General features: G+C 35.8%; 1 protein-coding gene and 1 pseudogene across 1 annotated transcript; one reads left to right on the top strand and one right to left on the bottom strand.

Annotated features, from left to right (window-relative positions):
• The first annotated feature begins 6,008 nt into the window (after positions 1-6,008).
• Positions 6,009-6,847, top strand: LOC133254638 (phosphomannomutase 2-like; annotated as a pseudogene).
• Positions 6,848-30,036: 23,189 nt separating this feature from the next.
• On the bottom strand, positions 30,037-107,184 carry BCHE (butyrylcholinesterase). Its single transcript, XM_061416876.1, has 4 exons — positions 106,991-107,184; positions 99,082-100,606; positions 43,164-43,330; positions 30,037-30,640 (listed from the first exon to the last, which is right to left on the bottom strand). The coding sequence occupies exons 1-4, from the start codon at positions 107,103-107,105 to the stop codon at positions 30,516-30,518; spliced, it is 1,932 nt and encodes a 643-aa protein (XP_061272860.1). The 5' UTR covers positions 107,106-107,184; the 3' UTR covers positions 30,037-30,515.
• Positions 107,185-144,179: the final 36,995 nt, after the last annotated feature.

Raw genomic sequence — 144,179 nt, 5'->3', positions numbered from 1 at the left:
TCTATTTGCCATGAAGTGATGGGACCAGAAGCCGTGATCTTAATTTTCTGTATGTTGAGTTTTCAGCCAGCTTTTTCACTCTCCTCTTTCACTTTTATCAAGAGGCTCTTTAGTTCCTCTTCACTTTCTGCCATAAGGTTGGTGTCATCTGCATATCTGTGGTTATTGATATTTCTCCTGGCAATCTTGATTACAGCTTGTGCTTCATCCAGCCTGGCATTTCACATGATGTACTCTGCATATAAGGTAAAGAAGCATGGTGACGATATTCAGCCTTGACGTACTCCTTTCCCTATTTGGAACCAGTCTGTTGTTTCATGTCCAGTTCTAACTGTTGCCTCTTGATTTGCATACAGATTTCTCAGGAGGCAGGTCAGGTGGTCTGGTATTCCCATCTCTTTCAGAATTCTCCACAGTTTGTTGTGATTCATACAGTCAAAGGCTTTGGCATAGTTAATAAAGCAGATGTAGATGTTTTTCTGGAACTCTTGCTTTTTCAATGATCCATTGGATGTTGGCTATTTGATCTCTGGCTCCTCTACCTTTTCTAAATCCAGCTTGAATGTCTGGAAGTTCACAGTTCACGTGCTGTTGAAGCCTCAGTTGGAGAATTTTAAGGATTACTTTACTAGCGTGTGAGATGAGTGCAATTGTGTGGTAGTGTAAACATTCTTTGGTTTTGCCTTTCTTTGGGATTGGAATGAAAACTGCCATTTTCTAATCCTGTGGCCACTGCTGAGTTTTCCAAATATGCTGGCATATCGAGTGCAACACTTTCACAACATCATCTTTTAGGATTCGAAATAGCTCAACTGGAATTCTATCACCTCCACTAGCTTTGTTCATAGTGATGCTTTCTAAGGCCCACTTGACTTCACATTCCAGGATGTCTGGCTCTAGGTGAGTGATCACAGCATTGTATTATTTGGGTCATGGAGATCTTTTTTGTATAGTTCTTCTGTGTATTGCTGCCACCTCTTCTTAATATCTTCTGCTTCTCTTAGGTCCATACCATTTCTGTCCTTTATTGTGCCCATGTTTACATGAAATGTTCCCTTGGTATCTCTAATTTTCTTGAAGAGATCTGTGGTCTTTCCCTTTCTATTGTTTTCCTCTATTTCTTTGCATTTATCACTGTGGAAGGCTAAATGACTTGCTAAATGACATGTTAAAAATAGTACATCATTATATCATAGATGTTCATGGAATTTTCTCAGTTCTAGCTCCTCACAAATCTAAACTCACAAAGAAAATATGAAGGCGTTAAAGATCCATTAATTTAAATAATAGAGTGAAGAAAACTGATATTGCCTTAGAGTGCCTTAGAGATATTGGTCAATAACTCCTTATTAACTGTCTACATTATCATTTCTTTATTTTAGCACTTACTTCTTATACTTTGGTCTCGTAATTACTTTCTACTCTGGACCCTTGTGTTATTTTCTGGCAAGCAAACTGATCTAGTAAAGATTCAACATAGTTCATTGACACGTAAAGATTTTTACTAAATCTTTATTAATACTGAATTTCAAAGGTTAAAACAATTTTTCAGTGGTTTTCAAAATATGACTCTGATGTGCTTTGCTTCATGTTTATGCTGATTGAGTTTATTTAACTCCTTCTATCTTCAGATTCACCGTTAGAATTCAAATTAGAATATTTCTTGATCATTATTTCTTCAAATATTTTTTCTTCCACCTTCAGGTCTGATTCCCTCTGTGCTCCATTCTATTACTATGTTTACAAGTGCACTGATCTTTCTTCTGTGGCATCTAATCTGCTGTTCATATCATCCAGTGTACTGTTTATTTCAAATATTGTTTAGCAACTCTAAAAGTTTTACAGTCTTCAGTCTTAAATTTTTGCTCTTTTTTGCTATCTTCTAGTTCTCTCCTCCTCATGTTCATAGTTTTGTTTTATTCTGAGCATTTGGGACATATACATTAGCTATTTTAATACAATGTCATCTTTGCCATTTCTGCATCTCTTTCGATTCATTTTCCTGCTGGTTATAGATCCTATTTTTCCTGCTTATTTGCATATGTAGTAATTTTGTATTGAATCTTAGAAATTATGATATTTATGTTGGGTGAATAGATTTTATTTCTTTAATAAGCTTGGAGGTTTCTTTAGCATGTATGTAAGCTGCTTAAAAGAAATTTGATCCCTTGGGGATGGCTATTAAGCCTTGTGAAGGCAACTTCAGAGAAATCTTTAGTCTATAGTTGATTTGGCTCAACTTCTGAAGTTGTGTACTATCCCCAAGGCCTCGTAAAGTATTTAACTTTGTGTTTCTGCTTTTGGTATTTTTGAGCTCTAGGATTTGTTTAGCTTCATGGAATGTTTCCCTATTCATGTACAGATAAATAATAAGATAAATATTCAAGAAGACCTCGCTATAGTTCTCTGAACCTCTGTCTCTGCGCTATCTTCTCCCCAGTATTTTTTCCATCATGTTGATCTTTCTCTACCTCCTTCCACCTGACTCTGGCTCTTCAGCTGATTGAGATTACTCAGCTTTGTTTGGCTTCTCTTTCCCTGCACCATAGCTCAGAAAACTGGCTTCAGAAAGTAACGTATATCAAGCAGAAGTCTTACTTATTTGTCTTCTTTCTCTCAAGAATCACAGTCCTATTCTGGCTGTTTTCTAATGTCTGAAACCTGTTGAAGTATATATAGTTTTTTAGCTGTTTATAGCAGCAGGGTCACTCTAAGAGTAGTGTTTTATGGCCAGAAGTATAAATACCCTTGAATTCATTAATTTTTTTTCCTATTTCTTTCCCTGAAAAGGGCCCATAAAGAATGATGCATCATCAATACAAGTATATCCAGATCTATGTTTTAAAATACTATTAGTAACTGAAATGAAACAAAACTCCTTATGGCTGATTTCCAACTTCCCATTGACTGATTATAGATGTGGTACAGGGAAAGGAAGAGATGAACCTGGAAATTCTTGTTACACGAGAAAGTAAAAGCATACTAAAAAAAAAATGATGAATGTATATCAAAATTTTAAAAGTATCTGAACAGCTCATATATCAAACAACTCAAGAATTCCAGTGAAATATAGATGGGTCAATGTTTCAGGAGTAAAAGTCTTCCTCAAAATATGGAGCTACATTTGTATAGGAAAAACTGAGTAAATGTAGATTCACCCTGCATGTGGGCATGCTATGTCACTTCTCATATCCAACTCTTTGCAATCCTGTGGACTGTTGCCTGCCAGGCTCCTCTGTTCATGGGGTTCTCCAGGCAAGAATGCTGGACTATGTTGTCATGCCCTCTTCCAGGGGATCTTCCAGACCCAGGGATCAAGCTGTGTCTTTTATGCCTATTGCATTGGCTGGTGGGTTCTTTACCACTAGGAATACCTGGGAAGCCCATGCTGCTGCTGCTGCTGCTAAGTTGCTTCACTCATGTCCGACTCTGTGCAACCCCATAGACAGCAGCCCACCAGACTCCGCCATCCCTGGGATTCTCCAGGCAAGAACACTGGAGTGGGTTGCCATTTCCTTCTCCAATGCATCAAAGTGAAAAGTGAAAGTGAAGTCGCTCAGTCATGTCCGACTCTTCACGACCCCATGGACTGGGGCCTACCAGGCTCCTCCATCCATGAGATTTTCCAGGCAAGAGTACTGGAGTGGGTTGCCATTGCCTTAGCCCAAGTCAAAAAAAAATTTATATATGTATCTGTATAATCCCTTAGCCAGATTCAGCTTCATTGCTCAGAGTTAAGTGTGCTCTGAAACAATTTTATTAACTTGCCTCAAACATAGTATAAAAAAGGATAACAAAGACACAGTCCTATCTCCTGACCATTCTTCAAAAGAAACAAAACAATAAAAACAAGCAAAAAAGAAAGCAACCAAGTAACAAAACCAGCATAGGGTAGCCAGGTAATGTGAAATAGTGTCATGATTAAACATAACTTTTAAAGAAACAAAAAACAGAAATAAATTACTTGCAAGGCAGAAAGTCAGGAAGCCCATAGATTCACCCTAATAAAGCCTAAAACAAGAGCCTTCACAAGATAGAGAGATTCACCAATAATGTAACTGCCAGGTAGAGAAAATTCAATATTCTTCTGATGAAGGTAACAAAATCAAGATTTTCTTCAATATATCATCAACAGTGTTTTTCAGTTCAGTTCAGTTACTCAGTCGTGTCTGACTCTTTGCAACCCCATGAATCGCAGCACGCCAGGCCTCCCTGTCCATCACCAACTCCCGGAGTTCACTCAGACTCACGTCCATCGAGTCAGTGATGCCATCCAGCCATCTCATCCTCTGTCGTCCCCTTCTCCTCCTGCCCCCAATCCCTCCCAGCATCAGGGTCTTTTCCCATGAGTCAACTCTTCTCATGAGGTGGCCAAAGTACTGGAGTTTCAGCTTTAGCATCAATCCTTCCAAAGAAATCCCAGGGCTGATCTCCTTCAGAATAGTGTTTTACATAGAGTTAAAACTTTTTTGATATATGAAGAGGCAAGAAAATTAAATTTATAATCAAAGTAGAAAGCAAGTGGATAGAAAAAGATACTCAGATGGTGCATTTGTTTGAATTAGCAGCCAAATACATCAAAATTACTGTTGGGGATATGTTAAATAATTTATAGCCAAAGATGAATCGAATGTTAAAGAGGTAAGGAGTTTCAGAACAGATTGAAATCTCTCTTAAAAGTACCAAATATAAATCTTAGAACTAAAACGATAGAATATTTGAAATAAAATTATCGGAGGGGAATAATGACAATATAGAGAAAGAATATGTACTTGAAGATCAGTAAATAGAAACTAATCTAATCTGAAGCACAGATATAGAAAGGAAGCTTGAAAAAATAGAGCCACAGAGACTTAGGTGGTGATAGTAACAAACAGTCTAAATACAAACCTAAACTTACGAACCTTCTTGAAGTTGTGAGCATGCATCTTGTTCCAGCAAGGAACCAGAACCTGTGCCATCAGTGTCAGGCACAAGCGAAATTGCAGATTGTCCTCCATTTCCTATTGCTGACAATCTTTTAGCTCTACCTTAGCACACCACCTCTCCCTCTTCCAGTCAGTAACTCTTCTTGCCTATTCACTGGATGCCAGCTCTTGTACTATACTACTGTGCTTTTCGAGGTACCATAGTGTAAGATTAAAAATGCTTTCTTTATTTTTTTATGTTTATTTTTGTGTATTATTTGTGTGAAAAGTATTACAAACCTTATTACGGTGCAATACTATAGCCAATAGTGGGGTACCTAGACTAATTTTGTTGGACTTAACCAACAAATTGAACTTACAAATGTCCTCTTAGAACAGAACTGTTTGTATGCAGGGAACCTACTATACATGTAATTGATGTCCGAGCAAGAGAAGTAAAAATTGGAAAGAAAAAATATTAACACAAAATAAAATTTTTAAGCTTTTAAAAACATCAGTCCAAGGAGCCAAGAAGAAAGAAATCCCAAGCAGGATAAATACAATAAAAACTACACCAGGTCTCAGCCTGGTGAAAATACTACTAATGATATATAAAGCAAATATCTCAAAAGCACCCAGTAAGAAAGAGAGAAGGGAGGTAGAAAAAAGAAAAAAGGGAGAGAAAGAAAGAGAACAAGCAATGTATACAGTAGAAGATGAACAGGACAGCTGGTGGAAGAGAGATAGCAATGAAATGGTATCTTTAAAGTGCTTAAAAAAATAAAGTACATTTGCCTGGAATGGTATATACAGTGAAGATATTCTTCAAAAAAGAAGGTAAAATAAAGAAAACAAGACTTAAGGAAAACAAAACTTAAGAGAATCGGGAACTAACAGAGCAGGGTTGCAAGGGTCATCACAGGAAGTGGATCCAACAGAAGAAAATGAGACTGAAAATAATTATTGCCTTGTGTGAATTAATTAGATATTAATTCCAGCGAGATGAAAAGTTAAGGGAGCATATTGTCATCTCTATATTAACCAGTAGAAAACTAATTGAAACAGTGAAAAACAAAATTCTGCATAGGAGGTAGAGTGGAATAGTAAAAACAATCTATTACTATATCATTAATTTAACAGAAAGTAAGGGAGGAGAGATGGAAACTAGGGGGTTGAGGGTTCCTGGCACCATCTTATCCCTCCTTGACCTTTCTGGCCTCTTGCCAGGAAACTATGAAAGAAATAAATGGCATTCTGCACAAATTGAGGCAGAAGATCAAAATCTGAGTAATAGGTGGGTTGACTTTTGATAAAGTGCAAGAGAAGCTGGAAAATGATGTGGTTAAAAAAGATATGATTATGTGTTTTCAGGAAATGGCTTGGTGGCATACAAAGATGGGTAATTCTAATACAAACAGAATATTCAAGGTCACCTGGGTGAGGCCCTAATCCAAGATTTAATCAATTGTCTGAGCTACATTGCAGAAATGAATCTCCTGAAGAAAAGGGGTATTTTTAATGAAATTCTAAATGAGATGTGAATGTGTCCTCTATTGAAAGAAGCTGCAGCCCCAAAGAACACACGGAATTCTTTGTACACTACTAATGAAGAAAAGTTAAGACAAAAAAGATGTAGCAGATCTGGAGAAAGAGTTTGCAAATAAAAACCTCATATTTTATGTTAGGATGCCAGATCAGCTTTCATGTCTTTCCTGATAGCTAGAACAAGAGATGTTTCCTGGGATGTGCAGAAAATCATGATTATAAGACTGTTTCTCTCTTTGGAGACATAACCATGGCAAGTAGGAAATACCATGAGATAGTCACAGATCTGAGAACCACAGGCCACACCAAGTCTGTGCCTGAGGACACATGCTAGATCCTTAAAGAGTTCTTGTCCTAATGATCCTTTTCCCCATGGGAAGACAAGGAAGCTGACAGGGTCATTCAGTGGCTAAAACTGAGGTTTCCTCTTATGCTCATGCGCCCCAGTCCAGGCCAGGCTCTCCACAGGGTCAGTCATTTCATGAGTCCTGACAGTGGTATCCCCAGTCAGCCAGGAGAACACTCTCTACCCTGAAACACATGATGCCCTCCATCTCCAAGGCAAGACAAGAGAAGAAAAGACTTGTCAAGAATGGAGCAAAGGAATAACCTCTATCCTTCTAGAGGGAGAAAGAAGAAATATGCCTGTACCCTCCCTCTTCATAGGCCATACGATAAATGTAACTGATGTTTATGTTTGGACATTGTACATCAATAACAGAAAGGGGGATGTGAGATGAGAAGGAAAGGACAGGACACTTAAAACAATCTAAGCCTTGGACAAAAGTGTAAAAGCACTTTTTAAAATGGAACATCCTCCTGAGTGTCAGCTAGATGAGGCTTTGAAACTGAGACCACTCTGATCACAGAGGTAGTATTAAGCTCAAGACTGCATGCAGTCTTTGTTTTTTGATCCTGCACCCTGTTTGTGAGATGTAGACCTCAGCATGGACTGCTGACAGAGGACCCACCAAGTGACCACTGACCCCAACTAGTCTGCACTCAGCTCTCCTAGAAGGTGGATCAGTTCTATATTCACCACACCTTGAATAGCCCATCTGGATCTCGGTAACCATGGGGATGGGAGGAAATCCAAACCAACAACCTCTGCTAGAGAACTGGCACCAGCAGAATGGTCTTTCCCTTGGATGTACATTCTGGTCCCAGGTCTGAAGAAACTACCCTGGGGTGTTAAATTTCACCAAAAGTGTCTTCTTATTGGACCTGGCTGGCTTCCCAATATCATTATTCACCTCTGGTTTCTCAGATAAGAGTCTGGATAATCCACAGCAATAGGAACTGCAATTCACCTCACTGAAGATTTTTTAATAAAAGGTGTTCATCCAGGCCCTTGTTGCTGTTGTTGTTCAGTTCCTAAGCTGTGTCTGACTCTTTGCAACCCTGGGGATTGCAACACACCAGGCATCCCTGTCCTTCACTATCTCCTGGAGTTTGCTCAAACTCAAGTTCATTGAGTTCATTGATGGTATCCAACCATCTCATCCTCTGTCACCCCCTTCTCCTCTTGCCCTCAATCTCTCCCAGCATCAGGGTCTTTTCCAGTGAGTTGGCTCTTCACATCAGGTGGCTAAAGTTTTGGAGCTTCAGCTTCAGCAGGCCCTCACTAGATTTTGCCTTAAGGGGTGAGAGATGCTGTGATTGGAACCCTCTCTCTTCCCTTCCACATTCTACAAGTTCTTGGTGAAAATGGAAGGCCATACAAGGTCCCAGTCTAGAATACAGCTGAAGAGAACACCCAAGGTCATTGTTCACACATCAATTTTCAGTATTTGGAACAACTGAGACCCACAAACTATCTACAAATAGGTACTGAGGGCCAGCCTCAGTCCTTAGAGTGGACTCTCCTGGGGATCACCTACCTGAATCCTGGTCTGGGGGAGCCTGTGCTCTGCATCTTCTGCCTCCCAGGCCCCAGTCAGTTGCTTTATCATGGATTTGCGACTCAGTCTTCTCTTAGCTTGTATTGAGTTGGGGGAAAGAAAGAAGACACATTGACCTGTGTAGTCTGCCTGGCTCAACCACTCTGTTTGCTCTACATGGGATTGTTGTTTCTCAGTGATTCCTAGGCACAATCATCCAGAGGCAACTTTTCTCATAGAATTTATGAGAATTTGCAGTGACCCTTCAAAATTAAAAAAAGTGAAATGAAAAGCAGCAAACTAAAGGCAGTGATGGCTAAACAGTAGACAAAGGACAGATGACAAAAAATAGGGAAAATAGTAAAAAGGTACAATTGAACCCCCAAATATCACTAATTATACAAAATATAAGTGTACTTAGTGCTCTTATTAAGAGCCAAAGATTGACAAATTGGATAAATAAGCAAAATTCTGTCTATATACAGTATGTGTGTCTGCGTTCTCAGTCATGTCTGACTGTTTATGACCCTATGAACTGTAGCCCACCAGGTTCTTCTGTCTATGGAATTTTCCAGGCAAGAATACTGGAGTGGATTGCTGTTTTCTCCTCCAGGGGATCTTCCCAAACCAGGGATTGAAAGCAGGTCTCCTGCATTGGCATGCAGATTCTTTACCACTGAGCCACCTGCAAAGACTTCATATGCAGTATACATGAGATGAATTTTAAACATAGGAAAGTTGAAAGTGAAAGCATCAGAAAAGATATACTATGTAAGCACAATAAAATAAACTGACATGACCATACTTATATCAGATAAAGTAGATGTCAGGACACAGGGTATTTCCAGGTATAATGAATATTTATAATTGTAAGAGAATCAATTTAACAAAAGGATCTAAAAATATTAAATGGTTTGTACCTAATAACAGAGCTCAGCAAATCATAAGTAATAACTGTTGGAGCTAAGAGAGAAATAGACAAATCCATCATTATTATTGGGCATACAGTAGGATTTTATTTACATACACAAAACACTAATTTAATTTGAGGCAAATCTCAGTAATGGTTGATCTTGGTGAACGCTTGATTGTAAAGGGGCAAATTATATTTTCTCAGGGTAATGAGATACCTTTTTTCCTTGACTGGGATGGTGGTTACACAGGAGTACACATTTGTCAAACTTCTCAAACTATACACCTGTGGTTTTTACTGCATGCAAATTCTTTTTCAAAAAAAACTTCAAATCAGTGCCCAGTATTTACCATAATACCCCTTTTTCACTTACCACATTTAATATTGGATTTTCTACACATTTAAATGTATTATTTCTCCTTTTGGAAATAATACATATTTCCAATACATATTTCTAATACATAGAGTCCTGCTTGAGTTATTTTGGGGGCTTCCCTCATAGGTAAGCTGGAGAAGAATCTGCCTGCAATGCAGGAGACCCTGGTTTGATTACTGGGTTGGGAAGATACCCTGGAGAAGGGAACGGCTACCCAATCCAGTATTCTGCCCTGGAGAATGCCATGGACAGAGAAGCCTGGCAGGCTATAGTCCATGGGGTCACAAACAGTTTGACACTACTAAGCTTTCACTTTCACTTGTGTTATTTATTTATTTTTGCAACTTTGCAGCACTTTTCCCAATTTGAATAATCAATAAATACCAAGTGAGCAAATAAAAATGAACTCTGAATTTTGAATCCAGCATTGTAGATAGGATTAAGTTTATTCTGTATTGCAGAGCAATGCCAAGTGATGCTAAATTTGGCACACTGCTTATTTTTGTATGGCCCTCAAGCTAGGAATGGGTTTTCCATTGTAACTGGATCAAAAGAAGAAAATATAAGTGAAAAAATGATATGAAATTCAATGTTAGAAAGCAGAAATGAAGTTTTATTATAACATGGAAAGGTAAAAAGATGAGAAAAGATATACCATACAAACACTGAGGGTGATAAAACTGATATGGTACTAGCATCATGTAAAGGAGGCTTTGAGGGTAGAGGAATTTCCAAATATAACTGAGGCAAATTCATGAAGATGAAATAGACATTCTTAACTGGGCTGATATAGAGCTCAGGAATCTGAATTGTCTTCCCTGATAGCTCAGCTGTAAAGAATCCGACTGCCAATGCTGTTTGATCCCTGGGTTGGGAAGATCCCCTGGAGAAGGGGATGGCAACCTGCTCCAGTATTCTTGCCTGGAAAATCCCATGGACAGATAAGCCTGGAAGGCTATAGTCCTTGAAGTCACAAAGAGTTGTACGCGATTTATGACTAAACATCAACAATGACAACAACAAATCTGAAATTGTACCACACCCTCTGTAAAAAAAAAAAAAATCTGCTGTAGAGTAATTGGAATGACAAAACAATTCTTAGTCATAAGCCATGCAAATAATTAGCTATTTCATAAGATACAAAGTAACAGATGGGGGTCACACAGATTTAGTGAGAGGAGTGCAAGTGATTATGTAGGCTACAGAAGATACAATTTGGAAGGCTATGAGATAAGGAGATAACTGGTTTCTGCCTACACAGTTTCAGCAGCTTTGCAAAAATGAGATTTATAAATACCTTATAAATTAAAGAAATTAACTACAGCACCACTAAACTGAAAGTACCACCTACACTACTTGCACAGTTTTCTATTAATAGTGACTGAAGCATTAGCTGCCAAGGCCTTGGAATAAATTATTATGAAATTAGAGCTTGCAGAGATGAGTTATTGCCTCTCATATGCACATTACTTGTAGCAAGAAAATACCATATTTGGAGTCAATCTCTTGGAGTGTCCAAAAGCTACATTTAGTTACAATGACATAAGAGCTCAGACATACAGCCTTCTATGTTTCATAGAAATGGGGTGGAGAAGATAAAATGGATAGTAATTTAAATGAAGATGAGATGGTTCTTTAATACTTCTCAATTCTTTTGCTCTCTCAGCTACTTCTAAGGGGTACAAGAAGGAATTCCTTGTTTTAAAAGAAACTCGTCATTCTATCATGTCATTTATTAAGGAGGCAATAAATTCAGTATTAATTACATGTAAGATTATAGTTAGAAATGTTGAGTTCCACATTTAATAAATTGTCATATAACTGCAATGTGGGTGTAAAGGAGTTTCCTGATCAAAATTGTCTACCTATAGTTAATATGATAATTATAACTCTTACTGGCAAATAACAAGCTTGTTGTAAATCATTTAATCAAAAAGAAAAAAATATTAGCAGAATAGAATATAAGGGTAACTTACAGGTCACCAAGGGCCTCATATGTCCAAACCTCAGAAAAAGAACTGGAACCACCAAAATGACTGTCATTAGAGCTTTCTTGTCATTAGTCACTTGGACTGTTTCCTGGTTCAGTCTTGCTGCTGAAACAACCTCTTCTCATGCTGAAAAAGGTATATAAATATATACCTCAACAACAATAACAAAAAAGCATTGTAAATAAATATTGAACTCTGATTAATAATGTGCATGTTAAGGTTTTTGTGAGGCTGTACTGTGTCTGTAACTTTGCTTGAAATGCATCAAAAAATAATATACATGAATCAATGGTTAGAGGGATGTGTAGATGGATATGGACAAACAGATATGTGATAAGACAAATAGAGTGAAATATTAATTTCTGCACTGATATAGTACATATATGTATTTTAACAGAAAAATTCTTCCAACTTTTTCGTGTGTTTGAAAATTATCTCAATGAAATACTTGGAAAAAATAAAAACCAAATCAAACAGAACTTGCTCACATTAAGCATGCATTCTCAGTTAGTATTTCTATGCACTTGAGAGTCTAGAAGAATCTCTATTCCTAGTATACTTCAGATAGTATTTTACATTGCTTTAAATTCATTTACCTTTCAACTTCTAAGTTCAATATGCACCTTTCTCACTGATTGCAATGGATCATCTCAAACATTGCCTGAAGTTTTTAATTTCATAATGAATAGCTATCCATTTTTAAATACAAAAGAGCAAAATCTGAAAATATAAATTACGTATATTCTTACTACTCAGAGATACTTGGTGTGTGTTCTTTAGAATTTGCTTTAATAAATGCCCTTTTAAAAGTGAGTGAGTAAAGCAAATAGATGGGAAGCACATATTATCTTTGTCATCTAACAGATTTGGCCAGAAACCCTGCTTCTTAAAATTCAAATTTATCATTTCCCACCTGAACCGTATCATGACAAATATTGTTTTTATCCTTCAGATTTCTCATTGACCTATCCCATGGGTATTTTATGTTCTATTGATTTTCTCAGCTAGTACAGTCTTCTACATGTACTTCATAATACAGTATTATCGGATTGTACTGTCTCAATAGCTTAGGGACTGAGATGTTTATCAAGAACTGCATAATAGGCACCACTATGAATTGTGCCACAAAATAATATAAAGGAAGTAAAACTATTTTAGAGAATATTAAACAGGTTATTTTGTTTAATGGTTAAAATGGGTAACTACTCTAAGCCCCAGTTATAGACCTTTAACAGATTCAAGAGAAGCAAAATAAGATGCTTGTAGCACTTCATCCAGGGCACATCACATGCTCAGTGTATATAAGTGTGAATTGATATTAGTATGTAACTTTAAATTTGCATATTATTCACATATTCACAGACCAAAATATGCTAAACATGTCTGTACTTAAAAGAGGTTTCAATATTTTTCCATAGATATTTTTTGCATTATTGATATTTTTAGTAAGACTGTTCCCATAATGCAGCCCAACTTCAGCTTAGACAAGATCTACTATCACAAAGTCTGAATTTTTTGAGTCTCAGCCATTGAGATTTTGTTATTTAAGAATCTAAGATAGTGAACTTCACTAAATGTTTTAGATTCTTTGGGAAGACATCATTCTTTTATCTCTATACTGGACTATGACTCTGCTACTTCATCTGTGTGTTTTTGTTGTCGTTGTTCTTTAGTCACTAAGTCGTGTCCTGCTCTTTTGAGACGCCATGGACTATAGCGTGCCAGGCTCCTCTGTCCATGAGAATTCCCAGGCAAGAATACTGGAGTGAGTTGCCATGTCCTGCCCTAGGAGATCTTCCTGATCCAGGGATGGAACACCCATCTCCTGCACTGTCAGGCTGATTCTTTGCCACAGAGCCACCAGGCAAGTCCATATTTGTGTGTCTGTGTTAGTCGCTCAGTCGTATTCCACTCTTTCGTGACCCCGTGGACTGGGGCCTGCCAGGCTCCTCTGTCCATGGAACTCTCCAGGCAAGAATACTGGAGTGGGCTGCCATTCCCTTCTCCAGGGGATCTTGTTGACCCAGGAATTGAACACGAGTCTCCTGCATTGCAGGCAGATTCTTTACCATCTGAGCCACCAGGTGTGTGATGTAAGGTATGTAACACATAAAGTAAAAGCTTTGTTCCTCAAATGATACAATATTATTTATTTTTGCCTTTCAAATTGAAGTTTTTCCATTTGCCACAAAATAGCCATTACTAATCTCTTCCAATCATTTGTATAATTCTCACTTTCCATCAATGTTCACTATATTTTTTCAATCAAAAAGAATAAATGATCTATTAGTTTTGCTGTCCTCCATATCTAATGGAATTTCCCTTCCAACTCACCTCATATGAGTCAACTGACATGTGGCAAATAACCATCCTCACAGATGGATTGGTAATGGCAATCACATAATTGCTGAGTTTTGCAACACAGGTGCTTGGATTGGCTCTGCTTGCCTGCCAGCAATCTACAGATTTTTGGCTGTGCCCCCACAGTTGTAAAAAGCAGCAGAGGGAGAGCACATACTCATTCAGCTGGCACTCATCCTTTTCTGCACTGGGGCCCAAAGTTGAGCCAGACTCACTGCTTTCATTGCCTCTCAGCCCCTGAATCACTGTCAGATTCTTGACTCAAATCTGTGACTTGCAAGGAAACCATTTTGGTTTAATTACAAATGCACAAATTTAATATGAAAATAATGTGTTCCTTCATGTAATATTTACTACCAACGAAGGAGTAGGAATTGAGAAACTTGAAAATAGTATTTTTCTTCCTAGTACAGAAGAGAATGTTTCTTCAATAATAATAAAACTGTTTAAGATGAGGTTTTCTTTAATAAAAAAAGGATCTTATATCTGCTATTAGTTTTTAAATTAAACCTTTGATGCTCCAAACATACGTACATACTTGAAGATGTATGTAGAGAGAGGGATTGCTATTTAGATATGTGCTGTGCTTAGTTGCTCAGTCATGTCTGACTATTTGAGATCTCATGGACAGTGGCCCACCCGGACCCTCTGTCCATGGGGATTCTCCAGGCAAGAATACTGGAGTGGGTTGCCACACCCTCCTCCAGGGGATCTTCCCAACCTAGGGATTGTACTCAGGTCTTCCACACTGCAGGCAGATGCTTTACTGTCTGAGCCACCATGGAAGTCCAAAAATACTAGAGTTAGATATGTGGGTGGGTCTAAAATATTGTGAGCTATTTTTCAGCATTAAGTGTGTAAGAAAATTTGTCTGGAGTGAGAATTTATGCACTGGGCAAGTTTCCAGGAATCTTAATATGAATTAGAGATAGATTCACCATTGAGGAACTCATAGTAGAGCTGATGGAAATGCCAATGTGATCCCTTCTCCTAAAAGGTCCAAATAAAATGAAGTGATAGTATTGGAGGGGAGGCAGTGTGCCTGATGAGGATCAAGGAAAACAATAGAAAGAAATTGACATATACTTGAGATTTATAAGATGTGTAATACTTCATAAGGAAAGTATCTGGATGTAGGTAGTTTGGACAAAGAAATATGGAACAGTAGGTTTGTTTTGGAAAGTGGAATTTACATATGTTTGTTAGGATCAACTAGAGATGTGGTTGGAGAGATTGTCTTGGATCAAAAATGAAGCTCTGCTACAAGTATTTTCTCATTTTCCTTATTACGGCTTCTTATATCCACCCCTCATTTAAAAGAGGACATTTATTTTCCAAATACATGGGGTTTTTAAAATATGTTTGATGTTGATCTCTCATTTTGATATTAATTTTTCATTTAAATGCTTTCTTCTCTACAATCACATTCTGTGTTTCTTCAGTCTTTTAACTTTATTTAGGCTTTAAAAAGCTAAATCAAGGATCTCTCTTGGTAAATGTCACATTGAGTTTGAAAATATGTGGGTTATTTTCAAATATCTTTCGATACTGATTTCTAATTCCACAGTGATAAGAGAACAGACTGCATGATATTGGTACTTTTAAATCATGAAAAATTTGCACCTTGTTTTATATCCCTGGATATGTTTTAGAGTCTCCTAGTTTATAGTCTATGGGAACTTAAATGGAATTTATATTCTACTGTTGTGTGAAAATTGTATAAAGCTTAATTATGTTGAATTGGTTCATAGTGCTTTTCAGGTCCACTGTATCCTTCTATTTTTCTATTTATGTTATTAATTTTTGAGAGTTTGATATTGAAACTCCAATGAAAAATCTTAATTTATATACTTAAAAATATTTGTAATATATAGTGGAACTATATGTAACTTTGTTCTGTATTTTTCAAGTCTCCTGTAAATATGTTATCATACCTTCCCCTAATTTAAAAAATGAAAAGAAAAATTTGTTTAAAATGAAGATCTAATAATTTTTCCTAAGGAGTATGGGACTTACTAAGCATAGGCAATATGAATTGTGTATCCTATTTGAGGGAACACTTGATTTACACCTTCAGCTAATGAACTTGTTCCACTTCCTGAGTTTCCTGATCTCAGCTGCCCCACCTCACTGCACCACAACACACTGAGTTAATCAAATCAAAAATTTTGGAGTCATTCTCAAGTCTTTCTTTCATTCATACCCCATACTCAATCCACTAAAAAGCTGTGATGATTTCACCTTCCAAGCATATTCCAAATTCAAACCTTTCAAGCTTTTATCTGCACTATTTTAATAGCTTCTTTATTGGTCTCCCTGCTTTGCTTGGACCACCTATCCTAAGAATCTTTGCCACAGAGATGTCAGAGTGACCTTTCAATTTCTAAATTGGATCATGTCATTCCCTCACTTATTAACCTTCTAATAACTCTCTATTGAATTTATAATAAAATGCAAAATCCTAGAGCTCTTATGATTCAACTTTATCTCCTATGGCTCATGCTATTCTTTCTAATTCTAGTCTTTTCCTCAAACACACAAAGCTTATTTTCACCTTGGGGTCTTTGCACTAATATAGAATGTTCTTCCTCAGACATCTATGTAATGTTCTCATTCTTGTCATTTTCATCTCAGATTTACAACATGGACTTGGGGGACCATTTGCGACCATATCCCAGGCATATACTATCACTGGTTCTCAAATAAGACCTTCTGAGTAGTTGGAAATGTAAATAAGGAACTTGCAACAGAATGTAAATTAATGCACTGCTTTCTTGAGAAACTTTTGCTATGTAGCAAAAAAATGTCAACTATAGCATTTTATATGTAAGTGTCATAATTGCTTTTTTCAGAAACTACAGAAACCAGTATGGTGAACAGTCTAAGGAAAATTGCCTTTATCTTGATCAGAAAACAGACATGATATATGAAAAAGAACATACCTGGGCATGGAATTGTGACTTTATGCCTTTTGTTAACCTCCTCTTGTACCTTATCAACAGACAAAGAGACAAAGGGAATGTGTATGGGTAATATGAAGATCCAACGAAATTCTGTGTGGGTGTGGTTGGTACTCAAATCTAAGGGCTTATTCTCCTTTATCGTATAAGAAGACAAAATGGTCTGGGTTTGGGGCAAGTCCTCATATCATCTGTTCAAAAAACCCGGGGTATATTAATATATACATTTAATACTGATTGAAGCAAACAGTAAGTACTCATTTTAACAGTTAATTGTGGAAATTAAGAACTGTAAATTGTATTTTCTTTTAAAGAGTTATATTGACTATTTTTTTTTCCTGTAAAAGAATCAATGCCTTGGTTGAAATCCCAGAGTTCCACACCACAGAGAATGGGAGAGCCATTTTGGCCTGGAAATGTTAAGGGCAGATGTTCCAGTTATCCATAGACATTGGAGGACATTAGTAAATCTCTTTGCCAAACATAGAATTTTGAATAGCACTGCTTTCATGGATCTTCCAGGATGAACTGGCAGCAAAATACCAGTTTAAGTAGTTGAAAGTATTCACGTTGGATGGAATTATTTAGCATCATCTATTGTATTGTAGAACAATGCCTGTCAAAAACAATTGTATGGGTATTCAGTTCTTATTGTTGTTATTGTATAATTTTTCCTTGCAAATAATTAAACAGGTTTGCCTGCCTTTTTACAATTACATGTTATTATTTGTTTTGAATAGGTGATATATGCCCATGCTACAGAGTATAAAAGGCACTTAAAGACAGAACATGAGCAATAACTCTTAGTCTGACATTTCTATCACAGGCCATCTAGTTCCTTCCCCAGAGGTATTCACTGCTATAGTTTTAAAACATGTTTTCAGAGAGCATCTGTAGCATAGGTACCAAACATAATGTTTTTAAATAGAAATCATAGCTCATCTTTAATATTATTCACATTATTTTCTTTCAAATTTGGTGGGAAAAAAAATCATGGCGATCTTTCCTTATCAGCTCATAAGGAATTAGTTACCTCATCCAATAGCTACACGGTATTCTATCTTCTGAATAAACCAAATTAGCTTTAACACCTCCCTATTAGTGGACATTTATGTATCATTCTAACAAAGAAGTTTTTTAAAGTCTTGGAGAAGTCCTAAGATTTTGTACTCCTCTAACATATTTTCCACCCTGAGAAATAGTGCCGTTTTTCAATTCACAGACGAAAAGTTGTATTTAACATCCTTTTTTCCCTGAGTTATATCATCAATTCCTTTTTGATCTATTTCAGTTTTCACTCTTAGCAAGCTGATTGTGTTGTATATTCTTTTGTAATCTCTTCTATTCTCCTTTTACTCCTGCTTTTATTTTATTTTCAATACTGTCATATCATTGGTGTCTTCTCAAACAGGATCATTTTCTTTTATGATGTTCTTAGTGTAAGCATCATACCTGAGAGTTTATTTTTTTCCTCCTTTTGTTTTGTCCTTTGCTAACTCTTAATCTGTTACCTATCATTTCTTTCCTGAATTCTTTTATCTGTGCTTTGAATTATTGAATCTATAATTACTTGTTTTTTTTTTTAATGGTAATATATTTGCTTACAGTTTTTATCTGTTCCATGAATTTTTTTTTCCAAATTAGGTCATTATTTCCTTCATTCATTATTGACAAATATTATTATATTTAAAATACATTTTGATATTTAATTACGGCACCTACAATCTCTTAGCTTTGTGGTCCCCACTTGTTCATCTTGAGTGCTACGTTAAACCAATAAAAGGAAGAAGCATTTGGTGAATTTACTATACCTGAGTCCTGAGTTGATTTATTCCAACTCCGAGTTAGCAGCACAATGCCTCTTGACTTTTAATTGAAAATATCTCAGTGAAAAATGAAAGGAGTCTTCAAATGCTGCTGCATATTATAGAAGGTATATCTGACAGTTTTTGAGCTTCTATTACAAGCAAATAAAATTATTGATGGAAGTGCTACTCAAAAAGAAAACTGTAGTACTCTGATCCAGTTAAAATAATTTTCTAGTTCTTATGACTATTATTTGATACATTTTCAGTTGTCTTTTGTACAGAACAATTAATACCCAATATTGTGATCATCAGTTGATATCACTATAGCAGAGTTACTTGTTCTTGTGTGATATATCTCTTTGAGTTTCTAATGAAATATTTCTGACATACTGATTTACTGACAGATTTTAAGGATAAAGTTTTTTTTCTTCTTCTTCTTTTTCTAGCTTATGAATTTCTGCACAGATGTCACTCATAATTCCAGCCCTTTTACGGGCTTTCCTGGTGGCTCAAATGGTAAAGAATCTCTGCCAGCAATTCGGGAGATCTAGGTTCACTCCATGCTTTGGGAAGATCCCCTGGAAAAGGGAATAGCTGTCCTCTCCAGTATTCTTGGCTGGAGAATCCCATCCATAGAGGAGCCTGGCAAGCTACAGTTCGTGGGGTCACAAAGAGTCGGACATGCTGAACACAATTAACACTCACTATACACCTTTACTCTTTTAGGATCTTAAAAAACTTTAAAAATACAGGTCAACAGAATTTAGGCTCTTAACATTTTAATTAATCATATTTCTCACACTGACGACTGAGCCAGACAAAGACCAAACGGACCTCTAAAGGTGAATTCTGGTGTTTCCCATTACCAAGCAAAGTTGAAAAATATGTGAAATAAAGCCAACAAGAAAAATGAAAAAATAGGACACTGCTAAGTTGCTATCACACTTATCTTGGAGTAGAATTCAAGAAATATCCCTTCTGTGGCACGGCCCTCCACTAGAATTACTTCTTAGATGGTGCCAGATATTGGATTTCCTCACTGATAAATGAAAATAATATTAACTATAAAGTCTCCTTTTCCTTTGCCTGTGTCTGAAGGAATAGACCAGGAATCCCCACCTACTTCTGTCAAAATTTATTTCAATATTTATATCACATAGTATTATATTAGACCTATGAAAAGATGACTCATTTGAAAGGAATAACTATATCTAAATCTATACTGCTTTTGAAATTCTGCTAGTGCAAAAATAAAGGAAATTTTTAGAATATTTATGAATATATAAAAATTATCTTTAAAGATTAAAGGAATTTTTACACTTATTAAATCATAACAATGGATGATGAGAGAAAAATTTTAAATAAGTAAAAATATATGAGATGCAAACATTGTAACAGTTAATAATAATTGTGGTAATAAAAATAATGGATCAGTTATAGAAGACAAATCTTGGAGGAGGCACAAACACTTAGAAATTTTCCCAAATTATAGTATTTCTAAGGAAAAGAATAAAGTAAGATTAAAATGAAGCTAAAGTGAGACAGATTCAGGTAATATGACCTGTGTATAGTAGGACTACAGGTGGTGAGAATGAAGGAGCCAGACCAGAAATAACAAATAGATACACATAAGAACTTTCACCAAATTAAGATACATATTAACTTGCAGCTTGAAAATATCTTTGAAAATCTAGGGAAAGTAACGTTAGATAAACAATACTTAGGTTCATCTTGGTGAAATTTAATCTCATGTATTAGTTTCTTATGGCTACCATAATACACTAACACAAACTTGATGATTTAAACTATGGAAATTAATTTTTTCACAGTTCTGGAGGTTAGAAATTTGATATTGGTTTCATTGTGTCAAAACCAAGTAGTTGGCAGAGCCACACTTCCTTCCATAAGTGCCAAGGAAGAATTTGTTCTTTGTCTCTTCTACTTCTGGTGGGTGCTGGCATTCCGTGGCTTGTGGCTGTGTCACTCAGAACTCTGCCTCTGTGGTATTGCCTTCTCTTCTGTGTGTCAAGTCTCCCTCTGCGTCTCTCTTGTAAGAATACACGTGATTGCATTTATTGCTCACCTAGATAATACAATATTACCTGCCTCTCTCAAGGTCTTCAACTTGACCACTTCTACAAAATTATTTTATGAAATATAAGGCCACCTTTACAAATCTCAGGAATTAGGAAGTGGCTGTCATTTGGGGGGTCCATTATTTAGCCTATGAATTAGATGTATGCTTGCATGCACATGCAAGTCTTGCAAAATACACAAAGAGAAGGAAGATACAGATTATAAGCATTAAAATAAGAATCTAGTTGCTCATAGACTTTCATTTTGTAGAGAATTCTATGGAGTTGAGTAAAATATATTTAAATGGTGATATTATAAATTGAACCAAATATTCATTTATTTTTGAGGACACCAAAAGATTTTCTCATCTATAAAAAGTCTTGGTTTACTTCTCCTGAAGAAAAAAATTTGTTGAACTACAGATGAATGGGAGATGAATCAAGGTTAGAAACTTAAGGATAGGGAAAGGTCTGGTAATAAGCAGAGAACTTTATAAAATTGACAGGTTTGAACATCAAATTAAGTCTCAGTGCTGGAGTGCTGACTTGGCTCAGTTCATAGTTGCACTGAGTTTCTAGGTAATCTTGAGTTCCATGGCTTTATATACCATCTTTATGCTGGAAACAATTTTATTCATATCTCTAACCTAGAAATCTCCCCTCTACTCTCCTTCAGTGAGGTGTTTTCTCTTTTTCTTTCTTAGATACCTCATAAGCATCTGAAAGCCAGCATACCCTGAAATGAACTGTTGTTTCTCTATTTAGACCTGTAGGACCTACAACTTGCCCTGTCTCAGAATATGATAAATTCATTCTACCAGTTACTTAAGCAGAAAATCTTATATTTATTGTTTACTCCCCTCTGTCTTTTGGTGAATCCTTTTGGCTATTGCTTACAAATATTATAAATATATCTCTTACTTCTCAGTAGCTACTAACTACAAGCCATTCTTTTCTCTTACCTGGATAATTAAACAGCTTCCTTTATGCCCACTCTTGCCTTTTTATAGTTTAGCCTGTAAAGAATGAGAGTGCTCCTTCTTAAAAAAAAGCATGATCATGATTGTGTTACTCAATCTGCTCAATGCCCTGTGATGACTTGCCATCTGCCTTTCTCTTCAGTTCCCACCTCATTTCCTATCACCCTCCCTTATTTCTTCCAGCAGCTTAGACCTCTTACCTGCTCCCTAAACACAGTATGTGAGGAGATCTCCATAGGACCTTCTCATTTGTTCCCTCTGCCTGAACTTTAATGGGACGATGTCCCCAAATATTCTAATACTCCATTTCTGTAGATGGGATCCAAGACAGACTTACTTTACTGAAAATGACATGACTTGGAGTGATAATGTAATATGATAAATAAAATATTTTTCATTAAGACATTAGCATATAATAGTTGGAATATTTTTTATCCTGAGGTATAGTGACAGTCAAAAAGAGATTGAACAGATGATTGAAAGACATCCTAGAAAAAGTTTTTTCAGGCATTGAAAAATATGCATTAAAGGGTAGAATTCTGTACAGCAGTGTCAACCACTGATCAAGAACCATGGGTGCTCTGGAATTTAAGGCATTTTTTGTAGACTTCAATCTACTCTAAGTAAATTGCTGCCTCTCAGGACTGAGAGGTGACTCACCTGAGAACTGTAACTCCAGGTGAGCTGAGAAGAAGGACATGGTATTCACTCTCTGTCTTTGAAGACTTCAATAATCTTATAAGAAAGAACTAGTGTTCTGTTCTTCTTCTCACTTAATATTTTGCACATGACTTCAAAGAGAAAACTCCAAGGGAGATTATTAAAATTTTATCTTTCATGGTTATGTGAAATGTTAATTCACTTACCAAAGAGAATATTATACACACATTTGGTTTAAAATTGAAATGCCACAGCAGATGTTAGGATTTGAGCTTTTACTCACTTATTACCTTGCACAAAGATAGTAACTTCAAAATTAGCATATTACAATGTTGTAAAACAATGATAGCACATTTCAACTAAAGAAAATTGGTGGAATGTCTTTAAAGGCAGTGGAGGGAGGCAGAGTCCTCTTGGATTAAAATGTTGTTTTGTGCCTGAGGCTATAGACTAAAGACTCATTTCCATTGATGCAGTGAAAAACAGAAACTAAACTAAGTTTTGCTCTTCCTGAAACTCCTGTCTTTCTGGAAACTGTCTTTAGCAAAAATAAAATTACACACAGTGTCTTCAAAGGGGTCCTTGCAAGTATGATTCTTGAAGTTTGTTATTCTGCATGATACCTTTTTTCTTGGAAAATATTATTTTTCATCCCAAAGGCCTAACAGTATAATGAAAATTTGCATTAAAAATATATACACAGTCCTTTATGTCACCTGTGATTCCTAGACCACAACACAAGAATCTGTATTTTCTGCATTCATGGAAAAGAAAAAAAAAAAAAAGATGAGAATGAAGAAGAAAAAACAAAGTCCACATGCAAATGAGTGAATTCATTTGTCCTCAGCCATTCTATGAGGAGAAGAATATAACCAAGAAAACTTAAATTTGATGTCAAGAAGAAAAAAGAATCTATCATGAAACATTAAGAAATGCTAAAAACAAAAAATGCCAAAATATCAAGATTAACATAAGAATGAAAATTATCATATGTGACTAAAGTCTAAAAGATATCAGAAAAAGTTTACTAAAAAGTATATAGTCAAAACCTCATAAGTTAAAGTTTTACTCCCCTCTTCAATAGGGAATCACCCTTTCTGAAGAATATCTGCTGCAAGAAAATACTTGTATTTTCTAATATGGTAGTAGAATATGAATATAGATGTGAATGTGCCCTAGGCACTTTAAGAAGTGTTGAATTTTAGTTTAGGCTGTGAAAGTAAATACTGCACTGAACAAAGTTTAACAGTCAATAAAGACTTCATTCAAGGTTATTACAATTGGGGAATTAAGATTGCTGGGAGAAATATCAATAACCTCAGATATGCAGATAACACCACAGTTATGGCAGAAAGCAAAGAGGAACTAAAGAGCTTCCTGATGAAGGTCAAAGAGGAGAGTGGAAAATCTGGCCTAAAACTCAACATTCAAAAAACAAAGATCACCGACATCTTGTCCCATCACTTCATGACAAACATATGGGGTAAGAATGGATACAGTGACAAATTTTATTTTCTTGGGCTTCAGAATCACTGTGGACGATGACTGCAGCCTTGAAATTAAAAGATGCTTGTTCCTTGGAAGAAAAGTTATGACTAACCTAGACAGCATATTAAAAAGCAGAGGCATCACTTTGTCAACAAAGGTCTGTATAGGCAAAGTTGTGGTTTTTCCAGTATTCATGTATGGATGTGAGAGTTGGACTATACAGAAAGCTGAGCACTGAAGAACTGATGCTTTTAAACTGTGGTGTTGGAGAAGACTCTTGAGAGTCCCTTGGACTGCAAGGAGATCCAACCAGTCCATCCTAAAGGAAATCAGTCCTGAATGTTCATTGGAAGGACTGATGCTGAAGCTGAAGCTTCCACACTTTGGCTATCTGATGCAAAGAGACAAACCATTAGGAAGACCCTGATGCTGGGAATGATTTAAGGTAGGAAAAGGGGGCAACAGAGGACGAGATGGTTGGATGATGATGGCATCATCAGCTCAATGGACATGAGCTTGAGCAAACTTCGGGAGATGGTGATGGACAGGGAAGACTGGCCTGCTGCAGTCCATGGTGTTGCAAAGACTCAGACATGACTGAGCAACTGAACAACAATAACAACAGTTTCAAATGGGGAGAGAGACTGAACTCAACTTCTCTGAAATAAAAGATGTGAAGGTTTTTATGTGTTGAGGTGAGCTAGTAGAAAAGTACTGGCAGACTTTGGGGGAGGGTTGACCAAAGGGATATGTTGAGCACATAGAGTTATTCTTGAGTTTGCAATGTTTTCTTCTGGGATTAAGCCATCAGTGTTTGGTAATTGGCTCCCAAAGAAGTTAGGCTCCTATCTTCCCATTGAGACTGAGTGATGGAGGCACTATCTCTTTTAATGTTTAATTTCAAAGTAATAGTTCCCGGGTCCTTGAGAAAGACATTTCATGGGTAGTAAAACTGACAAGAGGCTGAAAGATTTATATACATTTCAAAGGGATAGAGAAAGAATTTACAATGGCAAGATTTCTGAAGCAAATTCTCTTAAGAAACTGGAAGTCAGAGGCCCACAGCCAGGAAGAAATTTGTCTAAAGCTTAGTCAACCTAAGGGGAACAGTAAGGCTGTCTTGGTCAAGGCAATGACTTTGCATTTATATTCCAGCTTGTATTAGGTATACTAGTAGCATTCCTCTGGCTTTTATCCCTCCCTTTGACTAAAATTGGGAGCGGTTATCCTTAATAGATGATAGATAGATAATAGATAGATTGATAGATCATTCTATCTCTCTTATTTTTAGATCATTCTCTTGATATATTTACTTCAAGCATTTTAGAATGGTGTTTTACACTGTTAAATACATTTTTATAGTTTATTATCCAGAGACTTCTTTGATAAATCCCCTCTGCTCCTGCTTTTTCTCCCTAACCATTGAAGGATATAAAAAATAATTAGAATGTCTAACTCAGAAAAACAAGGTAATATAGTAATTGCCTCAAGCAAAAGATGTCTGCAAATGCTTCTGAGGAGAAAAGCAAGTCTTTGTATTCACCTACCTAGTTTAATAATTATTATGTAATTAATCCTAGTAGCATATCTTTCTGAACCTGGTAAGAATGATTACTTGTCCATATTTTTGAGAGTTCACAAAACAGTCAGTACTTTTAAAATGAAGGATGGTATGGGGAGGGAGGTGGGAGAGAGGTTCAGGATGGGGAACACGTGTACACCTGTGGCAGATGCATACTGATGTATGGCAAAACCAATACAATATTGTAAAGTAAAAAAAAAATAATAATAAAAAAATTTTAAAAAATAAAATGAAAAGTGTGATGGGAAACAAAAATTAAAAGTCTGATTAGTCATCTTGCATCTGAATTGCTATTGTTACTTAGTGTCAAGTAAGCAAATTCTGTGTGTCGTGTTAGTCACTCAGTCATGTCCAACTTTGCGATGCCACAGACTGTATCCTGCCAAACTCCTCTATGGAATTCTCCAGGTAAGAATACTAGAATGGGTCACCATTCCCTTCTCCAGGGGATCTTCCCGACCCAGGAATTGAACCTGGGTCTCCTGCATTGCAGGCAGATTCTTTACCCATTTGAGCCACCAGGGAAATGGAAGCAAATTTTGGGTTAGCTCAAACAAAAAGATGATCTTCAGAAATAACTGCAGTTAATGAACAACTGTAAAATATTCTATGTATTTCATGTACTCTTTCTTATTTTTCAAACATCCTCTCAGAGTATATATTTATGATAAAAATGACATCCTGAAAGGATACCTTTCTGGTGTAGAGGTCATTGAAAAAACTGTGTGTGCCAAATTTATTTTATGCATTCAGTAATATCTGCTACAGTTCCTTGTTCAGAGAAAAACAATTAGGTCCTCAGATATCAATAATAAGTACATTTCTTTCTCATGTTAAATTGCAAGGTTTATGGTTATTGGCTTGTGAGTACTAAAACAGTATGAATATTGCACCCCCACCCCACTTGCTGAAATCAGAATTACCTGAGAAACTTAAAAATACTGATGTCTAGATTCCACTCCAAGATTCTAACATGTAGTCAAGGTTTAAAGTTGAGAATCATTGAATTAAATACCCAAATGTCAATGTGAAATTACCTACTATACATATCTACAATTCTATCTCATCACCTCTTCTTTGCTGAAACTCTCAAGTACATCAGTTCAATTCAGTCGCTCAGTCATGTCCAACTCCTTATGACCCCATGAACTGCAGCACGCCAGGCCTACCTGTCCATCACCAACCTCTGGAGTCCACCTCAACCCATGTCCATTGAGTCAGTGATGCCATCCAACCATCTCATCCTCTGTTGTCCCCTTCTCCTGCCCTCAATCTTTCCCATGATCAGCGTCTTTTCAAATGAGTCAGCTCTTCATATCAGGTGGCCAAAAGACTGGAGTTTCAGCCTCAGCATCAGGCCTTCCAGTGAACACCCAGAACTGATCTCCATTGGGATGGACAGGTTGGATCTCCTTGCAGTCCAAGGGACTCTCAAGAGTCTTCTCCAACACCACACTTCAAAAGCATCAATTCTTCTGAGCTCAGGTTTCTTTATAGTCCAACTCTCACATCCATACATGACCACTGGAAAAACCATAGCCTTGACTAGATGGACCTTTGTTGACAAAGTAATGTTTCTACTTTTTAATATGCTGTCTAGGTTGGTCATAACTTTCCTTCCAAGGAGTAAGCATCTTTTAATTTCATGGCTGCAGTCACCATCTGCAGTGATATTTGAGCCCCCCAAAATAAAGTCAGCCACTGTTTCAACTGTTTTCCCATCTATTTCCCATGAAGTGATGGGACCAGATGCCATGATCTTACTTTTTTGAATGTTGAGTTTTAAGCCAACTTCTTCATTCTCCTCTTTCACTTTCATCAAGAGGCTCTTTAGTTCCTCTTTAGTTTCTGCCATAAGGGTGGTGTCATCTGCATATCTGAGATTATTGATATTTCTCCCGGCAATCTTGATTCCAGCTTGTGCTTCCTCCAGCCCAGCATTTCTCATGATGTACTCTCATCATGTACATTTCTCATGATGTATATTGTCAACAGGATGACAATATACAGCCTTGACATATTCCTTTTCCTATTTGGAACCAGTCTGTTATTCCATGTCCAGTTTTAACTGATGCTTCTTGACCTGCATACATAGGATAGTCTATTTGGATAAATTCAGTGAAGGCTCTCCTCCTACACACACCTCCCTCGATCTTTTTCTTCTACTTTTGTCATGTTTCTTCCTGGTTCTCGGAGGACTCACAATGTAATTTTCCTGCTACACAATGGAACTGAGCTCGGCTGTATCTCATCCTCCCATCCAATCACTCAGTCAGCAAGCATCTAACCAGTGTAATGGTACTTGGCAAACAGTTCCCAGTTGGGAATCTAGAGATGGATCTGATAATATCAAGGCACTGGCAGTTAATTGCCATGGGAATTTGGATTTTTTCACCTTTCAGGGTAACCATAAAGAATTAAACTAGGCTAAGAAAATGTCTGGAAAATAAACCAGTCTTTTTGGGGCGGGTTTTATGTGGTGTGTACATGGTTACTTGTGTTAACATTCACTTCTCAAATCATTCTTTCACTCCTGCTGCTTTATTATCTCATCAGTTGGTGACTCTAATGATGAGATTTTGCATCAGGTATAAGACAGAGCAAGGCAAACTAAACTCACGGATAAAAGCTTCAGAATAAGTCAAGTGGTATTCTAGGTAAAATTCAAGAATGAAGCAGTTGGTTGTCCAAGGTAGGACAAAGTGGACCATGGTATCTTTTCTTATGACTGGGACTAATCATATAAGAAAATTTATAGGTATTCTACAAACATTGGTTATGTTTTATTCATTATTACTCTCATCAAGAGAACTTTTAAAGGGTCCTCAATGCTGTTGAACAGGCATCATTTAGTTGTTTTATAAATAAGAGTGTTCTACATCAAAATGACACTCAACTGATTCAGAAAAACATAATAGATCCTAGGAGAATGGCACCTGAAACCAAGATGGTGGTTATATAACAGAAAACCAGGATATTTGGCTATCTTATGTGTGGCTTTTTTATTCATCTCAAGATGAGGGAAGAAATATAAAATAAAATGTCCATTTATAGCACCACTGAAATGAATTAACTTGACATGTATAACAACTCTTTTTGATCAGCTGAAGTTGATAAAATACCATGATCTTTGACACACTGAGGACTGCAGATCTATATTTATTGGATCTAACTATAGAGATACTTCGGAGAAGGCAATGGCATCCCACTCCAGTACTCTTGCCTGGAAAAATCCCATGGATTGAGGAGCCTGGTGGGCCGCAGTCCATGGGGTCGCTAAGAGTCGGACAAAACTCAGCGACTTCACTTTCACTTTTCACTTTCATGCATTGGAGAAGGAAATGGCAACCCACTCCAGTGTTCTTGCCTGGAGAATCCCAGGGACAGCGGAGCCTGGTGGGCTGCCGTCTGTGGGGTCGCATAGAGTAGGACACGACTGAAGCGACTTAGCAGCAGCATAGAGATACTTATGACCAATGAATAATGAGATTTGCTTCTGCTGACAGTCTGCAGACTGATAGACTCACTTTATACTGAGTACTAGTTTTCAGTGCTTAATTAGCATAATCAACAACACTGCCCTGGGCTTCCCTGGTAGTTCAGTGGTAAAGAATCCACCTGCCAATGCAGGAGACACGGGCCTGATCCAGGAATAACTCACATGCCTAAGAGCAACTAAGCCTCTGTACCATGACTACTGAGCCTATGCTCCAGAGCCTGGGAACCACAACTACTGAGCCCCTGTCCCACAACTACTGAAGTGCATGTGCCCTAGAGCCTGTGTTCCACAGGAGAAGCCACGACAATGAGAAGCCTGGGCACTGCAAAGAAGAGTAGCCCCCATATGCCACAACTAGAGGAAAGCCTGCACAACAACCAAGACCCAGCACAGCCTGAAAAACAAATAAAATTGTAAAGAAAAAAGAAAAAAAGAAATGACAAGAAAAACAGCAAAACAAAACAAAAACAGTGCTGCTTTTTCCTGGGATTTAAAATCCCCTGACATCTCCCCTTTAATGAAAGACAATGAATTTATTCATGGGATGCATTCCCTTGTCATGAAAGTTAGTAAGTGCAAATATGTAATTTTTAATATTATTAAAACAATATAATTTATCTGAAAAAATATAATCATTTCTTTTTTGAAATTGAACAATTTCTTTACTAAAATCCTGATATATCTGGGTCCAGTCAAGGGATATTTCAGATAGTACATAGTTTTTGAATTACAGGAAGAGTAATTTACATGTGGACATGTTTGGGACAGTTGACGAGTGAGGAAGTGAGAAAGAAAAAAATTGAAGAAACAGGAGTATAATTTTAAGACTATAAGCATACACATCTTTAAAAAATTCAAAATACAAGTAATTATATTCTTTTACATTTTGTCTTTTGGTTGTGACATTTTGTTTCTATCATTAGGTAATTTCAAGTGACCAAGTCTCTTATTTTAAGATTCTCTTAAATAAATTCTCTTGCCTTCATATAAAAGAAAAACCAAAGAAGCCAATTACTTTGTTTGTTTTAATATATCATATTAACATTAAATGCATAAATTAATTAAAAGGAAATAATATTGTAAATCACAGTATGTAATGTTTCAAGACCTCCCACCCATTTTTTAAAAATATCTTTTATCAGTGGTAATAAAAATCAGTTGGAGATTGGAAACAACTCAGATACATTTTAGGGAAATACTTTCTTAAAGTTATTCAGGAAAGAGAGAGTTTGAAGCTGCAAACTGTTTTAATATGCATATAATTAATTGTCATACTTTATAATGTGAAATTTAATTAAACTTGTTCTAGCCATTTGGGTTTTGGAATGCTAGGTACAATACTAAGTGAAAGAAGAGAGGAATCGATTTTATCCTTTTGACATTTTTGTTTTATACATAATAGCTTTCTTACCAGGAGTGTAAGAGAGCCAATGATAGTTTTGCCTTGATCTACAGGAAAACGAACATTCTATAAAAGGTAAATCTATTAATTAGAGACCTGCACAGCTTTCTTTCTTGCTAGTGTAATCGTTAAATTGATTTTTCCAATCCATCATGTAATTGTTCCAGCGATGGAATCCTGCTTTCCATTCTCGTTCTACTTCATCAATATTTCCTGTAAAACACGGAGTGAGTTGTGTTAATCTACATTTCAATATCTGTTGGTTAATTAAAAAATAATTTTGATTTCAGATACCATTTTCTCCTAGCACACTGCACAGTGATCTTTTAATTCATTATTTATTATCAACTTCCTTCACTACATGAAAAAACTAATAAATTTTAAATATACTATATGAAATTGAAAATTATATATACATACAAGATGTATTCAACATAAAATGCAACACACATCAGTTTGTATATTATGTAAAATTATATTAAATATTTTTGCTATAGTTTCTGAGAAGATACATAAATATTGTTTTCTAGACTCCACTAAGCATAGCAAAAATCTCATTTAATACATATATTTTACATATCTAATTATATAGCAGAGTATTATTTCTGATGAAAATATTCATATATAAATATGTATTATTAATGCTTTAGGAGAACTGTGTAATTGGCATTCTACATAGATCTTACATTCTTTCTGTATGAATATATTTTCATTACACACAAAGCCTGGTCATTGAAAAGAGTTTATTAAAAATAGTGTAATATAGAAGTTTATTAACTGCTTTGAAAATTAGAAAGATGACCAAGAAAATCTCTGTTTTTCAGCAGTTTGCAAAGTGTATGTATGTGTCAGGGGAAAGGAGTGTTTCTACCAGAAATAATATGAGACAAGGAACCAAAAAGTGTTTGTGTAATACAAAAAAAACTTGAAATTTTGATTTATTTGAAGTGTATTATATTAAAGAATAAAGATTGTAAACAATAGAAGCTCTTAAATTACAGGCTTTTAAAAGCATATATTTAAGTTCCTAATATAAATAGATGTAATAAAGCCAGAAGATGGTTTATTCAAATCTATAGGTATTTAATATATTTGTAGTACTCTCATGGTTTAAGGTTTTAGGAGGTTTTGTCAAGAGATAGCACTGGTCATAGCAAACAACCTCTTCCAACAACACAAGAGAACACTCTACAAATGGACATCACCAGTCAATACCAAAATCAGATTGATTATTTTCTTTGTAGCCACAAATGGAGAAGCTCCACACAATCAGCAAAAACAAGACTGTGAGCTGACTGGGGCTTAGACCATGAACTCCTTATTACCAAATTAAGACTTAAATTGAAGAAAGTAGGGGAAACCACTAAACCATTAATTTCAGTTCAGTTCACTTCAGTTGTTCATTCGTGTCCGACTCTTTGCAACCCCATGAATTGCAGCACGCCAGGCCTCCCTGTCCATCACCAACTTCTGGAGTTCACTCAGACTCATGTCCATCGAGTCAGTGATGCCATCCAGCCATCTCATCCTCTGTTGTCCCCTTCTCCTCCTGCCCCCAATCCTTCCTAGCATCAGAGTCTTTTCCAATGAGTCAACTCTTTGCATGAGGTGGCCAAAGTACTGGAGTCTCAGCTTCAGCATCAGTCCTTCCAAAGAAATCCCAGGGCTGATCTCCTTCAGAATGCACTGGTTGGATCTCCTTGCAGTTCAAGGGACTCAAGAGTCTTCTCCAACACCACAGTTCAAAAGCATCAATTCTTCGGCACTCAGCTTTCTTCACAGTCCAACTCTCACATCCATACATGACCACTGGAAAAACCATACCCTTGACTAGACGGACCTTTGTTGGCAAAGTAATGTCTCTGCTTTTCAATATGCTATCTAGGTTGGTCATAACTTTTCTCCCAAGGAGTAAGTGTCTTTTAATTTCATGGCTGCAGTCACCATCTGCAGTGATTTTGGAGCCCCAAAAATAAAGTCTGACACTGTTTCCACTGTTTCCCCAACTATTTCCCGTGAAGTGATGGGACCATTCAGGTATGACTTAAATCAAATACCTTATGATTATATAGTGGAAGTGACAAAAAGATTCAAGGGATTAGATCTGATAGACAGAGTGCCTGAAGAACTATGGACAGAGGTTCATGACATTGTATAGGAGGCAGTGATCAAGACCATCCCCAAGAAAAAGAAATGCAAAAGGCTTTGTCTGAGGAAGGCTTACAAATAGGTGAGAAAAGTAGAGAAGTGAAAAGCAAAAGAGAAAAGGAAAGGTACACCCATTTGAAAGCAGAGTTCCAAAGAATAGCAAGGAGAGACAAGAAAGCCTTCCTCAGTGATCAATGCAAATAACTAGAGGAAAACAATAGAATGAGAAAGACTAGAAATCTTTTCAATAAAACTAGAGATACCAACAGAACATTTCATGCAAAGATAGGCACAAAAAAAGGACAGAAATGGTATGGACCTCAAAAAAGCAGAACATATTAAGAAAGGGTGGCAAGAATACACAGAAGAACTATATAAAAGTTATCTTCATGACCCAGATAACCATGGTGGTGTGATCACTCACCTAGAGCCAGACATCCTGGAATGTGAAGTCAAGTGGGCTTTAGAAAGCATCATTATGAGCAAAGCTAGTGAAGGTGATGGAATTCCAGTTGAGCTATTTCAAATCCTAAAAGATGATGCTATGAAAGGGCTATACTAAATATGTCAGCAAATTGGAAAACTCAGCAGTAGTCACAGGACTAGAAAAGGTCAGGTTTCATTCCAATCCCAAAGAAAGGCAATGCCAAAGAATGTTCAAACTATCACACAATTGCACTCTTCTCACATGCTACCAAAGTAATGCTCAAAATTCTCCAAGCCAGACTTCAACTGTATGTGAACTGTGATGTTCTGTCAGGATCTGCATTAGGCATTACTGACCAAATGGAGGCATGGCCCCAACCCCCTCTCCTCATCTTGCAGGCACGGCCCCGGGATGAAGGAGTTAGGCCTTGTGATTCTGATTTGTTTTTTCCTTTCTTCGGTTGATTTGGCTGGAAAGAATGTTAAGGTGCTTGAGAGAAGCATGAGAAAGCACAAAGCCTTCTGCAGTTGTGCCCGGAAAATAATCTATAAAATAACCGTTGACATTTGTTCAAGGATCTTTACAAAGAATGTCCCAGGATGAGCACATAGGCCGCAGCTTGAGGCCAGGGGAAGGACTGTTATCTGAGACCTGTTTGTGAGGGAAATATTTATGGCAAAAGAAGTTTGCTTAGTTTGGGTTTAGGAATAATTAAGAATAGCTAGAAGCCTTTTTAGGAGATAGTGATGTTAAGATGCTAGGGGCAAACAGGATTTAGAAAAATAAGAAATAAACTGAGGAATGTAGCATGAGTTACAATGTAATCACAAGTTAAGTATAGAACACATAAGAGAAAGTAGATAATAGATAGTAAAGCCGATTCTGAGAGAATCCCTGAAGCTGGAACTCTGTAGAACAACAATGATTTCTGGAGACAATAAATCTGGGTGGGGGAAATCTAAAAATGTCAAACCACTGACCTAATGCTTTTCTCAAAGTATAAAAGAAAACCTGAAGCTTGAAATAAACATGTAGTTCCACACTATGAGTCAGAGGCTATATCATCATCCGCCGACACTGCTCACCCCTTCAGGCTGATTCCCTGGCTGCCGGAGCTGGACTCCGGCAATATTCCAGATTTTCTAGCTGGATTTAGAAAAGGCAGAGGAACCAATATCAAATTGCCAACATCTTTTGGATCATTGAAAAAGCAAGAGAGTTCCAGAAAAACATCAACTTCTGCTTTATTGACTATACTAAAGACTTTGACTGTGTGTATCACAACAAACTGTGGAAAATTCTTAAAGAGATGGGAATACAAGACCACCTGACCTGCCTCCTGAGAAATCTGTATGCAAATCAAGAGGCAACAGTTAGAACTGGACATGGAACAACAGTCTGGTTCCAAATAGGGAAAGGAGTATGTCAAGATTGAATATTGTCATCTTGCTTATTTAACTTATATGCACATCATGAGAAATACCAGGCTGGATGAAGCACTAACTGGAATCAAGACTACCAGGAGAAATATCAATAACCTCAGATATGCAGATGACACTACCCTTAGAGCAGAAAGTGAAGAGTGACTAAAGAGCCTCTTGATGAAAGTGAAAGAGGAGAATTTAGAAGCTGGCTTAAAATTCAACATTCAGAAAACTAAGATCATGGCATCTGGATCTATGGCAAATAGATGGAGAAACAATGCAAACAGTGACAGACTTGATTTTCTTGGGCTCCAAAATCACTGCAGATGGTGACTGTAGCCATGAAAGGAAAAGATGCTTACTCCTTAGAAGAAAAGCTGTGACCAACCCAGACAGCATATTAAAAAGAGAAGATATTACTTTGCTGTCATAGGTCCATCCAGTCAAAGCTATGGTTTTCCAGTAGTCATGTATGGATGTGAGAATTGGACTATACAGAAAGCTGAGTGCAAAAGAATTGATGCTTTTGAACTGTGGTGTTGGAGAAGACCCTTGAGAGTCCCTTGAACTGCAAGGATATCCAACCAGTCCATCCTAAAGGAAATCAGTCCTGAACGTTCATTAGAAGGACTGATGCTGAAGCTGAAACTCCAATACTTTGGGCACCTGATATGAAGAACTGACTCATTGAAAAAGGCACTGATGCTGGAAAAGATTGACGGCAGGAGTAGAAGGGGACGACAGAGGATGAGATGGTTGGATGGCATCACCGACTCAATGGACATGAGTTTGAGCAAGCTCTAGCAGTTGGTGATGGACAGAGAAGCCTGGCGTACTGCAGTCCATGGGGTCACAAAGAGTTGGACATGACTGAGCGACTGAACTGAACTGAGTAAAGCTAGAAGATGGTTTATTTAAATCTATAGGTCTTTTATATATTTGTAGTTCTGTCACTTTTTAAGTCTTTAGGATGCTGAGCTACAGTCATTAAATTAAAAACAAAATTTTAAGTTATTTCAACTATTGTGAAAATAAAAACTGACAATTTTTATTATATACTTTCCAGTTAGGAATTTTTGAAATTAATTATAACTTTGTAAGGTGCTAATTAGGAGAAGAATGTTCATGTGATCTCATACTACATTATAATGTATACATAAAAATGTCTTCATATTATTAAAAATGGAGCACATTCAGTGATTTGTTTTTTGTTAAATGAAAATCAAAATATTTAATGTCATTAAGAGATTCCCCTGTAATTTAAGATATATTTAGGTTTGAAATGTTCACAGTGCTTGGACACTGGACAAATATTTGTGCATTTATATTTGAGTTTATAGGACAAAAATGTCCTATTTTTAGGTAAAATGCCTTTGAAAAGGTCAATGGCTATACTTTTTTTTTTAAGTGAATAAAAGAACTTTTCTAAAGAATCAAAAAACAGTAAATGTGGAAGAAACATATTAAATATCCTACCAAATGATTCACTCTTCTGTTCTTTTTTATGATAATTAAATGCTGTTTTAAAATTATTTACACAAAATAAGGTTAGAAACGACAAAACTTTTTCTATAACAAATAAATGACTGGTTTAGAAACGATAAAACTTTTGGTATAACAAATAAATGACTAGTAATTTAGCATTTAGATGATGAATTTTAATATTTATAGAAAAGGTCTTATATCTGATTTTCTTCATGGAATTATATAAAATCCATTGATTCATATAAAGATAAATTTATTTCTTCTTGTGTCATAATCAAATATCTATACAATTTACTTACTCAAAGTTTACTTTCTAATGTCAAAATGCTCTGTAAATCTGATTACATTTTCCCTTTAGAATTACTGAATATTGATTGAGACAATATAGTACAAAACATTTAATTATTTTCTAACAGAATCTAAAGCAACTGAATACACTCTAATGAAAAGACAAAAAAAAAAAAAAAAAAACCTTAGTCCTATGTCATAAATCGTAACCAAAATTAGAATTTTTTTTCTCCTCCCCTCCTTCTTTTTCCTCCCAAACTGGGATACTGTTATACTTAAGTGGCTATAGATTTATCATCATCATTGTGATGTAGTTCTATTTGTTTTGTAGTTAACAGGGTGCTGCATTGTGAAATAAAGAAAAGAACATCAGTATAGGCTTTGGAGTGACATGTGTTGAAATTCCAGTTGACCAATTATGATATTAGTATAAAAGAAACTAGCTTTTCAAATTAATTTTCCAACTGTAAATGGAGTTGGTAATCCCTATTTTGCAGTGTTGCCATGAGGGATAATTGAGATGATGTGTACATTTTGGAATTAAACTATATGCATCTTTGGGGAGCTCTGGAAATGAACTTGCTGCCTTTGTTACAAAAATTATTTCCTAACTTTGCTCTTTATTGAATCATTGTAGACCTAGATCAATACCAGTAATTTAATAACACACTGATACAACTTTTTCAGGATTTTTATGATCTTTGTTTTGCCCACATTTGTTTCATTTGGGGAAAAGTCAGCAGGCTTCCCTACAGAAAGAAGGATAATAATTAAACAATTGTTTGTCTTGTCAGTTAAAAAAGAGTGAGCTAAGTCTAACTAGCCAAGTCTGAGGAGTTAGGACAGAACATAAGAGAAGTTACTGTTATTGTTAATCAAGATGAAGGTAGAAGACATTAATTATATTGATACTGAATGGTACTGAACATTACAATAAAAAATAACATATTTCCTGTGCTTTAAGAGATCATAAAAATATCTTCTGTTCCCTTTACTTGCTTATCTTCCAGTTTTTCAATCAGTTATTAAAATTGCAAAGGGATTAATAATTCTTTATGGAGTAAATCATAAACAATAATTTCCCTGTTATAATTTGAGGTGTGTGGTGAGATAGAGTGAACTATGATAAACTTGTCAGGAAGATCTACTGGAGAAGGGAGAGGTTACCCACTCTGGTATTCTTGGACATCCCTGGTGTCTCAGCTGGTAAAGAATTTGTGTGCAATGGGGGAGACTTGGGTTTGATCTGTGGGTTGGAAAGGCTATTGTGGCCTGGAGAATTCCATGTGGAATGTATAGTCCATGGAGTCGCTAAGAGTTGGACACACTGAGCAACTTTCACTTTCATGATAACTCAGGCTGGGTTTTGTGAAGTCTCCATATGCTTTTACAGTGAGATAAATAGAACAGTTACTTTGATCATTAAATAACTCAAGTCTTAAGAGAAGACTCTACACATGGACATCACCAGATGGTCGACACCGAAATCAGATTGATTATATTCTTTGTAGCCAAAGATGGAGAAGCTCTATACAGTCAGCAAAAACAAGACCAGGAGTTGACTGTGGCTTGGATCATGAACTCCTTATCGCAAAATTCAGACTTAAACTGAAGAAAGTGGAGAAACCCACTAGACCATTCAGGTATGACCTAAATCAAATCCCTTATGATTATACAGTGGAAGTGAGAAATAGATTTAAGGGACTAGATCTGAGAGATAGAGTGCCTGATGAACTGTGGATGGAGGTACATGACATTATACAGGAGACAGGAATCAAGACCATCCATAAGAAAAAGAAATGCAAAAAAGCAAAATGGCTGTCTGAGGAGGGCTTACAAATAGCTGTGAAAAGAAGAGAAGTGAAAAGCAAAGGAGAAAATGAAAGATATACCCATTCGAATGCAGAGTTTCAAAAAATAGCAAGGAGAGATAAGAAAGCCTTCCTCAGCAATCAATGCAAAGAAATAGAGGAAAACAATAGAATGGGAAAGACTAGAGATCTCTACAAGAAAATTAGAGATACCAAGGGAACATTTCATGAAAATATGGGCTCAATAAAAGGCAGAAATGGTAGAGACCTAACAGAAGCAGAAGATATTAAGAAGAGGTGGCAAGAATACACAGAACTGTATAAAAAAGATCTTCATGACCCAGACAATCATTATGGTGTGATCACTCACCTAGAGCCAAACATCCTGGAATGTGAAGTCAAGTGGGCCTTAGAAAGCATCACTATGAACCAAGCTAGTGGAGGTGATGGAATTCCAGTTGAGCTATTCCAAATCCTGAAAGATGATGCTGTGAAAGTGCTGCACTCAATATGCCAACAAATTTGGAAAACTCAGCAGTGGCCACAGGACTGGAAAAAGTCAGTTTTCATTCCAATCCCAAAGAAAAGCAATGCCAAAGAATGCACAAACTACTGCACAGTTGCACTCATCTCACACACTACCAAGGTAATGCTCAAAATCCTCCAAGCCAGTCTTCAGCAATACGTGAACTGTGAACTTCCTGATGTTCAAGCTGGTTTTAAAAAAGGCAGAGGAACCAGAGATCAAACTGCCAATATCCACTGGATGATCGAAAAAGCAAGAGAGTTCTAGAAAAACATCTATTTCTGCTTTATTGACTATGCCAAAGCCTTTGCCTGTGTGGATCACAATAAACTGTGGAAAATTATGAAAGAGATGGGAATACCAGACCATCTGACCCACCTCTTGAGAAACCTGTATTTAGGTCAGGAAGCAACAGTTAAACTGAACACGAAAGAACAGACTAGTTCCAATTAGGTAAAGGAGTATGTCAAGACTGTATATTATAACCCTACTTATTTACCTTATATGCAGAGTACATCATGAGAAACACTGGGCTGGAGGAAGCACAATTGGAATCAAGAGTGCTGGGAGCAATATCAATAATCTCAGATAGGCAGATGACACCACCCTTATGACAGAAAGCGAAGAACTAAAGAGCATCTTGATGAAAGTGAAAGAGGAGAGTGAAAAAGTTGGCTTAAAGCTCAACATTCAGAAAACGAAGACCATGGCATCTGGTCCCATCACTTCATGCCAAATAGATGGGGAAACTGTGGAAACAGTGGTTGACTTTTTTTTCTAGGCTCCAAAATCACTGCAGATGATGACTGCAGCCATGAAATTAAAAGACGCTTGCTTTTGAAAGGAAAGTTATGACCAACCTAGACAGCATATTAAAAAGCAGAGACATTACTTTGTCAGCAAAGGTCTGTCTAGTCAAGACTATGCTTTTTCCAGTGGTCATGTATGAATGTGAGAGTTGGACTATAAAGAAGGCTGAGCGCAGAAGAATTGATGTCTTTAAACTGTGGTGTTGGAGAAGACTCTTGAGAGTCCCTTGTACTGCAGGGAGATCCAACCAGTCCATCCTAAAGGAGATCAGTTCTGGGTGTTCATTGGAAGGACTGATGTTAAAGCTGAAATTCCAATCCTTTGGCCACCTGATGAGAAGAGCTGACTCATTTGAAAAGACCCTAATGCTGGGAAAGATTGAGGACAGGAGGAGAAGGGGATGACAGAGGATGAGCTGGTTGGATGGCATCACCAATTTGATGGACATGGGTTTCGGTAGACTCCGGGAGTTGGTGATGGACAGGGAGGCCTGGCGTGATGCGGTTCATGGGGTTGCAAAGAGTTGGACACATCTGAGTGACTGAACTGAATTGAACTTGCTTTGTTTTGCTTTTAACAAGCCATGGAAAAGTCAAATATGGAAAATTGCTTGATATTTTTCCTTCAAACTACCTTTTCACTATACCATTTTTTTTTGCATTCTTGCTAACTAATTAGCCAGTAGCAGAATATGAGATTCCAATGTGACCAATCAGAATAATATCTCAGCTCTTAAATTTATATTAGTCTTCCTTAGTTGTATCAAGCAGTATTTCATGATTTATTCAAAGGCCAAAGGAGGAATAATTGGATCTGTTTTTTTTTTTAATCTGAGAAGATGCGAAGGTCAATTTTTTCCCTTTATATGAATTTACTTCCTCAATTTTATTGAAAAATATTGATATTTCATCAACATTGGGTCATTTCTCTACTTCCGTTTCTTGTGATTATGAAATATTGTAGTTATATTCTTAGCAACAAAAATCTGAATTTGTTAACAGTTGAAACAAATAGTGTATTTTATTTCTTGCAGGTACTTGCAATAAGACCATAGGTGTGTGCTGAAATATAGTCTGAAGTTAAGTGTTAGAATTTGTGTGTTAAAGAAATCTTAAGGATTATTTGTTTGAGCATATTTACTACTCAGATGTAAATAACTGCTCAGAAGGTACTTATGCTTATTGTACTTCCATTGTGAGTGAAGTAAACATTTCTCCTTTTAAGAAGTCCTGTTCAGTATTTATTTTTTGAAATCTTCCTTTGCTTATGAAGTTTACTTGCTTTTAAAAAACCAAAAGGAGTATTTCCATAAAAGCTTCAGCCTAAGCCATCTGAAGAACCCTATTTTCAGAATATTGAAGAGTAAAATGTTTAAAGTCTTATGACTTGAAAATTATAAAGTATGGTAAGAACATATCTTCTTAATATTTAAATCCCTCAACATTATTTGCTTGCTATTGCTAAGTCACTTCAGTCGTGTCCGACTCTGTGCGACCTCATAGACGGCAGCCCACCAGGCTTTCCCATCCCTGGGATTCTCCAGGCAAGAACACTGGAGTGGGTTGCCATTTCCTTCTCCAATGCATGAAAGTGAAAAGTGAAAGTGAAGTTGCTCAATCTTGTCTGACCTGGAGCGACCCCATGGACTGCAGCCTTCCAGGCTCCTCCATCCATGGGATTTTCCAGGCAAGAGTACTGGAGTGGGGTGCCATTGCCATCTCTGACATTATTTGCTTATAAAACTCAAAGACATGACATTTCAAACTAACTATGTTTATTTAAGTATAAATATTGTTATTACTAATGAATAATTTGTTGATATTATAACAATTACGTCATACATTTATTTTAAAATTTATTAAATATATTTCATAAAACTCCTTTTGGGTGATTATCTGAAAAAATAGTGATAAATATAAAATATGTTTTCAAGGCACATTGGAAGTATCCCAGAGTGAGATATGTATTTCCATACAGCTCAGTGTTCTTTTCATTAGGAAGTTTTTCAGCCCTGTGTAGGATAGAGCAGCATCTAGCCAAAAACATAGGAATTGATTTATTCAACTGCTTTATAGAAGTTGGGTATTTAGAGATAGAGATTTTGAAGTACATCTTCAAAATTTGCTGATATTGAAATTTTATTTTATACACAAATAAACTAAAGTAGGGGCTTCCCAGGTGGTGCTAGTGGTAAAGAGCCCACCAGCCAATGGAGGCTGGAGATTTAAGAGACACAGGTCTGATACGTAGTTTGGGAAGATCCCCTGGAGAAGGACATGGCAACCCACTTCAGTATTCTTGCCTGGAGAATCCCATGGACAGAGGAGCTTGGCAGGCTACATCCACAGGGTTGCAAGGAGTTGGACACAACTGAAACGACTTAGCACACACGCACACACACTGCAAAAGACCACATGTGCTTGAACCTGAACGACTAAGTTGATTTTATAATAAAGTAGTCATTTAAAAATTTCCCCTACTCTCAGCTTATTTTGCTTCAAATTATGATCCTCCCATTTCAAAATACTGATATTTTAAGTAAAGATTGAGACTATATAATCTGTGATATGTTAAATGGTACCTCTTCTAGTCTCCTGGCAGATTTTGCATGTTACCTCATTGCTATTCACACCCAGAGGACACAAGGGCAGCACTGTAGCTCTGCCAAGGGATGCAGAAGCCCATCTCTGCTGTATATTGTGTCACAGAACATTTAGGAGTACACAGAGAACTGGTCTATAAGTAATGCTTCCCAAACAGGTGGAGTCTGTAATTATAATTTTGGTGAGTAATGTCTGAGAAAATAAAAAATCATATTAAACAATCAAATACAACTCTGAAATGTCCTTATTTGCCTGAAACTAACCCTTAACCTCTCTAAAGAAACTAAAACAGCTACTATATAGTGATAGCTAAAATATAGCTTGAAAATTGTGGCATATTATGAGAAACAGAAGGGTAAAGTCTAAAGGAACTGGTTAAAAAAATAAATAAAGGAACTGGTTAGCAGTATGTCTAGTGGTTGAAAGTAAATTACTTTTATTTGAAAAATACAGAAAATAGACTTGAGGAGCCACATCAGTTATAAAGAGCTGGGCATTAAAAATACAAAACAAAACAAACAAACAACAATGGATTGTATATGTATGTCTTTTTTCTTAGAGAATATGCAATCACTCAAGTTGATTGTTTGAGCTTAGTTAAATATTTTACTCGTGAATTTTGAAATAAATGATGATCTGAACCATTTTCTTAGTATTTCCCTATATAAATCTAAGTAATCACTTTCTGAAGCATAGCTAACTAAATTACTACTTGTTTATTATGTTATATAATGTATGTCTCTGGTCTTAAATATTTCCAAGCTCAGAATATTTAGAAATATTTGGATAATGTTTTTAAATATATAAATGTTAGAGATTTTTTTCCCCTTAAAAATCAATCAATGTATTACTAAATTTGTTTTTGGCTCTTTTGGATTATCAATTGTATTTAGTTTTATACCAGTTCAATTTTTCAGTTTTATAAGTTGTTTATTTTATATATTTACTTTTTCAATTTCTATTAAATAATTCCACAAAAATTTGCTGAATAGAAAGATCACCCTATCTTAGTTCCAGTATTAGGTTTCATTTTCTTCTAGAGAAAATGTCTGGTTTTACTTTCTTTAAATAATGTACACAGTGGAATCAATTAACTGTAAATTTGCAGATGAACATTATCACCCTGCCCTGGATTGTGTAACATTTTCCTCTTTTACATAGCCCACAACTAATTATTTAACCAAATACTAACAAAACAAAAAAGTAATAAATACCTGTAATTTCCAAAACTTTGGGAAAAAATAGTGTCCAGAATCGGCATTGTTGAGCACGTAGTTTGGTATTTACTTTTGGTGACTCTGTATTTAAGGTGAAATACTTCTGTTCATTGCTTTTGAAGACAGGCCATCTTGTACTATTGTTCTGGGTCCCATTCGGATTTCTAAAAAAATAGAGAGGCATTATAGTTCTTTTGAAGTCACTGATAGATTAATATATATATATATGTGTGTGTGTGTGTGTGTGGGGGGGGGGTGTGGGTGTGGGTGTGTGTATACACACACACATATATAATGTTCTCAGAAATCAATAAGAGCTTCTAAAAAGTCAGAAAAATGTGGATTTGCTTGATAATATCAAGCATAAAAGAACTAGTTGAATGTTTTCAGTACCTTGAAGCACTATGTTAGTTAAAATTGTAGGAATTAAAATTTAAAGATGAAATTTTTACACATATTTATGCTTAACATATAGGAAGAAAAATATATTCTATTTTAAAATAATAATATTTTCTTTACATTTGAACATATATATCTAAATTTGGGACTGATTGCTTATTTCCTTGGTATGTAATAACTGTATTACTCTAGGTCTAACTTTTAAATTGTTCTTTCATTCATATAAATTTGTTCACTACTTAAAAATCCTTCAATAATTCCCCTGTGAGATCAGATAAAGATTAGTGAACATGCCACCCACATTTCCAAGCTTACTTTCGGGTATTCTCTTTGCAAGCCAGCCAACACGAATTAGGAACACTTTCTTAGTGATTTCTTTCTCTATTTCACCTCCTGTCTTTGCCTAGGTATTACTTTTGCCTGGAATTTGCTTTATTTCTTAACATCAGGTGTAAAAACCAATTCAGAACCTTTAGATACTGTTTTCATGCTGATGCTTCCCATATTTTCAATTGTGATTTTTAAATCAATAGTGCTTGACTCAATTTTTCAGAAATTTATAATTTTTGGTTCATTTATACCTTGTAGGATTCAATAATATATTATTGCCTAGGTCACACAAACAGAAACTCAAAGAATAAACATTCTGGAAGTGACTATCTGGATAGTTACTGGTGATTCTAAAGATTTTTCTTTAATATATTTGTATGCAACTTTTATGAGTCTGACACTGCTCTAGGCTTTAGAAATACAAATACATATGGAAAACATAGTTTCCCTCAGAGAATTACAAGAAAAGACATCCATGAAAACAAAGAACCAACAATATCTGGTAGCCTAAATCAAGCATAAACATGACTTGTTAGAAAAGGAAATTACCTAAAGAAATGCAATTTTACCTGAGGTAAGGAGAAAAAAAAAAAAAGAAACTGAACCAGAAAGAAAATTTTGGAAAACTAAAGAAAGGGAACTAAAACAAAATAGGTACAAAATTGTGTTCCTCCTAGTTAAAATAGCAATGAAAAATAAAAGTTATTTTCTTGGACTCTAAGAGGAGATTCTATTAGAATAATAGCTTTAAGATATTAGTGTTATAGCAATAAGCTCTGACAATCTAGGAAAATGGTTTAGACTTTAGTTTGTAGGCATTTAGGATTCTTGAGGGATTCTTGGCCTGACGGTTTAGTATAAACATAATAGTTTAGAATTACTAACCTAGAGGTGGTATCTAGAATAACAAAGAAACCTAGAAAGTAGTCACTGAGACTGATATCAAACAAACAAACAAAAAAAAAAAAGATTAAAGTGACAGGCAAATGCAGTTCATCCCTTTCTAACTTAAGCACAACCATATAAGAAAATCTCCAGCTGAACTTTTCTAAAAGTATACCACACAAAATTCTTCACCATTAATGACACAACTTCAATATATTATTGACAGAAACTTGGGAGTACTGATAGAACATATCTGCATCCATAGGCAAAGGAATTTTATTATCCCTGAACTACAATTTGGAGTGTCGTGAGTTATTTCATAGGACAAAGTTTGTTAAATGGACACTGGCAGTGCCATTAGTGCTTCGCTCTTGAAGTCAAGTACTAGTCAGCTCTTTTTTTTTTCTTGCCAAAAGCCTGTGAACCCCTAGAATTTGGAAAGAAAAGCAGGCATTCATCAGCATGGTTATCTGAGGCAGATTTTGCCATCAAGAACTTGTGTTGAATAAGTACCACAAGTTCCTATTTTATCACAGATGCAGACATATTCAACCATGAGTCAAGAGCTATAGAGATAAATAGCTTCGTGATGAACGGGTTGATTTTATGTAGGAACTGGATGATTTAATAAGAATTATTAAAAACCAGAGCTATTCAAGCTAAACCAATATCATAACAGGATTGAACCCTCTTGCTTTAGGGTATTATTTGAAAGAGGTCAGGAAGAAAATTTCTCCAGATCACAGATGGCACACTTGTCTAGGTGAATTATGTAGTCTTTTTCTTTTATTTTAAAGCTTTAGAAACTAACAAGTACAGCTGCTGGAGGCTGGATATTAAACCAGGAGAACCACTGGTGTGATTCGGTACAGCAATTCTTATGTTCCTAAATAGCCCACTTTCCTTCTAATTCTATTCTAATTAACTTATGGCAGCATTTTAACTGCACATTCATTTCTGGCTTCTGCAAATGGTGACTTAAACAGAGCTGACTTGTACTTGAGTTCAAGAGCGAAGCACTAATGGCACTGCCAGTGTTCATTTAACAAACTTTGTCCTATGAAATAACTCATGACATTCCAAATTGTAGTTTAGAGATAATAAAATTCCTTTGCCTATGGATGCAGATATTGTTTTCAAAAAGTGGTTGAAATAGCTATTGAAGTGATGAAACATTTTATTCTATAATTTGAAAAAACCTCCAAAGACTAAAACTTAACCAGAGAAACAATTCTCTTATTTGTATAAATTAAAAACTTTGTAAAATGCAATATATTTTCCAGGTACAAAATTCGGAAACACTGTGCTGTGCATGTTCAGTCCCTCAGCTGTGTCTGACTTTGTGACCCATGACCTGTAGCACACCAGACTCCTCTGTCCAAGGAATTTTCCCAGCAAGAATAATGAAGTGGGTTGCCATTTCCTCCTCCATCTTCCCAACCCAGGGACTGAATCCACATTTCTTGCATCTCCTGCATTGGCAGGCAGATGTTTTTACCACTGAGCCAACTGCGAAACCCTCTGAAACACTATATAATTTTCATTTCAAAATTATAAGATAAATGTAAACATCCTGACTTTGCTATTTAAAAAAAAAAATTTTATATTCCGATTACAAAATTAAGACCTCAAAGTGAAAATATGCAATACTTTTCATCATATAAAGAAATCTCTTCTCTTTTTGTTATCAGGTTTTTTTTCTAATATGTGTTATACAAAAGTAGTCTAAAGATCATTCATTGCACTTTTCCTCTAATGTAAGATTGAAAAGTTTTAAAACATGGTTTATTTAACCAAAAATGCAGAATATCATTTGAACAATTGTATTACAGAAAATTGCTTGCTTATCATGGGTATTGGAACATTTTCTATTCATTTTATGAATAGAATCTTTAAAAAGAAATTAACTGACTCAGGGTGCCTGGTATGAAGAGCTAGGATATACTCAACTTCATGTGTCAAATTTTCTTAGAAATACAAATTCCAATACTGCTTACCCAATCCTAACACAGGAATTAAGATTCCTTTAAGAATTCAGAGATGGTTATTTCTAACTAAGATATATGGTTCCTTTTTAAGCATTTATTTTATATTGGAGTGTAACCAATTAACAATGTTGCGATAGTTTCAGGTGAACACTGAATGGACTCAGTCATACGTATTCATGGATCCATTCTCCCTCAAACCCATCCAGGCTGCCACATAACACTGAGCAGAGTTCCTTGTGCTATACAGTTATTTTAAAGTGAATATATTTTAGTGTGCTTTACAATCTAGTAAAATGAAGTCATGATTAGTAGTTGTAAACTGAAAGGCCACCTGAAATATTCCTCAATCATAAGCAGGGCACGAGGATATACTATATAGTGGATAATATCTTATATGCAAATATTCATGGATTTATATTCTGTCGTGTCATGCTTAAATAACTATATTTCAATTTAAAGAATAGAAGGGTTATAAAAGAATCTGAATTTAGAGATTAAACCTATTCTTTCATTAAACAAATATCAATTGAGAGCATACTTTGTCAAACTTGTTTGAATCACAGAAGATTCAACAACAGCAAAAACAGAAAAAAATTCCTACCTCATATAGTTTTCATTCTTGAGAAAGATAGACAATAATGATAATAATAAAAGAAAAATATATAGTATGTTGGATAGTAATAGCTCCTAGAAATAATAAAGCGGAAAGTGGGGATGATAGGAAATCATGAGTATGTTAATTATGTGTGTGTGTGTGGAGGGCAGAGGTAGGGAGTGTATAATAAGGAATTTGATTGACTTTGTCCAAATTTCCTCGTGAGATAACCTCTAAGTCTTGGGATTTTGCACCATACCTGATAGTTTATACTAACAGGGTGATTCATGTTGTGCACATGATGGCTTTTGCTAATGCAATGACTCAGGGTGGGGCTGCACACACTGATAATCTTAGGGAAGGAACTGACCTCCCCTGAAAAACTAACCAGTGATTAGAGGGTTGGGACTTTGAGCCAACTGATATCAGCCTGAGCTCCAGGAAGAGGAAGGGCCTAAAGATTGAATTGAACCACTTGGCCAATAATTGACTGTGCCATGACTTTCTAATGTAACCCAAATAAAACTAAACCTCAAGGTCAGGTGAGTTTTCTGGGTTGGCAGTTCTCCATGTGCACATTACCACAATTGATGCCATGAAGATGAAGTGTCTCTGAGGATGTTGAAGATTTCTATCTGGAAGCTTGTTAGTTGTAGATCTTGCTCTCTGTATCTTTTACTTTGGTTCTGAACTATGTGCTCTTGCTATATCGTGTGTGTGTTACTCACTCAGTTGTGTCTAACTCTGTGACTCCACGGATTGTAGCTCACCAGTCTCCTCTGTCCATGGAATTCTCCAGAAAAGAATACTAGAGTTAGTTGCCTTGTCCTTCTCTAGGGGATCTTCATAACCCAGGTATTCCACATTACAGGCAGATTTTCTTTATCGTCTGAGCCACCAGGGAAGACCTTTGCTATATTAAAACTGTTATTTGTAATTTATGGCATTTTTATAAGTCCTATGAGTCATTCTAGTGAATTATCAAATCTGAGGGAATGCATGTGGACTCTGAACTCGCAAGTTAGATCTGAAATCTTGGGACACGTTGACAGTCTGAAGGGCTGTGCCTTAACCTTGACTTTGGAAGACTCTGGGTAGGGAAACTCTGCAATATTTGAAAACAAAGAAACTTAAGTGAAGAGTTGACAGAGGATAAGAGTGAGCCATGCAATTTATTTGAGGTAAGAGTATTTTAACAAAAGCAGAAAGCAAAGGCTAGTGAGACAGGTGTGTGCCTGGAGTTTTCCAAGAACCTTAGTAGGAGGGTGTGACTCAAGTGAAGCCAGTCAGGGAGGAAGGAGTAGAAGGTGATATTATTTATTTACCTGTAGGACATTATAATCTTTTTACATCTGCTGTGAGGGAGAGAAGAAGCAATTGGAAGGTTTGCACAAATAAAGGACAAGATCTCACTTATTCTTTTTAAAAAGATTATCTCTGAGTATTGACTGCAGAGAATCCACAGGTAAAAGCAGGGAGATCAGTTAGGAGACCACAGGAATAATTTATGTGAGAGATGATGGTTGTGTGAACCACAGAAGTAGTAGCAGAAATAGAGAGAAGTGCTCAAAGCTTGCAAATATTTTGAAGGGTGAGTCCTTATAACTGGCCATGAATTAGAAGTGGAGAGAAATGAGAACAGTCAAAGATGACTCCAAGAATTCTGGCCTGAGGAACTGGGAGGATTAACAGAGCTGCCATCATTCAAATAGGAAATCCTGTAAGAAGAGCATGTTGTTGCTACTGCTGTTCAGTCGCCCAGTTTTGTCGGATTGTTTGTGACCCCTTGGACTGTAGCACACCAGGCCTCCCTGTCCCTCACCAACTCCTGAAGCTTTCCCAAGTTCATGTTCATTGCATTGGTGATGCCATCCAGCCATCTCATCCTCTGACACCCTCTTCTTTTGCTCTCAGTCTTTCCCAGCATCAGGGACTTTCCAATGAGTCATCTGTTCACATCAGATGACCAGAATACTTGAGCTTAAGCTTCAGCTTCAGCTTCAGCATCAGTCCTTCCAGGGAATATTCAGGGTTGATCTCCCTTAAGATAGACTGGTTTGATCTCCTTGCTGATTAAGGAACTTTTAAGAGTCTTCTCCAGCAGCACAGTCCAAAGGCATCAATTATTTGGCATTCTGCCTTCTTTACAGTCCAGCTCTTACAACTGTACATGACCACTGGGAAGACCATAGCCTTAACTATATAGACCTTTGTCAGAGGAGTAATGTCTCTGCTTTTAAACAGGTTTGTCATCCCTTTCCTGCCAAGAAGGAATCGTCTTCTGATTTCATGGCTGCAATCACCGTCCACAGTGATTTTGGAGCCTGAGAAGAAATCTGTCACTACTTCCACCTTTTCCCCTTTTATTTGCCATGCAGTAATGAGGCTGGGATGCCATGATCTTGGTTTTTTAATATTTAGTCTTATGCCAGTCCTTTCACTCTCCTCCTTCACCCTTATCAAGAGGGTCTTTAGTACCTCTTGGCTTTCTGCCATCAGAGTGATATCATCTGCATATCTAAGATTGTTGATGTTTCTCATGCCTATCTTAATTCCAGCTTATAACTCATCCAGAAGAGCATACTTGGAGGAAAATAACATGAGTTCAACTCTTCCCAGGTCTTTAGGAAGAATGTCAGATTTTTCCCTTCCTATGCAGGGGGAAAAATGCAGTTTTTCTTTACCGTATATTTCTTTCCTGTTAGTCTCCTTTTCTATCACATAGAACACTTCACTACTGACCCTTTTAGACATTAACTGTGTGAACACTTTTCTCAAGACAATAAGCTAGTCTGACACCACCTGAGTGTTCTACAATTTAATTCAATTCTGATACTACCTGGACAGAGCATCAGATCCAACAGAAAAGGACTCAGTCCCACAAGACTCCCCCACCCTTTCACAACAATAAGAAAGTCTTTGACACCAGCTGAGTGTCCTACATGCTAAGCTAAATAATGTGAAACTCTGCATCAAATAAATTTTCACTATGGCTGTAAGACACCATGCAACAGTTTTTACATGCCCCTTACATGTACACTATTCTTTTTTTACCATAGCAATTCAGCATTTAATAAAAACAATTGATAATATAGCATATAGCCTGTGCCTAAAGGATCTATATTTTAAAAGTGAGATGTTCAGATTTAGGACCCTTAGAAAAAAAATCAGGAAGCAACTGAGCAAAATTGAGCTCAGAAAAGGAGACATTCAGTGAGTATCATGATTAGTAGTGGGAGCAGTACTTGAAACAGTTCACATGTTGCTTCTATTATACTGACATATTTATATAAAGAACAGACAAAGCAATTTTCATATAGTAAACAAATTTACTCTTCATATTTAAGCATATAAAAAGGAATGTGTATTCCCAACAGAATCTATTATTTTAAGTAAATATGGAGACACAGGTGAAACAGAAAAGGATAACAAACAGAAAAGGGTAAATACCATCTTGTTTATTGCAAGGTCATATTCTCCATATCATCTTGCATATGGTAAACTTCTTAGGATAAAAATAAGCATTAAATATATTTTGAAGTAGTTTTTTGAATCCTTCCAGAAGAATTTCTGTGACTGTAACATTTGTAAAATTAATCAGGTTGCACTACTAATTGTGTTTAAGTGTTTGAAAATCTGAACAATTTAAAAACTGACCCAAAGATAGCTTTCTTAAATTAAATAAATTATAACAATTATTCTTAATTATATAACCAAATAAAATTGTCTAATAACCACTGAATTATATTAAAACAACTATTAATTCATAAATGCATTCCAGTAATTTAAGGATACTGATTGCATTTTAATTTATAAGGTTATAGCCTAGGCTAATTAGTTTTATAAAACTTCCTATCCTGAATCTCATGATTTTCTACAAGCTTCCATGATGAAGCTCCAATGATGAATGAAATAATGTAAACTAGTTTTCTTCAAAAATATACATGCAAATGTATACATTCTGGTTAATCTGTCTTCTGATTATTGTATATTACATATATATATGTGTGTGTGTGTGTGTGTATTACACAACTTAAATATTTAGGATGTACCTGTGTGTATGCGAAGTCTCTTCAGTCATGTCTAACTCTTTGTGACCCTATGGACTGTAGCCCATCAGGATCCTCTGTCCATGGGATTCTCCAGACAAGTTGCCATGTCCTTCTCCAGGGGATCTTCCTGACCCATGGATGGAACCCAGGTCTCCTGGCCTGCAGGCAGATTCTTTACTGCTGAGCCACTTGGAAAGCCCAAATATTAAGGAAGCCAAAACCAATTGAGCAAATATCATTTACATAAAGATTAAAATATATCATAGTAGCATATTATTGCAATTCACTGTAACAGTGCCAAATTACATAATAACAATTATATATTGAGCTCTGAAATAAATCATATCTTATTTATTTTTGTATGCTCAGTACCTGAAATAATCCTGAGCAAAAAGTATATGCTCAATAAATGCTTGTTGAAATGAGAACTAAGTGAATAACCTTCATTACTTTGGATATATTTTGAATTAATTCAATATGAGCTATTAAATATTTTTCACAGTACTATATGAAAAGAGAAATTCACTTTATTCTCTTGGGTTAAGATGAATAAAAATGTATGGTAAACATTACTCTTTCAAGAATAAAAACCCCAAAATGTACATTGATTCTTCATGTACATGAAGCTCATTCTACATGAGCTAATGGAAGGTCGCAATGTGTATGAGTTACTCTTAAGCCTGTTCACAGACTGAATCTCAACTCTTTCAAGTCTTATTTCTTCCATCCAGATGCACTATACATTATCAGAAAGGTTTTTATGACTGTACTGTTTTCTCCCTGGAGGTAATAAGGTCAAAAAAAAAATGTTACTAAAGCAATATAGAGTTTATAACAATTTACTTGGGCATACAGCATTTTTTATAAGTGGATCACTTGCAATTTGGATTATATTTTAATGCAAATGTCTTAATTTAGTTCACTTTTGGTACTTGTTTCCCCCATCTCCTGACATTTTCATTGAAAACTGTGGAAATGAAAGAAGTAATTACTGAAGAACCATTCCCTAGCTTCATGAATTTAAGTTTCCTCCTTACTTCAACAGGTTTGTTTTTCAAGGCAGGAATATGGGTACCCAGGGTGGCAGGATTGAACTACTACACTGTAAAAGTTTGCAATAATTCAGCAATTCTCTAAAAATTATTTCTTCCATCTAAATATACTACATAAACAGGATCCATGGTCAACTTGGTTCTTAAATTATATTATCTCATTATCCTTAACTAGTGAATTGGGATATATTCTCAACTTCACAGGGAAATAGGAATTCAGAATTTTTATAAGAGAAAGAGAAGAGAAAAGAGAAGGCAAGATAAAAGAGGGAACTAAAGAGAAGAGTCCCATAGAAATATATAAATTAAATAACCCTGCTACCAAATTTGATCAAAAGGCAAAATACACCAATAATCTAAACTTTCTGGGGAAGGAAAAAAAGAGGAAGATTTATTTTCAGTCAGCACTAATAAAAAGGAGCAAATTACATTTCAGTTAAAAAAATGCCATTAGGAAGATGAGATATATTTAGCTGCACATCATCTTCTAACTTTAAAAATAATTAGTAACTGTAGTAACTGGAGGCATTCAGAACATGGGATGAGGTTTCAGCTCTAGCAATAAGCAGAGGCCAATTATTATATAATATAGATAGATAGGCACTATGAAATGGATGCCTGGGAAGTAAGAAAAAACCTTTGGTCTAAAAGCTGAACATTTCATAAAAGGTAAGACTTCTTGACTGTTAGAACCTTGTCTGATCTTTTCATTTTTATTTTTTACTAGCACTTAATAAAGAAATAGATGGGGAAACAGTGGAAACAGTCTCAGACTTTATTTTTTTGGGCTCCAAAATCACTGCAGATGGTGATTGCAGCCATGAAATTAAAAGACGCTTACTCCTTAGAAGGAAAGTTATGACCAACCTAGATAGCATATTCAAGAGCAGAGACATTACTTTGCCAACAAAGGTCCGTCTAGTCAAGGCTATGGTTTTTCCTGTGGTCATGTATGGATGTGAGAGTTGGACTGTGAAGAAAGCTGAGCACCAAAGAATTGATGCTTTTGAACTGTGGTGTTGGAGAAGACTCTTGAGAGTCCTTTGGACTGCAAGGAGATCCAACCAGTCCATTCTAAAGGAGATCAGCCCTGGGATTTCTTTGGAAGGACTGATGCTAAAGCTGAAACTCCAATCCTTTGGCTACCTCATGTGAAAAGTTGACTCATTGGAAAAGACTCTGATGCTGGGAGGGATTGGGGGCAGGAGGAGAAGGGGACGACAGAGGATGAAATGGCTGGATGGCATCACCGACACGATAGATGTGAGTTTGAGTGAACTCCGGGAGTTGGTGATGGACAGGGGGGCCTGGTGTGCTGCAATTCATGGGGTCATGAAGAGTTGGACACGACTGAGCAACTGAACTGAACTGAATAAAGAAATTGCCACAGATTTTCAATCAGTGTTGTTCAACTCGATCATATTGAAGGGGAAAATAAAAAGTTTAAAATATCTTAAAAACACACAAACATGCTACTCTTCTTAATCCAAATCTGTATGTTCCAACACATTTTCACCTTTGCTGAGACATCGTTTCTTTTTTTTCCTCTAAATATATAACTAAAAGTCAGGTGCCCATTTAAAAGCACATTTTCTATTATTTTATAGGAAAATTTAGATTGTAATTAGTATTTAAGAGAGATTTTTGTACTTAACCCAGTCTCCCAAATGCTTGACTAAAGTACTTGGATAGAATCATGCAAACAAATTGATTCCCAGAACACAGTTTGCATTTAGCAATTAGGTTGCACAGCACAGCTTCAGTTGTTTGTCAGCTGAAAGGGAAAAAGGTTGCCAGACAAAAAATCTCTTAAGATTCTCACTAGATGGTTGATATGATGGATGAACAAAGCTTTCAGGGTTTAGAGGATTATTCTTCTTTCCTCTGCATTGTTTCAACAGAAGGGTTGGCTTAATTAGCTAGAGAGTTACAGAGAAACACCAGGCAATGTTTAGCCTCTTCCAGCTCTCTAGAAAAATGAACTGGACTGAATACTAGATTGATTTAAAGAGAAGCAAAAATGTTTCCTCTCTCCCTTCCTTCCCTCCCTCCTTCCTTCTTTCTTCCCTCTCTCCTTCCTTCTTTCTTCCCTCTCTCCTTCTCTTCCTCCCTTCCTCCTGCCTTCTTTCTTTTCTTTATTAGCTTTGCAAGTGCATCCAGATAATCTGCCAAATTTCTAATGTGAAAATGCATTATATTTGTACCTATATCTGTCTTCCAGTGACATCAGAGCAACTGCTATCATTTGGATGCAATCATATTAATCCCAGAAGGGCAATAGTCTGTATTAAGTTCAAATGCACTTTTACAAAGCGTCAACAGAGTATATTTCTTTTAATGAGTTCAGACTTAGTATTAATCATGGATGAGAAAATAACCCCAAAATTGAAACACACTGGCTTCTCTTTTGAGTCTTCCAAATTTTACCATTTTTGTTCTTCATGTCGGTTTGCTCTAATCTGTGCCATAAAGTTGATGGCAACAAGCCCACAGTTTCAAGAATAAACCTAGGAAATGCCAAGAAAAAGTCCTGGAAACTGAGTTTTGTAGTAGCATATGCAATCCTTAAAATAGGTTGATTTTAAGGGAACACTTGAATATTAGAAGGGACTTGGGAAATCAAATACTCTAAGAAATTTACATAAAAACTTAATTGCAAATTTTTTTATTTATGGGAGACTTTGAGTATATAAAATACTTCTTCTTGAATTCAAACATTTTTCATTGTATCACCGTTCTCTTGAGGTTCCTTTGTTTGAATAATCAACTCCATTAGGTTGGAAAACTCCATGAGAGTAGATAAACATGCCTGTTTTGTTCATTCCTGTAGCCTAGCACAGTCTGTACTCAATAAAAGCGGCTTGCTGAAGATTTTTCCTACCAGAGGGCTTGCTTAAGTAAGTAAACCATTAGATTGATTGTACCAAAACCCAATGTAATTTTGAGTACAAAGCACAAAAACACACACACACATTTAGGTAATATGATGAATGATACATTGCAAACTAAAATTAAAATATCCATGTATATTTGATTTTATTTACAGGACATTGATTCTAAGGAAAGTAAGATGAAGGAAAAAATATGCCAAGTTAAGCTTCAGTGATAGCAGTGACATTATTTTTGGAGAAATAAATATTTTAAGTAAGCTTTATTGTAATACACATATGTACACAATAGACCCAAATCATGATTAATGAATTTTTCAAACTGAGCACCAAAGCATACTGAATTTCTAATTATTAACATGATTATATAAATAAAATAATCTTATTTAATATCAATTTTGTATAATCCAATTAATAGGTAAAATCCTTTGATCCAACTGATATTAAATCTATATGTTTGCTATCTACCATATAAAAAACAATGCTATTTTAATACTTCTTTTATCATATTAATTGATTAATTAGTAAATTAAAATAATCATTTTCATAATTTTCAATTATTTAAAACTTTTATGATGTCCCATGCAAGCATGCATACTAAGTCACTTCAGTTGTATCTGTCTCTTTGCGACACCATGGACTGTAGCCCAACAGGCTCCTCTGTCTATGGAATTCTCTAGGCAAGAATACTGGAGTGGGTAGCCATTCCCTTCTCCAGGGTATCTTCATGACCCAGGATCGAACCTGGATCTCCCACATTGAAGGCAGATTCTTTACTGTCTGAGCCATGAGGAAAGCTCTTTATGATATCCTTATCTCAATTATTTCTCTTGAAAGCCTTGTATTTTATTGGCATGAAGTTGGAAATATTTTATAATCAAAGATTTTCTATTCTTAGATTGTTTTGGCTCTTTTCTGGATACTTTTCCTAGCTTTTTTATTAATTAAATAATTTTAACTTTTTTTTTTACTCAGAGATAAATATTATGATCTTTAAATAAAGTTGAAATTTCCGTGAGGTAATGTTGTTTCATCTCCTATTCAGTATTTCATTCTGCATAAAATATCTGCTTAAAGGTCTTCTTGTTTGTTCGTTTTACATCATGGGGTGTGTGTCAGATTCTGGAAAAGTTCATTCCAAATCCTGACAACTTTATTCATTATTAACTCTAGTTGATAAAACATATTTGTATTAAAGCCCTTCCAGAATTCCAGGCACTGCAGCTATTTTTCACTTTTTATCAAAGAGTAGTTTGGGGCTTTTTTTAATGCTAAGCTAAATTGACATATCTATGAATTTTACCCAAAGATTCCCTGGTTTATGTCCACAAAGAATATATCCAAATTCTCTTTATGACAATTTGACACATCTTTGTTTTACTTGAAGCCAGATACATTCATCTCCTCACCCAAACACCTCTTTTTGTCCTCCAGACTAAAGATAATCTCTTCCTTCCTGAGACAATGAGGTTTTCTTATCTGGAGATGTGTCACATGATAGCCAATGTTCTGTTGAATTTTCCTCAATCCACAATAAAATATCAAATCTATTTTTTTTTAAGGAAGTTGTTTGTCATTCACTTACTGAATTTTATTGCCCAATGTGCAGCAGGAACTCCATGGGCAATGGATATAGCAGTGACAAGACTGATAAAGTTCCTGATCACAGAGATTTATCAATTTAATGAGTGAAGATGGACTAGAAGTAAAGTAACATTATTAAAAATTCAGGTACTAAAATAAAATAAAAATTCAGGTACTTATATTTACTATGAAGAAAAGATAAGCAGTATGGCCAAATGTCTTTAAAGAGCATGCAATAATTCAGAACTGGCTACTGCATCATGGAAAGGAGAAGTGAAACAAATTGAGGACGGGTAATGAAAGTAAACCTTCTTTCCAGCACTGGTTCTTGGCTACAGCTTTCTGGCTTTTACCTAGAAAGACAAACATGAGAAGCAATGGATTGTGCAATTCTCATAGATGCTAAATACAGCCCAGGCAATACCTTCTGGACTCTTCTCAGTGACAGTGATGAATATGACTTCCGAATGACTTGAGAATTACAGTTAAGTCACTCACAAGATTCTATTTCTTATGTCCGTGGCAGATGGACAATAACAAAAACTACAAAGATAATTATTTCACTAAGGAAGTATGATGTAATAATTTGTTAATTTAATACAGGTTTCCTTGGACACTATTTCATGAATTTTATGCAAAAATATTAAGGTAATGAAAGATTAAAAATACCTTTCCTATTAAATTGTATTGTTTTATGATTAGAGCTACAGATATCTTTATCTTGTTATGATGAGACATATTGTCAACAATTTACATGACTACAGAACTATGAAACCTGAAATATAAATTATGAAACCTATATAATATTGGAGAAGGTGATGGCACCCCACTCCAATACTCTTGCCTGGAAAATCCCATGGATGGAGGAGCCCAGTAGGCTGAAGTCCATGGGGTCGCTCAGAGTCAGACAGGACTGAGTGACTCTACTTTCACTTTTCACCTTCATGTATTGGAGAAGGAAATGGCAACCCACTCCAGTGTTCTTGCCTGGAGAATCCCAGGGACAGGGGAGCCTGGTGGGCTGCTGTCTATGGGGTCGCATAGAGTCAGACACGACTGAAGTGACTTAGCAATATAAATATGATTTTTGAAATTAAAGTTATTAAAATATCCTTAATCTGAGAGGTGAGATAAATGTTTATTTTCTGCATAGAAAATGGTAGATTTTTAAAGAAGACAAATATTTCTGCCAACAATATAATCTTATGTTTCAAAGGTGTTTTTGTTTTTGCTTTGATACTAGTATTAAAGTGTTATTGCAGGTGTCATAATTTAAAGAGAATTTTAATATCATAAAATGAGGTGGGAAAGTATTTGTTTAAAATTTTACTGGTTGTGTGGTTCATGACATGCATGAATGGTAAGTGGCTTCACTGTCTGACTCTTTGCAACCCTAGGACTGTAGCCCACCAGGCGCCCCTGTCCATGGGATTTTCCAGGCAAGAATGCTGGAATGGGTTACCATTCCTTTCTCTAGGGGGTCTTCAGGACCCAGGGATCCAACCTGGATCTCTTATGTCTCCTGCTTTGGCAGGCAGATTCTTTACTAGTAGCGCCATCTGGGAAGCTCACGATCTTGAGCAATTTGCCTAAATTCTTCAATTGTTAGTTGATTTGTAATATAGGGATATTAATGCATTTTATGTAGAGTAGTTGTAAATTAAATATGAAATATTTATACATTATTTCACAGAAATATTTGAATCTGAATAAAATATTTAATGAATTGAATCTATGATGATGAAGAGGAAGATGGCAGCAGTGGCGAAGGCAAAACCCACACTATCCTGTAACCACCGGAGTCGTTCTGGCTGCTGTTTGCAACTTCTCACGGTAGGATCCACAAGTTATTGGACAAGATTTGCCAATTAAGATGTGAGATAGGTTTTATTCAGGAAACAGAGACACAGAATTAATTACCTTGGCAACTCTGTGGTAAACATGGTTTTCAAAATTCAACTATGTGTTTGTCTAAAGGTCATGCTATTTCTGATGCATCATTGTTTGTTAGAGGCCTAAAAAAAAGGCCTCTATAAAAATTTTTTGTGGAGGTAAAATAAGTTCATACTAAAGTATGTGTTTAGATTTTCAGCATCATTTATTTCAATATGTTCAGGATTGAAAAGTAATTAAAAGCACTGCATCTTTTAAATGTATTTGTACTTTTAAATATTGTCAACACAACTCTTTTTTGGAAGGTACATTCTTTCAGACACTCACATACCAGTAATTTACATTATCTGTGCAATGATGACAATTATCCATAATATAGCTTTTAATTTAAATATATATTTATTTTTTACTCTGTGTCTCTTTAGCTACTGCCATCATTTTCTGTTATATTTTTAACCTTTCCTGATTGATGTAGTTTGAAAAATAATTTAAAATATTTCTGCTTCTTATAACATAAATCAGCGATTCTCAATGGAAAGGGAAATAAGGGTAGAAGGAAATAGTGGTAATTAGGAGACACATCCATCTGGAATCATGCCAGACTTATTTGCAGGACTTTTTAAAATTGCATGTACCTATCTAGAAACTTTGATGAAGATGGATGTCCTATTCTCTATCATTAAAAGCGCTATCACTGTGACTCAATATTCCAAAGGCAAATAAGACCGTGCTACTCAAAGGTTTGTAGTAAGTAAGAAATCAAATTGCCATTCAGATTCTGGGTTCCCCAGGTATAGCCTTTTATAAGGTTCATGGTTCCAAGCTTAAATTTCCTTTCTGCCTCTATTCACTTCTTAACAAATTTACCCACTCTGTTTTAATTGTTCCAGTGTGTAGTGAACTCACCTGCCTGTCTCCACATTCTTCATCCAAAGCACTTTGTTTGACCCTAGTGATGAAATCTCAGCCACTGTGTATAAACCTATATTTAGCATTCTACCTCTCCCTTCAACTCAGTGAGGCCACACTATGTTTAACCTCCACAAAAGTACATACTTTTCGCTTTATCTAATTCAGTGGATGTCCTCAACCTGGTCCCAGTGTGACATTACAATCCAAGGGAACACATAATATTTGATTTGTAACCACAGGTTTTGTGACCAGAATCTACTACTAAAATGGGTTAAACTTACATGGAATTCTTCAACTTCTCAGAGACTAGTTATCCATACAAATAACTTGTATCAAGGAGACTACATTGACAAGTATAGTGAGCAGGGAGAAAATTTTAACCAAGGTAGACAAAGAACATGTCATATAGGCTGTTTTAGACAATAAGAAATTTGGATCTTATTCTATATAAAATAAGTCACTGGAGAGTTATTATCTAGACAGTGATAAAATCTAACTTACATCTTGGAAAGATAATTGCAACCACATTGAGGAGAATAAACTATAGAGAGACAGTGGTGGAACCAGGGAGGCTGGCTATTGTAGGAAACCCAGTCACACTCCTGACATAGATTAGGTTTTTAACTGAGAATAGTATTATCTGAGTTAGCTTCTGATATATTTTGAAGGTTGAGCTTATAGAATTTGCTGATATGCAATGGAAAATGTAAGGATTCCTAGTGAGCAAAGGTTTTGGTTTTAAGTAACTTTTGTAAATATAGGAGACATTTACAGAGATATAAAGAAAAATCACAAGAGTGTATATATGATGTTTAACATCATAGAGATAAGATAATCTTACTTAGTGAAGCACATAGGAAAGGAGGAGGGAAGAGATTTAAAGCTCTGGAAAGCTATAAATATAGGGAAGATAAAAAGAATCCACTTAATTATTCAATTATTCACTTATTGAGCAATTATTTATTGCTTATTATGTGTGTAAGTATGTTCCAGGTACTGGATTATACAGTTCTGAACAAAATAAATAAAACTCCTTTTTCTTCTGGAGCTAGTATTTTGGTGAGAGAAATAAAGAGAGGGTATATAAGATCAACCAGTTAAATAGTACAAACTAAGGGGAAAAAAGAAACTAAGAAGGAGATATTTAGTATGCAGAAAGTTGAAAATATGGTAAGGTGACCAGGAAAGTCTCTATTGAAAAGGTGATTTTGGATTGAACTGAAGAAAATGAAAGCTATATTCACATGCTTCTCTAGAGAAGGAGGAAAAGAGACCACTGAAGGAAACTCCGTGCAAATCTTCTGACTATATCTAGAATGGGAGTTTACCCTGGAAGTTCAAAACAGAAGGGAAATCAGTGTGGCTGGTGTGGAATGGAGGTGGTAAAGGTAGGGGAGATGAAGTTGGAGAAGAGATTATTCAAGGGGCCTATAAACCAGTGTAAAATACTTCATTTTATTCTGAGTAAGATGAAAATAAATGAAGCACTTTGAACAAAAGACTTAACATGTCCTGATAAACTTAATAGCTTCTTTTGGCTGCTACATTGAGAACAGATAGGAGTTGAACAAACACAGAAAATAGATACCAGACAGGAGGCTAGTGCAAAAATACATGTTCAGTTCAGTTCAGTTCAGTCACTCAGTCACGTCTGACTCTTTGCAAACCCATGAACCACAGTACACCAGGCCTCCCTGTCCATCACCAACTCCCGGAGTCCAGCCAAACCTATGTCCATCGAGTTGGTGATGCCAACTAGCTCATCCTCTGTCGTCTCCTTCTCCTCCTGTCCTCAATTTTTCCCAGCATGAGGGTCTTTTCAAATGAGTCAACTCTTCACATCAGGTGGCCAAAGGATTGGAGTTTCAGCTTCAACATCAGTCCTACCAATGAACACCCAGGACTGATCTCCTTTAGGATGGACTGGTTGGATCTCCTTGCAGTGCAAGGGACTCTCAAGAGTTTTCTCCAACACCACAGTTCAATAGCATCAATTCTTTGGCACTCAGTCTTCTTTATAGTCCAACTCTCACATCCATACATGACCACTGGAAACCATAGCCTTAACTAGATGGACCTTTGTTGGCAAAGTAATGTCTCTGCTTTTTAATATGCTGTGTAGGTTGGTCATAACTTTCTTTCAAAGGAGCAAGTGTCTTTTAATTTCATGGCTGCAATCACCATCTGCCGTGATTTTGGAGCCCAGAAAAATAAAGTTAGCCACTGTTTCCACATCTATTTGCCATGAAGTGATGGGACCAGATGCCGTGATCTTAGTTTTCTGAATGTTGAGCTTTAAGCCAACTTTTTCACTATCCTCTTTCACTTTCATCAAGAGGCTCTTTAGTTCTTCTTCACTTTCTGCCATAAGGGTGGTGTCATGTGCATATCTGAGGTTATTGATATTTCTCCCAGCAATCTTGATTCCAGCTTGTGCTTCTTCCAGCCCAGCATTTATCATGATGTACTCTGCATATAAATTAAATAAGCAGGGTGACAATATACAGCCTTGACATACTCCTTTTCCTATTTGGAACCAGTCTGTTGTTCCATGTCCAGTTCTAACTGTTGCTTCCTGACCTGCATACAGGTTTCTCAAGAGGCAGGTCAGGTGGTCTGGTATTCCCATCTCTTTCAGAATTTTCCACAGTTTATTGTTATCCACACAGTCAAAGGCTTTGGCATGGTCAATAAAGCAGAAATAGATGTTTTTCTGGAACTCTCTTGCTTTTTCCATGATCCAGCGGATGTTGGCAATTTGATCTCTGGTTCTTCTGCCTTCTCTAAAACCAGCTTGAACATCTGGAAGTTCACGGTTCATGTATTGCTGAAGCCTGGCTTGGAGAATTTTGAGCATGACTTTACTAGCGTGTGAGATGAGTGCAATTGTGCAGTAGTTCGAGCATTCTTTGTCATTGCTTTTCTTTGGGATTGGAATGAAAACTGATCTCTTCCAGTCCTGTGGCCACTGCTGAGTTTTCCCAATTTGCTGGCATATTGAGTGAAGCACTTTCATAGCATCATCTTTCAGGATTTGAAATAGCTCAACTGGAATTCCATCACCTCCACTAGCTTTGTTCGTAGTGATGCTTTCTAAGGCCCACTTCACTTCACATTCCAAGACGTCTGGCTCTAGGTGAGTGATCACACCATAATGATTATCTGGGTCATAAAGATCTTTGTACAGTTCTTCTGTTTATTCTTGCCACCTCTTCTTAGTATCTTCTGCTTCTGTTAGGTCCCTACCATTTCTGTCCTTTATTGAGCCCATCTTTGCATGAAATGTTCCCTTGGTATCTCTAATTTTCTTGAAGAGATCTCTAGTCTTTCCCATTTTATTGTTTTCCTCTATTTCTTGCATTGATCTCTGAGGAAGGCTTTCTTATCTCTCCTTGCTATTCTTTGGAACTCTGCATTCAGATCCTTATATCTTTCCTTTCCTCCTTTGCTTTTCACTTCCCTTCTTTTCACAGCTATGGGATGAGGTTGGTTTGAGCCTAAGTAGTAGCAGTGGAAGTAGCCAAGACTGGTTAATTTCTGCATATATTCTAATTCTTTCTATTTATTTGTTTGTTTTATGCTATAGTAGAGACATCACATTCTTTACCTAATCAATTCAGGATGCATCTTCCTCCTCTCAAAAAAGACATTGTTTCTATTTATCCAAAACACTGTAATACCTAATAAATTTAACAACGATTTTTTAATCACCTAATAGCCAGCCAGACTGTTATTCCTCATAGCTCAGACATTAGAGCATCTGCCTGCAAAGAAATAGACCTGGGTTTGATCCCTGGGTTGGGAAGATCCCCAGGATAAGGAAATGGCAACCCACTCCAGTATTCTTGCCAGGGAAATCCCATAGACAGAAGGGATTGGTGGGCCACAGTCCAGGGGGTCACAACGAGTTGGACATGACGAGTACTAACACACACAAATGCCAGACTATATTTAAGACTATTTTAGATTAAAAGATATGTAATAGACATTAACTTATATGCAGAGTACATCATGAGAAACGCTGGACTAGAAGAAACACAAGCTGGAATCAAGATTGCCAGGAGACATATCAATAACCTCAGATATGCAGATGACACCACCCTTATGGCAGAAACTAAAGAGGAACTAAAAAGCCTCTTGATGAAAGTGAAAGTGGAGAGTGAAAAATTGGCTTAAAGCTCAACATTAGAAAACGAAGATCATGGCATCTGGTCCCATCACTTCATGGGAAATAGATGGGGATACAGTGGAAACAGTGTCAGACTTTATTTTTCTGGGCTCCAAAATCACTACAGATGGTGACTGCAGCCATGAAATTAAAAGGCGCTTACTCCTTGGAAGAAAAGTTATGACCAACATAGATAGCATATTCAAAAACAGAGACATTACTTTGCCAACAAAAGTCCATCTAGTCAAGGCTATGGTTTTTCCTGTGGTCATGTATGGATGTGAGAGTTGGACTGTGAAGAAGGCTGAGCGCCGAAGAATTGATGCTTTTGAACTGTGGTGTTGGAGAAGACTCTTGAGAGTCCCTTGGACTGCAAGGAGATCCAACCAGTCCATTCTGAAGGAGATCAGCCCTGGGATTTCTTTGGAAGGAATGATGCTAAAGCTGAAACTCCAGTACTTTGGCCACCTCATGCGAAGAGTTGACTCATTGGAAAAGACTCTGATGCTGGGAGGGACTGGGGGCAAGAGGAGAAGGGGACGACAGAGGATGAGATGGCTGGATGGCATCACTGACTCTATGGACATGAGTCTGAGTGAACTCCGGGAGTTGGTGATGGACAGGGAGGCCTGGCGTGCTGCAATTCATGGGGTCACAAAGAGTCAGACATGACTGAGCGACTGAACTGAACTGAACTGAATGGACATTAGTAATTGTAAACAGTGTGCACTCTTGATGAGAATTCTGATTGGCTACATTAAAAAAAAAAAAAGATTTATTTATTTATTTTTATTTTTTGACTGTGGTGGGTCCTTGTTGCTATGCATAGGCTTTCTCTAGTTGGAGTGAGCGAGGGATACTTTTCCTTGAGGTGCAAGGTTTTCCCATTGCTGTGGATTCTCTTGTTGCACAGCGTGGGCTCTAGAGTGAGGGTTCAGTAGTTGTGGCACACAGGTTTAGTTGCTCCACAGCATGTGGAATTTTCCCAGACCAAGGATCAAACCGGTGTCCCTTGCATTGCAAGGTGGATTCTTAAGCCCTGGGCAACCAGGGAAATGCGTGATTGGTTACTTTTTTAAAGGTCAAGTTAACAGAATTCACTGAACTGGATGTGGGGAATGATGAGGAAGACAGCAACATAGTTCTTGAAGTTTGGGGCATAAGAAAGTAGAATAATGGAGTGGTTTTTACCTGAAATGGGAAAACCTTGGAAGGAAATATTAAAAGAAAACTATGGCTATAAAAAGTTTATGATACTATATATTTAAGTGGATAGGTACATTATGTCCAGGGGTTCAGGCAAAGATCTGGGCTGCAGATATAACTTTGAAAGCCATTCACATGTAGATGGTGGGTACGAAACTGCGTGGTATCATCTATGGAATAAATACGTAGAGAAAAGACAACATGTCAAGAGCTGAGTTTTGAATCACTAACGTTTAGAGATGAGATGAAAGTGAAAGTGTTAGTTGCTTGGTCGTGTTCTACTCTTTGAGACCCCGTGAACTGTAGCCCGCAAGGCTCTTCTGTCCATATTTCCCAGTCAAGAATATCGGAGTGGGTTGTCATTCCCTTCTCCAGAGGATCTTCCTGACCAAGGGATCAAACCCATGTCTCCTGCATTGTAGGCAGATTCTTTACCACCGAGCCACCAGAGAAGCCCACAATTATATATTTAGACATAAAGTTTTGATTCTTGATAATGAGAAATATTGAGATAAAGGAGTCAAAACATTGGATAGGTTATTAGTATGAACACTAAAATGATTAAAAGTGCCTATATGACTTACGGTAGACAGAAGGAAGGTAAGCTAGATGCTAAAAATCTCCAGTGAATGAATAGGATTCACCAGAATTTAAGAGGATGATACAGCAAAAACGGGGAGTGGATAGCATAGTACAATATAGTCTGACAGAATCTGCTTCAAGTAAATTGAAATATTGTGAGAGAGGAGGGAGAAGTAGTGTTTTAAAAATGGTAACTACTAGTCAGGTGGATATAAATACAACTCTGTGGTACAAGAATAGTGAAATAAAAACAGCCATCAGTTGAACAGACTGAAGGTGAAATAGAATCTTTAGAATCTGCCAGACATCATTCAAAGCCGGAGTTAAGGAAATATTCAAGAAGTTGAAATGGTAGTGAATTTTGGAATCCCAGAAAGAACAGTTTATGGGGTTTGAAGGTTTGGGAAAAGTAGTAATATGATTAGTATATTTGTCAGTATAGATTATTAAAGGAACAAAAATATATTTTCAAAGAGATTATTAAACAAGGTTACATTCCTTAGTGACATAATATGGCTTGTCATGTGTTTTGAATATTTAACTCGATGCTTGCACAGTCATATGTATATAGGCAGATGGGAGATATTCTATCTTCATATGATTCTGGAAGATCTAAAATACAGCACAGATGACCCCAATGACCTAAATTATTAACTATAAAGGTCATATTTTTAGCCCCTGCTCAACAATTGTTCACATTTTCTCTTTGAAAACTAATTTTCATTGCCTTTATAAACACCACAAATTTCTTATTTTTTCCTTCTAATTTTCTAGTCATTCCTTCTTACTCTGAATTGTAGGCATCTTTACCTTTTCTTCCTCCCTAACATTGGAGATTGTCAGGTCCTACACCTAATAGGCTTCTCATTCTACATAAAATATCTTAGTGATCACATCCAGTTTGATTAATTAAATTATTATTTATATCCAAGTGCCTACTCAACATATCCCCATAGATGTGTCCTGAGCACTAATTCAGTGTACAAATGACTGAACTCATCAATCTAACCCTATCTTCCACATGCTTCAAATTCAGTAAAAGACCCTGGCTAGTCAAGTCAGAAAACCAGGTAACATTCCTTGATTTACTTTACTTCTCTCTCCATACCTAAGTAATCACCAAACAATTTGACTGATGTCCACTGAAGCCCTCAAAGCCATCTTCTACCAAGTCTTTTCATTTCCAATGAAACCCTGCTAATTGAGACCATTACTATGCTGCCTCTGCTCTGAGTGATTGTTCCATGTTTCCAAATTATTCTCCCTTTCACCTTTCTGACTCATTAGATCATTCTCTCCTTTGCAAACAAAATGATCTTACTAAAATTCAAAGTCGATAAGCATTATTCCCTGATTTAAACAAACAAAAAATGTTTCCACATGGTAATCTTAGAATATAATCCATAACTGGTGGAATTTGCAAAAGTATAACCTGGTTCATCCATACCTCTCTAGAATCATATCTTTCTGCACCTCCTTTTGATAGCTTACTGTGAATGATGTCGGATTTGTGATCTCTGAAGATTTAGCTTCAGGATCAGGGACCAGGCTTGATCACTGAAGACCTTTTGGGTAGCAGTTTTATTTAAGTAAGAACAGTGACAGAGATGCTTCTGACAGAGACATCAGAAGGGGGACAGAGAGTGCCCCACTCTTCCTAGTTATAGCAAGCTATTTTATGTCTGTTAGAAAGCTATTAATCAGATAAGAGAGACACCTCAAGGCTGAAGGAGTTTCACCGGGCTCCTCCCCCACAATATGTATTTTTGAGATAGGATGGCATGAGGTGTATCATCCCCAGCCATAAAACAATTGATATGAATATTGGTTTTTTGAGTTACTATCAGCCAAAGGTTTGAAAAAGAAAAAAAAAAAGTTAGTCTTAGGTGGAACCATTTCAAAGAAAGGAAAATTCCAAAGCAAATATATAGTTTCATGAACATAGCTTAAGAAAAACATTTCCATAGAGAGTTTGTTTCCTCCTGCCCTTGCAATGGCACCCCACTCCAGTACTCTTGCCTGGAAAATCCCATGGACAGAGGAGCCTGGTAGGCTGCAGTCCATGGGGTTGCTAAGAGTCGGACACGACTGAGCGACTTTCCTTTCACTTTTCAATTTCATGCATTGTAGAAGGAAATGGCAACCCACTCCAGTGTCCTTGCCTGGAGAATCCCAGGGACGGGGAGCCCGGTGGGCTGCCGTCCACGGCGTCGCACAGAGCTGGACACGACTGAAGCGACTTAGCAGCAGCAGCAGCCGCTTAAGGGAGAGACAAAAAGAAATGTCTGACACTTGCAGCCCATTTCCTCCACTTGGAGATGCCTGGCCTTCCTGCCTGTCACCCTCTCATTTTCTTACTTTCTCTCACTCTATCACTGTTTAGTCGCTCAGTTGCGTCTGACAGTTTGCGAGCCCATGGACTCTGTAGCCTGCTAGACTCCTCTGTCCATGTGATTTCCCGGACAAGAATATTGGAGTGGGCTGCCATTTCCTTCTCCAGGGTATCTTCCTCACCCAGGATCAAACCTGTGTCTCCTGCATTGCAGGTGATCCTTTACCACTGAGCCACTAGGGGAAGCCCTCTATCACCTTTGGATCTTTGCAAATACAAATTAACATTCCCAGGGACTTCCCTGGAATCCCAGTGGTTGAGGCTCTGTGCTCCCAATGCAAGGAGCACAAGTTCAATCCCTGGTTGGTGATAGTCCACATATCATACAGCATGGCCTTAAAGGGAAAAAAAACAAACAAACAAAAAACCACTATCCTTCCCAAAGGCTTGTTTGTCTCCTTCAGGAAGGTTTCTAGGATTGGTCTGAGAAGTCTGCAGTTAAGCATGGTATAGTCCTTATGGTACATTACTTATTTGCTGCTGTCTTCCAGAAGAAGGTGGTAACCTCCTGCTAGTAAGTCTGCAATTTCTTCTACACTATATTCCTACTGACTCCACAGTATTTATCATATTGCCTGGTTTGTAACTGTTGCTCAATAAATATTTGTTCAATGAATGAGAGTATAAAATATTAAAAGAGAAGTGAGATAAAATTTAACATAAACCATTTGATTTTTTTTTAAAATCATCACTTAAGTTCATAACATTGGATACAACAAAAAGGGACCAGAACCAGATGCTGAAATAATGGTATAATCATATCTTTAGCATAATGATTATGTAATTTATTTTAATCTGCCTAAATAGTAGTCAAAGTACATGAAATATTGTTCTGATTATTTTAATGACCAAATTGGGTGTGTTGATTGATTCTGAAAAATTCAGTTGTTAGAAAAAATAGCTTGATAGAATACTATAACGTTTGGGGAACATGGGCTTCTCTGGTAGCTCAGCGGTTAAAGCATCTGCCTGCAATGCTGGAGACTCAGGTTTGATTCCTGGGTTGGGAAGATCCCCTGGAGAAGGAAATGGCAACCCACTCCAGTATTCTTGCCTGGAGAATCCCATGGACGGAGGAGCCTGGTGGGCTACATACAGTCCACCAGGTCGCAAAGAGTCGTAAACGACCGAGCGACTTCACTTTATAAATAAAGAATGATCCTATGTCTCTGAATAGATATTATCAAAACTTTAAGCAACTATGATCGATCATATTTTCCTGAAGAAAGCATTACTATATTTGTGGTTGGTGGAATGGATGCAGAAACTCAAATAGCATATAAATTTCATTTCTACTTATTTTTTGAGGTAAATACTACAGTGGAACTAAAATGTTTCATTAGGTTCCTCACATTAATTTATTAAAAATTTCCAGTAATTTTTTTTTTTTACAAATAAAGTCAGAATGAAAATCCTATGGATTAAGGTAAATTATAGTTGAATTACAATGTTTGTCTACTTTTCTGACATAATATAAGACCTTTAAAAAAATTTTTGCTCTAATTTCTCATGATAAAGGCTACCTTTAAAGCAAAGTAATATTTTTTAGAAGCTTATTTGCCCAATAAGTTTCCTTAGGAAATAGAGTTGAAATTCTCCCTGACTGGAACATTATAATATTTTCATAAAATAGCTACAATTGCTTTCAATAACCAGTTATCACTGCAGAAGACACTGAGATATTAATTTTAAAAATGACTCCTATCAATATTAAATTTGATTAGATTTTTAAAAGTATGTTACTCAGAGAAAAATTTTTACGATTTAAGGGGTTTTTTTTGAGTTGTATTTCATTAAGAAAAACTGACTACCAAGTAATATAGTCCTACCTATTTTAAACAACATTAAGTATTCTGACACCAACTATTGGAAAAGGAATGATAGATATGTCAGGTGCCCTTTAAGAATTCATAAATGCTGATGAAAAATCGATTTCAAGAAAATTTTTAGACTGTCAAATATATACCTAATCTCTCTATTCTAGTTACATACAGTATAAGGAAACAGTGAAAGACATTTGTAATTTTTAAAGTAATCTTTGGTTTGTTGAATTTCTAATATACCAGTGATATTTTGTGAACAAATGCTATGTAATCAATCCATTATGATAAGATTGTCATTAGGAAATACATTCTATATTAAACAAATACCATTTTTTCTTATTGTATAAACATAATAAATATTTAATTTCAAAGACTATGACAATATTGTAGTTTATTTCTGCTACAACTCAAGAAGGCCATTTTGAAAGCACTTAGACTGCTATGAATATTCTTCCAAAATGCCATTTATATCTACAAAACAGACATGTATACTGCAGAAAAATCTTGACTATAAACTTATCTGTGGTTAAGAGAGTAAAATGTAGGAAAAAAAGAAAACTATCATCAATTATGGAGAGGTGAATTACAGTTATTTATTCCTCTCGACTTTACATGTATTATTTATTATTTCATCACTAAGAAAGCTAAAGACTATTTTTACCTTTAATATTAAAGAACATATAATTCACAAGTTTTCTCAAGTTGATAATGAAATCATTTGTTATTATGATAAATGGGTGTCCATAATATTATTTAGTATTTAGATTTTAGAAGACAAAACTGTTATGAACTTTAATTTTCCTGTATTATAAAAATGTTTATCCTTTATTTATCTGTGGACTATTTTGGAGGCTGGATGGATAAAATTGTCAATCAATTAAAATACTGAAGTCCAGGTTAAAAAATTCCTTAACCAATTTCCATGTGGTTTCAGTTTAAAAATTTTATGAGAATTTTTCAACTTTTATGTCAAGACATCAAACTATCATCAAATTTGAATGTTTGTAGGTCTCTTGTGTGACATAACAACTTAAATACATGGTACTTTTAGTTTATTGTTATATAATAAGAATTTGGGCTTCCCTGGTGGCTCAGGCAGTAAACAATCTACCTGCAATGCAGAAGACCTGGTTTTGACCTCTGGGTTGGGAAGATTCCTTGGAGAAGGGAATGGTAACCCGCTCCAGTATTCTTGCCTGGAGAATTCCATGGACAAGAGGAGCCTGGTGGGCTACAGTCATGGAGTTGAAAAGAGTTGGACACGACTGACTGATTAACACTTTCACTTCTTCAATAAAAAATTAGGATGAATGAGTAGATTTTAAAGATTTTTTTGACATTCAAGGTGTATTAAAATATGTCACTTGCCATTTTGTATACATCTATACAATTGCAAATGCATAACTGTTTAAATCCATTGCTCATATTTAGCATAAGTTTATCAGTGATACCTTAAGACAATTATGTGTTAAGTAAATTCCCCTACAACTAATTTCACTTATACAACTGCATTTTTATAATCTAAGAGTAGCATATTTTCATATTTACAGTATCTGCCAATGTAAAGCACATAATATAAAAATATACATAAATTACCTAAGAGAACTGGTATGGCTTTTATGATTAAACTTATTATAGTAAAATCTGACTTTAGCATGTTTAGTAGAGCTTGGCCCTTAATTAAATACCTTCATAGTCAAACTTTAAAAAAAAATGGTGTTGTCTAGATAAAAATTATGTTGTTAACATAGTTTATTGGAAATACTCCTATTTGTTTAGCATTTTACAGTGGTCAATAGTACTGGGAGTTCTTAAGAAGATTTTTAATGTTTATGATTATTAGTAATATTAAAATGTTCCATTATTAGTCATGCTTACTCTATGATAGACATTGTATTAGGTGATTTAAATTCATTCTGTACTTTCACACTAATTGTAGAAATTGAGATTTATTTTGGAGACAAAAATAATGAGTTTTAGGTAGGCTATATTCTTGCTAACTAAATTTTTAAAAACATATATCCATTAATGGATGTATGGATAAAGAAGTATATATACATATGTGTGTATACATATATACACACATATATACATACACACACACACGGGCTTCACTGGGGACTCAGTAGGTAGAAGAATCCACCTGCAATTCAGGAGACACAGGTTAGATCCCTGGGTCAGGAAGATCCCCTGGAGAAGGAAATGGCAATCCACTCCAGTATTCTTGCCTGTGAAATCTCACTGACAGAAGAGCCTGCTGGGCTACTTTGCCATAGGGTTATGAGTCAAACATGGTTTAGCAAGTAAACCACCACCATCACATATATGCATATATATATATATATATATATATACACACACTCACACACACCTACATACACACACACACATATATACACGATAAGATATCAGTCAGTCATAAAATAAGAGAAAATCTTACTATATGCAATGATATGGATGGACCTTGAATGCATTATACAAAATAAAATAAGTTAGAGAAAGAAAAATACTGTATGAGGTCACTTACACTTGGAATCCAAAAACAAAAACATACCAAACTCAGATAAAAAGAGATCAGATTTGTGGTTATCAGAGGCAGAGAATGGGGAGGGAGAATTGGAGCAAAGAGGTTAAAAGGAACAAATTTCTAGTTATAAGATATATTAGTAAAACATTACAACTGCTGTATGATATTATACATAGGAAAGTGAAGAGAATAGATCCCAAGATTTCTCATTACAATGAGATATTTTCTTTTCTTTTTATTGCATCTATGTGAGATGATGGAAGTTGACTAAATTTATTGTGGTAAAAATTTCACAAAATATATAAAGAAAACCATCACGCTGTATATCTTAAACCTATACAGTGATATATGTTAATTTTTCCTCAATAAAACCGGGGGAAAAGAATTAGGTTTTTTATTTATTCTTATAATCAATATGAGCTATAGATAAGCTTTTTTTATGTTCAATTTGTGATTTTCTAGCAGCAAATTCAAATTCATAGGCAAAAAGTTTATGAATTTTTTCCATATTGTCTCTACTAGGAGGATTATGCCCATGCCAAATATCTTTGCTGTTATTTGTTCAGTCACTAAGTCATATCCAACTCTTTGCAACCCCATAGACTGCAGTATGCCAGGCTTCCCTGTCCTTCACTATCTCTGAGTTGGCGCAAACTCATGCCTATTGAGTTGGTGATGCTATCAAACCATCTTATCCTCTATCACTTGTTTCTAATCCTGCCCTCAATCTTTCCCAGCATCAGGGTCTTTTCAAATGAGTCAACTCTTCGCTTCAGGTGGCCAGAGTACTGAAGATTCAGCTTCAGGATCAGTCCTTTCAATGAATATTCAGGGTTTATTTTCTTTAGGATTGACTGGTTTGATCTCCTTGAAGTCCAAGAGATTCTCAAGAGTCTTCTCCAGCCCCACAATTCAAAAGCATCAATTCTTCAGTGCTCAGCCTTCTTTATGGTCCAACTCTCACATCTGTACCTGACTACCGGAAAAACCATATCAAAATATCTTGATATACACTATATAGTTTTTCCTGGAAAAGTGTGGGTTTTCCAGGATACGTATTTCTTCATTTGTGGGCTAATGTTGTATTTTAAGGGATTTGCTGAATATTTGCATAGCTTTATCACTTCATAACATTTGTTCCCATTTTGTCCTTGGGGTATTATTTTGTCACCAGTTTATGGCTTAGAAGCTAGGTTGTGACACTAGGACAAACAGGACTAGTCACAATGCCATTGGGAATAATGATGCATTATGTTCATCAGCTCTGTTTTAGTGGCCATTTGGAGAATCAAGTTTCTCCACTTGAAATTAAGAGCAAGCTATTAGACATTGGCTTTCTTAGCAGATTTTTATGTAAGCTGTTATCTCTTTCAATTTTTTTGTTCTTCAGTATAACATTAAATGAAGAACTTGTATGGTGCTTTCATCTCAAAGGGCAACCTGTGGTAAGGTCAATATAAGACTGAGGGAAACTTCTGGACAAGCAGAGACATCTCATTCATGATTAATATTAAACCTCTGACTAAAACACCAGTTGAATTAACTGCATTTTTTTGTTTTACATTTTACTCAAGAGTTATAAGATAAATTGACTGAAATTTATTTCACAGCAATGATAAAAATAAGCTGTAGTACTGGAAAAGGTTAGTTTTCATTCCAATCCCAAAGAAAGGCAATTCCAAAGAATGTTCAAACTACTGCACAATTGTACTCATCTCACATGTTAGTAAAGTAATGATCAAAATTCTCCAAGCCAGGCTTCAAGAGTACGTGAACGATGAATTTCCAGATGATCAAGCTGGATTTAGAAAAGGCAGAGGAACCAGAGATCAAACTGCCAACATCTGCTGGATCATCGAAAAAACAAGAGAGTATCTGCTTCTGCTTTATGGGTATGCCAAAGCCTTTGACTGTGTGAATCACAACAAACTGTGGAAAATTCTTCAAGAGATAGGAATACCAGACCACCTCACCTGCCTCTTGAGAAATCTGAATGCAGGTCAGGAAGCAATAGTAAGAACTGGACATGGAACAACAGACTGGTTCCAAATAGGAAAAGGAGTACGTCAAGGCTGTATATTGTCACCCTGCTTATTTAATTTATATGCAGAGTACATCATGAGAAACGCTGGACTGGATGAAGCACAAGCTGGAATCAAGATTGCCGGGAGAAATATCAATAACCTCAGACATGCAGATGACACCACCCTTACGGCAGAAAGCAAAGAAGAACTAAAGAGCCTCTTGATGAAAGTGAAAGAGGAGAGTGAAAAAATTGGCTTAAAACTCAACATTCAGAAAACTAAGATCATGGCATCCAGTCCCATCAGTTCATGGCAAATAGATGGGGAAACAATGGAAACAGTGACAGACTTTATTTTGGGGTCTCCAAAATCACTGCAGATGGTGACTGCAGTCATGAAATTAAAAGACATTTGCTCCTTGGAAGAAAAGTTATGACCAACCTAGAGAGCATATTAAAAAGCAGAGACATTACTTTGCCAACAAAAGTCCATCTAATCAAAGCTATGTTTTTTCCAGTGGTCATGTATAGATGTGAGAGTTGGCCTATAAAGAAAACTGAGTGCTGAAGAATTGATGCTTTTGAACTGTGGTGTTGGAGAAGACTCTTGAGAGTCCCTTGGACTGCAAGGAGATCCAACCAGTCCATCCTAAAGGAAATCAGTCCTGAATATTCATTGGGAGGACTGATGCTGAAGCTGAAACTCTACTACTTTGGCACCCTGATGCAAAGAACTGACTAATTTGAAAAGAACCTAATGCTGGGAAAGATTGAAGGCAGGAGGAGAAGGGGATGACAGAGGACGAGATGGTTGCGTGGCATCACCGACTCAATGGACATGAGTTTGAAAAAACTCTGGGAGTTGGTGATGGACAGGGAGGCCTGGTGTACTGCAGTCCATGGGGCTGCAAAGAGTCGGACACAGCTGAGTGACCTGAACTGAACACAATTGATAGCCAAAGTAGATACAATAAATGTTTAATTTTTAATATCAGCCATGAATGATACTAGTGATAAAGAACCTGTCTGCCATTGAAGGAAACAAAGGTTCGATCCCTGGGTTGGGAGGATGCCCTGGAGGAGGGCATGGCAACCCACACCAGTATTGTTTCCTAGAGAATTCCATGGACAGAAGAGCCTAGTGGGCTACAGTTCATGAGGTCACAAAGAGTTAGACACAACTTAGTGACTGAACAACAACAAAATCCTGGCTGTGGGGAACTGGAGAGATGGCATTTTAAAAAAGACTCAACCCAATGTTGCTGGCTTTGAAGATAGACTGAGGCCCACAGGCCAAGAAATCGGTGTGGCTTCTGGAATCTGGAAAAGGCAAGAAACTGATTCTTCCTTAGGGCCTCCAGAAGGGATGCAGCCTTGAAAACACTTTGAATTTAAGCCAAATGTGGGCCAATACAGCTTCCAACGTGGCAGGAGAGGAGACATAAGAGACACAGGTTCAATCCCTGTGTCAGGAAGATCCCCTGGAGTAAGAAAATGGCAACCCACTCCAGTATTCATGCCTAGAGAATCCCACAGACAGAGGAGCCTGGTGGGCTACCATCCATGGGGTTGCAAAGAGCCAGACAGGACTGAAGCAACTTAGCACACACATGAAAACAGTAGCAATGTTGAATTTAACTAGTATAATATAACCACTGAGAAATGAAACAATCTGGCTCAAAGACTCAAACTGCTAAAGAATCTAAAGAGGAGGGATTTAGATCTCTCCATTTAAGAGGCAGTTACAAACCTCACAGAAGAATTGACATCAGAAATTATTCTGCCCATGCCAGTGGAGGTCTAATTCTTCTTCTTGTTTAATATCAAAGGACATGAGTCTGAGATAAAAGTGAAGACACACTGTTACATTGATAGTGGGAAAAAAAGGGTATTTTTTTTTTCTCCTGAGAACAGTGAGCAGGCCTGAACATTCCTAGCTTTTTTTTTTTTTTTAAGGGTCTGTAACTAAGTTTGCTTTTTTCTGCCCCCTAACTCTATAGGAACTACACTTTGCACCTATTTTCCTTTGACTCTATGCAAAATATATCCTTTATCTGGTGTTTATCCTTACAACACTCTTTCCCTTATAGTTCTTTTTACATATCAGAAAGAAGGCCTCAGAGCCATCGGACTGCCAGAGTCAATTACTGGGTTACTGATGCCAGCCTATAACTGTCTTTGAAACAATCAGGAGGAAGAAATAAAGATCCTAACACCTTTTTCCTCATAGACTCCTGACTGTGAGCTCTTATCTTATGTAAATCCCTAGACTCCTCATCAGGCACATTTATTGAGGCATGAGCCTACTATATTCCCCTCTCTGCAAACTGAGAATTAAAGCCACCTTTCTATTTCCTCCATACTCTGTCTCCATAATTTTTATTTGACTTGAGTGAGCAGAGAAAGCCACACTTTTGGCCAGCAACAACACCTATATATTCATGAACAAATGCCCCACATATGTGTAAATAGAGGAGTGTAAATGTGGAAAGGGAATTCATGAATAAAGGATAAACTGAAAAGTAATAAAGTTATTTTAAAAACAAGAGAGGTTTAAAATAAAATGAAAAAACAATGGTAATTTCTGGGGATAATAAATTATCTGCACCTGCCAAGAAACAGAAAACTCAAATCACAAAAGACATCATTTTGATTTGCTCTTCAAAAATTCTGTTACTCTTTTCAGTATTAAAAATTCAATTTCTAAATTTGAAATAAAGACAATTTAATCTGATAACTTAGAATTCTTAGTCCCTCAACAATATAGTAGGATACATGAATAACCATTGTTATCTTCCTAGTGCGTGGAATTTCAGCTTAAACACAGAACTGTAAGTACTGGACACTATAGGCAATAGGGACTTAAAAATAATAGTAAACAGTAAAATATAGAGTGGCAATTTGGCCATGTGACCAGGTGGGAAAAAACAGCTTTGGTTTCAGAGATAATTTTGTCAGAAGCCCACTTCATACCATATCTAGCATTTGATTTTGCCCAGTTTAATTCACCATCTCTCTTCATCTAACTAGGAGAGATAATACCTTCTAAATGAATTTACTATGAAAATTAAATTAAATGTGTTAATATATGTGAACACATTAGTCCAAAGATAGAAACTGGATAAACTTAAGCTTCCTATTTTTTTTTCTTTCTTTCTTTTCTCTTATTCTCACCTGTCATTCTCTAGAGATTTTTTTTTATTGAAGCTCAGTTCAAGAGTTCAAAATATCTGCAAGGTGGATCCTGAAGATTCTATGAATAGAGACTTTCAAGAACAGATAAAGGACCACAGCATTCTATCAGGAACAAACAAATTTATATGAGTAAATATTTTTAGTCTTTATACATTCTTAACATTTTGGTACTAACTCTGGAATACACAGTTTTATCAATAATCTGTTTGAAGAGACAAAAATATACTGTAATATCCTTGTTCAAAGATTTCTTAGACCTTTAAACAACATGGGTTTGAAATGCACAGCTCCACTTATAGGAATAATTTTTCCTAATAATAAATACTACAGTACTATAAGATCCTCCATTATTTGAATCCAAGGCTGTAGACCATGTATACAGAGGATACCTATAAATTATACTGGCTTTTCAATTTCACAGGAAGTTGAGTCCCAGTAAGCCCAGCATTGTTCAAGTGTCAACTGTACATCCAGGTAGCCAATCTCCAAACATCAAGTCAGTTCTGGGCTCCATATTTATTTCCTTGATCCTTGATCTTTCTAAGTAAGTTTATATATGTAACCCCAGTCAGTCATGTTCTATCCCCTCCTTACTGCTTCTAGAGTCTATAAAACTTGCTCTTGTCCAAACATCCCTTGGAAAGAAGGCTCCACTGCTTGTAAGGCACTGTACTCCCCCAGTCTATAGATTATTTCCCCTTGAATCTATATATAGTCTATATATTATTTCCCCTTGAACACCAAACTCATTACTAAATTGTTTTATTTTTGTCATTTGACAAAAATGAATATAAACAGGTTTAAGCAAAATTTATGTAAAAGTTTCCACATAAGAAAGGGCAACTGCAAAGATGAGGCACAACTTCATATTTAGAAGTTAACTTTTCTCATTTTAAAGTTGCTTAGTTGTTGCATATAAATAGGGCTTCCCAGGTGGCTCAGTGGTAAAGAATCCGCCTACCAATGCAGGAGACACAGGCTCAATCTCTGGGTTTGGAGAAACCCCTGGAGGAGGAAATGGCAACCCACTCCAGTATTTCTGCCTGGAAAAATCCCATGGACCAAGTAACCTGGTGGGCTACTGTCCATGGTGTCACAAAGAGTCAGACACAACTGAGTTACTGAGCATGCAGGCACATATAAATAATGATCTCCAATGTACTAATGGTAGAAAAAGAATGTAATAAGGGAAAGGGATAAACCATACAGTATGGCTCTATAATTTAGGTAGAGATCAAAAAATCTACTTACATTATACATAGTAGAAGCCTGGATAACTAATAGAATATCTCTACTCCCAAATTGATGGAGGAGATAAGATTTGGACTTCTACATCCTTGAATTTTAATTATTTTTATAGTTATTGGGTTTCTTTAACTTCCACAATGATTACTTTGTAAGAAAACCTCTTATATTACAAGGTCTGAGTAGTTTATTTTCTAATAACACACATTTATGAGTATATAGAGCTCTGTAAATAATTCCTGGAGGTAATAAAAATGAAATCTGAGATTGCAGTCTAGTGTTATAAATAGAATTAGTTTGAAGAAACTACAAATAACATATTTTCTAGTTTATGTCATTTCCCCCTCATTCTTTATTACAGGTTTCATTAATACTATTTAAAAGTCTTTATGAATATATTCTATGTAACATTCATTTCCCAGAGTTTATCTTTTCTTAAAGTAGAAAAGAAAAGAAAACAAAAATCCAAAAATAAACAATGAAATAAACACAAGTAAATGCATATTCTGGAGAAGGAAATGGCACCCCACTCCAGTACTCTTGCCTGGAAAATCCAATGGGCGGAGGAGCCTGGTGGGTTGCAATCCGTGGGGTTGCGAAGAGTCGGACACGACTGAGTGACTTCACTTTCATTTTTCACTTTCATGCATTGGAGAAGGAAATGGCAACCCACTCCAGTGTTCTTGCCTGGAAAATCCCAGGGACAGGGGAGCCTGGTGGGCTGCCATCTATGGGGTCACACAGAGTCGGAAACGACTGAAGTGACTTAGCAGCAGCAAATGCATATTCAGAGCTTTAGAAATTTAGGTTAAGGGGAAAGAAAGTCTTGCTTCTATTATAAAGTTAATATTTAGACCAACTATTTCCTTTATGATGTTGATCTTTACTTTCCTCAGCTCACTTATAATGGAAACCCTAAACATGCAGACTGAGGCCTCTCTAACCCCAGAGCCAACCTTGAGAAATACAGCCAGGACAGAAATACAATGAGTCCCTTCAGAGCCCATATTCCCTAATCCTGCTGGTCTGAGCCAGTTGTGAGAATGAATTCTCACAACAGAATTCAGTATCTGGTTTTTTATTTTGTTCATCTTCTCACCAACCTGGTGGCCTGATACCAAGTAAAACGCCCTGTGGGGCTGCTGGGCACGAAAGCCTTTCTGTTTCCCGCCATTTCTTGGTTATAGGAAATAGGCTTCACTCAGCCTCCTTGGCCTTCCCTGAGTTCCAATGAGCAGGTTGAAACAGTTGCTAACTACTGAAGGGAGGGGATGTGGAAACAGAGGGGGAATAGTCAAAAGAAACAATATAGCAGTCTTGGGGCAGTGTCCTGGTTCCCCCTCAAGGGATACACATAGCAATGTCTTTGAGCTGTTTGCAGATGCTGAAATCCCCGTTAAAGTATGTTGCGCACCAGAATGTAGACCCCAGACCTGTCAGAACCAGGAAGTTGATAATGCTAACCCCCACTTGCCTCACCACCAACCAACTAGAAGAATGTCCACAAACTGATAATACCCTCTTTGAACCATTACTATAAAACTTCTCACTACCCCTCCAGGTTAGGATAACAGTTTTGAGGGCTAGAGCCTATTGTGTCCCCTTTTGCCTGGCAAAGCAATAAAGCTATTCTTTTCCACTTGACCCAAAACTCTGTCTCTGAGAATCAATTTGGTATCGGGATACAGAGGCTAGATTTGGCTTTAGAACTTTCACTGAATTTCTGACACCTTTCTCAGCTTTACCAAACTTTGCTCCTTGGGTTACTTCACATTCTTGTTAAGCTATCTGACTTCCTGTTAGGATTACCAGATTCAGCACAAACAAAACTAAACAAAACAGAACACCAAATTAATTGTGAATTTTAGCTAAACAAGTAATCACTTTATTTTAGTATAAGTATGCCCCATGCGGATTTATGAGAAATCTTATATTAAAAAAATATTTCTTGTTTAGCTGAACTAAACAATATGTACTAACTTAACTGGTTATCCTGTTTCTTATCCATTAATCCTACTTGCACTGCTGCTGCTAAGTCGCTTCAGTCGTGTCCGACTCTGTGCCACCCCATAGACGGCAGCCCACCAGGCTCCCCCATCCCTGGGATTCTCCAGGCAAGAACACTGGAGTGGGTTGCCATTTCCCTCTCCAATGCATGAAAGTGAAAAATCAAAGCGAAGTCGCTCAGTCGGGTCCGACTCTTAGCAACCTCATGGTCTGCAGCCTACCAGGCTCCTCCGTCCATGGGATTTTCTAGGCAAGAGTACTATGTGTCTAGAAATATGTTAGATATTTTACACATAGTTTCTCAGATTTCCATGACAGCTAGGAGGTAGTTATCAGCATTCCCATATCAAAGATAAGGAAACTAAGGGCAGAAAAGATTCAGTTATTTGCTCTTTCCCTTTCGCACTGATCCATAAAAATTCTAATATAAAAGAAGCAAAGTGTGGAAAAGATGGACCTGGGTTCTTCTATCAGACCACAGGGCTCAAACTAGAGCTCTGGTTTTTACTAATACCTGTGGAATTTTGAGTAGCTTAAGTTCTTTAAATACTCTCAGTATCCTTGTCACCACCTGTTGATGATGATCATACTTTCTTAGAAAGCTGTCTGTCCTAATGAAAGTGAAGTCCCATGCAGAGAACTGACACATGTCAGAGAAAAAATTTGGTGTCATTTCGGGGGTTCTGGATAGCTCCAGCACCATAGTCCTTTATGTCTCAATGCAGAGAATCCAGTAAGAGCCAAGTGATAGGTAAGAAGTGATTTATTAGAATAGGATGTTTGTGAGGCTTAATAGTAAGTGGGCAAGAAATGCCATACCACAGAACTTAGAGGGCAAAAGTTTTAAAATCAAAGAAATGTCAGGTGGGGGGAGAAGAACTTATTTGTCTTTCATAAGTAGATGTCATGTTTCCATCATCAGTTACTCCTCCAGGATGAGCAGAAGAATTTTCCTGTTTCTGCATGGTCAAGCTAAGTTTATAAATTATGGTTTTTTATGTGTTTTTTGGTGGATTATTAACTTACTTAGTTCACCGAGGTCATTTTAGGAATCAGCAAAATAAAATGGACTGGAATGGGTGAATTTAACTCAGATAACCATTATATCTACTATTGTGGGCAAGAATCCCTTAGAAGAAATGGAGTAGCCATCATAGTTAATAAAAGAGTCCAAAATGCAGTACTTGGATGCAATCTCAAAAACAACAGAATGATCTCTGTTCATTTCCAAGGCAAACCATTCAATAACACAGTAATCCAAGTCTATGCCCCGATGAGTAATGCTGAAGAAGCGGAAGTTGAATAGTTCTATGAAGATCTATAAGACCTTCTAGAACTAACACCCAAAAAGATGTCCTTTTCACTATAGGGGACTGGAATGCAAAAGTAGGAAGCCAAGACATACCTGGAGTAACAGGCAAATTTGGCCTTGGAGTACAGAATGAAGCAGGGCAAAGGCTAATAGAGATTTGCCAAGAGAATGCACTGGTCATAGCCAACACCCTCTTCCAACAACACACTATAAGATGCTACACATGGACATCACCAGATGCTCTACACCAAAATCATATTGATTATATTTTATACTTTTTGCAGCAAAAGGTGGAGAAACACTACACAGTCAGCAAAAACAAGGCTGCGAGCTGACTATGGCTCAGATCATGAACTCCTTACTGCCAAATTCCGACTTAAATTAAGAAAGTAGGGAAAACCACTAGACCATTCAGGTATGACCTAAATCAAATCCCTTATGATTATACAGTAGAAGTGAGAAATAGATTCAAGGGATTATATCTGATAGACAGAGTGCCTGAAGAACTATAGACAGAGGTTCGTGACATTGTACAGGAGGCAAGGATTGAGACCATCCCCAAGAAAAACAAATGCAAAAGCCAAAATGGTTGTCTGAGAAGGCCTTACAAATAGCTAAGAAAAGAAGAGAAGCAAAAGGCAAAGGAGAAAAGGAAAGATATACCCATTTGAATGTAGAGTTCCAAAAAATATCAAGGAGAGATAAGAAAGCCTTCCTCAGTGATCAATGCAGAGAAACAGAGGAAAACAATAGAATGGGAAGGACTAGAGATCTCTTCAAGAAAATTAGAGATACCAAGGGGACATTTCATGCAAAGATAGGCACAATAAGGGACAGAAATAGTATGGACCTAACAGAAAGAAGATATTAAGAAGAGGTGGCAAGAACACAGAAGAAGTATACAAAAAAGATCTTCATGACCCAGATAACCATGATGGTATAATCACTCACCTAGAGCCAGACATCTGGAGTGCGAGTGGGCCTTAGGAAGCATCACTATGAACAAAGCTAGGGGAGGTGATGGAATTGCAGTTGAACTATTTCAATATCTAAAAGATCATGCTGTGAAAGTGCTGTGCTCAATGTGTCAGCAAATTTGGAAAACTCAGCAGTGGCCAAGGACTGGAAAGGTCAGTTTTCATTTCAATCCCAAAGAAATGTAATGCCAAAGAATGCTAAAACTACTGCATAATTGCACTCATCTCACATTCTAGTAAAGTAATCCTCAAAATTCTCCAAGCCAGGCTTCAGCAATATATGAACCAGAAACGTCCAGATGTTCAAGCTGGATTTAGATAAGGCAGAGGAACCGAGATCGAATTGCCAACATCTGTTGGATCAACAAAATAAAAACAAGAGCATTCCAGAAAAACGTCTATTTCTGCTTTATGACTATGCCAAAGCCTTTGACTGTGTGAATCACAGCAAACTGGAAAATTCTTCAAGAGATGGGAATACCAGACCACCTCACCAGCCTCTTGAGAAATCTGTATGCATGTCAGGAAGCAACAGTAAGAACTGGACATGGAACAACAGACTGGTTCCAAATAGGGAAAGGAGTACGTCAAGGCTGTATATCGTCACTCTGCTTATTAAACTTATATGCAGAGTACATGAGAAACACTGGACTGGATGAAGCACAAGCTGGAATCAAGATTGCCAGGAGAAATATCAATAACCTCAGATATGCAGATGACACCACCCTTATGGCAGAAAGTGAAGAAGAACTAAAGAGCCTCTTGATGAAAGTGAAAGAGGAGAGTGAAAAAGTTTGCTTAAAACTCAACATTCAGAAAACTAAGATCATGGCATCTGGTCCCATCAGTTCATGGCAAATAGATGGGGAAACAATGGAAACAGTGACAGACTTTATTTTTGGGGTCTCCAAAATCACTGCAGATGGTGACTGCAGCCATGAAATTAAAAGACATTTGCTCCTTGGAAGAAAAGTTATGACCAACCTAGATAGCATATTAAATAGCAGAGACATTACTTTGCCAACAAAAGTCCATCTAATCAAAGCTATGGTTTTTCCAGTGGTCATGTATGGATGTGAGAGTTGGACTATAAAGAAAACTAAGTGCCGAAGAATTGACACTTTTGAACTGTGGTGTTGGAGAAGACTCTTGAGAGTCCCTTGACTGCAAGGAGATCCAACCAATCCATCCTAAAAGGAAATTAGTCCTGAATATTCATTGGGAGGACTGATGCTGAAGCTCTTAATACTTTGGCACCTTGATGCAAAGAACTGACTCATTTGAAAAGACCCTGATGCTGGGAAAGATTAAACATGGGAGGAGAAGGGGATGACAGAGATGGTTGGATGGCATCACCAACTCAATGGACATGAGTTTGAGTAAACTCCGGGAGTTGGTGATGGACAGGGAAGCCTGGTGTGCTGCAGTCCATGGGGTCTCAAAGCGTCGGACACGACTGAGTTACTGAACTGCACTGAACTGAGTTCCCTGGGCAGAACATGGGTCTCATGCCACCTTGTTTTATGGTCTGGGGGCATGTCTCATGCTTTTGTTGAATGGTTTTTTTGCTAAGCATGTTTGCTTGGTTTTGTGGTTAAGCAAATCCACTTTCTTGAGTAATCATTAACTTTCAGGGGTCTCCTATATATTTTCTGTTTAAAATACCCTAGTGGTATTAACTATTTAATCACTTACTTCGTCCCTTCTCTCTGTCCTTATCATTAGCAGTTAATAAATTTTTAACTAATGTTGTTATTAACATGAATATTACAATAGATTTAAATTTATTAATCCAAATAACTACTGTACCTTCTTAAGAATATCCAGACTACAACACTAGGCTAAATTATTATTATGTATAGGTCATGTGTGAGGCATATTCCTTAAGGGCTAAGTTGCTTTTATTGTAACCACATTAATTTTAACAAAGAAAATTTTCCTAATGGATATTGTGTAATTCTTCCCTGGATGTTAAAGGACACATTAATGAAAGCATTACACAATTTTTTTTTTTTTTTTTTTTGTCTAAAGGCTAATATTTTGTCACTAGTTACAGGCACTTACATACCGGAGGTTATAGGCTCCCCACCCCGACAGCTGTTGGTCTGACTTAGTCTGTGACCTCTTAGTTTTGTTGTAAAGTTGCTTGCTTCCTGCCTTAGCTCTCAGAAATCTGCTGCTTTTGATTTGTCTCTCATCTTAAAAGATGAAGAAATAATTCTTCCAGAATTTAGGGCACATTATAAGTCCATAGACTCTAAAGAATGAAATACAATCTTTTCTGTGGAATAAATATCAAAGAAGTATTTCACGACAGCCTTTTTTCTGAATGTTCAGAATATTTGGGTTGTGGTTTTATTTTCCCTTTGCTTCCCATCTCTTGAGTCCCTTAATTTGTGTTCTGCAAAATCCAAGTTACTGACTGCCTGATTTCTATCCAAAGGGTGCATGTTGTATTTAACTGCATTGTTTTCTCAAAAGAAAATAAGTAAAAGTATAAAATTAGGTAGATGGTTATGATGCTGACATAAAACAAAATTAGTCACATTAATCACTATACCATTGCCATCAACACACAAACATGTTGCAATATCTACCACAAAAAAAGCAAAAACAATCAAAAACCCTCCTGTTCGCTCTTATTCTCATATCCCCAGATTCAGTTCCCCTTAAGAGTAAAGTTCTTAAAAAAGATGAGTCGAGTTGCAATGTCTAATCATTTTCCTCTCATTGTTTTTTGGCTTTCCACTAAGATTTTAGTTTCTATGTTTTCATCAAAACATCAGGTATCTTTGTCACTCACCAATAACTTCCATAATTCTAAACCCACAAACCTATATATACAGTTTCATATAGTTTCCCTTATATGTATCCTATATTTGATGCATATATCTACACCCTCCTTGAAATTCTTTCTTCATTGGTCTTGGGAGATATCTTGTTCTCCTAGTTGTCCGTCTGACTCACTGGCTACTCATTCCCTCTGATGGTTACTCTTTTCCTCCAAATCTCTGAAGAGTTCAGATATCTGCCTCCATAAATGATATAATTCTGTGGCTCTAAATATCATTTTCATGTTATTATATACAAAGTTTAGATCTCTAACTTCTACCGCTCCCCTGAATCGCAGACTTCAGTTTCAGAATAGCTTGTCTACAGAATAGGCACCTTAAATTTAAAATGTTTAAATCAGCAGTTTTGATCACACAGTCTCAACCACTATCCTATGCAGTCATCCCTATCTCACAAAACAGCAGCTCTGTTCTTCTAGTGACTCAGATCAAAAACCTTGGTTCATCCTCTACTCCACTTGTTATCTCATATGCACATCCAGTCAGCAAATCCTATCAGATCTTTCAAAATATGTCCTGACAGTCCTTCCCAGTAATACTTAATTCAAGACATCACCTGGATTGTTAAAATAGGAGTCTCCTAGCTCCTCTCCCTGCTTCACCCTTATTTACCTACAAGTCAGAGAGATGCTTATAAAGTTTGAGTCAAATTATGCCACTCAATTGCCCCAAATGTCCCATGGCTTATCATTTCATTCAGAGTAGATTCCAGAAAATCAATCTAAGCACCAAATCTTATATATCTTGACCCTCTATACTTCTCAGACTTTGCCTTTCACCACTTACCTTCACATACACTTGCTTTCCGGCTTTCCGTATGTTAGCTTCTGTCTGTGTTCAGTTATTCAGCCATGTCTCTTTGTGACCCCATGGACTGTAGCCCACCAGGCTCCTTTGTCTGTGGAATTTTCTAGGCAAGAATATGGAGTGGGTTGCCATTTCCTACTCCAGGGGATCTTCCCAACCCAGAGACTGAAGCTGTGTCTCTGGAATCTCCTTCAGTGGGCCAGCAGATTCATTACTGTACCGCCTGGGAACTGCAACATCCTAAATATTTCAGTCTTAGGGCATGTCCTTGCTGCTTTTTCTCTGGAGAAAACTTATTCCCAAGATACTGACATCACATTTTTCTCCTGGAAATCCACATGATTAACTCTGTCATTTCACTCTAATATAACTTTTGAGAGACTTTTCATGGCAATCCTACAAATATCGTCACATTCCACTCACTTCAGGCTCTAGATCCCTAATTATGCTTAGTATTTTTTCAGAACTCTGGTCAATATAAAATTTTATTATATATTTGTTAGTTGTCTTTTTCCTTCTATTAAATTGTTTGGCCCCTGAAGGTAGAAACTTTCTCTGGGATTTTTTTTTCCCTCCAGTGTTTTGCTTTTCCTTTCTTTCCTTGGGTATATTTTGATGACTACTGTATTCATATCACCTAAGTAATACTTGGTTCATATAAGCTTTCAAATATGTTAATATTTGTTGAATGACTAAGTGGAAGAATGAATAAACCAATCAACATAATGACCTATCTAAACAAACAATATTAACTTGTGATTAGTAGGTCTATAAAAGATGCAAACTTTTATTATAAGGAGTTTCATAAAATGTGTAATTTTTCCTATTTCCATAAATACCAAACCAGCAAAAGCATGTTTGGCATTATGGCTTTTAAGAAAAATATGTAATTCTAACACTTTTGATATAATTGTTATTGTTTTATAATGGTTTATCAGATAATATATAACTTATAACTACTATTTTAAAATCTAGTCATAAGACAGATATTATTATGTATCAATTCATAAAGAATAATACATCAAAAGCAATTAAATTTAATTTGCATAAGATAAAGATTCAATTGCTTTTACATAACAGAGGTCTGTGGAAAATTTAATATTAACATTTCATGTATAAAAAAATTTACAGACTATCCCATCAGGTTAATAGTATTTATCATGCTAATGTGAAGGTGTCCAGGAGAGATATTAACATGCAGAAAATTTAAGAGAGTGGAGTTATGCTTGTTAACTCTGATCTTGAGTGTTATTGACTTGGGAGAAAAACTGTAGCAAGAATAATTTCTTGGAACTTATCAATCTAACCAAACACATTTTAATATTTTCTGATTTTGGAACAATCAGAAAAATATAGTATTTTAAACAACAAAATATTTAAAGCCACATTTTGGTTTTTTTTGAAGTTGTTATTTTCTATCTGACACATCCTTTGAAGTACTGTATTTATATGTACATTCTTGAAAATATGACTTTGATTTTTAAAAAATGATTAACTCTAATTTCAGATTGAATTTAGGATTTACAGGCAGATTGAATGTTATAATTTTTCCAAATACACAAAAATTTTGGGCAAACTCAGAGAACAAATCATATTAATCTAAGTAAATTGATCCTATAATATAAATATGATTTTCCATGTTTTAATGAGCTCCCTTAATACCACAGTACTTCAAAACACTTAGTCAAACATTTTTGTAGATGTAGTAGCTCTTTGGGGAATCTGGTTTCTCCTTTTCATTCCACTGTCACTGATGGTAAAATATGACTGCACTCTGAAACGGTTTGCAAGTCATCTTATGTACATTTTAAGTTGTCATGTAACATAATTCTTCCTTTTCAAATAGGTTACACTAACGCAAAAATGGGCTTCCCTTGTGGCTCAGCTGGTAAAGAATTTGCCTGCAATGTGGCAGACCTGGGTTCGATCCCTGGGTAGGGAAGATCACCTGGAGAAGGGAAAGGCTACCCACTCCAGTATTCTGGCCTGGAGAATTACATGGAATGCATAGTCCATGTGTTACAAAGAGGCAGACACGGTTGAGCGACCTTCACCTAATGCATATATATGTATATATATTTCACCTACATATATAATATATTTGTTAAACTAAGGTATTTTTAGGAATATTGCAGGAAACATTTATTGTTTTATTCCCAACTAATTCCTCAACTAATTCCTAAGGTGGAGAAAAGTATTTGAAGTGATACAACATTGATGCATTCATGATAACAATAAAATAAATCCCAGAGGATCTGAACCCTGACCTCTTTGTAAAGTCATCAAAATGTTTCAGTTAAGTTAATTACGATAAGGCACCACAAATAATTTTGGAATTGGAGGGCAAGGACTTTTTGTCTCACTCTTGAAGCCACATGAACTATTATCTGTCAAAAAATCTAATTACAAGCCTGACAATAATTGGATTAGATGGCCAGATGAGTCTTTCACAAACTTAAACTTGTCTGTGTATGTCATGATGTTTAATTTTAGTTTATTCTCTGTCCTTACCTCTGTAACATTATCCAGGCAAGTATCAGCATGCTAACATGTTAAAATTATAAGTTTGTAACCAAATGCATTTCGTAAGCATATTTAATGACTGCTTTCAATAATTCATGGTGAAGGCAGCCTGGTGAATGGATAATAGAAGGAAATGAAAGTTAATAGTCTTGAGTCATAGTTAATCTTTGTTCTGTCACCTCTTAGCTCCAATTCACTATTCTTCTATGGACCACACTCTTCTCATCAGAAATGTTAGATAGTGTCATCATTTCAGCAAATTTTCATTCTAATAATACCATACATATATTTCATACCTTGTCAGTTTAATCATACTGTTCACTTTAAAACTATCTTCAACTGCTACCATTTTAGTATATTTAAGAAATTGCTTCTTAAGAGGTATATTGTAATTAAGTCCTAGAATATATATTTCAAGTTGAAAAATAAAATAAAAATAAACTCAAGTGTAATTTTAAAATTAATTTCTTGGTAACAGGATATGAACTCAATCAAATGAGAACAGATGCACGCTACATCCCTATACAGAGAATTAGAATAAAGGGGCACTAGTTCTCCACTAACATTTTCTTTTTAACTTTTCTTCAGTTTTCTATTACCTTTTAAAAATATAAAATGATTCCAGGAGATGAAAAAGAACATACAAAGAAAACAGATTTGTTTGAAAATTAACTGGAATTGAAGTGTTATTTCAATTACTTTATTTCTTGTGTCATATATACGTAAACACAAGAGAAATACACCTATTAAAAACTAAATATTATTAAATAAACTTTATATAAATATTAGAAAATAAGCATATTCCTACTAGTATAATGAAGTTATGGAAGTACATGTGTAATACCCATCTTATATATATCTGGAATATAGCTATAAAGTTCATTATTTTAGAAATCTGGCAAATCTGTAAATTTCTGATGGTTGTAATTACAATTTAGTACACAGAAGCAAGCCTATTTTAAATGCTGACAATTATTCAAAATAATCTTGTGCACTAAGAAATTATGACTCAGCATTCATTTAATCTCACCTACTTTCCAGGACAAATGTCATGAACTGTTCATATTTATTTTATACAGATCAGTAAACTAGGGGACTGAAAGTTTAGTAATATAGTTTCATTCCTATGTAAAAAAGTTGTTCCTCACACTCCAAGGGAATAAATAGTAAATAAATAAGACACATGAGGATAACAGCAGGTATACTGCTGTGAGATTACTAAAAATCCTTTGCTAAGTAACTTTTTGGTTTCATGACATCAAAATAGGACAAAAAGTATTTGTGTCATACCATTTATTTCTGGCCAAAAAAAAAAAAAAAAGTATTAGGGAACATTAACCAATTTAGAGGATCCTGAATAAACGAATTCTCACCAAAGAGACAGAAGAAAGTTAATTGCCTCAATTTTGTAGTTTACCTTTATTTGTTTGAAAACTTGACTAATGCTGAGCCAGGAAGTTAAACAATTTCACATTTGGAGGAAGAAGCCAAGTTTAAACTTAGATAAGAATAGATTGAAGTAGTTTATGCTTGGTAGGGGAAAAACAGAATTTTTTAATGAAATAGAGGAATGCAGTTTCCTGTCAATGATAAGGTTTATTTCAACATGTCAGTAAGGGAGGTATATTTATAGCCTCATTTTTTCAGATAGGAAAACACAGTAAGGGATGCTAAGTCACTTGGCTGAGATTATACACAAAGGATCCCTAGTAAGATTAACACTGGACACATCAGGGCTATCACTTATGATGGGGAAGGCTAGGTAACTGCACTGTGAATAGCTCAACTGGAGGCGGTGCCCTGAAGGAATTCTGAAAATAGCACCCAGAGAGAACACAGTAAACAAATGATGCTCTGCAGCAGCAGGAGGCAATTGGAGGGGTCCAGGAATAACCATCCTCTGTCTGACGTTATACTAATTGTATTTCGGCTTATTTTCCTCCTTTAGTTGTTCTGGTCTGTTTGACAAATCAAGTTTGATTTCACCAATTTCCTGTATCACTGAGTTAGTGCTGAAGATACATCATTAAGTGCTGGTTAATCTAATCTATTGGTCATCAAGGTATTGACTAGCTGAATAACTGATGGATATATATATGTTATATTGATATTTTAATATCTCCTATTATAGGATACTGGGTGTGATGCACATGCCTGCTATTTGGATCTAGATTTAAATTCATTTTAGAGATGGGATTGAGGGAAAAGCAAAAGCAGGCAAAATGCATATAGGTAGTTAATTCCAATTAGCTAAGGCTTAAGTTATATTGTATATATTTTATAAGGAATTTCAAACCATGCAACTAAAGATACCAAATTCAAATACTATTTAGTGCTTTCACAGGATAACGTTTTCTTTATTTTTGCAAAGAAATGAAATTTTAAAAGTTGTTTTTTTAACCTATATCTTGGAAATTGACAAGTGTTTTTAAAGTAACTGGAAAAATGAATTTCATGGAACTGAATGAAGTACATAAAGGTTAAGATTCTCTTAAAATACAAATCGGGTTGGGCTTTCATTGTCACCCATGATGGAATAATTGAAACTGGATTAACTGTCCCACCATAAACAAGTATATACTGGACCAAAAGCAAAAAACAAAACAATAAAATGATGAGTTTCAGGAACTGGATAACAGGCAACACAAGTCTATGTTATTTGAGAGAAGAGGTACTTCAAGGTGAGGCCATGTTTACTGTGGTTGCTCACATGAAGATAACTGGCTATCCAAGATGCAGGGAGCTTGAACCTAAGCAGAGTACAGTAGCTTCACTGAGGCTAAAAAACAGAAATAAGAATTCTGGGGTATTGAAGTAGCTAGAATCTGTGGGACAGGTCTCCCTGCACATCTTTGGCTGAGGCCTGGGCTGAATATATTCAGAGCAAGTACATGAGAGACTGGGAAAAGAGAAGAGACTGCATGGCTGAAAGCAGAAGAGATGGGACAGCTGGAGAGTGAATAACTAGTATAATGTTGTCAACACTTTGCTTTCATCTCATTAATATGCAGGCCAGCTGAGTGGAAGGCCATAACTTCAGATTAAGGAGACCCAGTCTATCTCTACCATGGTGTATGTGTGTCCTCAGTCATGTCCGGCTCTTTGCAACCCCATGGACTGTAGCCTGCCAGGCTCCTCTGTCCATGGGATTCTCCAGGCAACAAGACTGGAATGGGTTGCCGTTTCTTATTCCAAGGGATCTTCCTGACCCAGAAGATTGAACCTGCGTATCTCGCATCTCCTGCATTGGCAGGCGTATTCTTTACCACTGCACGAATGGGAAGCACTAACTCCACTCTAATAGACACAAAACAAGTAACTGTAACATCTTCAGTGAAAAAAGACATTAGTTTAAGTTCTGCCAACTTAAAGAGTCTATAAAATATTTTGGACCTTTCATGGATTCACTCAAAATATAAAACCAAGTCTACACATACTTCAGACAAATTGAAGTATATACACATCTCTTAATTGAACTGTCTGGTAAAATTAAAAACAAACAACCATCATTCAGTGGAAATATATATTCTTCAGAGAAGACTAAAATAATATAGAATTTCTGCTGCATCATCCACAAAGTCTAGTACAAATGTGAAAATTTCTAGACATGCAAAGAAATAGGTAAACAGTACATGAACCCATCAACTAGATATTGAATGAGCAACTTAAAGCAGCTATTTTAAATATGTTCAGGAACTTAAAGAATAATAACTAAATAGAAAACAGGGAGGAACTCAGCAAAATAATGAAACTACTGAAAAAAATTCAATCTGAAAACTAAAATAAGTGAAATAAAAAATTCATTGGTTACCTTCAATCACAGATTGGAGATGATACAAAAAGAGTCATTGAGCTTGTAAAGAAAATTTTAAAATGTATCTAATTTGCAAATCTGAAGAAAAGGCAACAGAAGCTTAGTGACCTGCGGGACAAAATTTAATAATCTAGTGCATGTATAATCGGAGTTCTAGAAGGAGATGAGAGTGAGACTGGGGCAGAAATAATATATGATGGAATACTGATACAAAGTTTCTCAAATGTGATATTAAAAATTACTAAGCTTAGCAAACATCAGACAAAAACAAAACAAGACAAAATCCCTAGACAAAGAAATCATTCTTGGAAATACCATGGATAAACAATTGAAACCAAAGATAAAGAGGAAATTTTGAAATCAACCAGAGAAAAAAATTTTTTACATTGTATAGAGAGGGCAATCATACAAATAAAGGTCCACTTTACATCAGAACTGTAGAGACAAGAAGATAATGGGACATATCTTTAAACTGATGGAAAAAAAAAGAAAAAAAAAGATTAAACCAGAAATCTATCTTTAAAAAAAAATTCATTCAATCGAAGGAAAATAAAGGTATCTTCAGATTAAAAAAAAAAAATGTTGAGAGAATTTGTAACTATTCAAACTGCCAATTAGAAATTCTAAAGGATGTTTTTTAGCACAAAGGAAAAAAATTCCAGATGACAATTAGAATCCATAGGAAGGGTCAAGAACACTGGAAATGATATATGCCCACAGAAATTTCCAGGCAAGAATCCTGGAGTGGACTGCCATTTCATTCTCCAAATCTCCTCAACCCAGTGATGGAATACAGGTCTTCTAAATTGCAGGTAGATTCTTTACCATCTGAGCCACCAGGGAAACCCCACTAAACACACAAGTAAACATAAAAGACTATGCTTTTTATTTTATGAATTTACATTAATATAACTTGTAAGAAACAAATACAATTTTAAGAGATATTTTATATTATATATTCCATAAACATAGGACAATATAAAAAATGAGGAGAATACATGAAACTTTATTGCTAATTTCTTACAGTTGTGAAGTAGTTAAGAGTGAAATGGAAAATAGGAAGCATGAATTGTTTAGAAAGTGGGAAATGTCAGCAAAGTAGGTCAGTATTAACTCTAAGTAGATAGTTATAAGTGAAACAATTTTAGTGTTAAAACAAACACTGGGGAAAAAATTAAAGACAAACTAAACATCCATAAAAAATAAAACAGCATAAACATTAAAGAGGAAAGAGTTGCAAAGGAGCAATAAGAAGGATGGATTCAAAATAGCAAGATGGTAGATTTAAACAAAACACATTGATAATTATACTAAATGCCAATTGGGTTAATCATGCTAAATCTAAGAAAGGTTTCTTTTTTTTTTTTTAATTAGATGAGTTAGAGTAAAAGGATGGAACAAAATATATTGTGCAAACATAGCATGAGAAACTTGATGTATCTATCTTAATATTAGGCAAAGTCAATTTCAGGACAGAGACATTTCAAAATGATAAAAGTCAACTAATCAGGAATACATAATCCTAAATGTGCACGGAGTTAATAGTATAAATTTAAAATAGTAAAAGAAAAATTAGTAGAATTAAGTGGAGAAATAAACAGAATCACAATTATAGTGAAAGATGTTAGTACCCTTCTCTCAGTATTTAAAATAAGTAGACAAAAACATTAGAAGACCTGAGAAACCATGAATTAATTAATTTACTAATTAATTAATCATACCAAGTAATAACAGGCATTCTTTTCAAGAGCACATAAAATAATCACCCATATGAATCATATCTGGGTCATAAAATAATTCTCAATATATTTCAAAACGGAAAATCTTGAGTAGAGTCTCAACTAGAACTGAATTAAATTAGAAATCCACAACAAACTATCTAGAAATCATACAAATAGCTGAAAGTTAAATAAAAGACTACTAAACAACCCATTGGGAAAATAAAATACCACAAAGAAAAGTTCAAAATTATTTTGAACTTAGTCCTAATAAGAAATAGAACATATACTAAACATTCTTTAAGGAGAAAAAGGCATTAAAACATTTTATGAACCATGTACTTGAAAATTCACTTTCCTGAATGATAATTACAACTCTTATTTCTACTTTTTACTTTCTTTGTATGTGATTTTGGGGTTATATGGGAGTAAAAATCTGCAGTTTCCCAATCTAGGCATTACTGACATTTGGAATGCATAATTTGTTGCTGGGGGACTATCCTGAGCATTGTAAGAAGTTTAGCAGCATCCCTGGCCTCTATATAGCTATAGCCCACCCCAGTTCCAGAAGTGATACTCAAAAATAACTCCATTTCACACCAGTCAGAATGGCTGCGATCCAAAAGTCTACAAATAATAAATGCTGGAGAGGGTGTGGAGAAAAGGGAACCCTCTTACACTGTTGGTGGGAATGCAAACTAGTACAGCCACTATGGAGAACAGTGTGGAGATTCCTTAAAAAACTGGAAATAGAACTGCCTTATGATCCAGCAATCCCACTGCTGGGCATACACACTGAGGAAACCAGAAGGGAAAGAGACACGTGTACCCCACTGTTCATCACAGCACTGTTTATAATAGCCAGGACATGGAAGCAACCTAGATGTCCATCAGCAGATGAATGGATAAGAAAGCAGTGGTACATATACACAATGGAGTATTACTCAGCCATTAAAAAGAATACATTTGAATCAGTTCTAATGAGGTGGTTGAAACTGGAGCCTATTATACAGACTGAAGTAAGCCAGAAGGAAAAACACCAATACAGTATACTAACGCATATATACGGAATTTAGAAAGATGGTAACAATAACCCTGTGTACGAGACAGCAAAAGAGACAGTGATGTATAGAACAGTCTTATGGACTCTGTGGGAGAGGGAGAGGGTGGGAAGATTTGGGAGAATGGCATTGAAACAAGTAAAATGTCATGTATGAAACGAGTCGCAAGTCCAGGATCGATGCACGATACTGGATGCTTGGGGCTAGAGCACTGGGACGACCCAGAGGGATGGTATGGGGAGGGAGGAGGGAGGAGGGTTCAGGATGGGGAACACATGTATACCTGTGGCGAATTCATTTTGATATTTGGCAAAACTAATACAATTACGTAAAGTTTAAAAATAAAATAAAATTTAAAAAAATAAAAAAATAACTCCAGATACTGTTAAATGTCCTTGGTATGGGGAGTGGAGGCAAACCAAGGGGGAGCATCTCCCTGGGAAGAGAACATCAAACATCATGTTTGTGGGCAAATGAATGTGAGTAGATTTCCCAACCTGACACTTAAACCAACTTTGTTACCATGGAGTTTATTTAATCATTCTAAGCTTCTGTATTTATTACATAGGTATACTTTGAAAAAATATAGTGCACACCAGGAGATTAACATTATGTTTTCCATCAAGTCAAATCTCAATGCATATGACATATTATTATCTCTGTCCAATTGTGCAAGCATGGACTATAAAGAAACTCACTGGTTAAATTGGTATCTTGCTGAATGGTATCTATGACTCAACTACACTAAAAAGTTTACTTTAATCTTTATGGTTTTAATCTTGTTCATGTGAATTTACTATTACATAAAATTTTTTCAATATTCATTTATTCCCTATTAAAGTATGCTAATCATAGAAGTAAATTAGGATTAAACAATCTTTTATTCCATTAATTATCAAATATTCTCTTCTTTGACCTGTTGCACTCATTTGCCATAGATACTTCACCTCGTTCTCAGTGTTCTCCATTGTGAAATAAGAAAATATATATTTCTTGATGATTTAAACATGTAAGATATAAGTCTTTTAAAAATTATAGGCATCAATATTTTGAAGAAATGTTGATGTTTCCCTTAAATTACCTTAATAGTTCCCCTAAATTATTTATAATCTCTAGAATTGTCAGACAGAATTAAAAACATATTCAAGTGATTTAATGTGGATTAAAGCCTTGAGGGAGAGAACAGAATGAAATATACATAATTCTAAAGTAGTTCTAGAAATAAGATGTTCCTTGTTAAGCAGAAATTTAGGCTGATGTTGAGAAGGTGTAATATATTGTACAGCTACAGATAATAGCTTACATATCTTAAAAAAAAGTTTAACTTGTTCTTACTGAATCTAAATATTTGTGAAGTGGGACATATACCAATGTCAGTACTTCAATAAGTATCCAATAAAACCATAACTTCTCTATCAAGAAGTTAGATCTTAGTCTAGTTTAGGAGGCTCAGAATAAAATGAAAGATAGCATTTAGATACATGACTGTCAATGGTTTCTCTGGGAGTGTAAAACAGGTCTGAAGCAATTACAACTCTTAGAATTAAAGTTACTCTGTATGAAACATGTAATTGGTCAAAACAACACAATAGTAGGACTTGTGTCATTAAAAAGGAGAGAGGTAAATTTTCTAAACAGGGCACACAGCAAGAACAGGTTCTAAGGTATAGTTAAACTTGAAATCTTTGATATTCATGTGATAATTCCTCTACCAAAGAAACAGGTACTAAGGAGAATGGGTTGTAGCAAGGTTAGAGAAGCATCTTAATGCCAGATGGAAGAGTTTTAGCCTTATATACAGTGAATAAGTGTCAAAACATTTTGAGAGGAGTTATAAAATTCAGATACTTTGTAGAAAGATACCTACAATAACATGAAGCATCAACACAATGAATTCCAAGGTTCGATGCACGATACTGGACGCTTGGGGCTGGTGCACTGGGACGACCCAGAGGGATGGTAATGGGGAGGAAGGAGGGAGGAGGGTTCAGGATGGGGAACACATGCATACCTGTGGTGGATTCATTTTTATATATGGCAAAACCAATACAATATTGTAAAGTTAAAAAATAAAATAAAAAACAAACCAAATGGAGGACGGAAAATAAAACCAGAAAGAAAATCATTCCCCAAATTCTTTTTGATTATAAAGATAGGATGACAAATTGGATTAATGCATCAATCAGTTTGTGAGTTTCTGTAAGCATTTTTCAAAAAAAGAGATGCCCCAATTTTTATTTTTTTGGTTATTCTCACTGATACAAATTTTTGGTGTAGAAAATTCAATTTGAGGTTACACATTATTACAAAATCCTTATTTTTTATACACATGAAGTATTAAAAAATAGAAAATATATTGATATTAAAAGAGCATTTTTTCCTCTGACTATTGAAGAGATAATATCACAATATTTATAACATATGAGGGAAAATATGTTCTTTTGTAGCATCTCTTATTATGTAATGTCACCCTTGTGACTACTCAAGTGGAAAGCAGCTTAGCTAAACAAGATGAGCCTTGCAGCTCTTGTTCAACCAAGGTTACCTAAAACCTCTGAACAAACATATTAGGGAATAAAAAACGTTGATAAAATGTCAAATTCTGTATTTTGAGTAATGTGAGGACCAACCTGAATACCATCCTGCCCTTTGATTTTCCTGTGATGGTATGTCTTTCTTTGTGTATCAGGAAACAGTGTACCACTGCTTAAGAGCATGAGCAAAAGAGAGATATTCCTGCTCCTTCTTAAACATGTGAACACTGTGAACTTTTAGGCTGAAAAGCACTTGACAAGGTGGACATCTTGTTCGCAAGGTGGACATCTAGTTCCATACAAACTTTGGGGAACGTTGTTAAAGTACTTTATGCTGCTTTGGAAATGAAATCAGAAAATATTTTTCATAAAAGTCCTTTGATTATTTCTTTTAAGCACTCTGATGCAAGGAACTGAAATGTACTAAATAATGAAAAACAAAACCAGCTTAAGGTGTGAAGAGAATAAATAATCAAAATGTTTCTGTACCTTGAATGAAGTCTACACTGGGGAACATGCAAAGCTAAGCAAAACAAAACAAACAAGAACAATTACAAAAATTGGCACTTACCCATATTTTGCAAAATTTGCCCAACGTTTCATAATGGATCTACTAAAAATTTCCTCAGCTTTTGTGTAATTAACTCTTCTTTCCAGTGGCAAACCAAAAACAAATTCGATCTCATAACCATGCATCACTCCCATCCATTCTGGCCAAGGGAGTTTGGAGGATCGGTGCTCGAAGTAGTAGAAAAAGGCATTGTTTCCCATATCTGAGAACTTTTTGGTGAACTCCAAAGCAGGACATATGATATTATAATCCCCAACAACATCATCCAAGGCCTCACGGTACTTTTCAGCTCTCTGATCATCTAACCAGTCCATGTAGTGGAAAAGGATCGATTCCTTTCCAAACTCACTCACTCCTGGAAAAAATATTTTTAAACCTTCTTGAAATTCTTTTCTGGTTATAATACTATTGTTATCTTTGCTGAAGCCAGGAGCACCATATACTAAAAATGCTGTCCCTTCATCTTTATTAACACCCACCAAGATCTGGGTTTTTTTGAACTGTCCAAGTTGGAGTAGTGTGTCTGGCATGTCAGTGAGAAAATCACCATCCACAGTGGGACCAAAATTTACTGATAAGAGTGTACCATAGGGGACAACAAACACTTCATGACGAAGAATCTCCTGGGGATCTTTATTTCGAAGGCATTTGATTATCTCAGTGTCATTTTCTCTAGAGCAACCAATAAATTTAGCTAAAGTCAATGTTCTGTTCCTAGCTTCATAACGAGATGTCACTGCCCAAGGAGCATTAGAGGATCCACTTTGCAGAATAGCTCTGGTAAACAACGGGTGGCTTTCAGGAGAAAGTAAATGAAGGCTAACTGAAGCTGCTCCTGCACTTTCTCCAAAGAGAGTTACACTTTTAGGATTTCCACCAAAGGCTGCTATGTTTTTTTGGACCCACTGAAGAGCCAACTGTTGATCAAATAGACCAACATTCCCTGGTGCCTCAGGATTTCCTGGTAAAGCTAAGAATCCGAGGGCACCCACTCTATAGTTCATTGAAACCACAATAACTCTTTCAACCCGTGCCAGAAACTTGCCATCATAAACATGCAAAGATGATGTTCCAGTCTGAAAACTACCACCGTAGATCCATATCATTACAGTAGCATTTTTTGGTTTAGGTGTTGGAATCCACACATTTAGATATAAACAGTCTTCACTGAGGTCAGTGTTTGGGTTCCACATCTCTGAACCAAGGAAGCCTGGAAAACTTTGATCTGTGTTCTGATAACAAGAATTTGCATATTTTGTGGCATTCCAAATATCAGGCCACTTGGTCAAAGATTGTGGCTTTTTGAATCGTAGTCTACCAAGAGGTGGCTGTGCATACGGGATTCCAAGAAAGGCTGTTACTGTGCCACCAAGTACTGGCAAGTGCATCCCCCTGACTTTTCCATTCTTGGTGGTAATTATGATGTCTTCTTCAGTGTGTGACTTCTCAAAGAGTACCCAGAGCAGAAGGAACCACAAGACAAATCTGATGTATATGACTGTACTCCGGCTCTGCATATTGGTTTCTGCAAGAGAGGTAAGCAGGAAGTTTTAACAGCTTCATGCATCTAATGTTATATTTTATTGATGATAATTAACTAAAATTTAGCAGTTCTTATTAATCCTGTAAATTATGAAAACTAATTAATCTGTTACTGCTACAAACAATAGAAAATGGTTGGACATATTTCAGTTTTCAATTTAGGAAAGAAATGAGTGAAATGGAAATGGAAAAAGAAATGATTTCAATTTGAAGAGATTCATTTACAAACCTCTGTAAGAAAGAGAGATTTAGTATTTTAAGGAGAAAATTCGTCCAAGGCATACGTGTGTGTGTTTGTGTATATATATGTGTGTGTGTGTATATATATATATATATATATATATATACAATTTTACCAGGCATTAAGTGGCAGTCTATTAATGACAGATATAGTAGATTAAATTTCTACCTTGGTTAGAGGAAGAAATACAAGCTCACATATTCTCTGGAATATATATACAGTTCTAATCATGGCTGACTGGCTCTTGACAGAGCTGTGAAGTAGGTTAAGAAACTCTAAGGATCTTCAGACCTATTACTGTCTTTTTCTGTTTCCACAGTCCCATCTGGGGTCCTTTTTGCCTTAGTGGTTTTTTCCTCTGTACAAGCATAAGGATAATGTAAGGTCAGAAGAGAATTTGGACAAGAAATTCATAAAATGTTAAGTAACAAAAAAAAATGCAGTAGCTGCCATTAATCCTACAAATTGTGAAAACAAACAAATCTTCTATCACTATAAAGGTCTACCAGAAATAGATAGAGAAGACTGGATATATACCAGTCCTTTGGAACTGAATAACCATGAAGGGTTTTTCTACCTAAATTATATTGTCAATGAAGAGACTGACTGATAATGTAATGTGTGGATGAAGAAATCAATTTAGAAGAAATTTTACACTCAGAGATGACTCAATACATGTCTTAATCTGTTAATTTATTAAAGCATATGCAACTAGGGAGGTTAAATGTGTTAGCATGGTCAGATTTGCTTATATTTTGGTAGTGGACAGTGAAATCAGAAGATTAAAATTAAGGAATTACTGGAAAAAGTGGGTGAAGCAAAAGTAATCTTTGATACCTACCAAATCATCACTATTTGACATTTCATGAAATAATATTTATTTAAAAATATGAAAAGAACATTTGGGGAAATCAAAGTTTTATTTAAAATTCATAATGCACAGTTGAGTTTCTTTTCAATAAAAAAATTTAAATCACATTCTGAAACTCTAAGTGACAAAGAATAGAAAAATGTAATGCAGATATCATCTGAAAGAACTAATATCTTTATACAACTGAGAAAAAAAAGAAAATCTGATTAAAATTGTCAAATACAAACACTGATTCTCATCCATAAAACAATAGCAAAGTTCCATACATGTACAAAATGTTTTCTTCATTATGTTTTAAGAGTGTAATAATAAATCCAAACTATGTGTCCATGAAACTAATCCTGTGAGCACTGAGAATTTGTATTAGATTTTTTATTTTTTTTCTTAAATTTTAGATTGTCTTAGAAGGCAGTGATTTAGGCACTACCTATTAAGATAACTGTCTTAGATCTATGATCCTCACAGTTAATGAGCCTCATTTACCACTGCTCACAGGACAGCTAGTAACCAACAGGTATTTTTTGATCCCCCAAAATATATGAATAAACTAATCCACTGTATACACTACTTTGTTCAATGTACAGTACTTATAGATGTATATCCATTTCTACTGCTATCTCTGTCTCTTTGTCTATGATTATGGCTATGTCTATAAATATATTTATCTCTAATTCTACTTATATCTGCATGTTTATGCCTACATACACATATATATTTATACATAATGATTGCTATAATAGTAAGGCTTTAAAAAATTAAGCCATGAGATTTTTTATGCTCTCAATTTTGAAATAAATGACTCTGTTATTACCAATAAAATATTTTGAAGTATATAATATTTTAACACTATATATATTCTATTATGAAATTTAGATATTATAATCAAATTAAATATAATTTTTTATAAAAATAATAAATATAATGTCATGGTATATACTCTTGCCTGTAAAATACCATGGACAGAGGAGCCTGGTAGGCTACGGTCCATGGGGTCGCTGAGTCGGACACAATTGAGCGACTTCACTTTCACTTTTCACTTTCATGCATTGGAGAAAGAAACGGCAATCCACTCCAGTGTTCTTGCCTGGAGAATCCCAGGGATGGGGGAGCCTGGTGGGCTCCATCTATGGGGTCGCACAGAGTCAGACAGGACTGAAGCGACTTAGCAGCAGCAGCAGCAACAGCATGGTAATATAAAGATGCCTATAAATTTGACACTTGAGGCTTCCCTGATGGCTCAGTGGTAAAGAATTTGCCTGCCAATTCAGGAGCCTTGGTTCAATCCCTGGGTCAGGAATATCCCCTGTAGAAGGAAATGGCAAGCTATTCCAATATTATCACCTGGGAAATCCCATGGACAGAGGAACCTGGGAGGCTACAGTCCATTGGGTCACAAAGAGTTGGACACAACTTAATGACTAAATAGCAGCAGCAGTAGCAAATTTGACTCTAATAAAATTTTATATTTCAGAGAGTTAGGAGTTTTAGAGATACTGCTAACACATACTACAGTTTTATTTTTTCCCCCTTCTGATAAATCCTAAGACATTTCTTCTAAATTGGAGGTAGGCATTTGGCCTAGCTCAATCAATCTCTACTAAGTCTAATAAAGATTGTATTCTTTTTGTTTGGTTTTACATAAACCATATAACAGATCCTGATAATTTTTGATTTCTGACAGTTTTCAAACTTTCATTCTATTGTTTATTAATTTTATTCCATAGCGAATATAAAATTACTACCAACATATTTTGTTTTTGTATGTAATTAATAAATGTAATAATATTCATTGCATGTATTATGAAAGGCTGCTATAACATCTAAAAGGTTGTAATAACATTCCATGTCACTTAATTGATTTATATAAGTACTTGCATGCTTTTATTTATATTTTGTGCTAAGTAGAACTTAATGTTATATAATATGATTTATATGAGTAATAATCTTTCTTTTTCAACAGTGATATCTATGAGTCATCACCTTGGTATTACTAATATAAGTACTTACACCTTGTAATTATAAATAATGTAATTAGTAACATTCAATCATATAAGCTTGTGTTTGTAGCAAGAATGGTAATATAATTCTAATTCACCTTGGTGTTAACCTGTTGGAATAATTTTAAATACTATATTATTAAATCTAGGTTTTAGCATGAACATATGCTTCTATTTGCATACTCATTATTAGTGTAGGCTAATATGTTTATATTTATTTGCATGCATGCTAAGTCACTTCAGTCATGTCCAACTCTTTGTGACCCTATGAACTGTAGCCTGCCAGGCTCCTCAGTCCATGGGGTTCTCCAGACAAGAATACTAGAGTGGGTTGCCATGCCGTCCTCCAGGGGATCTTCCCAACCCAGGGACTGAACTCTGGGTCTCCTGCATTGCAGGAGGATTTTTTACTGCTGAGCCACTGCAGTCCTTTATTTAAGTAAGAATAATTTTTTTTTCATAATCTAGTATTTTCTAGTCTAAATGCTGCACTGTAGTTTTACCATTAAGAGATGTTTATGTTTTTAATATACATTATCACATGATAAGCAATCAAAAAGTAGACAAAGGAGATTAAAAAATGTTATTGCTCTGTATCTCTAAGTGTTTATTAATAATTAAAGTATTCAACAAAATTTCATTTATTTCATCCTATAAATTCTGTTGCAAATTGACTACTGGTACATTAAACAATTTAAATTCTGAGAACACATAACATGTTTATCACAAAGAATGGGGTAAATTTTCATACCAAGGACAACTGAGTAAATGAATTTAGAAATACTCAGTTTAAATCAACTAATTTATTGTAATAATATTTAATACTTGATTAAAGGCATTAGTTTTGTTTGGAATTGCAAAAGAAAATTGATGGGAGTGAGGAGGGAGACAAACCTGGAAAATAATGAATACTATAGTGTTCCAAGTTTATCAAATGCTCCAGGATATCAAAATCTACTGGCAATTTGGGGAAATTATTCTCAACTTAAAAAAAAAAAAACTTCCAAAATTAAAAATGTATTTTCTTCTTTTTGCATTTTTAATTCAATTTTGAAAGTAGTATCAAAATTCCTTGACTAGTTTTAAAAATATTCAATGGTATAAGATATGAGTATAATAAAATTATTGGTATAAAAAGCTGTTTATTTGCCATATATTTGTCATAATTGGATATCAACCAAATTTTCTAAATAATGGGGCAGTCAAGGACTTATTAAAGGATGGTCAAGCAAAACCTGTTAATAGTTTTCGCTGAATGTAGTTTTCTTGTCTTTTTAAGAAAGTTTTAGTAGAATGTATACTTCTATATAAAAATAAAGACTGTTAAAATGGTAGGAAAAGAGCCATCTAGATAATATGATCTAGAACAAGGGCCACTAAAATGTAGATAGTCCAATTAAAACAACTGAGCCTTTATATCAAACCTAAAAAGCTTGTTTTGTTGTAGGCTAAGTGAAGCGGGGAATTGAGGAAGTCTGTTTATAAACTACAGCATTGTCTTCCAGGGATCCTTCAGATACCCAATAGACACTAAAAGGATGTATAGATAGAAGACACTATATTAGGTATGAAACACAGATCTATAACTCTCCTCAAGGAGGAAAACATTTTACAAACTTTTTATTGTGTGAATAATTTGAACATTTAATATTAGATATCTTGGGTCTTTTTACAAAGTTCAATCTGTTCTTAGGTTGACATCTATTCATTTATAATTCTCCACTTGGAACCGTTCAGTTTTGATAAGAATGAGCAGATTTTGGCAAGAAAGCATTAAAATGAAGACATATAATTTAAGCATGCATTATTCATTGTTACCAAGAAATAAATCAAAGCATAAATTAAATCTGTAAATAAGATATCATTTGCTTATATTTGAAAAGCTGAAATATGGAGTAGATCCCTATATTTTCTTTTTTTAGCTTTCTTTTTTATTTTTTTAAATTCTGAAAATATGCTAACACATTTACAGGAGACTTAGAAATTACAGAACAATGTTATGTATAGTTCCACTATATATTACAAATTTTTGTTTCAAATAAATATATTAAGATTTTTAGTTGGAGTTTCACCAAATATTTTCTTATAATTAAAAAACTAAGGACAATAATATGTCTAGAAGAACAAAACAGAACTTTGCAAATTCAATTAGAAATTTAATTTGCATCCAAAAGACCACTCTATTTCAAACACACAGAGAATTCCAAAGGTTGTCATTTAAAGTAAAAATAATTCTTTAAAACCTCATGCTTATCCTTAATAACTACATAAGTGACATATAATTATATTTATCATAGCTATGAGATAGCTCATATTATGGAAGGCATTATACAGACTAGTAACAGTAACTCCTGAGTTTATTATTATTCAATATATTCATAAAAAGTTGGAAGGAATAACTTTATTTTCTTTTAAATTACAAACAGAAATCATAAATAGTGAAATAATTTTGTTCACATTTCAGTTCACTTTTAATCATTCATATTGTTTTATAAAAACTCAATGCTAAATCCTCTGGTGAAATAAGAATTGATATCAAAATAAAGGTAGATTTACAAAATTATAGGATGAGCAGAAAGTGTGCATTTGCTATTATTTCTATAATAATAAAAATAACAGCAAATGTAAAACACTTGTCTATAAATACACATATTAGAAAAAGAATAAACAGGGCAAACTAGACAAAAGTTTGTAAATCAAATCAAGAAGTAGATCTTTCCTTTTATACAAAACAAACTTAGACCTTTCTTTTGCAAATTGATTTTGCTAAAGTTTCAAATGGCAAAATGCTAAGTGCTCTGTAAAACCAGACAATAAGAGAACTATTCATTTCAAACCATTTTAAAAAAAGAAAAAAATAGAGAGTAAGATTGGTCAATAAACACTTTTGTTTCTCTTTTAAGGAGACATTCACCAAACAGAGCATTTAAATGTAAAACACAGCATAAAATGTTTTCCCTTAGAGGGTGGATTAGGAACATACATTGCGGTGATCCCATTAAGTGCTATGGTCCTTTATACAAAGTTGAACAAATTCATTGTTTCCTTAGCAGTTAAGTGGACTCAGTCTGTTTCCTGAATAATCAGAAGGTTTGATGTATGTGGCTGCTCCCTTCATCTGTCCCATTTCCAATGACTGCCTCCCACAGAGCACCAACGGGGCACAACAAACACGTGAAGGGATCACATTGCTCTTACAGAATGAGCTTCAGGGTAACTTCCATCCCTACAGGAAGACGTAAATTCAGAGCAACTTACCCGACTCACTGCAACAAAGATGATAAAGTTTGCAAGGAGTGGAAATCATATAATACTTCAGGGAAATGCAGTATGCAGCTGCTGCTCCAGCCTGTAAATTGGACTGCACTGACATTACAATCAACAGTTACTGACAAAGCTCGCGAGAGTTGGCAGCGGCAACTTGATCTAGAAGCAGCCAATCTTTACTTTCTGACATCTGTTCAGAGGCTAATTGTATGAATGCTGTAGTGATTCATTTACAAAAGTATTACCGGAGTCGTGTTTTAAGATTGCAGACACTCATCTAGAGTGAAGAAAAAGAAAGCTACAGAGCAGATACTGAAATTGAACAGAAAATACACAGGGTTTTTTTTTTCTTTTTTAATCGTTTGTTTTCATTTTCTTTTTAAACACCTCTAGAACTTTTAAGGTTTTATTCTCCTTTATGGAATCTACATTTTTCTCATGCTGATTTTGATTTAAATATATATATGTTGCTTTAAAGAAATGTTGTTGAAATTGTTGTACCTTCAATCTGTGTCAAGCACTTAGCTGTGTTACTATTGTTTAGTCCCTCAGTTGCGTCCCACTCACTTTTGCCACCCCATGGACTGTAGGCTGCCAGGCCCCTCTGTCTATGGGATTCTCCAAGCAAGAGTTCTGGAGTTGGTTGCCATTTCCTTCTTCACATATAGTTATAAAGAAGTGTAAAAAATTAAATAGGAAACTATTCTGGTAAAACTATGAAAATCAAAAGACTAGTTTTATCAATGAATGAATGTGATATGTATGTCCTTCCAGCCCCTACACCCCAACATCCATGTAAATCATACAGATATCAGCTTTGATAATTTCCTAATTGGGGACCCTGCAGGCAGTCAAGTGTTGTAAGAAGCCACAAAATTTCTGCTTGAGACGAGGAAAATAAAATAGAATGAACATTCATCACTATACTTTATAGAAAAACACACTTGTCAGCTGAAACTGCGTGAACTCTCAAGGATGTATATGCATCTTTCAACCTTATCTTCCCTGACTTGGCTTTTCGGGCAAATGAAAAAACACATAAAAAAATTTTTTTTATGAACCTTTTAATGCCTGACTTCTCATTGCAGTTATAGTCTTTATCTCCCACAAACGATCACTTTCACTTTTAAGTCTCTCGCTTTGGGGCTTGTCATGGACTAACCAGTAGGCATGTAATTGTGGATAAGCCTATGTTTTGTTTTTAAAACATGTTTAAGATTTCAAATATGCAAATGTAAGAACTGTCATTTGTTATTAATACTGTCTTGTGTCAGTCATTATAATTGACAACTTACATAACTTGTTTTATTTTATTTCAACAAATATATAAGTTAAATATTACTAATTGCATTTTCAGATGAGGACACTGAGGCTCTTAAAGATCAGAAACTTGGCTATATATATTTTTTACCACTAGTAGGAATTGGCATCAGAATTTTAACCTAGATTTTTCTGATGTCATTCCATGTCAACTGTTCCCAAGATACCAACCACTTTGGCCTTTTTAAATAATCTTTTCTGGGAAATTTGCTCCTTAGGAGGTATTTATTAGACAATGAATTTCACAGTCACAGTGATTTATATTGTATTTAGAATATAGTTTAAGTAATGACAATCTAGTAACACAAAAGTTACAGAGTAAATGGTTTATCTAAAGGAAAAAAGATTTTTTTCAAAAACAGTACACTGACAACACAGTGAATAGTAACGTGATGGTATTTTTGTTTAAAATATAGTCATTCTAGTAATCCATGTGGAACAGAGTTCATTAGTTTAATATATGTGCCTTTTTTTTCATTGAAATGCCAAATTTCTTCTCTCCAACACAGCTGCACTGCATTGTTCTGGGTTAACATGTGGTTGATCTTATTCTCCTGCAGTTATTGAGTGATGTTTTTGATGTTAGCAAATGCAGGAGAACATTCTGCATGTAATATCAACATATCACAATGAAAATATATCAGATATTAATATATTTCATTTTCATCTTTAAACAGGAAAGTAAACAATAAAATCTTTTATCCTTATATCTTTAACACATGTTTAAACTGGCTGACTAGCAGTGTCAACTGATAAAATCTGGCAATTTTTTCTCTTTTTATTTCATTTACCCTCACCATTCCTCAGACATGCCATCCTATTTAATGCATTATTTCAGTGCATTTCTTTTGCCTGTCTTATTGGAGGTTTTATTCATTTGTGGCTCAACATATAGCAGCTACTTCTGTGATGCCAATATTTTTTCACACTTATCCAGCAAGAGGACTTAGTCACACAAAATGAATTTTGTTTCAAGCTTATTTGGCAAGGGTTGTTCTATTACCTGACAGAACCCTTGAGGGTTCATGATCATATTGCTAAATGTTGAGACTGCCTCCTAAGTAATACTGCTCAAATACCACAAGAGTGTTGAAATGGTGTTAATACCGCTCAGGTTTTACAACCATGTATGCTAAAGGTCTGGCAAGGTTATGGTCTTGAATGAACATTTTCAGTTAGTCTATCACACAGAGTTTTTACTTTTAAGATTTTATTGTTACTTAATTACCACTTATCTGGTTGTTTTCTAGATAGCAGCTCTGAAGGAGATTTGACACAGTGTGGGAAATAGTAATATCACATTATACATTAGTCTTTATTAGGCATACTCATGCTATGAAAATGCCCTAATCTTTCATTAATACTTTCTTTTTTACAAGAACAATGCCTTCTCTAAAAAAATATGGGTTACCAAAAAATACCCAATGTTTTATGTATCACAGAGTTGGAAAAGGTCATTTGATATATTCCATTCTACTTAAAAAAAAAAAAAACTATGTACATAGTTATAATCAGACATATATAAAACAATAATTAGGTTATTAAAATTTTCCTTATTTTCAAAATTTATTTCATAATATTAATTTTTATTAAAATGTTTTAATGACCTAGCGATACATTATCAATGATTATACTACAATTTCTTGCACCATTTGTTTCTTACATGATGAGAAAATAATTTGCAAGCACTACTACTTGCAGACATTGTTCTAAGGACTTTGAATATATTAACTCATTCAAAACTTGAAACCCCCTTTTAAGTAAATACTATTATTATCCCTATTTTTTGGTTAAAGAAATTTAGTCAGAAAGCGTTTTAGTAACTTACCAAACGTTATACAGGTAATGAAAGTATTTTCTAATTTTTTAAATGTAAACACTCACAATTGGCATTTTTGCAACTTTTGTGTATTTTCTTAATCTATTTTCCCAGAAGTGGAATAAGTGAACATAACTAGTAGAATGTAGTTAGATTTTTTTTGTTTTTTGTTTTATTTTGTTTTTGGAATTTTCTGAGGTCCTCAATAGACTGTTGAATAAGAATAGGCTTCTAACAATTCTGGCAAAAGGAGAAATATTCTTGATAGGAATAAATCTGAACAAGTCTCTGAAGTTAGGACACTAGACATTCATCTCTGGATGTGGCAAGGTGAGGTATTTAAAGGTAAATTTCTTGACAGATTTTAAAAGTTTCCAGTCCTACAAGCAATATAATTCTTTAAGAGTTTGGTGACACCTAATATTGGAAGTGCTTGCAGGCAGTTCCTCTTTTATCCTGAATGATAAAGCAAAGATCTCTTGGAATTAAGGGAGGGTGAATAATGGGAAGTCTAAACTAGCTCTATGCTATTTACTCCAGGATACTGGAGTGGGCTGCCATTTCCTTCTCCAGGAGATCTTCCCAACCCAGGGATCAAACCCAGGTCTCCTGCATTGCAGACAGACACTTTACCATCTGAGCCACCAGGGAAGCCCAGGATATGGGTAGTTCGTGTAAAATGCTATGGAAAGAGGCTTATAAGCCCCCAAAATTTGATTACAGTCTAGAAGGCTAGACTCTTAGAAGATCAATAATAAGCCACAGCTTCTGAGGAAATACGAAGCCCAATTTCATGGAATTTGCAAACAAAAAGGATCAAAGTAAAGAAATAAGCTCTAAAACTAAATTACACAGGGCTTGAGCAAAGAAAGGAGAAATTAATTTTTTTAACATGAAAAGAGAGAGAAAAGCAGTACCTTTCTTGGCTTATAATCTTATTTATTGAATAGACCTAAATTTAGTCTTACCAAGCCCTTGATTAATCTTGGTTCTATGCTCAGACAAAAAAAGCGTACATTAGCATGCCACAGGATCAATCTTGGTGCTCTTTAAAAATCCTGGGTTCAGATATTTAAACTAGCCTCCTATGTGAGACAGACTCAGGAAGTTCAAAGACCACACCAAGTGGCAGAGGCCAGGTTCCTGACTCCTTAGGAAATTGTTATCTTCTCATATTTATGGTTTATCTTTTTCTGTCTACTCATATGTAATTACACCTTTTACTTTAGCTAATTTGGAAAAGCATCAAATGTAATATTGTATAGTCTATTTTCAAATAAGTACTATTTGAAATATATCTATTGGAAATACTATTTGAAAGTCTATCAAATAAATACTCTTCACCTTAATTTCATTGCCTGTGTATTGTTTTTACAATGTACTATAATTTACCTAACTCATTTTTTTTGTTCTTGTAAAGTTAAATTTCTTTAAACTTATCATGAAATAGTAACATAAAAATAGGCATAACAATTATAGATATTTTTATACATTTCTTATTTTTCTTGAGAAAAATTTATATTTTTTATATTTATATTTTTATAAATATATAAAATCAATTTATATTTCCACTGGCGATCTAATGTATCTGCTTTATGTTTAAAAGACAACTGATTATGTATTTTCCTGTTTCTCCATTTCACTTGATAAACTACGACTTTATATTTAACTATTTTGGTGTTACTGTGATCAATCATGTGTTTATCAGTTTCCTGAAATATAGTATTTTAATTTAGACATAATTTCAAAACACTGTAAAGAACTCTCATATACATTTACCCAGATTCACATGCATACATACTAAGTCGCTTCAGTCACGTCCAACACCCTGCGACCTTATGAACTGCAGCCTGCCAGGCTCCTGCGTCCATAGGATTCTACAGGCAAGAGTACTGAGTGAATTGCCATGCCCTCCTCCAGGGGATCTTCCTGACTGTGGGATCTAATCCTTGTCTCTTACATCTGCCGAATTGGCAGGCAAGTTCTTTACCACTAAAGCCACTGGGAAGCCCCCAGATTCACTGCATGCTACTATTTTCACATATTTTCAATAACATGATCTCTTTCTTCATCTGAAATATATATGTATGTGCATATATTGAATATTATTTTTCCTAAGTTATTTCAGTGTTATTTGCAGGCATAATGCTCCTTTATCTTTGAATATGCCAGCAAATTTGGAAAACTCAGCAGTAGCCACAGGACTGGAAAAGGTCAGTTTTCATTCCAATCCCAAAGAAAGGCAATGCCAAAGAATGCTCAAACTACCGCACAATTGCACTCATCTCACACGCTAGTAAAGTAATGCTCAAAATTCTCCAAGCCAGGCTTCAGCAATACGTGAACCGTGAACTTCCAGTTGTTCAAGCTGGTTTTAGGAAAGACAGAGGAACCAGAGACCAAATTGCCAACATCCGCTGGATCATGGAAAAAGCAAGAGAGTTCCAGAAAAACATCTATTTCTGCTTCATTGACTATGCCAAAGCCTTTGACTGTGTGGATCACAATCAACTGTGGAACATTCTGAAAGAGATGGGAATACCAGACCACCTGACCTGCCTCTTGAGAAACCTGTATGCAGGCCAGGAAGCAACAGTTAGAACTGGACATGGAACAACAGACTGGTTCCAAATAGGAAAAGGAGTACGTCAAGGCTGTATATTGTCACCCTGATTATTTAACTTCTCTGCAGAGTGCATCATGAGAAATGCTGGGCTGGAAGAAGCACAAGCTGGAATCAAGATTGCCGGGAGACATATCAATAACCTCAGATATGCAGATGACACCACCCTTATGGCAGAAAGTGAAGAGAAACTCAAAAGCCTCTTGATGAAAGTGAAAGTGGAGAGTGAAAAAGTTGGCTTAAAGTTCAACATTCAGAAAACGAAGATCATGGCATCCAGTCCCATCACTTCATGGGAAATAGATGGGGAAACAGTGGAAACAGTGTCAGACTATTTTTCTGGGCTCCAAAATCACTACAGATGGTGACTGCAGCCATGAAATTAAAAGACGCTTACTCCTTGGAAGGAAAGTTATGACCAACCTAGATAGCATATTCAAGGGCAGAGACATTACTTTGCCAACAAAGGTTCATCAAGTCAAGGCTATGGTTTTTCCTGTGGTCATGTATGGATGTGACAGTTGGACTGTGAAGAAGGCTGAGTGCCAAAGAATTGATGCTTTTGAACTGTGGAGTTGGAGAAGACTCTTGAGAGTCCCTTGGACTGCAAGGAGATCCAACCAGTCCATTCTGAAGGAGATCAGCTCTGGGATTTCTTTGGAAGGAATGATGCTAAAGCTGAAACTCCAGTACTTTGGCCACCTCTTGCAAAGACCTGACTCATTGGAAAAGACTCTGATGCTGGGAGGGATTGGGAGCAGGAAGAGAAGGGGACGACAGAGGATGAGATGGCTGGATGACATCACTGACTCGATGGACGTGAGTCTGAGTGAACTTCGGGAGTTCATGGTGGACAGTGAGGCCTGGTGTGCTGCAGTTCATGGGGTTGCAAAGAGTCAGACACGACTGAGTGACTGAACTGAACTGACTCCTTTAAGATATATGGAAATTCACCTGCTGTAGATACAAGTGAATTCAATCAGCAGTATGATAAATATAATACAAAACTAAATAGCCCTGCTATTGAGGGACAATACCAATTTAGAGAAGGACAACTAATATATGTAGAAGGAATAATATGTTAGAAAAAAAAGATATAACAATCTTTGGTGAAATTGGGTCAGCCAAGAATTAACAACTGTTATTAAAATTATTAAGTATATGATTGATGGAGAACTACATATTTGATATTCCTTAAAAATCACATACATTACATTTAGAATTTCATGACCTAAGCAGAGGGCCAAATTTAAGGAATATTGGGAACAAAACAGGACCTAGTTCATCTAATTTTTTAAATTGAATTGCATTTTTTATCATTAAGCTTGAAGATCTGACAAACTTTGTATGAAATAAAGAAAATAAATGAGCAAAGTTAATTATATCATAATAAATAATCCAGTAACTCCTGAAAGTGGGACAGTCTATCCTAATTATTTCAACAAAATAATAAAGAAAATTTCTATGTAAGACTGGACCACACATAAGGGACATTGTCAGATGCAAAGAGCATATTTCAGGCTAGGAATGGGTTTGAATATCAGAAAGGGTATTTGGGGGGTCAATTTTGGAAATCTAAATAATTCTGCCTATTAGATTAGATGAGAATAACTGTGGCAAAATATCTTGATTAAAAGAAGTAGGTAGTAGTATACTATGAAAAAATCAACTCCATTGTGGTGTGTACACACAAATATACACAGAGAGAAAGATTTGGAAGGATAAGTATTAGAATATTAATGGTGGTTATTACTGCCTAGTGAATGTATAGGATATTTCTAAACGTTTCATTGCTCTATTTTCCAGTTTTCAATAGTGCAAGTGTACTAGTAGTTCCTATTATCATCATGTATATATATACATATAAATAAAAAGTCAAATTTAAATAAATAGCAGTCAAAATTTTCACTTAGCACCTCATTTCAGGTGATCTAACAATATACTTTATTTTGTACTAATTGTTTTAGAGTACTGGGAAGAGGCAAAGCCAGCCATGTGATACTGAAATATTGAAAAGATATAAACTTTATGAAAAACAAGTTAAGGGTAATAAAAAAAAGACAAGTTGTAGTTTGAAGAAGCTGGAGCAAAGAGATTTATGTTGAGGTTGGTTAAATAAGATGAGAGGCAGATGAACGGTAAAGAAAAGCGAGAGATTTTGGGAGTCACCTTAAAGAGTAGAAAGGTGGGGGAGTTATGCATGTAGGAAAGACTTTTAGGAAGGTAGATATTTGTGAAGTGTAAATCCCTCCTGAGAATCCTCAAATTGTTAGTAGGGACTAACATTGATTTTTTTTTAATGATTCTGGAGCAAATATATGTGTGTGTAGAATAAGAGAAATACTGGCTACAAGATTATGCAGAGCTGGACTTTAGACAGGAAAAAAGAGAGAGATTTATATAGTATATAAAACAGTTATGCTGTGGTATCTGTGAAGTTGGAAATAGTGACACTTTGCTCTCTTTCTCTATTTCTATAGCTTGAAAAGCTTCCTAAACTGCATGTAACATGCTTAAATAAAAATAAGCTTTTTATTAAACAATTTTGATCATTCTAGTAGCACATTTTGGAGCCAAGACCTCTGCAACAAGAGTTAAAAGAAGAGAAATGAGTGGCATCTTCCCCAGAATGGTCTTCCCTTCATCTCCAAGGTAATCTCTCCTCAGTCTTGTATTTTTTCTGAAAATCTTCTGTCTTCTATGATACCTCCTTTTCTGCCTTTTTTTTTTGAAACTTATTTCTCTAGGATGACGTTGCAAATGCCAAAATTCGTCTTGTATTTACAGAGAAATAGAATCAAAAGCCAGAAGGCAAAATCTCTGGACTGCTAAGATTCACCTCTGTTTTTCAACTGCTGACATTCACCTCTGGTTTTCAACAAATGTAATGCCAAATTGTCTGACTAATTAGCAAAGCACTGGATTGCCAGTGCATTACTACAGTTACTAAATATAATCAGGCAACTAGTAATAAATCTTGCTACATCAGTACAATCTGTATCTTAATATTGCTTTTCGGTCTGTTCATATTTGGTGATCACATTCACAGAATGATTTTATCATACAAAGGAATTTTATTCAGAGTATATGCCTAAGTATAGAGAATGTTGTTTTGCTGGCCAGTAGAAAGCTTGTATTAAAATAATTTGTTGCCTTCAAGTAATGGTTCTACCTTTGGCATTCTCCTTAAATCCATCATACAGCACTTTAGTCCTCTGTATAATTATTCTAATGTCAAATTTCTGACTCTGTTTAAACAATCAACATGACACAAGTCGAAACATGACTTGAAAGGACAACCTGTTTGTAGCCCTTACAGAGTATTCTTTTACAAATATATACACACATCTAAATTATTTTTATCCAGTAATTGTTAAAATTGTGGATGTATAATCTTTTATACCAGAGGATGAGATGGTTGGATGGCATCACCAACTCAATGGACATGAGTCTGGGCATGCTCCAGGAGTTGGTGATGGACAGGGAAGCCTGGTGTGATGCAGCCCATGGGGTCACAAAGAGTTGGACATGACTGAGTGACTGAACTGAACTGATAAGCTTTTATAAGCCATATAGGTGGATACAGTAAAGACAGCAAGAACTTTCAAGAGAGACTATATATTCCTGCCTTGTGTATTTCATTAAATTTGGGGGAAAATCATAAAGAAATGTATGGGAAATCACATAATAAATTATATCATTGCATAGCTCTATTTTATAGTTTATAAATATAAATAACCAGAAAACATTTTGATTTCTGTTTTACTCATTCTTTGTTCCCCAAAGCATAATAACATTGTCTCACCAACAGTATCAAAGTCTGGATCTTCTTACTTGGTCTTAGAGAAATAAGAAATGCCCCAATCTCTGTTATCATAGCCTATCGGTGGAGGATTTTCAAAAACATCAAACTATAAAAGCAAACATAAGTACAGTTATGGTCAATCACAACAGTCATGAGGAAGGTTGGCCGTATTCCAAGAATCTATTACTTTTGAAGTGACAATGTGTATGGAAGGATGGATGATTAGTCCTCTTCCTATTCCTCTGTCTTTTGATCTATATCACTCAAATAGTCATTTTAAAGTGACTATTATACTCAGTGATTACTTCAGTTAAATTGATCTGAATAAGCCAAGGTAAGTGGTCAGAGAAAAAAGAGAGAGAGTGCTTTTAGAGTAAATACCTTATTCTTGTTCTTTCAGTGTTAATTTTATTGTGTCACTCTCCTCCTATATTTGTTTCTAAAATGCATAGTCATTTGTATATGTTTGTATTGGCAGTGCTTTGTAAATCCCTTGGCACATAGTATTATTATTATATACTTTATAAAAATTTGGTAGTTGTTTTAATGTATAATTAAATGTATAAATGTACAAAATATGTAGACTATTTTTTCTCAAAAAACATTTTAAATGTACAGTGTGCCTATTACTCTAAAAGTTTCATTGTTACAGTCAGAAAGTACACTGCTTTAAAAAGAAGAAATTTTTTGTATATTTGGGAATAATTTTTGAAGCCATTCATCGATTATTGATGGTTACCTCTTACAGGGATTTGCCAGTACCTTTCCCCATGGTATTTTCTGAACCAGTTGTTTTCCAGCCAGATATAGCCAATGGAGTGATTTATTTGAAAGTTAGGCATATATATTTTGTCTAAGGAATAGAAAATCTGGAATGTCATATTCAGGGATATGTAACTTGAACTAATCACACACATTCCCACATCAGATTATTCTGATTGTGGTAACCATGAAACACAGTAACAGAGACTTCCTGGGCTGTACATCATGAGTATAGTTCGTATGTTTTAGTGATTATAATTGAAATCAACACCTTACTATTCTTACATCAAGGAAAATTGTGTACAATTTCACTACATCCAAGCTTAACAACAGCCAAGTATCTGTGATATTTTGAAAGTAAACTATTAGCAGTATTTTGAGAACATTTTAGTAAGAACCTTTTTTTTTTCTTGAATCTTACAATATTTAATTGGGACAGGTTTCTCAAATTGCAGACTTGTGCTTTGCCTGGGACATTCTTGGTATCAGCTTGCTTTCTCTGCATAATTATTAATAGTGCTGTCTTTTATGTTCAGAAATTTGAAGACAAGTTATAGAGGGCTCCACTGAGAGATGAAACTGAATCCATAAGAAACATTGCACATATATATAAGTGAGAAAGAACAAATATGAGCTCAGAGTTTTCAGTAATGTCATTTTATGTAATGACATAGCTAGTAATGACATATATATCCTATCCAAGTAAAGAACAGTATCCTTTTTTTACGAGATCACTCTGTAAATAAAGCAAGATCTTCAAAGTCTCATTGGAGTGATTACTTTTCATCCTATTTTCTCCCATGTGTTGCCAAGGCATTTCTTCACCATTAGGATAAGACCGGTATGTGAAGGATTTATTGACTATATAGTCTGGACGGTGACATCGTGATGAACACAAACCCTGCTACTTGCCACTCATACTTCACTTTACAGTGTTGCTGCTGTGCTTAGCAACAGAATGCCAGATGGCACGGAGACATCAATTGATTAGTGCTCAAGAACAATGTCACCTACCAGAACAGGCTACAGACAAATTGACAAAGACAATGCTATGTTTGCAGGCCTGAATGAAGAAGCACTTTAAATAGATTTTTGGCTGCATTTTAAAAATGTGTGCAATTTGGAAGTTTGTCATTGTAGGATAAGGCTGCAATCTTAATTATATAACCACGCATATTTTGCTGGGATCTTTTCTTTGGTGCTTTATCCTTTTTACTGGTCTACACATCTAGAAAGATAATATATAACATATTAAAGCTCTCTGTTGTCTGCCATTGCAAATCCAAAATTATCCAAACTCTCTTTTTAAAATGCATCCTTAGCCACCTTTTTGTGATAATCAGTGAACATTTTAAACTAGGGCCAGAAAGAATGACCAATAGAAAAACTGCCTGAAGAATTCTGGAATTCACAAGCTGTCAGCATGAGTTATCTGTTCACAAAGAATGTTTTTTATGAGTAAGTTTGTTTTTATAGAAGGCATTTATTATCTCATTTGGCATAATTTTATGTAGCATATCCTAACCTGTTTGCACTCAAACCTTGGCTACATACTGCATTGGCCTTGGAAATAGATGCGACTATTTGAAAAACACACAACCAGGTTACTCAGCTTAGTTTTGGTAAATAAGTCATACTGATTTTTCAAAATTTTTCCTGGGAAACTTCTTGACTGCTGTAGCCTTCCTCTCAAATTTATCTGAAGAGATGCTGGTCGGATAGTGAAAATCCTACTTCAACAAACGCAGTTTATTGCTGCTTTTATATACACATAGATTGCCTATAACTGTTGTTTCAGATAGTCTGCATTTACTTAAGTGCCAGTATAACGTCTCTTTGGACACAAAATTGACCTACTTATCTAAGATGTTGCAAAAGTGCCTCACTTGCTGTAAGAGGCAGCTTACTTGGAAGATCTGAGATTTCTGGAAAAGAGAAGCCCATGGATTCTGACTCCTTCTGTGTTTGGTTATGCATTTTGTGTTTAGTTGTTCAATCCTGTCTGACTCCTTGCGACCCCATGGACTATTGTCCCCAGGCTCCTCTGTCCGTGGGGATTCTCCAGGCAAGAATGCTGGAGTGGGTTGTCATGCCATCTTCCAGGGGGTCTTCCCAACCCAGGGATAAAATCCAGGTCTCCCTAATTGCAAGCAGATTCTTTACCATCTGAACCACCAGAGAAGCCCAAGAATACTGGAGTAGGTAGCTGATCCCTTCTCCAGGGGAACTTCCTAACCCAGAAATTAAAGCTGGGTCTCCTGCAATGAAGATGGATATGTATTTTAACTCTGACAATATAACTTGATTATCTATAGCTGACCTCGTTGCCTCTTAGAACACACATACCTGCTGATGGTAGAGATAGAGGACTGGCCTCTGCATTTGTTTATAAAATTTGATTTCTTCTGGTTGACAATAGTTCCTTTTACTTAAATATTCTATCAATATAAAGTTTGAGCACATTATCAGGGCTACTATGTGCTTCAAATGGTCTTACTATGACTTTCCAGTTTGATCTTTTGGTTCAAAGTGAAGTTTTCTAATCTCTGCGGAAGGCATCATCCATAAGCATCTTCTTGTCCTCACTAAACACTGCCCTGGCAGTCACTCCTGAATGGATCCTCTCAGGAACACCTGGTCCATCCTGGTTTTAGACTATCAGCGTGGTCCTCATTCATGATGACTGACTCAGATCATAAGATTCTTGGATTCTTCTGCTCCTTTATTCTAACTTGGGGTCCCTTGCAGATCTCAGATCCTCAGCCTGGCCACACACTCTAGTAGTGACAAAGACCCTCTGTAGCTTATGCCTGCTTCAGGCAAGCTCTCGGTTAGATCCCTGTGCACCATCTCCAGCTCTTCTTCTGACTAGAAATGTCTATGAATGTCCAACTGCTACTTCTCCTCTTCCATGATGATAATGTGCCGTGGAGAGCAAGTCTTTTCTTTCAGTTTGCTCTTTGCCCTGTCTTGCAATTATTTTCTCTGCCCCCATCCTAAGTGGTGGTGGAGTGGCTTTTGTTCCTTATCAGAGCCCTGCATGTACCTCAGTCATGTACAACTCTTTGCAACCCAATGGACTGTAACCTGCCAGGCTCCTCAGTCCATGGAATCCTCCCAGGCAAGAATACTGAAGTGGGTTGCCATGCCCTCCTCCAGGGGTTCTTTCCAATCCAGGGATTGAACCGCATGTCTTGTGTCTCCTGCATGGCAGATGAATTCTTTACTGCTGACCCAATGGGGAAGCCCTATTGAGGCCTTAATCAATATCTTAACAAGTCTTCTATTCTCTATATTTATGTTCCGGTCAATACTCACATGTTTATATCTTTTCTAAGTCACAGAAAACTGTCCTTATGTCATTTATATACTATATTCACCCTACACTTGGCTTTGGCAAAAAGCTGTGCTTAGATTTTTCATTTTATCTTGATATTTGATAAGAAGCATCTAAAATGTGAGGGAAAAGGAATACCAAAGTCAATTATGCTCATTAGATTAAAAGATTATCTAATTTGAAACTCAAAATTGATCAATAAATATTTAGGCTATATTTGAACTTCCTCTGATACAATGTATGTCATTATTTTAATGGGTGTGGAAGCCAGCATACAGCTGATATTATCAGAAATGGAATTCCATTACTTTCATCTGGAAAATATTACCTTAATTTCATTCTATCCAAGTACACCACTGTTTCCTGAAAAAGACACTTACTCTTAGGCAAGGATGCCATTGTGTCCTAGAGTTGAAAGCCAAATATTCTCAAACTTGATTTTTCTATGACTTGCCATCACTCCAGAAATTGAGTACTAGAGGTTACTATGTCTTAAGGTTTGCATGCTAGAATGTTTGCATGCTACGTCATTTCAGTCGTATCTGACTCCTGTGACCCTGTGGCCAGGCTCTTCTGTCTGTGGGGATTCTCCAAGCAAGAATACTGGAGTGGATTGCTATGCCCTCTTCCCACGGATCTTCCCAACCTACGGCTAGAACCCAAGTCTCATGTCTTCTGCACTGGCATGTAGGATGAGACTGAGAGACTATCACGTCACTTCTTCAGCGCCACCTAGGAAGCCCCTTATCCCAGAAAATGCTCAGTTGATCAGTCATGTCCAACTCTTTGTGAGCCTATGGACTGTAGCCTACCAAGCTCCTCTGTCCATGGGATTTTCCCATGGAATATTAGAGTGGGTTGCCAGTTCCTTCTTCAACCTGGAATAGTGATTCTCACAATAACTGCATCAGAATCACCAGAGGAGCTTGTTAAATCTCTGCACCCAGAGTTTTCAATTCAGAAGGTCTGCAGTGGGTCCAAGAATGCTCGTGTCCTCCATTGATAATTTTGCCACTAGCATAGGCAAGGCTTTCTTTGAGCAGTTGTGCATCATTCTCCAGTGGCATTACAGCTGCATCTAATTCAAGAGGGATGCAGGCATTCTCACCCCCTAAATAATGACAAGACTCTTTTCTGCCTGCTCACAGCATCTTCAAAGTGACTTAGTGTTCACATTACGAGCTACATATATTCTTTCTGTCCTAGATATACAGACAAGTCTTTTTCTACAAATTCTAACCTCTTCAAATATTCTTTTGGCTATAACATTTAGGATTTTGCTGTGAAGATTCGTATTCTGTACTTGAAAAAAGTTTCCATATTTTGAAAGTTTAAAATCCAAGAAGGAAGCTTTAAAGGTTATTTTCTGTATCTTTCACTTTTTATTTTCTTGAAAAAGCTTTCTTTCTTGGTATATTTTTTTCCCTAAAGGGTCAGTCATGACCTTGGGTTCAAATGACTAGAATTCTCTCTCTCTCTCTCTTTTTTTTTTTTTCCCCAAATACTGGTATTGACTCTGTGGTATGGATATAAATCTTCATGAGTAACAGATCTGTCTGATTTATACCTTTATAGCCCAGCAGCTAAGGTCTATGTCTTGTGTACAATTATAATTTTGTAAATTCTCTGATGTTATTCAAAAGGTTTACAAGAGGTCTTGATATAAAAATTGGAGTATCCACATTAATCCTTTTGATTGGAGATCTGCAAAATCTTGTAGCGTTGAGGAGACTCACTTCTGTGTGACTATTCATGAGCAACCTGTAGGAAATTGTTGATGAAGACTTTTACTAGAAATGATGAGATGTATAACCTACAAGACTCTTTAGCCCAGCACACATGAGGCACATGCTCACTTGGGAACTGATAAGACTCATGTATTGGTCTGGATCCCACATAGCTCTGTGATAGCGTGACCCAGACCGGGCAGACTTGTGATGCTGTCTTTGCTTCTCCTTGCATGGCCTCCATAAATCTCACCTCTGCCTGCAGTTTTCAGTATCTTCTTCTAAATTCCATTCCTTGTCAGATGAACTACATCTTCCGTGGGTCAAGTGACTCTATCATCTAATTCTTGTTATGACATAAGCTTATGTTTTGCTATAAGTGCCTTAAACATTTGCTTTTCCATGATATTTTATTCTCTTAACAAAGCCTTACTTTAACCAATCAAGTGCTTTGACATTAAAATAGACTCTCAGAACACTGTAAGGACATTGTAAGGATATTATTTTTTGCATTCTTATCATGTAAACTGAAAAACTTTTGAGGCAATGTGCATAGCCCAGGTAAACTCTGAGCCTTGTGTAAAAAAAGGGCACCACCACATTAGGTATAGGAAGCAGGTAACTTAATTCATTGCTGTAATTGCAGATAAAGAATAACTAAGGCATAATAATTAGCATAAAATGCAAAAGCAGTATTTGGTAAACAGAGCTCCATATCAGATATAGGGTGCAATTTTCCAAGCAGATAGCTCCCTCACAGTTGTAAGAACACGATAATCTAGAACACTGCATCTTTCCATGATAGACATAGGGGTTCACTGGTAATTCCAACCCTAGCACTTAGCACAGTGATTTGAATATGAAAAAAAAAAAATCTTTATTTTAATTGAATAGATTAACAGAAGAGGGAGATGTACATATTAAGGCATCCTGGTCAGTTTAGGTTTTTATATTTATATGGAAAGTGGCAATAATCCCAGCTATTGGTTACCATCTGAACCACCAGGGAAGCCCTAATTTATGGCAGAACATCTTAAAGTTTAGAAACTTTGAATTCTTTATACACTTAAAAATTATTGAAGGTTCAAATAGCTTTTTAATGAGCTATATATATTAATATTTACAGTGTTAGAACTTAGAGCAGAATTTGTTTTAATTTACTTAAAATAGTGATCTGTGGTTGTGGTTTAGTCACTAAGTCATGTCTGACTCTTGTGACCCCATGGACTGTAGCCCCCAGACTTCTCTGTCCATAGGATTTTCCAAGCAAGAATACTGGAATGGATTGCCATTTCTTTCTCCAGGGGATCTTCCTGACCCAAGGATGGAAACTGGGTTTCCTGCACTGCAGGCACATTCTTTACCAACTGAACTACAAGGGAAGCCCCAAATAGTAATCTACTACATGTTAAGTTAAATACATTTTTAAGCAAAATAACTTGATTTTTGAAATCACAAAACAGTTTTAGTCAGAAGAGGGATATTAACATAAAAAAAAAGTTAATGTCTGTCAATAGCAAACACTTGGATTCTTATAACTGCTTGCACATTCAATCCATTGTGATATCACATGTCATGTAGCCTCTGGAAAACTCCACTGTATGCTCGTGAGATAATGAGTGTGAAAAATACAAACGAGGTATCTGTGTTACGAAGATAATGTTCACTTTACTGAGCCCCTAAAAGATTTCATAGAAATTCAGCGATCCCTAATTCATATTTTGAAAACTGTTGACTTGGGTGTTTCTTGATAGTTTCCTTGTTTTGTTATAGCTGTTACAGCACCTCAACATTTAAAAAAAAAAAAAAGTAAAAGTAAAGAGTGCACAGAGAAAAATTAAGAAAATACAGGGAAAAACTGATCTTTCTCTTTTTTGTTGTTGTTTAGTCACTTCAGTCATGTCTCACTCTTTTGTGACCCCATGCATGGACTGTAGCTCAACAGGCTCCTCTCTCCATGGGATTTTCCTTTAAGGCAAGTGATTTATCTGCCTTCCTTGGGAATCATTGCTCAACACTTCAAATCACTAGTTTCATATTAATATCATCTTAAAGTCCTTTGCAACTCAAGTTGATTAGCTTTGTGCCTTTGTAAGAAAATATTTTTCCTGAATGGTCCATTTTATCTGCTGCTCTATAGCCTGAATTTCAAGGAGAATTAACATAGCAGTACAGTTCCTATATCTAAATAAAAGCTTTTTTTTTTTTTTTACTTTAACGATATTATCTTTGAATAATAAGATGAAGATTTTCTCCTGACAGCTTGGAGAGATTTGTGGTTGAAATTTAAAATCTTATTGAGATCTGGAAACCTAGTTTTGCAAATACCTTTAATCAGATTATTTTCAACTCTTTTTATGAAAGTGTATTAACTTGATCTTTCCAATCCAAATTTTTCTTAGAAATATTTTACCTTAAATAAATATAAGTAAATTTATTTCCTAGGGAATACATCACCCTTAAGCAAAGCAACATTCCTAAACATTACTAAAGGAAACCTCACCATGTAAATGTCTTTACAACAGAAGGCTTTGTCATTCTCTGAATGTGCAAGTGGTATGTGATCATGCATGTCTCATTATAAGCATCTGTGCAAAGTTTCCAGATTCATACCATAATTTCTATGCATTGGATAATTTATCATAGTGCCATCTGTTTAAAAAACATAGTTGCCAACATGGATGGATTATCAAGAAAATAAATTATTTTGTGTCTTTATGTAAATGCTTTTGATGATATACGTATGTGAATTCTGCATAGATCATTAGCTTTTAAGGCAAAATAACATTGCAAAGATGGGCTAACCATTGAAAATAAATATAATTTCAAGCAAAGCAATAGCTTTACTAAAATGTTAACAAAGTATTAGGTGTTTCAGTCAGTTCATGAAGAAAAAAAAGTGGTCATTTGGGAGGACAAATCTGTACTTCTGGATTTTTTTCTCTCCCCAATTTTGCTAGTAAAATATGGGCTTAAAACCTATTTCCTTATAAACAGACTGTGTTTACATGGTTATTACTTAGTATATAATTACAGCTATTTTCTCTTAGCACTTACTAAAGATTATATCATAAGTGATCAACAGTGGAAATAGAAGGCAGCTCATTCAAGCTCTCATATCTCTGAAAAAATGACCTTAAATTGTAACACACAGAAATTCTGGCTACAAAGGAATTTAAAGTCAGTTGATCCAGTTCCTTTATTTTGTGCCTGGAAAAATTATTATTCAAAATGGATAAATATTCATGGGTAAGAGAGTTGTTACATCAAGGTTTTCCAGAGAAATAGGACCATTAGAAGATAGGCACATATATGAAGAAAGAAATGGGGGGGGGGATTTATTATAAGAACTGAGCTTGTGTGATTTTGGAGATGCAAATCTCCTACTCTTTTGCATTCATGTGGCTTTATTTCTTCCATCCCTTTTCTGATTTTCAACTGATGCTTATTCTCCAAAACAAAACCATCTCTAGCTCTTCTAATTATTTTCTGGCAGTTCCTTCTTCATTCCCAGAGCAGAAAAAAGAAAAAAAATGTCTATTTCAATCTTGTCAATCTCCTGTGACATATTTTTCAAGTTTAAGTGAATCAATATTTATTTTCTATAACAAATATTCTAACCAAAATTCTAACTGAAACTATGAAAGAAAACCTTTCAACCCTTTAGGACAATCCTTGAAAATTTCACTAATTGAAAGAAACGGAATTCAATTTTCTGATGAGAATAAGTATAGATTTCACTATGACAATTATATTTGTCAATATTTCCTTTCTTTACTAAAAAAAGTTATGTCTGCTCAATGTTACATTTTAAGATGTAATGTAAAAAGCTCTTTTAAAATTTTCTCACTTTAATAGTTGAAGGATGTAGCTACTGATTTCAACATTAATTTTTATCAGGAATGAATAAAATACATTTGGGCTATATAACATTTTTCTTCCAGTTATAAAATGTTTGATAAAAGATATTAATGTGTCTTATTTACCTCTATATGAGCAGTACATGTCATCCAATAGAGGCATTACTCAATACTTCTTATTTTAAAAACATGACTATGTGACTTATATTATGGAAACTTGATTTTGAATTTCTACCTAGGATTATATTCATAAAATTGCACATTATTTTTCTATGCTTTTAACACAATTTGCAAACATTTATTTGCTATTAACAATTTTTTTATACTTCAACAAATTCAGGAACCTTATGCTGTCTTTATTTCTTCCCATTAGAAACAGTTCTGATTAAAATATCTTACACTAGAGAATGTTGTAAATTGGAAGTGGTCAGAAAAGAAATGGCAAGAGTGAATATGGACATTTGAGGAATCAGTGAACTAAAATGGACTGGAATGGGTGAATTTAACTCAGATGACCATTATATCTACTATTCTTGGCAAGAATCCCTTAGAAGAAATGGAATAGGCATCATAGTCAACAAAAGGCCTTAGGAACCATCACTATGAACAAAACTAGTGGAGGTGATGGAATTCCAGTTAAGCTATTTCAGGTTCTAAAAGATGATGCTGTGAAAGTGCTGCACTCAATATGCCAGCAAATTTACAAAACTCAGCAGTAGCCACAGGACTGGAAAAGGTCAGTTTTCATTCCAATCCCAAGAAAGACAATCCCAAATAATGTTCAAACTATCACACAATATACTCCTCTCACACACTAGTAAAGTAACGCTCAAAATTCTCCAAGCCAGGCTTCAACAGTTCGTGAACCATGAACTTCAGATGCTCAAGGTGGATTTAGAAAAGGCAGAGGAAGCAGAGATCAAATAGCCAGCATCCGCTGAATCATCAAAAAACAAGACAGTTTCAGAAAAACATCTACTTTTGCTTTATTGAGTACGCCAAAGCCTTTGACTGTGTGGATCACAACAAACTGTGGAAAATTCTTAAAGAGGTGGGAATACCAGACCATTTGACCTGCCTCCAGAGAAATCTCTATACAACTCAATAAGCTACAGTTAGAACTGGACATGGAACAACAGACTGGTTCCAAATCGGGAAAGGAGTTCATCAAGGCTGTATATTGTCTCCTTGCTTATTTAACTTATATGCAGAGTACATCATGAGAAATGCTGGGCTGGATGAAACACAAGCTTGAATGAAGATTACCGGGAGAAATACAAATAACCTCATTATGCACGTGACACCACCCTTATAGCAGAAAGCAAAGAAGAACTAAAGAGCTTCTTGGTGAAAGTGAAAGAGGAGAGTGAAAAAATTGGCTTAAAAGTCAACATTCAGAAAACTAAGGTCATGGTATCTGATCCCATCAGTTCATGGCAAATAGATGGGGAAACAATGGAAACAGTGACAGACTTTTTTGGGGGCTCCAAAATCACTGCAGATGGTGACTGCAGCCATGAAAGTAAAACACACATGCTCCTTGGAAGAGAGTTACGACCAACCTAGACAGCATATTAAAAAGTAGAAACACTACTTTGCCAACAAAGTTCTGTCTAGTCAAATCTATGGCTTTCCCAGTAGTCATGTATGGATGTCAGCTGCTGCTGCTGCTGCTAAGTCGCTTCAGTCGTGTCCGACTCTGTGCAACCCCATAGATGGCAGCCTGCCAGGCTCAGCCATCCCTGGGATTCTCCAGGCAAGAACACTGGAGAAGGAAAGAAAGCTAAGTGCAGATGAATTGATGCTTTTGAACTGTGGTGTTGGAGAAGACTCTTGAGAGTCCCTTGGACTGCAAGGAGATCCAACCAGTCCATCCTAAAGGAAATTAGTCCTGAATATTCATTGGAAGGACTGATGCTGAAGCTTAAACTCCAATACTTTGTCCACCTGATGCGAAGAACTGACTCACTGGAAAAGACACTGTTGCTGGGAAAGATTGACGGTGAAAGGAGAAGGGTATGACAGAGGATGAGATGGTTGGATGGCATCACTGACCTGAGTTAGCTCTGTTAGTTGGTGATGGACAGGGAATCCTGGCGTGCTGCAGTCCATGTGGCCACAAAGAGTCAGACACGACTGAGTGGCTGAACTGAACCAAACTGAACTGAGAGAATGTTGTATTACATAAATAAATTCATTACCAATAATTTTTTAAATATACAGAGCATAGAAATAGCAATACATCTTGGTAGGAGTGAATGTAGTAAGTTTATATTCATTGTAAACTGCTATTTTGACATTTCATTATTGTTCAGTCGTTTAGTCATGTCTGACTCTTTTGCCACTCCATGGACTGCAGCACACCTGGTTCCTCTGTCCCATGGGTTTCTTTATCCCAGCAAAAATGCTGGAGTGGGTTGTTATTTTCTCTTCCAAGGGATCTTCCCCAGCCAGGGGGTAAAACTGAGTCTCCTGTGGCTCCTGCATTGGCAAGTAGATCTTTACCTCTTGAGTCACTTAGGAAGCTCTAAAAAAGAGTGGGTATGTGTGTGTGTGTGTGTGTGTGTGTGTGTGTGTGTGTATGACTGGTCACTTTGCTGTACAGCAGAAAGTAGGACAATGTTGTAAATCAACCATACTCCAATAAAAATAAAAAATATTGGGGTCTTTCAGTCCATTCTAAAGGAAATCAGTCCTGAATATTCATTGGAAGGACTGATGCTGAAGCTGAAACTCCAATACTTTGTCCACCTGATGTGAAGAACTGACTCACTGGAAAAGACCCTGATGCTGGGAAAGATTGAAGGTGGGAGGAGAAGGGGATGACAGAGGATGAGATGGCTGGATGACATCACTGGACAAGAATTTGAGTAAGCTCTGGGAGTCAGTGATGGACAGGGAAGCCTGGTGTGCTGCAGTCCATGGTGTCACAAAGAGTTGAACTCGACTGAGCAACTGAACTGAACTGAACTTAAAGCTACAGTAAAGGTGAGTTGGGGCTCTTATCTGGTAGCTTGATTGAGTAACAATCTGCTTTCAAGTCCACTTGGATTTTTGGCAGAATTTATTTCTTTGTAGCTGGAGGATCAAGGGCCCCAGATTCTGATTGACTTGAAATCCAGGATCGTTCTCAGCTCTTAGAGGCTGCCTAAGTTCCTGGAGGCTGTTGCACCTCCTAGTAAGGGTTAGCTTTCCCAACATGTCACTGTACTTCATTGTGACAAAGCCTGCAGCATCTCTAGAGCAAGTCTGCCAGCAAGATGGAGATTTATTCAATGTAACAGAGCAACAGGAATGACATTCATCACCTTTTCCAAATTCTATTGATTAGAAGCCAGTCACTGGTCCTATTCACACACACGTGGGAGAGTCCTATACAAAGGCGTTAACCTCCGTTTGCTGGGATCACCACACAGCAGCAGAGGAACCTTAGAGTCTGTCAGCCTTATTCAGTATAGACAGGTTTTATCAGTCCCAGATGAAAACTGCAGAAACAAAACTTTCTCTTAAGTCACCACTAGCAAAATGATGATGCTAAGGCTTAAAAATAAATCTTTCTTATTCTCAGATTTAAAACCTCAATATGATGAAATGTTTATATATATATATATATATATATATATATATATTTTTTTTTTTTTTTGCTCTGTGCCTCCCCTCAGTATTCACCGTGGCCCTTGTTGGAAGATGATGTGCTTTAGATGCCTGCACTTCACACTCTCTTCTGAAATTTAACATGCAGAGGCCAGGCAGGAGAAATAGGACCCTAAGATGTAGTCTAAAAAGAGATATCCCAAAGAAAGCAGAAAATAAAATAACTCAATAAAGACTAGAGGAAAATGGACTGAAGAACAGAGGAAATAATATGATTGAAATGAAAGAAAACAAACAAGCAAACAAAAAACCTCTCTTTCTTACACTTTGCATGTTATATCTGGAATTTTTAAAATTACAGCCATAGCTATAGATACAAATTGTAGGTGGCAAATTACTATCCTGAGTGCTGCATATTTTAATGATGTAAAAGTGAAGCAGGCAGCTATTTCCTCTCCTTTGGGCAGTATGACAGACGTGATCCTGAATGGAGAGTGAGCAAGAATATAATACAGAGACTTGGATGAAAACGCAAGAAGTTCAACAAAGCCCAAAGCACTCATCAACATGAAGGGACGAGAATCTGAGGTAGAGGCTTGAGGTATAAGGCCAGGGACCAGAGAGACAGGATCAGAGAGACAGCTAAGCAGGAAGACCTTCGGAATGTTATTCTGGGAAAACACCTAACAGCTAGGTTGCACTTAAGGATAATTCCTTGCTGCTCATCTAGCTGGAGCCTGTGTCACAAGGAGAGTAGACTGTGGCAGAAAGAAATACATATCTTGCAACATCAGGAAATCTTGAAAGTTCTTTGCTTTAGTCATCTTCTGTAAGGCTACTCATTCATTCATCATCTACAGCAGGGACTAAAAGAGAAAAAAATACCCTCTCTCATAGACTTATATTCCAGTCAGGGGAATCAAACTCTAACATAATAAGCATTTATATTATACAGTGGTAAGTGAAAAGGACCATAGAAAACCAAAAGCAAACAAGGGGTCCAGAAGAGTTAATTATTGAATAGTCGTAACTGAGACAAGGTAACATTTTAAAAACTCTTGAAGGAAGTAAAAGTATAAGCTAAACAGTCTGATTCTGCTTTATTGACTATGCCAAAGCCTTTGACTGTGTGGATCACAATAAACTGTGGAAAATTCTGAAAGAGATGGGAATACCAGACCACCTGATCTGCCTCTTGAGAAACCTGTATGCAGGTCAGGAAGCAACAGTTAGAACTGGACATGGAACAACAAAATGGTTCCAAATAGGAAAAGGAGTATGTCAAGGCTGTATATTGTCACCCTGCTTATTTAACTTATATGCAGAGTACATCATGAGAAACACTGGGCTGGATGAAGCACAAGCTGGGATCAAGATTGCCGGAAGAAATATCAATAACCTCAGATATGCAGATGACACCACCCTTTTGACAGAAGTGAAGAACTAAAGAGACTCTTGATGAAAGTGAAAGAGGAGAGTGAAAAAATTGGCTTAAAGCTCAACATTCAGAAAACAAAGATCATGGCATCCAGTCCCATCACTTCATGGGAAATAGATGGGGAAACAGTGGAAACAGTGTCAGACTTTATTTTTCTGGGCTCCAAAATCTTTGCAGATGGTGACTGCAGCCATGAAATTAAGACACTTACTCCTTGGAAGGAAAGTTATGACCAACCTAGACAGCATATTAAAAAGCAGAGACATTACTTTGTCAACAAAGGTCTGTCTAGTCAAAGCTATGGTTTTTCCAGTGGTCATGTATGGATGTGAGAGTTGGACTCTAAAGAAAGCCGAGCACAGAAGAATTGATGCTTTAGAATTGTGGTGTTGGAGAAGACTCTTGAGAGTCCCTTGGACTGCAAGGAGATCCAACCAGTCCATCCTAAAGGAGATCAGTCCTGAATATTCTTTGGAAGGACTGATGCTGAAGCTGAAACTCCAATCCTTTGGCCACCTCATGAGAAGAGCTGACTCATTTGAAAAGATCCTGATGCTGGGAAAGATTGAGGGCAGGAGAAGAAGGAGACGACAAAGGATGAGATGGTTGGATGGCATCACTGACTCAACAGACATGGGTTTGGGTAGACTCTGGGAGTTGGTGATGGACAGGGAGGTCTGGCATGCTGCGGTTCATGGGGTCACAAAGAGTCAGACACGACTGAATGACTGAATTGAACTGAACTGAAAAACATTGAGATGAGATCCTATGTATTGTGCCTGTGGAATAACAAAGAGGAAAGTGCATCTCAAGTGGACTAAGCAAAATGTAGGTAGTTATAGATGATGACAGACAGGTTCCATGGGAGTTTTATCACATAGAACTGTGTAGGACTTTAACAGGGTCTGGTTTTTACCCTGAGTGAAATGAGAAGCCATTGGCAAGTATAGACAGACACCAGAAAACCCTGGGGTTTCATTAGCCCCATGTTATATCTGCAAGGAGGCTTTCCTGTTCTCACCTGTGGCTGATTTTTATCTCTACTCTTCCCTATCTCCAAGTACTAATAATCCTGGAGCTTACTCAAACTCATGTCCATTGAATCAGTGATGCCATCCAACCATCTCATCCTCTGTCATCCACTTCTGCTCCCACCTTCAATCTTTCCCACATCAGAATCTTTTCCAATTAGTCTGTTCTTTATAACAGGTGGCCAAAGGATTTGAGCTTCAGCTTCAGCATCAGAACTTCCAATGAATATTCAGGACCAGTTTCCTTTAGGATGGATTGTTTGGATTTCTTTGCTGTCCAAGGAACTCTCAAGAGGCTTCTCCAACACCACAGTTTAAAAACATGAATTCTTTGATGCTCAGCTTTCTTTATAGTCCAACTCTCACATCCATACATGACCACTGGAAAAAACACAACTTTGACTAGATGGACTTTTATTGGCAAAGTAATGTCTCTGCTTTTTAATATGCTATCTAGTTTGGGTATAACTTTTCTTACAAGGAGCAAACGTATCTTAATTTCATATTGCAATCACCATCTGCAGTGATTTTGGAGACCCCAAAAATAAAGTCTGTCACTGTTTCCATTGTTTCCCCATTTATTTGCCATGAAGTGATGGGACCAGATGCCATGAGCTTAGTTTTCTTAATGTTGGGTTTTAAGCCAATTTTTTCAGTCTTCTCTTTCACTTTCATCAAGAGGCTCTTTAGTTCTTCTGTGCTTTCTGCCATAAGCGTGGTGTCATCTGCATATCCGAGGTTATTTATATTTCTCCTGGCAATCTTGATTCCAGCTTGTGCTTCATCCAGTCTGTCATTTCTCATGATGTCCTTTGCATAGAAGTTAAATAAGCAGGGTGAAAATATACAGATTTGATGTACTCCTTTTCTAATTTGGAACCCAGTTTGTTGTTCCATGTCCAGTTCTAACTGTAGCTTATTGAGTTGCATAGAGATTTCTCAGGAGGCACATCAAGTGGTTCCCATCTCTTTCAGAATTTTCCACAGTTTATTGTGATCCACACAGTCAAAGGCTTTGGAATAGTCAATAAAGCAGAAATAGATGTTTTTCTGAAACTCTCTTGATTTTTGATGATCCAGAAGATGCTGGCAAATTGATCTCTGGTTCCTCTGCCTTTTCTAAATCCAGCTTGAACATCTGAAGTTCACAGTTCACATACTGTCAAAGCCTGGCTTGGAAACTTTTGAGTGTCATTTTGCTAAAGTGTGAGGTGAGTACATTGTGTGGTAGTTTAAGCATTCTTTGGCATTGCCTTTCTTTGGGATTGGAATGAAAACTGACCTTTTCCAGTCCTATGGCCACTGCTGAGTTTTCCAAATTTACTGGCATATTGAGTGCAGCCCTTTCACAGCATCATCTTTTAGGATTTGAAATAGCTCAACTAGAATTCCATCACCTCCACTAGCTTTGTTCCTAGTGATGGTTCCTAAGGCCCACTTGACTTTGCCTTCTAGAACGTCTGGCTCTAGGTGAATGATCACACCGTCGTGATTATCTGGGTCATGAAGATCTTTTTTGCACAGTTCTTCTGTGTATTCTTGCCACCTCTTCGTAATATCTTCTGCTTCTGTTAGGACCATACCATTTCTGTCATTTATTGAGCCCATCTTTGCATGAAATGTTCCCTTTCCCTTTCTATTGTTTTCCTCTATTTCTTTGCAATGATCATGGAGGAAGTCTTTCTTATTTCTCCTTGCTGTTCTTTGGGAGTCTACTTTCAAATGGGTATATCTATCCTTTTCTCCTTTGCTTTTGGCTTCTCTTCTTTTCACAGCTATTTGTAAAGTCTTGTCAGACAACCATTTTGCTTTTTTGCATTTGTTTTTCTTGGGCATGATCTTGATCACTGCTTTCTCTGATCAATGCCACAAACCTCCATCCCTAATTCCTCAGGCACTCTGTCTATCAGATCTAATCCTTAGTGTTTACTTAGACACCATATATAAGTGATATCACATAGTATTTGTCATTTCTTGACTTGTCACTTAGTCTAATGTTGAAATGCTTTCTTTTTTCATAAGAAACAAAATAAAAATTTACTCCTTAAAACTAACAAATTACTCTTTCTAGACATCAACTGGATTTTTCAGCTAGGTATAGTTTGATATTTTAATTTTTGCCCACCTAAAATGGCTTAGCAATTTCATTTTTCGGAAATAAAAAGTAAGAAAGATTTAAAAAGATGCAAATTACTTTAGTAAAATATCTCTAAATATATTACGACTTTGCAATCCAATCAACCAAACCAAAACAAAAGTTAAATGACAAGAAAGTAAATAAAATGGCATTTAAATTATATATTATCAAAGGAAATAGTAAAGGAAACTTCCTCTAAGTTTTTAATACTTAGAGTGCTACATTGTGTCTGTGAGATGATGATGATGATGAAGGTGATTGCAGAGCTTAATTGCTGTCTCCTCGTGTCAGCCTCTGAGCTATAGTGTCACCTGTTAACATCTTTACCACAGTTCCAAGAAACAGACATCACTATTACCCCTCATTTGCAGGCAAGTAAATGGAGACCTAGCTACATTAAATGAGCAATGTCTGAGGTGGCCTAACTGAAAAGTGGCAAATCCAAGGGTCAAAATTAAATGGTATGACTCTGAAAACCTTGAACTCAACTCTCATGGCAATGTTTCTCCAAGTATAAGCCATGAAACATTTACATCAGTGTCAGTGGAAAATTCCAGGTCTTTGACTTCACACAAACCCTCCTAAGTTTATGTCCAACCATAATGATTAAAATTGACCAAGCTCACAGTAATTCTTAATACAATTTCAGTGCATGTCTTCTAACAGTCAATGTATCTACAAAGACAAAGGATAAACACAAGAAACCACTTTATCTATAAAATCAAGCCTTGGAATGAGGTAGAAACAGTTTTTGTCTACTTTCATTGTCTATGAAAATTGCCTAAATATCATAATATCCAAAAGGATGATTTTTTTTTCTTTTTTTGCTAAACAGGAAATGTTTTAATGTATTATATGCAAAGGGTTCTCAAATATTTGGCTGTCCCTTCACACACCTAAGTAGTCAAATGTGCTCCTGTCACTAAGAGTGGTGACTAAAGTGTTTGAAAAGGAGGAATGAAAAGATAGTGTGTGAAAAAACAAAGCAAAACACTGTTGGTAGGGGAGTATGATCTCTCCAGATCATTCTGTTATAACTCTTATTATTTTTTTTTCTTTTGAATATAGTTGAATATACTTGACATACAATATTGGTTTTAGGTGGACTACATAGTGGCTCAACATTTATACACGTTAGGAAATAATCACCAAGTCTGGCAACTGTCGCATATAAAACTCTTATAATACTGTTGATTATATTCTTATGCTGTATGTTACATCCTTGCAACTTAATTTTATGACTAGAAGCTATAACCTCTAGTTTATTTGAGAATTCTTGATGCCATTTTTGTAAACCATTTCTACTGCAAATCTCAATAATGTGCAATTTTGAATCTTGGTAAAAAAAAATCATGGAATAAATTACTGACAATATTCACAAAATAGTTGTAGATCAAAAATCACATATTATAGTAACTGAACCACAAAACTTTCAGAAACTAGTCAAAGGAGGGTTCTGTTAATCTTTTTTTATTAAAGGGGGAATCAAAAATTGCTTGCTATTCAATGAGGGGAAGACATATTCTTTCAACACAACATTTTGATTAATACAGTTTGTAGTTGATATTTATAAGCAAAAGGGATTTATAGTATATTGCCCATGTTGACATAGAATATTCTTTTTGATATGTGCTGTGCTTAGTCACTCAGTCATGTCTGACTCTTCAGTTTTCAGAAAATGATTCAATTATTTCTGAGAATATTTTAAATTCCATTGCTATAAGTTCTAAATATTTTGATGCTGAAAAATCAATGATCAGATCTAGTTTAGACTGACAGATGTTCCCAAATTAGAATGTCAGATATTTGAGCTATTCATTCTGAATAAAATCACAATGCCAAATGTTACTACAAAGTGTACAGGAAGTTGTCATATCAATTAAGATGAAATCAGTAATGATCCATATGTTAAAAAAACATAATTGTGAAGGAAGACTGAACCATTACTTAGGAACTTGAGCTTTATATGTTCATAAATACATCATTGATATAATGACTATTCTTTTTTATCTAAAGAAAATAGTGATATAGGAGGAAAAAACTATTTTTTTCTTACCAAATTGAAGCATGTTTTGAATTTACAAAAGAGAATTTATTGCAAATGGATGCACTGTAGACATGTCTCTATAATCATAGCTCTTCATATCCATGGGAGTGCAAGATTGTCACAATAGAGTGTCAGAAACCATCATTTTCTTTGTAATTTTTGTACAGTTTATTGCCTCTTGAAATTTTGTCTGTATTGCAGCTCTCTGCAAGCATCTTTTATCAATCCTACTGAACTATAAGCTCTTTGAAGGTAGAATCATGGTGTTCTTCTTTGCATCTCCACTTGTAGCATGGAGACTTGACAGTGGTAGATTCTGAGTAAAAAAAAAATGTACTTTCCTGTGTCTGGTATTCCCATAAAGGCCTAAGTAGAGAGGTTATGAAAACAGGTATTCCATTTCCTTAACATAAACCATGGGAGAGCCAGGCCCTGTGGTTTCTACAAGCCTTTGTCACAGAACTAGGCTATTATAGTTGTCATAAACATTCATCTCAATGACAGAAAGATATTTTAAAGCATTTTCCATGTGGATATAACTGCAATAAGATTTTCCAAGTCTTTTCTCCAATACATTGTCATAATAATTTAACATAATTATTAATTAAGAGAAGGAGAAGAAACTTGAGAAGGAAATATAAGTCCCCTTCAGCTCTCCACACGCCTTGCTGAATAAACATCCCAGAACTACAGCAAACAGGATTCAGTCTTAGGTTACCAAGTAGGAAGGAAGCATTGCAATTTAGGATAGAAGGAGGAAGAGTTGGAGTCCAGGAATATTAGACCTCATTCTGTGTACCCCATCAGGGTAGTGCATTGTGTACCCTGCACTGGGCAAGGCAGTGCATTGTGCTGCCCTGTGTTCTAAGTGCATTGTGTGAAAGTGTATTGTTAACAGAAGATTGTGGGTCATGCATTTTGCTGTGAAGTCAGCTCTCCTTCTAGAACATTTTCAAAGAAAGCCTGAATGGGATTTTTTAAAATTAAGGATCTCATAGAGGAGGTTTTATGATAAAGTACTAATGTTTATGTTGAGGTTATGTGGAATGGGAAGCGAAAGGAAGTTCATGTAGTAAAGTTTCTGATATTGCACCTGACCCTGCTTCTCTGTGTCTGGAATCAGGTTACGAAGTCAAAGTCAGGAAATCTGGGGAGGATTCAAATCCCTAAATCTAGGTCAGAGACAAAAAATATAGACTACAAAGATGGACTTAGTAAATCACCAAAATTAACTAAAAACCTTCAAATAGTATTAAACTTTATTAGTTCACTTATCAAACTCAAATAAAACTAAGACTTTATATATTAGTGATTGCAAATTATACTTCTATGAAAATAATTGATAACACAAATAATATCTTCTTATATCAATTGAAAATTGTGAATCAAATTATATCTTACATTGTGTTAGCATTAATATTTTGATTTATTAAACCCCAACAGCTAGACCATTTAGTCATATCGAGTTTTTCTTTTATTTTTTGCACTCAAAAGAAGCTGTCAAGGAAACTAACTAATTTTTAATTCCAATCTACAGAGTACTTTTGCATTTAACCACTCTACCCTGGTGGCTCAGATGATAAAGAATTCAGCTTAAATGCAAGAGACCTGGATTTGATTCCTGGATCAGGAAGATCCCCTAGAGAAGGGAATGGCTACACAAGCCAGTATTTTTGCCTGGAGAATTCCGTGGACTCCAGCCTGGCAGCCACAATTCATGGGATGGTAAAGAGCTGAACGCGACTGAGGGACTAACATTTTCACTGTCAAACATTACAGAGTGTGACCCTTACCAGTTGTTCAAAAATGTGAACCTAAGACACTTATATAACATGAATTATAATATTCAAATAAATTTTATTGACTTTTAGGTACAAAGATGTAAATAGAGTTTGAGAGAATTTAGAAATATGTTCAATGAAATAACAAAGAAAAATTCTGTTTTAAGATAATGTTTCCAGAGAGAAAAACATGGATTATTTCTTTCATTAAGAAAAACAATTTAGAAGATTTTCTAATGCTGATTCTTAAGTGGGCATTCACCTCATCTGTACTATAGTACTCTCTATCTGTTATCATATACATACATTCTTTCCAAATACAAGAGAGTTATACTATGGAATTGCTAAATAAAATAATCATTGTTAAAGTTTCCATACATCTTAACTACAATTCATCTTATTTTTTCCCTCCCATTTAGTGCAGTCAACACTTTAACACTTTCTGCCTTCTATTGTGATACTGTGATCGTCATATGCCCCCTTTTCTTATCTATATTAGTACCTAAATATAATCATCGATATAGCATATAAAAGTCAGATTTGAAAATCTATCTTATTCCTTCATGTTTCCTACATAACTTATTTTGGGCTCACAGAGACTATATAATTGTTAACACTAATCAAATGAATTCCCAATAGTTGGCAAGTGTGAGGACAAGTGTGAGAGATAAAATATTCTCGTGCTTTGAATATTATCATTATCTGAAATGATCCTTAATTTTCAAAGAATTTAGGAATAAAATAGCCACCTATAAAAAGAAATTGACTATAACTTTCTCTTTATCCAGATATAGAGCATTAGAATGAACTAAACAGAACCTCCTAATTCTTTTAATCTTGGATTAATCAGCAGGGTTACATTAGAGAAAAGTCACTGTGACTCAAGTGGTGAATTAGGCAATTTTCCCAATAAAGATTTAGTCATGCTTTGGACTATTTTAAAATATTTATATTGTAGATGTATTTATTCACCACGAATTACAGCAATATACCTCAAAAAGGCTAGAGTGAAAAAAAATGTATTCAGGTTTTTAGTCACATTGAAAAATATCTCTTTAAAATTTAAATGATAGAATCATCTTGCATTAGGTATCTACTTTCCAAATGACTGGTATGGCTATTAACATAAATCTGGATGTTGAATACAAAATTATCTTCTAATCAAGTTTGTGCATGCATGCTCAGTCACTCAGTAGTGTCCAACTATTTGTGACCCCATGGACTATAGATCATGAGGTTTCTCTGTCCTTGGGATTCTCCAAGCAAGAATACTGGAGTGGGTTGCCATTTCCTTCTCCAAGGGATCTTCCCCATCCAGGGATCAAACCCTCATCTCTTGCATCTCTTGGATAGCTGATGGATTCTTTATCCACTGAGCCACTAGGAAGCCCCAGAATCAAGTGGCAGACTCAATATACGAGATCAAAGCAGAAGTATAATGAATCATCTTAAAGGGGACAGTTGTGTCAAAGTCTGATTGACCAGATTAAACTCTTTAAATAAAGAATGAAGTGGAAGGTGGTTACTAAAGGAAGAACAGAATATGCCAAAGAAAATTAATTGATTAATATACATATTCTACATGTTGATTAATACACATATTAATACACAAAGTCTGTGCTAGTTTTTGAGACTACAGCAATAAATAAACAAGTATTTAGTAAACAAATGTATTCATAAAATAAGCATATACATATAAATATATATATATAATATATAATACTATATTCCTATATGTAGTTATGTATGTATGTAGATACCAGAAGGCAAAGTGAGTTAGAATAACAGTGTTCTACTTTAGTCTTATATGATAGGAAACCACTCTTAGGAGTTAATATTCATGCTAATGTGTGAAGGATGAGCAAAAGTTGGCCAAAGGAAGTGGGGGAGCCAGACACATGTAAATATTTACTATTATGATTCTTAATAAATTCTAATTAAATACTAACAGCCCTTCATATTATTATTAAAATTGATTACTCAATCATTTGAACAGTCAGAGCTATTCACAAAAGCTTTTGTTGTTCTATTCCTAGTTGTAGCCACAGGTTATTACAATACTATTAGAATTTAAGCAATGCATTTTTTGTAAGGTAGATAGATTAAAAAAGTGATTAATTTTGTTTTGATTTGGATTAATCTTGACAAAGTAAACAAGCAATTTTATTGAAACTCAAGATTTTGACTTTAAGTGGTTAAAAATTTTGATAATTTACTAAAATAATCATTCCTTAAGGAAAAGTGCATAATAAGCTGTAAGCACAGAGACTTAGTGCATGATGCCTATATGTTTATGGAATGAGTGACCAGTGAGTACGGGAGTCAACAAACACAGAAGCTGAAGGGAGTAATCAAGAGGATGTTACAACAAGTCTAGTGTCCTTCTTTATTACTCATTATCAATTTCTCACTTTGAGTCCCTTATCCGTGTACCTGGTAACTGAAAAAAAGGAACAAAGGGACTTGGAGAAAAATTTGCTCCCGAATGACTCACCATATCTTATTTTCAGAATGCTTTTTGCTCTCTAGCTTTCCTTTTTTATGGCCTGTTTATTCTTATTGCTTAAATGATAGCTAGAAGGAAGTTCATGATAGGGACCAATCACATTAAAAAAAAAATAGTGTTTCATGTGCAGTAGTGAGAGCACTACTGACTTCACTTCCTGCCCTGTGTACTCCCTACTTGAAGATATATTATGGAAATTAGTGCCTCATCTAGTTCACTTTAAAGCTAATGAAATATTTCCAGTCTCTATGCATTAAAAAAGAGTCATCTAATATATCCTAATTAATTATTTATGAAATGACAGCATAATACTGAAAAGAAATATTCATAACAAGGTAACTAAATCCCTTTCAGGAAGAATCTCCTGCCAAGAAAGAAGAGACGGATACTATTATAAAATACATCTTTCAATATTGGTATTTGAGTTCTACAAGAGGAAAGTCACATTCTTAATAAACAATAATAGAAAAACATAATTACTGAAGACTTCCATAGTAAGACAGTCATAATTTGAGAGCTTTATGTGAAATAATGCTCCTTTTCTGGGGAAAAAAATGTAATTTGGTAGACAAAAATCTACATTTTGTTATGTATATATATAAAACATGTCTATTGTAAAGCAGGCTATTTTTCTCCAGTGTGTTCCATAAAATTTTCCATGGCAAAGAATAAATCTTAATTTGTCTTGGAATTTGCTTCTCTTTTATTAACAAAACATATTTAAACATATAAATTAAACTAGAATTGAATGCTATATTCTTTGTCTAGGCAAATCTTCTCAGTTATTTGCTAGTGAAAGTGAAAGTAATAGAGAATGGACTTCATAGAAAATGAATTAAAAATATAGGATAAAAATGTCGTATTTATATCAATGTTATCATGTAGCTTTCTATAGCGTTTCAACATGTTGCATTAGTTTAGAAGAAATATGACAATAAGACAAAACGTAAGCTTAATTAGGGATAGATTCTTCTACAGGAAAAGCTCATAAAGTGCATATCTTTAAATAACATGGACACTTTAAAACTAAAATTCTTAGTGAAGCACTAACTGGTTAGATATTTTAACAAGGAAGTCAATGAGAATATACATATTTGTTCAACTTTAAACATTGAAATTATGGAACATCCTGTCATTTATATACATATATGAATGCACATCTTTGCACATGTAATAATAAATTTATTTATTAAATTTTATTTTAATAAGAACTATATTAAAAGCAAGAAAATAATGCTTCTCTCTGCCTGGCCACAATAGTTATTGCTGGTACAGTAAATTATTAAGTTAGGAATGAATTCTTCATTGGACAGTAGCCATGTTATGCATTTTAGAACATGAGAATTTCTTACTTCATCCAGAAGAAAGCTCTGGAGTCATACAATAACAACATAAGCATGAATATTTTGGGGGGAGGCCATAGACAGAACTGTCACTTAAACAATATGTGTTTTCATTCCACAAATATTTATTTTTAAATTTTGCTTTGTTCTTAGTGCCAGTAGATTTGCAATCTTTCCAGATCACAACTTTCCAAATGGGCAACACTGATTACATTGTATCTGGCTAGCCATTTGTTAATAGGTGAGAGGCCTGAGGGAAATAGGCCTTTGATATCATGAATTATAATTATGGAAGTGTCATGTTTGGATTGTATTTTCTAAGATGGCTTTATAATTTTATGTGCTCCTTCTAGGCTTCTCAAAATGTTATTACTTATCCTGTTAAATAAATAGACAAAGGGAAAGCCCAAAATGACATGAGTGTTCTTGGACAGGTTCCTTCTAAAGAGTGTTCACTTGGGTTTTTGAATTGTAATTTAAATGTTAACATTATACTGCTAACAGACCTTTGTAAAAACCTACAAACACTTAAGACATTGCAACCTGTATATGGTTCCTTCCACGGGCCATTGTTTCCAAATATGTGGTTTGTATTTGAAATTTACTAGGTTTTGTAGATAATACACTTAGATGGGTAATACATGATCAAACAAATTGTCATTCCAAGTTTAGGACTACCATCTATTACATCAGGAAATAAAGCAAGATAATGTTTTGTTTTGTTTCAAATAAATGAAGCTGGAAAACAAATGTTTTTGCTAGTTATGCTGGGTAAATAAGAGTACACTTCGTGAGTTATATGTGATGTTCGTAGGGATCCATCTATACTTGTTTGGTTTTGATGCCACATAAAATAGGAATTAGAAAGCTAGTGTTTTTTAAATTTGCTTTTCTATATAACGAAAACAGTACTTTAAAACATACCTAAGATGAAACATCTTAAGAATTTCGTCTTCTGGGTGAGGTACCCTTAGAAATAAAAATTGTCAAATCAGTAGGTGAGTGCTCTCATTTCCTTGGCCTTTCATCACACCATCATGGAAAAATAGCAGTTTTTAGGTGGGATTCAACCAACCTCCTGATTCACAACTGTGCCCTGTTTTATAGTTCCTGTCTCAGAAGAGAGCAGATTAGCACTCACTGATGCTTTTTGTCAATTTTACATTTGATATCTCATTGTAAGCTCACATGCTCAACCTTTACAAGTAGGTCAATGTTTACCCATTATTCTTTATTTGTGTTTTTTTTAATGTTTTATTATTATTTTATACAATTAAAAGGTTGTGAGTGAAAGTCGCTCAGTTGTGTCTGCCTCTTTGTGACACGTCAGAAAGAATTCCGTGAAGAATTCCAGGCCAGAATACTGGAGTGGGTAGCCATTCCCTTCTCTGTGGGATCATCCCAACCCAGGGGTCAAACCTAGGTTTCCTGCATTGCAGGAAGATTCTTTACCAGATGAGCCTCCAGGGAAGCCCAAGAATATTGGAGTGACCCTTCTCCAATGGATCTTCCCAACTCAGGTTTTGAACTGGGGTCTCCTGCATTGCAGGCTGATTCTTTACTAGCTGAGCTACCAGGGAAACCCATTTTTAAAGGTTAATTTCCATTTATAGTCATTACAAAATATTGCCTATATTCTTCATGATGTACAATATATTCTTGAGCATATCTTATGCCCAATAGTTTATACCTCCCACTCCCCCAACCCTATATTGCCCCCCAACTGGTAGCCACTAGTTTGTTCTCTATCTTTGTGAGTGTGTTTTTTTCAAATATATATATTCACTAGGTTGTTTTAGTTTTTAGATTTCATATATCAGTGATATCATACAGTATTTGTCTTTCTCTGACTTATTTCACTTAGCGTAGTGCCCTCCAAGTCCATCATGTTGCTGCAAGTGACAAAAATTTTTCTTCTTCTTTATGATTTATTAGTATTCCATTTAATATATTTAACCACATCTTCTTTATTCATTCCTCTGTTGATGGACAGTTTTCCATATCTTGGCAATTGTAAATAATGCTGCTATGAACACTGGTGTGCATATAT

This window comes from Bos javanicus, chromosome 1 (assembly GCF_032452875.1).
Source record: "Bos javanicus breed banteng chromosome 1, ARS-OSU_banteng_1.0, whole genome shotgun sequence".
NCBI lineage: Eukaryota > Metazoa > Chordata > Mammalia > Artiodactyla > Bovidae > Bos > Bos javanicus.
This window is presented reverse-complemented; position numbering and strand designations above follow the sequence as displayed.

Bases quoted from the DNA above. Each gene is read 5' to 3' on its own strand.
- BCHE (XM_061416876.1), bottom strand. From the start codon at position 107,105: ATGTCAGTGCAGTCCAATTTACAGGCTGGAGCAGCAGCTGCATACTGC. The intron at 100,607-106,990 runs GTAAGTTGCTCT...CCTCTCTTGCAG, and splicing joins TCTTTGTTGCAGTGAGTCGG to AAACCAATATGCAGAGCCGG. The intron at 30,641-43,163 runs GTATTTATTACT...CGTGTTTTACAG, and splicing joins CAAAGTTTTGGAAATTACAG to GAAATATTGATGAAGTAGAA.